Genomic DNA, 110,927 nt, shown 5'->3' on the forward strand with positions numbered 1-110,927 from the left:
AAGCATTAATAAAGACAAGTATTTTAAAGGCCTTCCTTCTTTTCCTTCTTAAACAATTTTTAGCAATGTATTTACACATATTGATATGATCTCAATTAAAAAACAAAATCTTAAAATTCATGTGTCATCAAATTCAACATGAAAAATAGCGCCAACAAATTTTTGCTGATTCTCCCTGGCCCAAATTCTTAAGAACTCCAAATCTGATGATATGAATATAGTTTTGATGAAATAAATCAATTGATAACATAATGCACTGGATTAAGAAAAGAAAGGAATATATTTTTTAAATCCCTCTTTTTTTTTGCTGTTTCTAATAAAGCTCTTTTTTTTTTCATCTGCCTGAGACATCCAGTTCTTCCTAGAAACTTTGCTGTCATTATAGTACCTGCAGAGTGATACCACTAACAGACCTGGCTGTTTGTTTCTGAGTAAGAACAGCTGTGCAACAGACTGTCTGAACAGTCCCCATTTCAGGATGCAGCACAGATCTCTGACACTGAGGCAGCACCACACCAGCTGGCTCTGCGCTCGGTGCATTGCTATTCCTGGATGATTTACCTGTTCTCAGTCCTGTCACCTTACTGTTTCTGCCATCTAATTAAGAACCCATGTTATTGAATTCACTCTGCTGCAAATTAGCAATCCTATCCGTGTTCTTTCTGAGCCTAAACTGACCATTTTTACTTTTATGATACATGATTTATTTTTAAATTCATACAAGATGCTTGATTATTTATTTGTGGTATATTTTAGCTCTCTTGTGAAGTCTCGATCAGAGTAATCCTCTTCTAATGTATTCATATAGCGTGAAGATCTAAATTTCCTAATCAAAATCATGTCAGCAAAAGTAGAGCTGCTCTTATGATAACATTTTAGTCTAGAAAATGATTTTCCTTTAAAAGGGATTCAATGGACATGATGACATAAAAAGAAGTGGCAAAATTACACACAATCAGTTCACATAATCAAAACAGCAATGTTTTGTATTCAGCAAGGATTTCTTTTTACTATAATAAATGGAACAAAATAGTCCTTTTGGAATTCTGCAACCGTGTTACGGCTACAAATGAAATACTACTAGCTTCCTATAGGATTAAGAACAAGCATTTAAAAAACTTTAGCGGAAAGGATCCCATTGAGATATAGTACCTAAATATATGTTTGGATAACATTTAATCACTAACGCTGGTGCTCTACCTTCACTTCAACTTCATTAGGAACTCACTATTAAACCAAGATTAGCTTATTTTTAAAACAGTGCAATTCATGCAAATAGTTCAAATGGTTGCATTTTAATCCTAGTTTTCTGGAAAAGAACTATTATGTTATTCTAACATGTGCTGTGGAAGTGTACACAATCTATGGAGCACTTCTGGATTCATCAGGGAAAGCTGGTCCTGTCTTGAGGAATGCTTTAATAGCCTTTGTGCATATTCTATCAGTATAGTATTCTGAAATTGTATATTATAAGATGCATTTAATTTCTCGGAAAGATTGAGATTCTGTGAAAACAAGTATCATGTATTGCACATCTTTATAATCCTTGAATCTAGAGTTTGGAAGCCTGACATATGGTAGATGTTCCAAAAATGATTGTTGACTAACTTCATGGAAACTGAAGGGACATTAACTAGAGTTTATATGGACTAAGATACTAAGTTAATTGGCTTCATATAATGTAAAATTATAGTAACATCTAAATCCCCCAAAAAGTAGTCAAGTCATTTACATGAATAGATGTCCATATTTATAATAAAGTTCTGCTTTTTAAAATTCAAGGATCTTTGAAAATTGATCATATGAGTTGGAGACTCAAGTCTAGTCATACTCAAATAAAAAAGAGTTGAGAAGCCAGGGGGGAAAGCATTCATGGCACTTAACATTGCTCCAAGAGTGTAATTTTCTTCAAGCCTGGCTGCTAAAACTGCATGCTGTAACCTGAAACAATTTTACCTAATGACTTCTGAAACAACCTACTACAACTTTAAGAGTGGTTTTACCCAACATTGTCACTCACCAATCAGAGCTCTCCTTTTTATAAAACTTCCAACTTCCTCTTTGTTCTTTGGACATACCAAAGACCACCTGGTCTGTGTGTATGCCCTGAATTATGATTCGTATATCCCAAGTAAGATGTTAAATTTAGAGATTTTTCTCTACATATTTTATTTGACATTGATAGATCTCCTGATTTATAATCACCAATTTATATATGAATTTGATTTGGTCAGACAACCACTTCCTACTCAATGATCAAATTATCCTTTGGTCTTTTAACAGTTTTGACTTTAAAGACTTTATTTACACAGTTCATTTCTTCATTTTTTTACCGTGAGCTACAACAAACTGTGTGTGAATTCTGGAACCATTACTTTGCATACTGCAGTAGCTATATTTGAGAAGTAGAGATGGAATGACAGAGAAGCCGGAGAATTGAAACAGTATTGAAGGTATTTCAATACTTTTTCAATACTATTTCAATACTCAGTGGTTAGGCTGCCTTTATTGTGCGAGGAGTTACTTCAATCCAGGATAGATATGTACTGCCACAGCTGGCTACAAAAGCTTTTTTTTTTTTTTTTTTAAATGAGCCTGGAAATCATCAAAAAATTTTAAAATAGATAGAAGAAAACACCATTGGAAAAGGACTTTTTTCTCCAGAGGACAGGCGGCCTCACTTTCCTTCTCTCATAAATGATTTCTTTCTTTCTCAAACCACAAGGGTGTCGAGAAAAGAAGACTCTGCTTCGTGAAGTCGAACTATATAGGTTCATAAAGATTCATAGGTTAGAACAGAGTAGCCTGCTAATGGGAAGTTTTCAGAGACTACTTTGTGAGTTGATTACAACTAGCATCATAACTGGCTGAAGTTAAACCAGTAAGTTTATAGCATCTAGGGATCTAGCCAACGTAGTCAATGAGACAAAAACATAAGTGAACAATAAAGTTATTGATGACCAGGAAGATCATTGGTTTTGTAGTCATTTGGAGACCTCAGTGGAGAGCCTAAAATGCTAAGGAAACAGCTTAAAATGTGGCCGAAGAGAGAAGAAACATTAAGAACATTGAGAATCTATGTTGACAACAGCAGGAGATGGATATAAAAGAGAAAGCAGAATGTCAGGACGTGCACAAGGTGAAGAGGATAAAGAACAACACACTAGTAAGAAAGTGCTCATATTGTAATGAAAGATCTCTGTGAGTACATAGAGGGAATCTGAGGTCCTTTATTACTGACAGGTAATGTCAGCATAGGGCCCAAGAACTGGACAATATGATTTGGGAATAAAAAGAAAGAAGATGGGACGGGCGCGGTGGCTCATGCCTGTAATCTCAACACTTTGGGAGGCCGAGGTGGGTGGATCACCTGAGGTCAGGAGTTTGAGACCAGCCTGGCCAACATGGTAAAACCCCCATCTCTACTAAAAATACAAATATTAGCTGGGTGTGGTGGTGCATACAAGCTACTCCGGAGGCTGATGCAAGAGAATTGCTTGAACCCGGGAGGTGGAGGTTGCAGTGAGCTAAGACTGTGCCACTGTACTCTATCCTGGGCAACATAGTGAGACTCTGAATAAAAAAAGAAAGGAAGGGAAGGGAAGGGAAGGGAAGGGAGGGGAGAGGAGGGGAGGGAGTGCCAGCTCATTGGTCTAGGGGTATGATTCTCGCCTTGGGTGTAAAAAGAAAGGGAGGCCAAAAATGAGGACAAAGACTATGATCTTGCATACAATTTTCTTACAAAGTTGTGTAATTCTCTGGAGGGACAACACATGTTTTTTTCTTTTTTTTTCTTTTTTGCTTGTTATAGTAGAAACCTGTGGCTTGTCTTTATGCTTTTTCTTAATATTTTTGAGCTCAAAAGAGCTTCCGATTCATATTTTTCTGACCCTCATTTAATGTAAAAATTATATTTAATAATATTATGTATCTCTGCTTAAATATTCTTAATTATTATAGATTAAGGTAGACAATTTGAAAATAAAAATAAAAACATGTGTCTAAGTTAATTATATACATATAACAATTTCTTTAAGCACAAACATAATTAATTATACATTTATATTTTATATATGTATATATTTATACCTATATATTTTATATAAAATTTATACTTAGATATGAAGTTGCCCACATTAATATGTACATATATTTACTTAACTGTTAATTTAGACATTTTATAACTAATTATAAAAAGTTATAAAATATATTTATGCACTAAAAGTTTTATTTAGTTTCTGAAATGATTAGAATTTTTTCTCCTCTAAATCCTAAAGAACCCCTTCAAATGTTATAAACCATGCACAGCTGAAATTATGAGGGACCCAACCAACATTAGGCATCATGGAATTTATCCAAAATAAAGGACAAATTATTACACCTTACATCATCTATCAGGTAAAAGGAGGCACAATGCTAGGTGAGCCTCACTGGAATTAGAAGTGTCATAGTCTGCACATTTGAATGTTATTCTGATTTACATATTGATGTCATAAAATGCTGCTATTTGGGGCTCAGTAATAGGCTCTGCATCAGGTCTAAATTTTGGAGGCTTGCCACTTTGTCTGTATGTTCTGGTAAACCCCATGGTATTAGATGTATCAGTGGTGGAAGCATGGCATATAGGTTTTATATGTCCCAAAGGACAAATCACAACACAGATGGCAAAGGTTTTAAAGCAAGGGCATCCCTTTTGCAGTGAACAATTATACACCTTGTGAAAAACAGCCACTTGTTTGCTTCTGGCCCTTAGTAGAGAAGATGCCCTGCCTGGTTGGTGGACTGAACAGGACAGAACTGGCCATCTAAGAAGGCCTGACCTGTCAGCGTTGTCTATTCCAGAGAACATTGCCTTGCACTTGACTCTTTCACCACTAGTCTGATAACAAAGACAAATCTTGAAAAAATAATTTTGAATATGCTAAGTTGAACCATACGAAAATTGTGGGGATTTTTGCAGATAAAAATAATATCCCTAATTTCATATATTTCAAACTAGCAGAGAAAGATTAACTGACATTTATTCAGTGCCTAGCATATGCCTAAGATATGACGCCTTCCTCTTTCCCTCCTTCCTTCCCTTTACCCCCTTCCTCCCTCCCTCCATGTCTCCCTCTTTCCCTTTCTTTCTTCCTTCCTTCTTTACAATGTATTTTTCATCTGTTGTATGGTTTGAAACTTTTATTCCTTTTGAGCTACTAAATGCATTTGTATTTTTGCAGCATATACTGTCCTGTATTTTGCAATTATGGTTCATAGTTATGATTTTAAAATTGCATGAATATCATAACCGTCTCAGTTTTAAATGGCCAGCTTACACATTGATACAAAAACTTCTTTTAAGAAGTCCCCCAAATATATGAGGCACACATCAATAAATATATTATTAGAAACATGAAGGCAATAAAAGCAAATGCTAAGGAATTAGTAAATAAAGTTTCCCCGGGTTGAGTACAATTCTAGCCAACAGCACACATTAATTGTTTAGTTGAAAGCATGCCTGACTTTTGGTTCATTCTTTCTTTTTATTGTTAAGGTGTCCTAAAGACAAAATAACACCTCTCATACCTAGAATTGCCACCAACTAAAATTTTGCACTGCTAAAAATGCACAGAATTGCGGGGGAACTGCCCTTGTCATCTGTTAAGTTATACAAGCAAGTATGCTGCTGAGAGTTGAGAAACATCTCTCTTCAAAAGAGAAGGACAAGCTCCAGTACAGGGAAAACCAAACTGTACTATTTTTTTCCCCTCACAAATGGTACAATAAGATTAGCCCAGTGATTTTTTATTTAACATAGTTGGACACATTATTAATATTAAGAGGTTTCTTATTCTACTTTATTTGCTATAATAATTGCAGAAATAACTGCAACTAATAAAAAATTCCAAAATTTCCATTAAGGAATTTATCATAGATGTAGGCTTTTCATTTCTTGTTTTTAAAATAAGACCTTAACAGGAAGAATTATATAAGTATGAAGAAAAGGACATTAAAAAGCAGGTAGTCCAAGTTCTTTTATTTTGCAGATGAGAAAACTGGTCCAGAGAAGGGGACTTGATGATGCCAGTGACGGAACCAGGATGAGAACTCGCATCTCCTGATTCTCTTGCGCTTTATTTCATCACACATATGAAAGAAGATGAGAAACGTTCAGCATTCAGTAGTGGGGACCACTTTGAGATTAGTTTGTCAATTGCCATATAAGTATGCTTTTGCTTGGTATATCTGTGTAAAGCAATATGTACTCTATGTACTAAAGGTGCATGATAATTATGACTTGAGGACAATACAAAGACTGACTGGTTTGTGATTAAACATTTCACATAGTAGGAGGTGCTTGGATATTATTATCTTTAAAACAAATGTAAAACTGATTTCAAACTAAAGCATAAGTATTTTAACAAATATATCAAATATCAGAGAGGAAGGAGGAAGGATTTTAGAACAATGAACCTGGAAAATGTGATTATTTTTGACATGTTTTCACATTCCTACAATACAAGTCACTTGATAAAAATGACCTAAAAAGTTTTTCTTTTTTTTTCTGTGCCATCTTCTCAGCTCCCAACCATGTCATTTTAACTAACAGAATTGCAGCCTATTTGTACTTTTTTCCTTCTGCATCAGTTTCGATTCCTTTTTATATACTTGCTTTTATCTAGGTGTCACATTCTCTCTAAATGATAGATTGTAATCTTAGCCATAGGAAAAAAAAGGAAACTTAGAAAATGGATGGATTTGATTTTAAGAGATGTAGGCTAGGCACGTGGCAGCTACAGAGAAATGAGCCTCTAGTGAATGCTAGCATTATATGTGTTTTATATTAACCCTTGGTTCCAAGCATATAAAAATATTTTGTAAGAAATTTCTTCATGTATTTTGTAAAATTATTGTAAAAGTCCTTCCTCCTCAAGTCTCTGAGGATAATCCAAAACCTTTGGCAGTTTTAAGAATCAGGAATATGAATTTTATTCTCAAATACATTTCATCTCTCACTTTAATTATGTATAAAGTGGTCATGTATTCATTTATATATATATTTATATATATAGAAAATTTACTAATGTCATATAAAGGAAATATTTAGCAATGTGAATGAGAAATGAATAAAACTTTCATAGAACCTATAGTCTAATAGAGGAGGCACAGAAGTAAAGAGACAATTATAACATAACGTGACAGACCTTAACCATAGGGGTGTAGAAATAGTGCTGGAAGGAATAAAGTTGTGGCTTCTGTAAAGCAGGGACTGCGCTGAAAACATGTTTTGGTTTTGTTAAAAAGAGCATATCTGCTCACTGAGTTGAAGTTCTGTGCATAGACAGATGATTCAAGGATCCTCATTCAATAAATCAGGAAGGCATCATGCTTTCCAGTTCTTATTGACAGTGTGTAAAATAGATTTTAAAAACAGCTGAATCTAGAGGGGGAATGCAGGGCAAATCAAATTATTTAAATGATTTCTCCACCCCAGTGAAGTTTAAAGAACCATATTTAGAAGAAGAATCTAATTTCACATGCAACTGATTAAGTTTTACATGAGTTTGAAAGGGAAATGGTTTGGGGCATGAGAGAAGTCGGGGAAAATGTCAAATTCTGCTGAACCAGATTTCCCAGTGTGGTTTTATTTTCAGTTTTGTAATGGAGTTTCAGAGTCTCACACTCACGTTTTAGGTATAACTGTTAACACAGAAACCTATTTAATAGTTATAGAAAATATTCTTAATAGTATTAACAATGCAGTTTCTTCATTATTTGAGCAGATGATTGAGAGGTGATTGTTTTGCAATGAGAATCTTCCATAGAATACAATCAGTACCAGTTATTGAGACCTGTGTCAGGCACTGTTCTACCTGCCTTATATGTGTTCATTCATTTAGATTTATAACATCCGTAGTAAGTACAGGAAAATATTATCTCTATTTTATGGATACAAAAAGTGAGGTCAGAGAAAGTGCTTTCCCAATGTCACACACCTATTAAGTGGTGAAAATGTGACGATCTCTTTAAGGAGTCACTTTTCAATCTCAAATTCAGGAATTTAAGTTTTGTATGCAAGCTTCCACAGATCTATTTTTAACAATAGGCCTAGATGTTCAGAGAATATTTTAAAATTTTTATGTTTTCTGGATACACTTTATATTAGGAAACTTTGGATTTAATTATCTGAGCTGATGTAACCCCACTTTAAAATTTGATTTTATTCAACAAACAGGAATAGCAAGGAGACATGTACTATCAGATGTATAATGAAAATAATCATTAGAAGGAAAATTGACATATACTATTTTTAAATAACTCACATTTATTTAGTGTATTACAGTTTACAAAGCACAAATATCTGTCTGTGTTAATCTTACACTTCTTCCTGCTACCATATTTTAATTTGTACCAACATCTTGCTTTATGTATTCTTTTACTTTCTCTCCATGTATTTCCACCAGTTACTCTTTTCTCTATTTTTATTTCTTAGAATATTTTGGTGAAAATTTAGCTCAAAAGTTCTAAATGAGTAAGGTCTTTTTTTCCCATATGCTAATCTTGGGGTCTAGTCTTCATTCTGAATCACCATTATTGATCCACACAGTGGTTTAAGTTTCTTTCTGAGTCTGGGATGGAGACAGGTAGGAAGGCAGAATGAAGTTCTATACACACAGAAGCTTACTGCCTTGGTTGCTACAGATTAACACTCTGCCTATGTTCTTTGTCCCATGTCCCTAGCTTCTAGGGATAGTGCTCTGAAGTGCCCTCAAAGTAATTTTGTTTTAAATCCTATCCTTTCTCAACGTGCCACACAACATTCTGATGTCACTTCTGTTTCCTCACAACAGCAGAGTTGTGACAAGTGTGTATTTGACAATCAAGTGAGACAAGCCCATAAGAGAACTCATTAAGATTTTATCCTGATAATCAGACCTAGAATCTTATTTAAGGGGAAATCAAAAACAATAACAACACACCTATCACATAAGAATCTTAGATCAAAATCATCCAAAATGTCTTCAAACGAGCCACTTATATCCCCAACTTTTTGTTTCGTCGTGTAGATCTTGATAGGGTATACATATGCACTATGATAGAAAAAATAAGACCTAGTGTTTGATAAGTTCGTAGGGTATTATGATTTACAATAATCCATTGTATAGCTCAAAATAACTAGAAGAGAATAATTTGAATGTTTCTAGTGTAAAGACAAATATTTAACGTGACAGATATCCCAATTATACAAATTTGATCTTTACAAATTTTATGCATATATTGTTATCACATATATCCTGAAATTATGTACATCTATTATGTATCAGTAAAAAAGAATCAGTTGTGATTTGATCAAGAGGACTAATCTCTTGGGGACTGGAGCATGGGAGGAGGGAGAAGATGGAGTATTTCTATCCCTCCTCTGAAACAGGTTTGCTGCAGTTCCCACAATAATTGTGTTCCTCCATAGCTTTCACTTTCTCTGCCCTATGGTAACACTGTTCCTTCCCTTCAGCCCTGCAGCCCAAGGAGGCTAATGGTTTCCCATTCTTGTCAACACCTATGTGTCTCAGACCCCCAGTTGGTTCCATTAATCCTGTCCATACTTATGTAAAATATCTCTTCATTAAATTCTCAGAATTTCAGCTGAGTGTGTCATCTGTTTCCTTCTGGCATCCTCACTGATGTACACCTATTTTAAAACCCTGAGTTTCCCTAGTAAGTATCCTAGAGCTAAAGCCTCAGTGAGAACCTGGCTGAGCAGGCAGGTTGCTCATCCAGGTTCTCTGAGCACCTGGCTGGAGCCAGGCAACATTTGAAGCAAGTATTGCCTAAGCACATTACAATGATGGACAACCTCACAGCCTGGGATGTAGGACATGTCTTCACTGTATTCAGTTCATTCTATATTATTGTTATTTATATGATGCCCCTCTTAGGACCAGATCCTGTATCAATTTATTTTTTTGTTTTTATTTTGTAAGTGGCAGAAAATACTAACTTAAAAAGGCCTAAATCTTAAAGAAGATGCATTATCTTCTGTAATATAAATCCAAAAGCAGGAAAGACTTTAGTCAAAATTTTATTAGGGCAAAAATTCTGTTATTTTTGTATCTTCCCTCTTCAGTTGTCATGCTTACTTCATTCTCAGGGTGGCTTCCCTCAGGGTTCCAACATGGTTGCCAAGAGCAAACAGGACTACAAGCTTCTTGATTTACACTGGGCAATAGCCCTTGGCCCCTCACAACGATCATACTCATATCCTTGGCTTTATGGTGTATGACTAACAGCAACGATAATTATTTTTAAAAATTAGGTAGGAGACAAAGATCTCATGTGACTTGGTATAAAAATATATAAATTCTGGATATTTGAATATAAGAGGGATGTTTTTATTTTTCCTTAAATATTAGATTATATGAAAATACATTCAGAAACTTAACTATATTTTTTGTGACAAAATGACTTTTAATATTGTTTCATAACAACTCTTCCAACTTGTGCCAGCCTACACTTAGCCTTTTTACTTACATTAGCATTGAGAGAAAAGCCATCTTGCTCACAGCATCATTGTTAAATGTATATATATAATATAAAACATAAATAAAATATGCTTTCATGAGAATAGCAGTGTGCCAAGCTTTTAATTATTTAAAAAAAGCTATGAAATTAACGCTGCAGGTCGAGTTCTTCTAGAGAGTATAGGAAGATGACAATAGACTGATGATATGTCCTGTGAGAAAATGCCTCCACATCTTTAGCTGGGCAGCTTCCCATCCACCACCCACTTCTGCAGAAGATAAGTGTTAGATTCTGTTCCAAAGGGCCATTTCAATTTGTTTCCCAAAGTAAGATTCAAATAACGGTAGTTTTAAGATATGATGGTAAGGTTTCATGGTTCAATACATTTAGGAAATGATGAGTTAAAAGCTGGGTTTAAAATGTGTTCATACTTGGATTTCTGAGGACTTTTAATATGAAAATGTGCATTGCAAATGGTTAGATGGTATAGTACACTGTATTTCTCAAATATATATTTACAATGAAAACGTTTTTGAGACTGCTGTTTGAAGGAGTGCACTTAGATAAATGATAGGTTAGGTTACTGACATCTGAGTCTGGTTATCTTGTATTTATATTTAGAATTCACAAATGTCTATATGGTTTGAAAAATTATTTATTCATTCGCAGAAATTTAAGACTGCCTACTGTCTCCCCCTGTTTGATACAGTGAAAGGGGATAAGCAGGAGTTCCATAGAGTTAGGTATAATCATCTGTATTAAAACCACTAACATCACTGACAGCCTTTCTTCCAGTTGATCGAATCAGCTACTGAAGCTTGTGCATTCATCACGTGGTTCTCATGCCATGGTTTTCAGCTCCATCAGGTCATTTAAGGACTTCTCTACACTGGTTATTCTAGTTAGCCATTTGTCTAATCTTTTTTCAAGGTTTTTAGCTTCTTTGCAATGGGTTTGAACTTCCTCCTTTAGCTCGGAGAAGTTTGACTGTCTGAAGCCTTCTTCTCTCAACTCGTCAAAGTCATTCTCCATCCAGCTTTGTTCCATTGCTGGCAAGGAGCTGCATTCCTTTGGAGGGGGAGAGGTGCTCTGATTTTTAGAATTTTCAGCTTTTCTGCTCTGTTTTTTCCCCATCTTTGTGGTTTTATCTACCTTTGGTCTTTGATGATGGTGATGTACAGATGGGGTTTTGGTGTGGATGCCCTTTCTGTTTGTTAGCTTTCCTTCTGATAGTCAGGACCCTCAGCTGCAAGTCTGTTGGAGTTTGCTGGAGGTCCACTCCAGACCCTGTTTGCCTGGGTATCAGCAGTGGAGGCTGCAGAACAGCAAATACTGCTGAACAGCAAATGTTGCTGCCTGATCGTTCCTCTGGAAGCTTCATCTTGGAGGGGTACCCGGCCCTGTGAGGTGTCAGTCTACCCCTACTGGGGGGGTGCCTCCCAGTTAGGCTACTCGGGGGTCAGGGACCCACTTGAGGAGGTAGTTTGTCCGTTCTCAGATCTCAAACTCCATGCTGGGAGAACCACTACTCTCTTCAAAGCTGTCAGACAGGGACATTTAAGTCTGCAGAGGTTTCTGCTGTCTTTTGTTCGGCTATGCCCTGCCCCCAGAGGTGGAGTCTACAGAGGCAGGCAGGCCTCCTTGAGCTGCGGTGGGCTCCACCCAGTTTGAGCTTTGCAGCTGCTTTGTTTACTTACTCAAGCCTCAGCAATGGCGGGCGCCCCTCCCCCAGTCTTGCTGCCACCTTGCAGTTCGATCTCAGACTGCTGTGCTAGCAATGAGCGAGGCTCCCTGAGCGTGGGACTCTCCCAGCCATGCGCGGGATATAATCACCTGGTGTGCCGTTTGCTAAAAACATTGGAAAAGTGCAGTATTAGGGTGGGAGTGACCCTATTTTCCAGGTGCTGTTGTCTGTCACCCCTTCCCTTAGCTAGGAAAGGGAATTCCCTGATCCCTTGCGCTTCCTGGGTGAGGTGATGCCTCACCCTGCTTTGGCTCATGCTCAGTGGGCTGCACCCACTGTCCTGCCCCCACCGTCTGACGAGTCCCAGTGAGATGAATCCAATACCTCAGTTGGAAATGCAGAAATCACCCGTCTTCTGCATTGCTCACGCTGGGAGCTGTAGACTGGAGCTGTTCCTATTTGGCCATCATATGCAAAGTCTCAGGATACAAAATCAGTGTGCAAAAATCACAAGCATTCTTATACACCAATAACAGACAGAGAGCCAAATCATGAGTGAACTCCCATTCACAATTACTTCAAAGAGAATAAAATACCTAGGAATCCAACTTACAAGGGATGTGAAGGACCTCTTCAAGGAGAACTACAAACCACTGCTGGATGAAATAAAAGAGGACACAAACAAATAGAAGAACATTCCATTCTCATGGATAGGAAGAATCAATATCATGAAAATGGCTGTACTGCCCAAGGTGATTTATAGATTCAATGCCATCCCCATCAAGCTACCAATGACTTTCTTCACAGAATTGGAAAAAACTACTTTAAAGTTCATATGGAACCAAAAAAGAGCCCACATTGCCAAGACAATCCTAAGCCAAAAGAACAAAGCTGGAAGCATCATGCTACCTGACTTCAAACTATACTACAAGGCTACAGTAACGAAAACAGCATGGTACTGGTACCAAAACAGAGACATAGACCAATGGAACAGAACAGAGCCCTCAGAAATAATACCACACATATACAATCATCTGATCTTTGACAAACCTGACAAAAACAAGACATGTGGAAAGGATTCCCTATTTAATAAATGGTGCTAGGAAAACTGTCTAGCCATATGTAGAAAGCTGAAACTGGATCCCTTCCTTACACCTTATACAAAAATTAATTCAAGAAGGATTAAAGACTTAAATGTTAGACCTAAAGCCGCAAAAACCCTAGAAGAAAACCTAGGCAATACCATTCAGGACATAGGCATGGGCAAGGACTTCATGTCTAAAACACCAAAAGCAACGGCAACAAAAGCCAAAATTGACAAATGGGATCTAATTAAACTAAAGAGCTTCTGCACAGCAAAAGAAACTACCATCAGAGTGAACAGGCAACCTACAGAATGGGAGAAAATTTTTGCAATCTACTCATCTGACAAAGTGCTAATATCCAGAATCTACAAAGAACTCAAACAAATTTACAGGAAAAAAACAAGCAACCCCATCAACAAGTGGGCAAAGGATATGAACAGACACTTCTCAGAAGAAGACATTTATGCAGCCAACAGACACATGAAAAAGTGCTCATCATCACTGGCCATCAGAGAAATGCAAATCAAAACCACAATCAGATACCATCTCATACCAGTTAGAATGGTGATCATTAAAAAGTCAGGAAACAATAGGTGCTGGAGAGAATGTGGTGAAATAGGAACACTTTTACACTGTTGGTGGGACTGTAAACTAGTTCATCCATTGTGGAAGACAGTGTGGCGATTCCTCAGGGATCTAGAACTAGAAATACCATTTGACCCAGCCATCGCATTACTGGGCATATACCCAAAGGACTATAAATCATGCTGCTATAAAGACACATGCACACGTGTGTTTATTGTGGCACTATTCACAATAGCAAAGACTTGGAACCAACCCAAATGTCCACCAATGATAGACTAGATTAAGAAAATGTGACACATATACACCATGGAATACTATGCAGCCATAAAAAATGATGAGTTCATGTCCTCTGTAGGGACATGGATGAAGCTGGAAACCATCATTCTCAGCATACTATTGCAAGGACAAAAAACCAAACACCGCATGTTCTCACTCATAGGTGGGAATTGAACAATGAGAACACATGGACACAGGAAGGGGAACATCACATATCGGGGCCTGTTGTGGGGTGGGGGGAGGGGGGAGGGAAAGCATTAGGAGATATACCCAATGTTAAATGACAAGTTAATGGGTGCAACACACCAACATGGCGCATGTATACCTATGTAACAAACCTGCACTTTGTGCACATGTACCCCGGAACTTAAAGTATAATAAAAAATAAATAAATAAATAAAACCACTAACATCTATTGATGTATTGACAGTGTCCCATTATGCTTGGAGCACTATGCTAAAAGTCCCTGACTATAAGGACCTTATTTATGGTTAGAAAGACCAGACCACCAGAAAAAGTAATAAAATCTACCAGGTCATGTTAAGTGACAAATATCATATAGCAGGTGTTCAAGTTAGGGGGTCATCATCAAGGAGTGTAAAGGTGAGAAATGCCTTTTTGAAGAGTATGGGAGTTAAACTGGACTTTGAAGGAAGGATCGGGCTTTTAAGATGTCCAGGTGAGAGTGGCATTTTGAGATTCTATGAGAATAGTTTCTCGGATAAACAGGATGATTCTTCTGAATTAGATTGTCTTTTACTATCAAACTAATATTCAACCTTATTCTTCATCAATGCAGATAAAGGGGTAAAGATATGTAAAAAGATATAATGACAGGGTCTATTGGAGGAGACACAGATATCACCTACTATTTAAAAAGTTCATTATATCAGGAATGGTTTTAAAACATTTATATGACTTTGGAAATAACAGAAGGTATAGCGTTTTGAGTCATTTTGGGGCCATGCCAAATCTAAATGACTATTGGAAATCTAATAAGAACTGAAGTACTTGTCACAGAAAGCACCTCTTATTGTCATCTAATATTAGGGTTATTGAATTGGGGTAGTGGAAAATAATGAACACCCAAAATTGTAGATTCTGTAATTTCCCTGCCTTTTGCAATTTTTCTTGTTTTCTTCTACAGCTAAGTTTTCATTTTAAAGAAATACATTTCCTTCCTTTCTAGTAGCAAAGATAAAAACCTTTTAAATCTCTCAAATTGAGACTTTATTTCTCAGCTATCCTGGTTTCCACTAAACCACAAAAAAAATCTATAAAGTGATCTATAATTATTTCTTTTCTACTTTCAAAAGTTATACAGAATGTTGAGTCCTTTAAATCCTACTTTCTGATTCTGAGAAGTTTATTATTTCATAAGCATTCAGCTGGAGTTGAGGCACCTAAAATTACAAAACCACTTCTAGTCTCTTTTATTCTAATTGGTCATTTTGATTATTCATTAATACAAGCTGTTGACTCAAATCACTGAAGTCATGTTTCAGTGGTTCACTTACTTCATTTTGGCAAGTGACAAGCCTGACAACATATGAATGTGAAAGTAAATTATCACCCAAAATGTAAGTCATTAATCAGAAACCATAAAATTCTGGGATTTCACTAATATGATTAAACAAATATTTATGGAACCATTAGATTCCAAGGTACTATCGAAGTCACACTGAGGGTCCTGAAGATGGATGAGCAAATCATAGCCCACTTCTATCAAAGGTTTTAATGCTATGCTGGGGAGGCCAAATAACCAAGCAGGGATGAATCAGTGCAAATACACTAAACAATCTTAAGGAATAAAGTGAGAAATAAAGTAGGGAAAGAAAACAACTGGGGTTATTGATCAGGAAATAATCCATGTGATTAAAAAGAAATTCAATTTATGCCATAAAATTAAAGTAAAATTTATATAAGAAAAAGTATCTGGGGAGAAAGGTCCAAGTGATGAGGCTGTCAAGAACAACAATAGAGGGATAGGAAAGTAAAGGGCTTCAGAAGATTGTGAGTAATTTCAACTGGATTGCTTCATGGGTTACAAGTGGGGAAGTGGCTGGAACTAAGGCTCCAGGGTAGGTTGGTATACTGTGAAGTGTCCTAGGAAAGACAGGGTTGGGATTTGGTCTTGATTTGATCGATAGTGGGAAGAGGTTTACTTAAGGAAAATTTATCACTTTAGACAAGTGTAGATAAAACTGCACTTAGCTAAGTTAGGTTACCAGGGTGCAGGATACTACTTTAATCTATGGATAACCTGGGCCATGTGGTAGCAGGAGATTCTTTATGCAAAATAAAATAACTCAGGTCAAATGTAAGAAGGCATTCGAATCTAACAAAATTTTAACTGACCCCGGATTCATTTTTTCTTATTTCATATATAAAATATTGAAAGTTTCCCTTAATGTGCAGGTTAATGCATATATACGTATATATGTAAATTACAAAGATAGTTATTAAAGACAACAGTAATTTTTTATTGGTTAAAATAATGTGTAAAAGTGTTTCTGTATTAGTGGCTTAAAGGAAAACAAGTATTTGGCCACTAAACTGTAATTGGCTCTCTACCTCATGCATTGCCTGGAATTCAGCATTGCTCCTCATTTATTCTTCCTTTTCCTCCAGCATTGCTATGTGTGGGGATTCAAAGGCATTTTTTCCCTTATTAAGTGCTTGACCACAGTTTGTTTTCCCATATGAAACCAGATTTTACAAAATCTTCCCTGTATTCCCCCATACCTTCCATCAATTCAACCTCTCTCTCTCCCTCCCTCTTTCCTACTTATTCTTTCTCATACACAGAAAGAAAAGATAAAATATAAAATATATTCATTGATTTTACTTCCTAACCAATTAATTACTTTCATTCTGCTTTACTATTTTTGGAGCATAAGTCATTGTTTTTGTGTTAAATTTCATGATTAACTAAAGAGCAATTTCTTTAAGTGACATATTTTATTTGATCCCTTAAAAATATTTCTAATAATGTGTATATAAATCTAATAGTTATGTAGTGGGCTATATTTTTCTTTTAACATTTTAAAAACATAGGACTTTATAGGAATAGCATTGGATCTGTAAATTACTTTGGGTGGTATGACTGTTTTTACAATATTGATTCTTTCAATTCATGAGCATGGAATGTTTTTTCATTTATTTGTGTCATCTCTGATTTCTTTCATTAGTGCTTTGTAGTTCTTCTTGCAGAGATTTTTCACATATGTATTAGTTTGTTCTCACACTGCTATAAAGAATACTACCTGAGACTAGGTAATTATAAAGGAAAGAGGTTTAATTGACTCACAGTTCCACAGGCTTAACAGGAAGCATGGCTCGGAGGCCTCAGGATCCTTACAATCATGGCAGAAGACAAAAGGGGAGCAGGCGCCTTCTTCAACAAGGTCGCAGAAGGGAGTGTGAGCCTGTGAAGGAGGAACTGTCAAACACCTATAAAACCATCAGATCTCGTGAAAACTCACTATCATGAGAACAGCATGGGGAAACCACTCCCATGATCCAATCACCTCCCTCCCGCCCTATATAGGGATTACAATTTGAGATGAGATTTGGGTGGGGACACAGAGCCAACCTCCTTGGTTAGCTGTATTCTTAGGTATTTCATTTTCTTTGTTGCTGTTTTAAGTGGGATTGTGTTCCTGATTTTACTCTCAGCTGGGATTTTGTTGTTGTAGAGGAATGCTACAAATTTTTTTTTCTTTTTTTTGAGATGGACTCTCACTCTGTTGCCAGGCTGGAGTGCAATGGTGCAATCTTTGCTCACTGCAAACTCTGCCTCCCGGGTTCAAGCAATTCTCCTGCCTCAGCCTCCTGAGTAGCTGGAAGTACAGACACGTGCCACCTTGCCCAGCTAATTTGTGTATTTTTAGTAGAAATGGGGTTTCACCATGTTGGCCAGGGTGGCCTCCATCTCTTGACTTCATGATCCACCCTCCTCGGCCTCCCAAAGTGCTAGGACTATAGGTATGAGCCACTGCAGAATGCTACTAAGTTTTGTACATTGATTCTGTATCCTGAAACTTTACTAAAATTATCCGTTCTAGGGGCATTTTGGTGGAGTCTTTAGGATTTTCTAGGTATAGAAACACATTCTCAGTGAAGAGAGATAGTTTGACTTATTTTTTTCTTACCTGAATGACCTTTCTTTTTTTCTCTTGCCTGATTGCCCTGGCTAGGACTTCCAGTATCATATTGAATAGGAGTGGCGAGGATGGGCATCCTTGTCTTGTTTCAGTTCTCAAGAAAGATGTAAAGAAGCCTCCTCCTCTAGTTTCTGTGGGATTGGTATCAGTTCTTCTCGTATGTCTGTTAAAATTCAGCTGTGACTCTATCTGGTCTAGGATTTTTTGTTTGTTTTTGATTGAGAGCTTTCTTATTACTGATCCAGTTTCAGAAATTGACATTTGGTTATTCAGGGTTTCAAACTCTTTCTGACTTAATCTTGGAAGATTGTGTGCTTCCATATCATGCTTCACAGAATTAGGAAAAACTATTCTAAAAATCATATGGAACTGAAAAAAGCCCAAATATCCAAAAAAAAAAAAAAAAATCCTAAACAAAAAGAACAAAGTTGGAGACATCACACTATTCTATTTCAAACTATGCTATAAAGCTACAGTAATCAAAGCAGCATGGTACTGGTGGAAAAAAAAAGACACATATACAAATGGAACAGAATAGAAAACTCAGAAATAAAGCTACACACCTACAACCATCTGATTTTTGACAAGGCTGATGAAAACCAACAATGGTGAAAGGACTCCCTATTCAATAAATATAGTGCTGGGATAACTGGGTAGCTATATGTAGGAGATTGAAACTGGACCCCTACATTTCACCGTATATAAAAAGTATCTAAAAATGGATCAAATTTTTAAATGTAAGACCTCAAACTGAAAATCCTAAAAGACAACCTAGGAAATCCTCTTCTTGACATTGGCCTTGGCAAATAATTTTTGGTTAAGTCCCCAGAAGCAACTGTAACAAAAGCAGAAATGGACAAGTGGGACCTAAGTAAACTAAAGAGCTTCTGCACAGCAAAAGAAACTATTAACAGAGTAAACAGACAATCTACAGAATGGAAGAATATATTAACAAACTATGTAATTGATAAAGGTCTAATATTCAGAATCTACTGGTAACTTAAACAAATCAACAAGCAAAAACCAAATAACCCAATTAAAAAATGGGAAAAGGACATTAACATATATTTCTTAAAAGAAGACATAGAAGTGGCTAACAAACAGGTGAAAAAAATGCTCAACTTCACTAATCATCAGAGAAATGCAAGTCAAAATCACAATGAGATACCATCTCACACCTGTCAGAATGTCTAATACTAAAAAAATCAAAAAGCTGGCAAGGTTGTGGCAAGAGGGGAACACTTATACACTGTTGGAAGGAATTTAAATTAGTTCAGCCACTCTGGAAAACAGCCTAGAGATTTCTGAAAGTACTTGTAACAGAGCTACCATTAGACTCAGCAATCCCATTACTGGGTATATACCCAAAGGAAAATAAATCATTCTACTAAAAAGACACATGCACTCATATGTTCATCCCTGTGCTATTTGCAATAGCAAAGACATGGAATCAACCGAGGTGCCCATCAATAGTAGACTGGATAAAGAAAATGCGGTACATATATACCATGGAATACTATAGAGCCATAAAAAAGAATGAACCATGTCATTTGCAGCAACATGGATGCAGTTGCAGGCTATAATCCAAGTGAATTAATGCAGGAACAGAAAAATAAATACCACATCTTCTCACTTATAAGTGGGAACTAAACATTGAGCACACATGGACATAAATATGGGAACAATAGCCACTGTGGACTACTAGAGGGGTTGGGAGGGAGGGAGAAGGGCATGTGTTGAAAACTGTAGGGTAGACTGGGCGTGGTGGCTCGTGCCTGTAATCCCAGTACTTTGGGAGGCTGAGGCGGGCAGATCACGAGGTCAGGAGTTCGAGACCAGCCTGCCTAACAGAGTGAAACCCTGTCTCTACTAGAAACACAAAAAATTAGCCAGGTGTGGTGACGTGTGCCTGTAATCCCAGCTACTCAGGAGGCTGAGGCAGGAGAATCGCTTGAACCTGGGAGACAGAGGTTTCAGTGAGCTGAGATTGCGCCACTGCACTCCAGCCTGGGCAACGGTGTGAGACTCCATCTCAAAGAAAAAGAAAAAGAAAAAGAAAACTGTAGAGTACTATGCTTATGACCTAGGTGATGGGATCTGCACATCATGCAACATTCCTATGTAACAAACCTGTACATGTACCCCCTGTTTCTAAAATAAAAGCTGAAATTAAATAAACAAATAAGTAAATACAAAAATAAAAGTGATGTTTATACTATAGGAAGGTTAGATGACATACAGGACATCCAGTTAAATTTGATTCTCAGATAAACAGCCAATAATTTTTAGTATAAGTATGTCCCTGCAACATTTGGGGCCTTCTTATAGGAAATTATTTGGCATTTATCTGAAATTTAAATTTAATTGGTATGTTGTATTTTTTTTCTTTATTTGTTTGTTTGCTAAATCTGACAACCATCTATATCATTTAAATGTAAAATAGGGCCAGGCGCTGTGGCTCACACCTGTAATCTCAGCACGCTGGGAGGCAGAGGCAGGCGAATCACATGAGCTCAGGGGTTTTGAGACCAGCCTTTGAGACCAGCCTGGCCAACATGGTGAAATCCAGTCTCTAATAAATATAGAAAAAATAGCTGGACGTGGTGGCAGGCACCTGTAATCCCAGCTACTCAGGAGGCTGAGGCAGGAGAACCCCACTGCGCTCCAGCCTGGGTGACAGAACAAGGCTTTGTCTAAAAATATAATTAAATAAATGAATAAATAAATAAATAAATGTAAAACAATTATTCTCCCTTCATTGAGAGATTTTTTTAGGTCTAAGCTGCTGAGTTCATTAAGACATTACTACAGGTATTTAGCAGAACTCCACCAATTGGAAAGAATGCATAGAAATGCTTTTCCCACACCTCAGCCAATGTAAACAATTTTTTGTTTGTTTGTTTGTTTGTTTGTTTGTTTTTTAGATAGAGTCTTGGTCTGTTGCCCAGGCTCGGCTCCCTGCAACCTCCACCTCCTGGGTTCAAGCAATTCTTCTGCTTCAGCCTCCCGAATAGCTGGGACTACAGGCACGCACCACCACACCTGGCTAATTTTTGTATTTTTAGTAGGAATGGGGTTTCACCATGTTGGCCAGGCTGGTCTTGAACTCCTGACTTCAGGTGATCCACTGGCCTTGGCCTCCCAAAGTATTGGGATTACAGGTGTGAACCACCAGCCTGGCCCCAGTTTTTGATATCAATTAACAATAAAGGAATTGTAGTCTTCTTAATAAAATAAACCAAATCTCACTAAATAATGGAGGACATGGTGGCTCACGCTTGCAATCCCAGCACTTTAGGAGGCTGAGGCAGGCAGATCACCTGAGGTCAGGAGTTTGCAGCCAGCCCGGCCAACATGGTGAAACCCCCTATCTACTAAAAATACAAAAATTAGCCAGGCGTGGTGGCAGGTGCCTGTAATTCCAGCTATTCCGGAGGCGGAGGCAGGAGAATCGCTTGAATCTGGGAAGCAGAGGTTTCAGTGAGCTGAGATCACACCACTGCACTCCAGCCTGGGTGACAAGAGCAGAACTCTGTCTCAATAATAATAATAATAATAATAATAATAATAATAATAATAATGGTTAATATTTCTTGAGGTAAAATACAAAAAATGCTGACAACTCTACTTCCTAAAATCCTTTAGAAAATTTTACTACTCTTCTGAAACTCTATGAGCCCTCAACTCAAGATATTTCATTGCTTTTAGGTAGTTCAGAACTGGAACTGTGTATTGGCACATTTTCTAGCTTTCAGAAGGACAAAAGATAATGTTAAGGTCAGTTTATCAACATGGGTTTATCTTTGCTTATCCAATTACTCCCAAACTAAGTTGATCTTAATTTTCTTTATTCTTTTTTTCATTATTCTTTTTTTTTTTTTTGACATTGACAGAGTCTCACTCTTTTCCCCAACGCTGGAGTGCAGTGGTGCAATCTTGGCTCACTGCAGCCTCCTCCTCCTGGGTTCAAGCAATTCTCATGCCTCAGCCTCCTAAGTAGCTGGGACTATAGACACACACCACCACACCCAGCTACTTTTGTATTTTTAGTAGAGATGGGGTTTCACCATGTTGGCCAGGTTAGTCTTCAACTCCTGACCTCAGGTAATCCACCCATTTCAGCCTCTGAAAGTGCTGGGATTACAGGCATGAGCCACTGCGCCCGGCTGACATACATTTTCTGTTGAGGAACAATTTCTATTATACACTGAGTGGAACTTTCATTAATACAATATATAACCAACATTTATAAATTATAAAAATAATGTTGATTGATTTCCACTTTTAGGAAGATAGACTTTTCCCTGACTAAGACTGAAAACCTTGGACATTATATATAAAATAAACATAAGATGACTCTGAAAACTGAATTGAAAAAGGCATGCTGCCTAGAGGCTTTGGGACTAAGGGCCTATTCTCTATTTTTCCTTTTTGTTTCACGTATCTCAGATTTGGAACTGAAGAAGTTGGTAAACTGGAAATACCAATGGGTGCAGACACAAAAAGCTCCAATAAAAGTCTGTTCTTGCTCGGGAAGGGGCAGTCTAGCAAGACTGGAAACTATAGACAATAACTGCTTTACATCAGCCAAAACATAGCAGAAAAAACTGTGGCCCCACCCTACTCATACAAGCAAAGGCTGAGCCAGGACCCTAGACTGCCACCCACTCTGGGCTGCAATGATATACCTCAAATGCCTTCAAAATGGTATCAGAAAAGGCTGATACCTCCTTTTCCCTCCCCTCAAGCAGTAATGAACCCTCTCCCACAACCTGCTCTGTACTCCTGCCCTATGATGTCAGTAGAGATCACTTGGAAAGCCTACCTTGCCTTAATGAGGTACGAGGGCAGTCTCCCTGATATGGTTTGGGTGTGTCCCCACACAACTCTTACCTTGAATTGTAGCTTCCATAAATCCCATGGCTTGTGGGAGGGACCCAGTGGGAGGTAACTGAATTATGTGGTGGGGTCCTTCTTGTGATGTTCTCATGATAGTGAATAAGTCTCATGAGATCTAATGATCTTATAAAGCGAAACCCCTTTCACTTGGTTCTCATTCTCTCTGACTTCCCACCATGTAAGTCATGCCTTTCACCTTCTGCTATGATTGTGAGGCCTCCCCAGCCACGTGGAACTGAGTCCATTACACTTCTTTTTCTTTATAAATTACCCAGTCTCAGGTATGTCTTTATTAGCAGCATGAAAATGGACTAATACACTGGCTCCTAGCCAGATCTTTCCATCCTTTTCTTTCCATCCCTGTGGTGTTAGTAATGAAGCACTCCAACCTTTCAGCCAGCAATATAACAGTAGAAATAAAAAGGAACCCAAAGCAAGTGGAAGAAAAGAAGGAAGAAAGGAAATTAATAAAGAGTAGAAATCAATGAAATTGAAGGAAAAACAGTAGAGAACTATTCATGAAATAAAGAACCAGTTGTTTGCAAAGGTCAACAAAGTTGAAACCTCTAGTAAGTCAAAGAAAAAAAGAGAGACAATACAAACTACCAATATCAGGAATGAGACAAGAACATCACTACAGATTCTGTGGACGTCAAATGAATAATCAGGGAATGCTACAAAAATTCTATACATATAGGCTTGACAATTTAGATGAAATGGGCTAATTCCTCAAAAAATGCAAACTACCATAACTTATCAAACATGAAATTGAAAATGAAAATAACCCTATAACTAACAAGGAAATCAGATTTGTAATTGATAAAGCAATTTTCAAGCCCAGATGGTTTCACAGGAGAATTCTACCAAATGTTTAAAGAATTGTTAACACCACTACTACACAATTTCTTCCAGAAAATAAAAGAGAAGAGAATACTTGTCAATTCATTTTTGAAGCTAGTATCCCCAGTACAAAAGTAGAAAACTAGACACCAATATCCCGCATGGGTATAAATGCAAAACTCCTTAATAAAATACTGTTATGTGATGCACAGCAATGTTCCAGTCAACAACAGACTGCATATACGACAGTAATCCCATAAGATTATAATATCAGATTTTTATTTTACCTTTTCTATGTTTCAATACACCAATACTTAGCAATGTGCTATAACTGCCTACAGTATTCAGTACAGTAACATGCTGTACAGGTTTGTGACCTAGGAGCAATGGGCTATACTATATAGCCTAGATGTGTAGTAGACTTCATTATCTAGTTGTGTAAATATGCTCTATGGTGTTTGCACAACAAAATCGCCTAATGACACATTTTTCAGAATATATGTCTGTCACTAAGTGACACATGACTATATCAGCAAGTGTAATTCACCATCGTATAGAAGAAGTTATACACTATGACTAAGTGGGGTTTATCCCAGTGATGCAAAGCTAGTTCAATATCCAAAAGTCAATCAATATAATCTTTACCATATTAAGAGGTAAAGAGGAAAAATCACATGACCATGGCAATTGATTCTTAAGAAGGATTTGACAGAATTTAATACCCATTTGTGATGAAAACTCTGAGAATTCTGGAAATGAGGCTAAACTTCCCAGACTCGATAAATGGCATCTACAAAATGCCTTCAGCTAACCTTATACTTAATGGTTAAACACTGAATTCTTTCTCCCAAAGTTTGGGAAACAAGGATGTCTGCTCTCACCACTCTTATTTCACAAAGTGCTAGAAGTTTTAGACGTATAATTTAAAAAAATTAAAACACAGATCAGAAATAAAGAAATAAGACTGTCCCATTTGCCAGTGCCATGATTGTCTACCTATAAAATTCCAAAGAAGCTACCAAAAAACCATTCTATAAACCTGATAATAAAGTTCAGCATGTTAAGTATAAGTTAAATATACAACAAACAATTGTATTTCTAAATGCTACTAATGAATTTGTGGACATCAAAATTAAAAATACAATACCATTTAAATTCACTTCAAATAAAATGATTAAGTGTAAATCTAATAAAACACAAAACTTGTATGAGGAAGACTGTAAAACATTGGCAGCAGAAATCAAGAAAATCTCAACAAATGGAGGTACTGTGTTTGTGCATTGGGAAAATCAAAGCAGTATAGATGTCAATTCTCCTCAAACTAATATGCAGATTTAATCCAATTCCTATCAATATTCCAGCAATCCTTTTTGTAGATATAAATAATACTATTATAAGTCCATACAAAATGTAAAAAAAAAAAACTAGACTAGGTAAAGCAATTTTGAAAATAAGAATAAAAATATAATTCTTATTCTTATATTCTTTTTATAATGCCACAATAGTCCAAGCCTGTGTGGTATTGGTGGAGGGACAGTTACATAGATCAATGGACCAGAATAGGGAACCCAGAAATAGACCCATACAAATATACCCAAGCAATTTTTGAAAAGGGTGCAAGAGCAATTCAATGGAGGAAAGATAGCCTTTTCAATAAATGATGCTAGGGCAATTGAACATCCATAGGTCAAAAAAATAAACCTTGAGCTGAGTCTCGTGCCTTATATAAAAATTAGCTCAAAATAGATCATGGACTTTAATGTAGCATGTAAAACTATACAATGTTTAAAATAAAACATAGGAGAAAGTATTCAGGATGTAGGCTTAAGGCAAAGAGTTGTTGGCTTGACACATGAAGCAAAATCTATAAAGCTAAAAATGAATAAATTTTACTTCTTCAAAATTGTAATTTTACCTATGAAAGTCTCTTTAAGCAGATGAAAAGACAAGGTACAGATTGTAAGAAAATATTTGCAAACCAGATATTCATTAACTATCTAGAAAATGTAAAGAACTCTTAAAAGTCAACAATAAACTAAACAAAATACAACAAAAAATCCATTGGAAAAATGGTCAAAAGATACGGAAAGACATTTCATTGAAAAGGACACACATATGACAAATACAGATAGGCAGAGATGTTCAACGTCATTAATCATTAGGGAATTGCAAAGTAAACCCACAGTGACAAAATAGTAAGAAGCCAAGCCCCGTACTGGGAAAAAATATTTGCAAAATATATATTTGATAAAGGACTGTTATTCAGAATATATAAAAGAGGCCGAGCACGGTGGCTCATGCCTATAATCCCAGCACTTTGGGAGGCTAAGGTGGGTGGAATACTTGAGGTCAGGGGTTCTAGACCAATCTGGCCAAAATGGTGAAACCTCGTCTCTACTAAAAATACAAAAAATTAGCCCAGCGTGGTGGCACCTGCCTGTCGCCCCATCTACTCGGAAGGCTGAGGCAGGAGAATCACTTGAACCTGGAAGGCAGAGGTTGCAGTGAGCTGAGATCGCACCACTGCATTCCAGCCTAGTCAACAGAATGAGACTACATATCAAAACAAAGAAACAAATAAAAACAAAGAAAAAAAAAGCCCACAAAATATACAAGGGAATCTTAAAACTTAACAACAAGAAAATGAACAATCTGATTTAAAAATGGGCAAAACAAGCCCGGTGGCTCATGCCTGTAATCCCAGCATTTTGGGAGGCCGAGGTGGGTGGCTCACCTGAGGTCAGGAGTTCAAGACCAGCCTGGCCAACATGGTGAAACCCCGTCTCTACTAAAATACAAAAATAGCTGGGTGTGGTGGTGTGCGTCTGTACTCCCAGCTACTAAGGAGGCTGAGGCAGGAGAATTGCTTGAACCCAGAGGTGGAGGTGTGCAGTGAGCTGAGATCATGCCGCTGCACTCCAGCTTGGGCAACAAGAGTGAAACTAGAAAAAAAAAAAAAAGAAAGAAAGAAAAAAAAGAAAAGGGCAAAAGACTGCAGCCTAAACAAGCTCTTAACAAATAAGATATACAGATAGCATATGACAAGATGTTCCATATATGTCATAGAAAATTACAAATTAAAATAATGAGATACCACTATACACATATTGAAATGGCCAAAATTCAAATCAGTGACAACACCAAATGCTGGTGAGGATGTAGAGCAACAAGAATTCTAATTCATTGCTGATAGGAGTGCAAAATAATTTAGTCACTTTGGAAGACTGACAGTTTCTTAGGAAACTAAACATACTCTTAACATATGATCCAGAAATTGCTTTCCTTGGTATTTACCCAAATGAATAAAAAAACTTACGTCCACACAAAAATCTGTACTTGCATTTTTATAGCAGCTTTATCAATAATTGTCAGAACTTGGAAGCAACCACGTCTCTCAGTAGGTGAATGAATAAATAAATCGTGGTACATCCAGAGAGTGGAATATTACTCAGCACTAAAAAGAAATGGGCTGTCAAGGCCAGACGAGACATACAGGAAACCTAAATCATATTAGTAAGCAAAGAAGCCAACCTGAAAGAATTATATACTGTGTGATTCCAATTATAAGACATTCTGGAGAAATCATAACTATGGAGACAGTAAAAAGATCGGTGGCTGCCAAGGGTTAGGAGGTAGGGACAAGGAATAAATAGAGCACAGAGGATTTTTAGGGCAGTGAAATTATAAAGTATGATAATGCATGTCATTATATTTGTGTTACTATACCTTTGTACAACACCAGTGGTGAATGCATGTTATTATACTTTTGTTACTATACCTTTTCCCAACACCAAGAGTAAGCCCTAATGTAAACTATGGACTCTGGGTGATAATAATGTGTCAATGTAGGTTCATTGACTGTAACAAATATATCACTGTGATGTAGAATGTGAGTAGTGGTGGAGGTTGTACATGTGTGGGGACGGGGACATTTGGAAATTCTCTGTACTTTCTTCTCATTTTCTCCGTGAACCTAAAACTTCTCTAAGAAATAAAGTTTATTAATGTAAAAAAACCCAAGATATCATATAAGCCTCTCAGAATGACTAAAATATAAAAGAGTGACAAGACCAAATGTTAACAAGGCTTCAGACAAACTGGATAATTCATATATTGCTGGTGGGAATATAAAATGGTACAGACACTCTGGAAAACAGTTTGGCAGTTAAAGAACTAAACATGCAACTACCATATTAATTGTCGATTACACTCCTGGGCATTTATCTCAGAGAAATGAAGACTTATGTTCTCACAAAAACCTGTGCATAAATGTTGACAGCAGTTGTATTTGTAATCTCCCTACACTGGAAATTACCCAGACATCCTTTAACAGGTGATTGATTAAACGAACAGTGGAACATCCATACCATGGGATATTACTCATCAATAAAAAGGAAGGAAATATTAATACATGCCACAACCTGGATGACTCTCCACATAATTTTGCTGGATGAAAACATCTTAAAAAGTAACGTACTCTATGATTCTGTTTATATAACATTATTGAAATGGAAAAATTACAAAATAGATAATACATTAATGGTTGACAATATAGGAAGAGGGTAGAGGTGGGAGGAAGTGGATGTGGTTATATTTGGCAGCATGAGGGATCCTTGTGGTGATATAAATATTCTCTATCTTAACACTGTCAATGTCAACATCTTGGTTGTGATATTGTACTGTAGTTTTGCAAAATGTTATCATTGGAGAAAACTGGGGATAGACTCTTTCTGTATTATTTCTTACCATTGCATATGACTATACAATTATCTCAAAATAAATAATTTCACTAAAAAGCAACCTGGATTCTGAAGACAGATAAAGCAAAAAGTGTTTCACAACTAAGAATCTTAATAGGAAAAGACATCAGAGCATCTGCATCAACAAATTTAGAGGAATCAAAGTTGGTGAGAGATTACAACAGACTCCATTTCAGACATTTTCCCCTCTACTAGAGTACTTCTCAATTAATTCTTTAAGAATATTTAAGTTAAAGTCATCAAGTTTCTACTTTTGTGACTTTGATGCTCAGCTGAATTGATTTTGAGGCTTATATCCATGTATTTAATTAAGGCTATTTTGGGTGGATTTCTGTCATTCTTCACATTGAGGAAAGAGGGTTTACTAAATATTTAATGTGGAGTGGGAGAGCATTCTTTATAGGTCATTTCAAGGAATATATTTGCTTTTCACAGAAATTACTCAGGTGCTTGTATTGAAAAGATTCTAATTTTTTTCTTAAATGTACATAACTCAGGCATAGAAACAGGCACAATTTTTCATTTTTATTATTTTTTTTTGGTATTAGCTTTCCTAACTTTTTGGAAACAGCTGAATTCAGGTTTGATTACAACTGATGGCAGAAAGATGCTAAAGGAACTCATGACATCTTGAGAAATCTAGGAAGTGTCATCAATACTGTTTTTACTTGTCTATCTTTGCTCATCTCAACCAGTATTATTTTTGAGCTAAACCAAGGTTAAAAATGTAATTATGTTAAAGATTTGGAAATTATTGAACATTTGTATGGTCTGCTCTCATTTTCCCCTTTCCATTTTGCCGGTGATATGCTTATTCAGAACAATTACTGCAGTTTGGTGATTCAGCTGGTGGCCGGTCAGAGGTGATTGCCAAGACTCACCTGTAAGCTTCTTCTGACATTTTCCTCCAATTTTACTTGGATACGATATGACGAAGATGAAACAACAAAGCTAAAATAAAACAGAAGGTAGCTGGCTCTTCTAGTGTCCGAATCAGCTCAATTTCTCTGTTGGTTTCTGAGAATATTTGCTTCCATGTTACCTCAAAAGCCAAAAATCGAGTTATGCACATTGACTACATGGAACCAGTAGCAATATTATAGGTTCTTAAAGAGCCTACAATAAATGTCTGTATTTCAACTGGAAATATAAAATGTTGAAAATGTTATTTTCTTCGTAAGCTAAGAGTTCTATTTTGCAAAACCATGTATTTTTCCCCTCTGTTTTGGTTTGTTTTTACCTCAAGGCTTTTATCAGAGCTTTTGATGTATCAGCATATAGAATGTTTAAATAAGTGAATGGATTGTTTGGAAAACATGCCAAGACTGGACAAAAAGGTGGTTGAATTTGGAAATGTCTTCTTAAGAAAATCGTTGTTCATGCTGGCATCACAAATTGTCATGTTCCTGACATATAGCTATATACAGACACAGGACCCAAACTTAACAATTTTTGAACTATATGCTTTATATTTTAAGGTGTCATTTATTATAACAGTTAATATCATAAAGACAAAACATATTATTCCATCCTTGCCCTTGCAAGTGTGTCCTCCTGTTTACGGAATTAATATTTTCTAAGACAAGATCTATTGAAACATATTGTTTATTTCTGCTTGCTTGTAGAAGGTTATTTTTTTCAGGAGACACATTAATAGATAGTTTTATGTATAACTATGACAAATAACATGGATGGTTGATTACCTAAGATAATACTTATTAAAATGTGAGATCTTTAGATGCAGTCTGGGGGATCCATTTAAAAATAGGACTGTTTATTAGAACTCTATAACCTTAAATTTGTAAGGAACTCGAAATTGTCTTGAAGCATAGTGATTTAAATATTGGATAGCAATAAGTGTAGAAGCCCAAATATATGCTTCAGTTGTTCACTAAATTAATCTCTAAACTTTAAAACAAACAGGTGATAAAGAAAGGTAGACAAATTAGAGTTATTTTGTAAAGAAAAGAGAAATCCGAGGGACATTAAGTGATCTCAAATAAATTGGTGATATAAGTAGTTTCTTCTTCCAGTAAGGAAATGATGAATACCATATAATTTGGCATCCAAACTGGGATATGTTTGAAAGTGAATGAAGCCTATTAATAATTAAACAGGCATAAAGGCATAAAGTCAAAATAGGCATAAAGCAGGATATATAGTTGCCATAAGAATTATTTCTCCATTTATTAATTCAACAGACACTTTGCTAAGTAATTAGGTAAAAAAATGAAGAAGATAAATTCCTGTCCCCAAGATTAAGACCATGTAGGTGAAACATATATGCTTTTATTAGGAACTAAGATAAAACTCTTTGTAAGGAGCATAAAAGAAAGGTTTCTATCTCTTAAACATGATGGACAAAGATACTGTTAAGTCTTTAAAAATCCATAGAGTTGAGAATAACACTCTCACTTCCATTTGACAGCTGGGGAAACTGAGGCTCATGCTACTCAGTAGGCTAATAGCAGATTTGAGGCTAAAGCATATGGCTCCTTGAGTTCCCGTCTATAACTGTTCATTCCACTATGTTATCCTTACGGGAATTGCCAGAAGGAAAAGATATGAAATGCTAGAGATTTGGTTTACATTTCTGTGGATACAAAGGATAGCGTGAAACTTATTTGTGATTTATTTTCCTCCCAATGAGAGAGAAGATCTAAATGGCCCAACTTAGCCACTTGTAACCTGCTTTTTAAAGCTTTGAGATATCGTTTTTGTTTGTTGTTTTTTTTTTTTTTTTTTGGAAGACGCTAACACAAATTTTTCTTGTGAGTCAAATCTCATGACAAGGGGAATTGCAATTTGCATACTGCATTACACTGAGGTAACCGAGTCTTTCACTATACTGCATTAGAATTCGAATTTTATTATATACAAGTATAGCAAAAGCAGGCTCAACTGTGTATACTTAACTGAAGTCCATTATGAAAATATTTTTCAGAACATGTTTTATTATATCTTAGTAACCTACTTGCTAGCAGGATGTGCTAGCCCATAATATCTAGGGTGAGCGTGCCATCATGTAGGAATAAACTCACTTAGGCACACATAAAGTTGTCAAGCTATTCTGCCATTCATTATTTATCCACTGCTACTCATTTCATTATTTGTTTAGTTAACTCTTTTTTTAACTCAATTCGTAATATAACCATTAAATCAATCAAACTAATCTATCAATCAAATCAATCAAACAACACTAATACCTGAACCCTGTTTTTAGTATCACTTCTTGTTGTGATTTTAGTATAAAAATATTAAGTCTTGGAGATGGCTTATCAGTTCAGTGTGTTTATTTGGAAGATAAAATTTTGAAGATAAAAAATGGTAATTATAAAAAAGTAATAAAATGTACTGTCTTTGAGGAGGAAAGTGCAGCACTTAGACAAGACAATAGCCTACGTTCTCTGACTGATAGGAGGATATCACATTAGATGAAAATGACAAGATTTAGTAGACTGAAGAATAACTTCCCCTTGACAGTGCCCTGACCCTTGACCTGTGTCCTGACTCTTGTTGGCTTCACTAACATAGGGCAATTGTCACAGGTGTAGGATAAAAGACATTTCTGTAGAAGCTACCAACAGTTAGAGATTTATTTCTTTTGATGATCACTAATGTGCTGTTGGGATAAAACCGTAAGTTCTGACCTTCTCTGAGCTATAAGGACATAAAAATTTACTCACAAGAAAGAAAAATTCTAAATGCAAAGAGCTTTCTTTATCGTTTGCCTGGAAGAGCACTATGTAACAGAGAAGGTACATGCATCGAGGCAAAATGATGGCAAATGTGTTATTGTCATTACCCTGAAAACGTGTTTCAAACATAATTGTGATACAGATCTAATAAAGAATATTCCATTTATCCCTGCATTTTTATAATTCTTAGTAAACTCTTACCATGTTATACCCTGGAAGTTTGTCCTATTCTGAAATTATTCTTTTGATTTATATGCTAATCATCATTAAAAAAATCAGTTCTTTGACTTTTATTTAAATTTTCTGAAAGTGGTAGCTTTGTGAGTACTTACGGATGATGTGGTAACAATTGTGATTTCTCATGAAAGTTAATGCCTCCTGCTGTAAGAAAATATATTGTATACTCCTTTTTAAGTAACACAAGCAAGAAATTCAGAAAATACAGTGAAGCACAATGAGTTATGTGAATGCATGTTATAAGAGAAGAATATTGCAAGGGAAAAACAAATAACTGTGACATCCATTAAAGCAAGTAAATCCATGATTGAAAAGGAAAAAATACCTGCAGAAGAATGAATTTTACAGGTAAAATGAAAATGACTTCACAATTCGTTAACATAAAGTCAAAGCAGCAACCTGATAGTGTTTCCCAATGTTTTATCGTTAAGGAAATGGAGTCAAGTTTTTGAACACTTGACACGATAAAGTGATGTATTTCATTATTCTGTTTAGGGGGCGAGGGGGATGTAACACAAGAATCATCCAAATGTTTGACACTTAATGTGAAAAAAACCATAACAATTTCCTTGCCATAATAGATTTCCAGGACCCAATTTCTATTCAAAACTGTGTGAAAGGCATAAATTACTTTTAAATTCATTGAGGGTTCTTATTCAGGTCATAGGTCTTGCCCTTCAACATTTTTTATCCACAGCATGTTTTGATGACACAAAATTGGTATATCTAAGCTTTAGGACACTCAGTCAAGGAAAATACAAAGATTACGTTTATCATAAAGTGATTCTATAGGTAAACTACTTCAACTGATTTAGTAAAGGTGTAGCTAAACCCATTTGTTTCCAAAATATCACACTTTCTTTTTATTAAATCATGAAAATAAGGGATTATAATCATGTAACTTATTGTCATTCATACTTGCTAAAATAATGCCTTCTTCCCAGACTACCATTGTTGCAAATGTGATGAGATCATCAGGTAACAGTGTAGGATATGAAGGCTTAGCATGCTGTGTTGTTAGCACATTAAAAAAAGAAATTGCTGGGATAATTAACAACTACCTATTTGTCTGTGGGATGCATTCATTATGGCTCTACAAATTGGAGGTCTCCAAAATCTGTGCAATAAAATTTACTCTTTGTTCGGGAAGTTCCCCTTGGATTTGGGGAAAATTCTGGTTTGCTGTGTCTATTGTAATTGTGACAGGCAGTTGACATGTCTCATAGTCTAAATGTAGTGGCAAGCAGGGGGTGGTACAATGATGAAAAAACTGCCATTCATTCTTGTGCAAAGGAAAGGTGTTTCTTAGCATATTCCAACCTATGTTCAGACTAGAGTTGGGTCTTTGGGGTTGAAGGTCAAATCTGTGAGGTCAAAGCTATTTCTTGTCAATCTTCGTTCACTAATGACACATGAATTGGAAATTAGAACAAAGTAAGTAAAACGAATAGCCAGAAGGTGAGTGTCTGTTTTATTACTCAGAAGAGCTGGGAAATCTGGCCAATTGTTGCCCTATGTGGCTTGAATGACAGTTGTTAAGTTGAAAAAGGGACAGTGTGATGGGAATGCCACTTTAAATCTCAATTACCTCCTCCACTCCAATCAGCTTGGTAGAGCTTTAATGAAGTGCAATTCTCTGTCCTTTTCCTCATACTTCTATCTCTAGAATAAGCCTCACATTCAAGTTTGACAGCAGTACAATCAGTTTTCCATTCATCACTGGCCCTGTTTTAACCCTGCTGAAAAAGGGCCTAATGTACGTGGCAGTGATGGCAATTAGGCAGAAAAGTAATATTAGAAACAGACAAAAGCCTGAGTCTTTTAGCATTACAGGTGTTTTTTTTTTTTTTAGCCCGTTCTAGACATAAAGGAATAGGCAGTGTTGTTAAGTTCCCTTCTTCAGTCTTCTCTTAAGCTGAAAGTCCAACGATTTCAAGATTCAATTAATTAGAGACATGGAGAGCCAAAGTACAAGGTAAAAGCTAAGTTCTTTCTAACTGAAGACACACTTAGTAATTGGCCCCTTATTCAAATGGATATCTTCTGGGTGTATGTTTAATAAGGTTGATAAAAACTCGTCATTTCCTCATTAGGATAGCACATGAATACACTCTGTATGTAGAAAAGAAATCTTAAAGAGAACAAACAGGAAAATATCAATCTGTTAAATATAGGAATGTAAAACATAAAAATTGAAAAGCCTGAGAACTATAACTTTGCAGGATGGTGGGGGGGTGGGTATGTTAAATGCATTGTGTGTGTGTGTCTGCACGCGCGAATGAATGAGTGTGTAAGCTGAGAATTTTTTTTTAAGACAAGTCTTGGCTCTTCAGTCAGTTTATCTAGGAATGTAAAATATTTAAGCATTTGAGTTTTATAACCTGGATCAACGGTGTTTACTATGACTTAAAAAAAAAAACACCAAGATTGATGACACATTTAAATGGCTTTCTCATATGGAAACAAAAGCAAGGTTTCCAAATCTATACATTTGTGTCTGCGTATGTAAGTATCCATGTAATAATCATGCATGTATCTTTACACAGAAAAGTCACATATATGTGTTAAGGTACCCACAGTGTATTCTTTCATCTAATTCTATTTGTAAATGTGTCCATACAATGTGTGAAATCTTAGGAAAAAGAAAAGTTCATATATTTTTGTGTATGCATTTAATTGTTATATATGTTTTCCTAACGGTTCTTTTTATGCCAATTTAAAAAATGTCAGCCAGGTTGGGGTGTTTTTTTGTTTTGTTTTGTTTGATAGATTCCACAGGAACATGTGGCATCGGTGTAAGGATCTTGTTTAAGAGAATGGAGGCTTGGAGGAAAAGAAAAAAAAAAACAGATGCAGCAATTAGGCGGCTCTTGCTGCTCATTGGGGAGGTGACACAAGTGGGTGATAGTGGCTTTCACCTCTCACACTCCCTTCTCTCCTGCCTGATTCCTAGAACAATCCCTGTCAGAAACACTCTTTGAAAAAGGCTGCATTAGACAATGGCTCTTCACCCTTATTTTACGCTTTAAGTAGTGGAGCAGAATGCTGTAAGGGGCTGAAAACAAGGCGTAATCTGAGAAAGACGCGCAGGCATTGTTATAACTGTGAAAACCAGAAGAGCCCCTTTCAGAGCCGTGACTGAAAGTGCTCGGAAGACCTTTAGTCCTTTGCACTCTCCCAATCACCAATTAGACAAACATTAACATCAATTAAGCTGTTATACGGCACAGGTTCCATATAATTACCTTAATGGGTTGACGCTTTCTTTAGCAGCAATTTCTTAAACAAACTTCATCTTTTGTGCAACAGGCTAAGAAAATTTTCAGCAGGGAGCATTTCCTTTTGTCAAGTTTTCTAAAGAGACAGCTGAATTGTTCTATTTAACAACAAACACCTTCACTAAGGACCCTCGTCTTGTCCCCGTTCCCACCACATTTGACTACTAGGCTCAAAGCTTATTAACCATCAGAGACAAAAAAACGGACTGGCCAGGGGAGCCCAGACACATGCAGGGCGGGCAGTACACAAAGGACCAGTGAGTCTGGCACCGGTTTGCAAGCAGACCCTCGGAGAAAGCACCAATTGAATTAGTTGCCTATTTAGTATCCAAAGCGCCAGATCCGTCCTTACCAAAAGCACAAAGAAAATGAAATAGAAAAACAGGATCTTGCTCATAAAACAAGACAAATCTGTCTAATTTATTTTGTACCAGTAAGTGCTAATTAAATGCAAGCTACTCAGATTCTTCCTGTTCCTGCCTCACCTAATTCGCTTAGAATCACGACAATGCCAGTCTGATTTTTCCCCCTGTTTAACAAACATTCATTTGAAATGTACTCAAATACAGCTATAAAAATACAACCCTTATATCACTTCTATTTTTACTTTATATAAAGTCCATGTGTTTTTACTCTGTTGTGAAATTATTTGGTGGGGGGAGCTCTTGGCAGAAACAAGTCCTTAAACTATCCTTGTGCATCATAATGAATAAACAACTTGAGATGCATATAATGAACTATAATTGTCCCCCCCTCACAGGGTTGGAGTAATGTATGTAACCAAATTTCACAGCAATTCATTAAAAGTCAGAAGCCTGACTCTTCTATGTACAGTTTTTAAAGCAGAACGTGGTTAAAAATTAAAATTAAAAAGTATAAAATATGCACTAAATACTTCTAGCAAACCAAGGAATGTTTTCTCTCTTTCTCTCTCTCTCTCTTCCGCTCTCTCCTTCACATTCTTACTGCTCATTTTCACATACCTGATTATAACAATAACCTTGGGAGCAGGCAATTCATTTTACATCTTTAAGGTCAGCGCTTGGGCTCCAAAGACAAGTGTTTGCTCCATTTAGTCCTGCCCTAGTGAATCCCCAACTCCTCTTTGGGTCAAAAGCTCAAGACCACGAAATTAAAAGATGATGATGAACTCATGTTTAGATTTTGACCGCAGGCCACTGCCACCCATGGCCAGAGGACTTTACAGGGGATGAATTCCAGACACAGAAAGATATGCAATTACAAAATAATTCTTCTCAACTGTATTGCCAAAAATTAGCATTTAAAAAATATGTATATAACTGAGGTTAATTTACCTACAATATCAAATTGGTAACCTATTTCCTGAAAAGTTTTATGGCTGTAAAATGAAATTATGGTAACCTTACCGAAAGTTCTCCCTTAGTAAAATATAGAAAGTGATGTTTTTCATTCCAATATTTGTCTATTATTTATTAGATATTAGTCTTTTTTACTAAATGTATACTTTATAGTTAAAAAACATAATTTGAGCCTTCCTGGATTACTAACTGCCTTGATGCCTCATGACACTACTTTAAATATAAAACTGTATTGCTCCTACTTTTTTTCATTGGTTATTTCTGTCTGCTCCAGCACAAATACAGCTACAAATTGGGAATACCACACATAAATAGTGGGAAGCCCAAGTAAAGAGTTTCCATCGCTGAATTTTCTCTGATTGGAGCTCAGCCACTCATGATATAGCAAGAACATCTAAGATTAAATCAGGAAAGGCCTGAAGAAGAAGAGATTGTGGGGGATATCCTTTTTTAACATTTACTTTATTATTGAGGGATAATTAATCTTTCCAAAATAGATAACAAATTAGAGTCACAAAAATGATTTCTTTGTAAGCATCATGTGAGAATTATACAAATTTATATCCTTCTTAAAATTTTACTTATGGCAGATATAATCGGGTATAATGAGGACAAACTCATCCCAGGTGGCAAAGTCACCTCTGTAACCACAAAGAAAATGTGCATGGAATCTGAGGTTCCTTTCTCTAATTTCCAGCATTATGGATGAATCTGTGATGTATGAATGGATTTTTCCCCCATTCAACACATCAGGCAAAGATCTGAATAAAGTTAATGTTCACATTTTGACACCCATATCAAACTGAAAACACCTCAATCAACTGTTGGATGGATTTGGCATAATTATTGATACACTTTGCAGGATTTAAAGAGTAAGGATTCAGTGCTCACATACCACATTTGAAATGAACACAACTTATCAAGTAGAGTTCTGACATGTGTGACTCTTACTATCATTTTGGAAGTGAAATAACCTGTCAAATTTTAAAATGTGTTAACAACTGGATGGTTAAATGGCAGGGACATAAAGAAAGGACATGAGCTTGGTTTGAGATCTTGTTCTGGAGTAGAGTCACTGACTGCCAGCCTAGAAGTAATCACAACAAAAGTTTCCCCCCAGGGGTTCTGAACAAAAATTCTATAGTAGAATAAATAAACTACTACACAGTTAGATTATCTTAACTAGCATCTGCAATCTTCCTTACAATAGCTATTTATTGATGTCTTTCCAAATGCATTAGAAGTGGCAGATGATTTATTTTGTCTTTGAAAAGTACTTATTACCATTCACTCATTCAACAAATATTTAAGTTTCCACTATGTGCCAGGCATTCTTTTCTAAGTACATTATCAAAGTCAAACAGTACAAACTGCCTAATGTTCTTATATTGGAGATATCTTCACTTGAAATGGGTTAAGGCAATTTATAGAGAAAGCACTTACCAAAAAAATTTACTTTTCTCAGACTGTAAAATTCTTCACCATATTTAATTTATGTCTGGCACCTGACACATAGTAGGTGCTTCAAATAGGATGCTCTGTTAGTTTCTCTATATTCCAACCGTAACTGATTTTCTGTGAGTGCAAAGTGATCAAACAAAAAGGAATCCACTGACCACTGCTACTGTTCAGCTTCACTCGTCGCATTGCTATCTATGGCAGTGACTCTTTTTGTTTTATTTCAAAACATCTTTTCCTTATTCTTTCTGTAATGTTCATTCTGAAAAGAAGTGGGGGAGACAGTGCATGTAAGGTAGGGTGGATGAGTGGTGTTGGGAGATGCTTAGTATTTATGTATTTTTGAAGTTTTTAAAATGAGTTTATGTCTGTGCTTGTGTTACACATCTGAATAAACTGGAGTCTCCCAAAAGTAGAGTTAGAAATTTTGACTCTTCAAGGAAAAAATAACAGAATTGGTAGCGGTGAAACCTAGGCTGGATACAGTTTCTCTTTTGAGAACAGTCAGTCAACACCCATGCTGCTGAGCATCCATGGGACCGAACAAAGACTCTTGGTACCATTGGAAGAGATGCGGATGTTTAAGATACAAGAATGATTGAAATTTTCTTCTGAAGGAATTCAGAACCTGGGGTCTGAAATATTAATACCATAAGACATTTGTATCATATTCCTTGACATTTTTTCTGCTTATTAGGATGTTTTGAGGACATTTTGACCATCAGTATATGCTGCAAGTTGGTGTTTGAATCCACCACGAAAAACTGATTTCTTTGATTTGTAATTCCTTAAAAATAGATGACAATCATTATATGCCATTTATCTAGAGGAAAATAAGGCCTGAGATAGTTATCTAAGGACCGAAAATAATTCCATGCTAAAGCTCATTCTACCAAAGCTCTATCTATCATCTGTCTGTCTATCTATCTATCTATCTATCTATCTATCTATCTATCTATCTATCTATCTATCTTATATATCTGCCTGTCTACCTACCTATCCATGTATCTACTTATAATAAAAATATACCCCCATGAACATTAATACAATAAAATGCATTCTTCATCAAACATAATTATAGATTGCAATCATTCAATATGTGGTATATATACATCCATACACTGACAAATGCAAAGCGGCAATATTACTAATGACATTTGGAAATGCTAATATATTTCTAGCACTTCGAATATTCTGCATACATAGATATAAAGGGGCAAGTCCTTACAACCTCTTCGAGGAAAGTTAGCATTTTTATTCAAAACATTGAGAGTTAAATGAAAAGGCAAAGCCTTCTGGCAATAGGCATACAAATGAATATCTCCTCTGAAATTCCTTTCTCTGTATTTCACCATCCAAAAAAGAGAAGGGTCTTATTGCAAATGTTACTTTTTCAAGCTACTTGAGCCTATCTATAGGTGTAAATCATTTCTATGATCCCCAAACCAAATACATTTTATAACCCATTTCATCTTTACCCAATGTCTTCTACAGGAGATAAACTATGTAAAGAGGGACCAGTCAGTGTGTTAGCTTTGGACTACCCTCCCGGTTTTTAACCTATAATAGAATTATTTTATGTTTTATTTCCAAACATGTATGTCTTTCTACTCTGAGTAAAAATTTAATGAAAACTTGGGGAGACATATTTTAAGGAAATACTTTAAAATTATGCTTCATGTTGCTACTGTGGTATCTAAAGCCCAAGCACTATTGAAATCAATTCTTTGATGATCAGTTCTGGGAAGTTTTGAACTTTTCTCCAAAGTGCAAACGTGTTTCTGTTCTTAAATGGAGTACTGTCAGTGTGCTAAGTACTCTTTCATACTCATAATTTTTCTCAAGTCTTTATTCAGTTATTTAAACTTGAGCCTTTGGATGTCTGGGGGTCAATACATTTCACCTGATTTAGTGAGTTCCCATTTAGTTAACCTGGTATGGCCTACATTCCTGAGAGTTTCTAGAGCTACTATGTTGTGTATAATCTTCATAATAGTTCAGCCTGGTTAACAAACACTACTTCTGCCTTATTTATCCTAGTGTATAGGAGAGGCCAAAGCTTTTCACTCTAACTGTGGTAAGTTTGCTCCTCTTTTGCAGGTGGTGGTGTAAACAGAAAAGATCAGGGTGTGTCCTGGGCCATGTCCTTCCTTAGTGCCTCTCCTCCTTTCTTTTTGACAAAGGAGTGACAAGAGCAGAGGAGACTTGAGGCATGTTAGTGCAAGAGAATATGAACCAGGATGGGGATGATGTGAGCAGGGACGATAAAACAATAATAGGAAAGTGAAATGAGGGAATACTGGAATATACAATTAAAAAAATGGCACAACCAAAAAGAGGGCCTAAGCGTTTGTACATACAGCTTGTTTGTTTTGCTTTTCAAAAGGTGTTAGGAACAAAGTACAGTGGGTCAATTAGAGGTATCCCAGATCTTACAAAGGAAAAAAAAAAAGAGGTAGGGGGAAAGAACTCTCCTTAGTATCCAGCCCCTGCCCTCTTTATTTTGGTACAATGCCTCAGGAAAGGACTATGACACAGAGACCTTGCTTTTTATAAATGCATCATCTTTTTAATATAAATATTAACTACATTTGGCGTTTTGGGAGTCACACAATTAGCAAATTAGTCATTGACTAAAGCTATTAATCTAGGTTTTATAACACTTTCCCCCACCTTAATTTTAGAATATTACATGCAAGGGGAAAAATCGCCTTCTTTTTTATCGCATCCATTGAAATCCCTTCTCTTAATGGTAGGCTCTAAAGTTATAGTGGCAGTTAGTTCTGTTATCAGAATATCAGCACATTGAATGAAATTTTGAAAATTACAAAGACTGCACAGGCATATAGTGGAATCGATCATTCCCTCTACATGCTAAAGGCACCCTCATTTGAATCTTATGCATTCCCTTTAATATACCCTCCCTTTCAATTCAATTCATTGCATTTTTTACAAGTATGAGATGGAAATTAGAAAGTTCCTCCAAGGCTTCATATCTTTTGTGTGCAAGATTTATGAGGAAGAGAAATTTTTGCTATTCTTTTATTTATAAAATTTAGTGAATTGAGATAATACCCTAAGACATAAAACAAGCTGTTCATTTGTACTTACATGTGCAAGTATGAAAGACAATATCCATGTCATTAATCTTCTACTTAATATCACCTTAAGTGAAAACCTAATTGTATGAGTCCAGAACAGCAACATAATATTATGAAGACAAGTGCATATATATTCCTTAATGTTCTAGTGAGAGCTTTAAAGGTTTATATAATTTGGAATCACCATTTTGAATATTACTGGTAAAATTATGAAAAGTAGTTTTAGGATCAAAACACAATATTCATTTTAATTCCCATGTTCAAAGTAACTGAATTATAACAAGATGTACAATTTGCTGTCTGTATCCATGGATTCAGCATCCGAGGATTCAACCAACCTCAGAAGGAAAATATTCCGGGAAAAACTCAATAAGAAATAACAACACAACTATAATAATACAAAGAATACAGTGTAACAATGATTTCTATAGCATTTGCATTGCATTAGGTATTATAAATAATCTAGACATGATTTAAAGTGTACAGGCAGCTATCCATAGGTTATATGCAAACACCGCGCGATTCTATATAAGAAACTTGAGCATCCACAGATTTTGATAAAGGCAGGGGTTCTGGAACCAATCCCTGTTGGATACTGAGGGACAACTGTACTCCCTAAATACAACATTTCAAACATGGCATTCAGAGGGGCCTAAATGCTGTGCTGCATCTTTTTGGATCATCCATGTTGAAAATTTACCAAGGGACTATCACCTTGTGGTTTTTGGCTAAGAAATCAGGTTATATAAAGCTGAAACAGTGGCCATTTTTATTTTAATCCATTTCTTCTTGACTTTCGTAACTTTCCCATTGGAATAAAAGAAATGCAACTGTTCTCCAGCAAACCCAAGAGCAGTTAGCCATTCTCTGCCAGAGGTAGTCGCCATCCATTACCAGTGCCTAGGGATACTCAAGAATGGCAGTGTATGCCATTCCTGGACAACAGGAGGGGTGATTGAAAACTGTCTAGTGTTTTGTCCATCATACCCATTAAGAGAGTTGTGTAATGGAATAACATTTTTTTAAATTTGAGTATTTAGCTCTTGGAGTCACCATGGATTGGTACTGAGACCTTGAATAAAGTCCTCCTCTTATAGAGGAGCTGGCACTGTGTTAAATAGTCATATAAATTCATGCATTTCCATCTGTTTCTGCAGATAAGGGTGTTTCTTTACTCGTCAAGTCATTAATCTTCTACTTAATATCACACTTAAGCCAAAACCTAATTATATGAGTCCAGAACCACAGCATAATATTGCAAAGACAAGTGCATATATATTCCTTAATGTTGTAGTGAGAGCTTTAAAGGTTTATATAACTTGAAATCACCATTTTGATTATTGGTAAAATTATGAAAAACAGTTTTAGTATGAAAACACAATGGCATGTTAATTTCATAGGTAAATCTTGCAACTAAATTTAATGTTATCCATTTCAATAGCTGTGGGTTATTATACAGTTTAATTCAATTATTCTTGATTAAATAGAGTTAATCCATTGTCAGGGTTGATTAACATAATTCTGGCAATTTGCAGAGGATAGATATGTTAAAGATATATAGTAAGAAATATTTTATTTAACATATGTTTATACTAGCTGAGTTTCAGAACTTAAAGATTATAATTTACTTTGCTCTGCCAGTGCACGCACACACACACACACACACGCATGCACACATACACAAACACTCATGTGCACACCCACACACACACACACACCCTGTGGTTAGTTTATTCCTTGCTACTTTTAACAATCAGTTACTGCTTTGGTGAAAGCCTAAAGCTTAATCCATTAAGAGCCATTCAGAACAAAACAAACAAACAAAGCTTTAACCACTTCAGTGACAACAGTGCAGCACCAACAAGGAGACTTCTTAGAAAACCCTAGCAATTTTAGGATCAATAGCCTCACATTAGATGCTCTTAAGTGATGAAAGCTAGAAAATTTGTGCTGCCAGGTTTTAGAGAAAACACAAAACACAAAAAAAAAAGGTTGGGAAAAGAGAATTTAATAAGTTTAGTTTGGAAATACCCATGCAGTTTAGAGGGCTAACTTAAGTCCCGTCAGTAGTTACGATGAAAACAAACTAATTTAAACATCATGTTGGGCTGAAAACTTTACCTATGCATCCTGCAAATGGAACTGTTAAAATATCTTTTAGACTCTCTCCAAGTTCCACTACTTAGGGCTTTCTTATTATTTCTTCTAATTAGTGTAACTGAAATCTTTGGGGTGTATATATACATATATGTATGTATATATGTATAAAAATTACAAATATTTCTTTGAAAACAAGTCTAAAGTATTTAGGAGAACTTTACAATCCACTTAATTCAGGGCTACAGTTTGAACAATAAAACCAACAAATACATTTATATATGAGAGGAGCAAAAACAAACATTTTTTTCCACAAGATTAAAAGTCTGTTCATTTCCTTTAAGAATTATTCCATTGTATATTATCTTTTGTGAAAAAATCCATTAGATTCTTTTATACATCCTCGAATCTTAAATAACACACCACTGCTGCAGGATGTATTTTATGGAGAAAATCTACTGTCACTCCATAGAATTAAAAAAGGCCTCCTACATCTTTTGTGTTCATTACAATTATCCTTTTCAGTTTCACAAAACAATTTTAAAATACTGTATCTCCTGTAGTTATGTTTTAAAAATGCCTTTACATTAATACTTAATTATAAACTCAGTAATGAAATAGGAGTGTTATTTATTATTTATCTCAAAATGTCAGCTGGTTAGATTTTACCCACAAATTATCTGAAGGCATTAAATTATATACCTTCATGGGTAGTCAACAGACACTGTTGGGATTGTCTACAGTATGTTTACAAGCTAATTTGTTTACAGAATATTGACTACTCGTTTACATTTCTGCTTTTTTTTATTCTAGCAGATCCTCTCTGGACAAACATACTTAATATAAGGAACTTGTAAAGGAAATCTTTTCAGCTTAAAAAATAAGTGTCAGATCAAAAGCAGAATAATCTCTTTGCTGAAATGTTATCAAATAATATTGACCATCAATATTTTACACACTAAAGAATTAAATTACCCTGAAATATCATGAAAATGCATGATTTTCCTGTGTGTCAGGAATGCTGTGCGGTTTTGTCTGGATTCATTAAGGCGCTCACTGCATAAGTGCGTTGCCAACCGGAATGTGGGTGGCTATAATGGCAGCCTGTAGGTTTGTATGGAAAACAAGTATGGCACTGTGAAAAAATCCTTCTCTCACCCTACAGATACCTGTACGGAGAACTTGGGAGGCATTTTTATAAGCTCATTGTCAAGTGAATGTTAAAGTCCCCATTCACTGAGAAGCAAAGGTAAGTCTGAAAAATGCGTTGAAAAAAGAAAAGGGGGTGGGGAGTGGGGTGGAATCACCTAGCATTGAAGCAGCCTAACCAAGTGACAGACACGTAGACAACTCCGATGCTGCCAGAATAACACTCTGCACAGCCCACCAGCAAGCAATTTGTCACTGCGACAAGAATATCCTCCGCAATTTGGCATCAGGGTCCTTGGACAGCCAACTGCGCCTGTACAGCACGAGACGTGCTATTCGGCAACGGGAAGATGGGAACCAAGGTTCTCGTTATTATGTCCAAATGTATTATTTTATGAAAAACATATCTTTTGTCATGATCAACATAGAGATAGAATAGAGGTAATTGATAATAACTGGGGAAAATGAGATGAAAAATTGAGAAAAATATGTCCTTGTATTTTTTTAGGTACCCTGACTGTTGAGAGAATTTCAGGATGTTTGCTTGATGTGTCTGGTATTTTATGGCACACTTCCACAGTGTTTCATAGGAATAATAAATCCATAGGTGCAGAATGAACTGGGAAGATTTTTGGTGGTATTAAACCATTTGCTTTAGGCAGACCGTGCTCTTTGCTTTGTTTTAGACTTTATGTGATTGTATATGGTGTTTGACTAATAGTATGTTGCTGGGTGCAAATCCTTTCTTATTGGTCTGATTTGAAGTAAGACAAAGAGTACAAGGTAAGTTGAGTTAAAAATTTGCAAAGGAAAGACCTTTTACTCTTTACATTGCTATCCTGGTAATCTATTATAAAAGTGCAGTAAAGGAAAGAAGCCAGGAGCATAGGATAAAGGTATCTGATAAATAAGCAAGTAGTGTTCCCCTTGCCAATTACTTGGCATCTTACTTTGTAATTAATGCCACAGTAATGAAAAAAGTGGTAGGCACGAAGATTGGGCCTTTTGTGCATTCTATACAGAAGCAAACACTCATAAAAATCTAGCTCAAAGCTACCCTAGTTTGGCTTTCTCCACAATCAAAACTTGCTGGAGAATTAGAACAATCCCATAGGGGTGTGTGTGTGTGTGTGTGTGTGTGTGTGTGTGTGTGTGTGTTACAATGTACTATATAAGAGTGACATCAGCCAATTGTGTTATTGCTCTCTCCATTACACAGACAAGGGTATCCTTCATTCCCCAGACATGATGGAATCTTGTACCCATTCTGCCAGGAGCTAACATCATGGTATCTATTATGTTGTTCACTAGTTGTCCTATGAAGCACTTTAGCTAACTGCTGCTTAAGTCGCTATATTAACTGCCTGGCCATGCCTGATGTATTTCCAAGAAGCTTATTTAGTTGTGCTCTATGCAAACCTTCAGGAAATCCTAAAAGTACTTAAAAGTTAAACAATAATGAGAGTAGTAATATTAATAGGCATTTTTAAGAAGAAAGAAAGAATATAATTTAGGTAATTTTGATATTATTTGAAATCCAGTACATGTTTCAAAAATTATCGAGCTAGTATTGTAACAATATTCCACAAAAATGTTTTCCCCACATAAACTGGACAATGGTGAATGGCTGAGGGTCAGCAGGTTGGATAATGAGGTGTTTAATTGTGACACCGTGGAAGTGGTGCTGGGATAGAGTGTGTTGACTACCTATGCACATGGATGGTTAAGTGAAAAGGCCTAAGATTTATATTATTTGAGGGATAAGCTACAAAGAAAGGGGAGAACAGAAGGTGAGTGAAGAGAGAGTGTTCAAGGCTAGAGAGTACAAAATACAGTGGAGACCATAAAGAAAACTAACCCCTACTTTTCTAAGATTCGCATGGGGTGTTTTCCTTGCAACTCCCATTAAAGTCAATGGGAATCATGCAGCTAAAACCCTGTGTAACTCTTTGACAATTTACTTCCTAGTGTCAGGAAAAGAGTACTACCTACTAAAGGCAATTTACTCATTTTAGTTTGTGCCTCCCATACAAAGATGAATTTGATAGCACATAGCAGGAGGAAAATGGAGACTACATTTAAGAATTTTGTTATTGCAAAAGAAGTCATCATTGAAAAATGTCGCCTAAACTCTCACCTTGTTTAGCAACAACAATAAACAGAGAAAAGCAATCCAGTGAAAGAATATGAAAAGAAGTATGGACTTGATTACAGGAAATATGGTGATTGCTAGTATTAGGTGTTTTTTTTTTTTCATTTTAAATTCTCTAGCTCTGAGCACAATCGCAGGATAATAAGAATACAGGACGATTCTTAAGACAGCAAATTGAAGTTCCTGATTACTTGCTTTTTCCTTGCACCTCAAGTTGTATATATGTAAATACAGCAATAGTATCCTTACAAAATTAATAATACACATACAGTGGGGGTGGGGCTACCATAGGCTCCTAGTTATAGGTAGCAAAATAAGTAAATGGCAGATGTCTATTCTGCTGTAAGCAATAACTAAATAAATGCAACATACCCTCTATATAGCAGTATTTTTGAAAGCTATAGAATGTGCCTGTTAAAAAGTGCATGCTATTTACAGACTACTTCATGAACTTTGAAGTCGGAATACTAACACTGGCTTTCAGCCTTTATTTTCATTATGTCTCTATATTTCTTTACTCTCACATGAGAAGTCTTTATTTCAGTGCTCTTCCATTTTACTGATATAATTCTAATTTCACTGTTATAAATGGTATGTGGGCTGAAGATAGGGCTTCTGTATTTTCTGACTCCCTTCTCTGTGATTTGTTTTGTGACTTGTCCTTTGGAGGGTGAAGAAGTGAGACCCTACATGGCTTTTTAGTGCATTGATGGAGCAGAGACACGTCTATGAACAACTGCCTATGCAAACTGATTACTCGGCAGTATAATTTATCAGTTTGTATGAGTAAGTGAGTGCTTCTCACTATGGATTTAGCTTGCACTTCAATTTAGGTAAGTATACTGCTGCAGCAGCCTTGAAACCAGTGCTCTCTGATTGTACCAATTAGTAAATCCTGAACTTTACCACCAGAAAAAGACATAGCTCCACATTTATGAATGCCTGGCTTTTGAGAATGAGAGTAATTATGTCACCAAAACTGCCATTGATTTTTCAGATAGACATCTCAATAATTTTGCAAGAGTAAAAGCCTTTTTCTAAAGCACATGGGTGTTTTTTTATGGTACGAATAATACATAGGGATGAATACAGTGATTTGATATGTGAGAACATTTAAGGGAGGAGGTATTTTATTTGAACAGAATTTAGATGTGCTTCCGGGCTGAGTCCTTGATTATAAATTTCATGTTGGAGGGTTTTGACTGTGTGAGAACTTCTGACATCTAATTTTTTTGGAGGAGGGGATTGAGAATTTACAAAATAATAAAATAGCATATGCTGTTGTTAAAACAGATTGTAATATTATCATAAAATAATAGATGAAAATACATTTAATTTTCTATGTTTAGTTTAAAAATTCACAGCTGGTTTACGCTCCTCCTTATATCCCAAGCCATTCACCATTGGTGACTAGATCATATATCCTTAACCAAATATACATTAAAAGATTTCTGTTCACAAATTAAGCCTGAACTGAATTTAGCACATAGAGTTTTTAGCCAACTATTAAACTTCTTCATTTTTTCCCTTCTAATTGAACATAGGTATGGCTAATAGTATTTCTGTATCAGCAAAAATAAATGAGGTACAAGTATTTAAATCCCCAGCCCCCTAAAAAATCCTGATATTGCAGGAAAAATGTCATTCACAATATTACAGATATTTGTTTTCTTCTCATATTCGAGTGTCATTGTTTCATTTTAGGTAAGAACCTGAATAATCATTAACACATTTTATGGAGTTAAAGACTTATAAGGTCATATACTCTAGATCTCTTATTTTAGAAATTATATTTTCCATGATCTGAAAGAATTAGATATTTGAACCAATTAAGTTCTAAAATTAATCTGTTTGTTTCAGACTTGTTTTGCTGGGGAATTTGCTATAAATCAATGTTTGCTGTCACTGAAGTTTAGGGCATCTTTCAATATTCATTTTAAAAATATCTCCTTCCACATGGTTAAGAAATTATTATGACTTTGATATTACATCTATGCAATCATTTTGCAGTATGTGTAGCTGGAGAAAGGCTTACAGAAATAATATAGTTTGCCTTTCAATATCTCAAAATCATGTTTTTAGTTTCTAGCACAGGTTTTTAGGCACACACACACACACACACACACACTGCATTGCCTTTAGCTCAATGAGAAACACTTTGAATATATTTAACCTGAAATATTTTTTTCAGTCCCGGGGATACTGTTTTTTGAACTAATTTTATCACCTGTACAAAAGATTTATGTAAATATTATCACTAAGAAAGTCTAAGAAGCAAAAAGAATAAATGTATAATTAAATTAATGACTGATTGTATGCATAAGGACGAGTTTATATTCATTATTTTCTTCACCGTGACCACATTTCTCTTTTTCCTGTTCTCCTATTTATCTGCGTTTCTTCAGACATGACACTTGACTAGCCTTCTGCAACTAAAATAAGCTAAAATGTGGAAGGAGGTAATTGTTGGGTAAAACATGGCACTGTTAACGATGTTGATTCTCTGGCTTCAGAGATCTTCGGGATTTTTCATATGGTAAATTTCTGATGCTCCACCTCAAAGATTTGAAGCCTGATCTCTTCGTTCTATACCCAAGAAAAGGAAGCCACTGTACAATAGACTGAGTATTCTGGAGCAAAAGGTCATCCAACGTTATAAAAGCTTGCCTGGGACCAAAGCATGGAAAGGAAATCCTCCTCCCAGGCAGTGTTAAGTTGTCTGTTCCCTTCTTGGCATGTATGCACAACTTCTTTAACACTAAGGAGATTTATTCATGGGTACTGAGGGAGGAAGGGGCTTTATAAAGTGAAATGGGGCCTTGAAATTTCTCAAGGATGCCCTAAAACAGACAAGGAACAAGTCTGTTCCAAATGGTAAGATGGAGCAGGATAGTAATGATGTAACAGTGTAATTTTTTATTTACAGATATAAAACATCAGATGAAATACATCATAATTTTCATAGTTATTTAAGTGTGAAAGGCACATAATTGGTAAGTTAAGTTATTTCACGATCTTTTAAGTGGCAGTGTTGGGCAATGGGAAAACAAATAGGTTATTTCTGTTTTTTTCAATAACATGCAATACAAATTTGAGCAAGTCATTTAATTAGGGCTTTGTATTGCCTCTTTAGCAGAAATTCATAGCATCCATTTGATTATATTTCAGGTCTTTTGGGATACTAGTATTGGATGTTTCTGTGTCACAGCTATAGTTGTCAAAAGTGCCTACATGGGTACAAGACAAACGATATTCCAACACTGTTGACATAACAAGTGATGCAAGATTATTGCTGATACCTGATTTTTTTCATTGTTATTTGAGCTCTTATTCCCCAAGAGGATATATTATATTTACTATGATGGTTTCATTCATTTGCTCATTTGTTCACTCAAAAATAATACTGAGTATTGACTAAAGGGCATGTCTATCTTGTCTGTCAGTAATTCAGAAACCACTAAGATATAGTTTCAAAACTTCAAAATACTGATCATCTGGTGAATGAGGATGTAAAACAAAGGCAACAACACAACCCAGCCAGTGCTATGATAAAAATGTGCCAAAATTTTTATGGGAAGTTGGAGGAGTTTCTCCTAACTTGCCTCAGAGAGGCTAGAAGATTCATACAGGAGGTGATTGCTGAACTAGATTGACGATAAAGATGGGACCACTTCCAACTCTTGTCAGTAGACTGAAGATTGCCACAGGAAGGCTCAAAGTTAATGTTTTTTAGAAGGTCTTTGGCTTTAACACTTTCCATGGCTTCAAAAATATACATTATCGTAAAGCTCTGCTTCTATCATTTTGTTTTGGTATTGGCTTGCTTTCTTGTCTCTTTTACATTACATAGAAAGGGAGGGGAAAAACAATAAGTACTAAATGTAGGTGTATGGTTAATATCATGACTACTTTCCACTCATTCAATACCTCCATTTAAAAAATAATATATCTCCATGTGTATGTGTATGAAAAGTAAATATATGTAAATTATTATGATATTTTTCTGAGATAACAGGAAAAATAATGGAATATTAATAAGCCCAAGCAGAGAAATCTATACTCAAATTATTTTAAATAGTTGAGTAATTCTAGGGCTATCCAAGAACAGTTAAATACTCAAATTTTTTTTTCCCATTATACAATGTATTAGAAGGATTCTTTTTCTAGTAGGTGTGAAAAAGAAGCAGGTAGCAGGAGAGCTTGGTACACAGAACATATTTGAAACAAAATCAGAATTTAATGATCTAAGTCAGTGATTATCAAACTATAATGTGTTTAAGAACTACCTGAAGAACTTGTTAAAGCAGTAGGCCTGGGGTAGGACCGATTAGTTTTCATTTTTTACAGACCCATAGATGATGCTGATGCTGTTGGTTTAGAATCACACTTGGGGAATCACTTATCTAGACAAGTGCTTCTGATATTTAATCTGTACAAATCCCCCCAATCTTGTTATATTGAAGATACTGATTCCATAGGCCTCAGGTGGGTGGGAGTATTTGCATTTCAAACAAGCTCAAAGGTGATGCTTATGCTACTCTCCGCAGACCCATTGCGGGAAGCAAGGATTTAGATGATCCCCTATTATAAGCCCAAGTCATATTGCATGGTTTGGTGATTTCAGAAAATAATAGGTTCAAATAAGCCTTCGAGTTTATTTCCTGGCCAAATAAGACTGTATCCTTACCAACAAGATCGCTGTTTCTTGTATACAGTATGAATATATATTATCACCCCCTTGAGAGAAGCATTTACTGAGCTCCTGTTTCCTGTATGAAATGACTGCCCTAGTTACTAATTAAGTAAAAAGTGGATTTCTTCTTTTACTTAGCTTCCATAACTATTCTGAAGCTTTAGAAATGAAACACTACCCAGACTGGTCATTTATTAAGTTTATTATGTTTTCTTGATTCTAATAAATTGTATATAAGTACAGATGGCAAAAAAGGACTGTTCTAATATCTCAACTCAAACAAAGAAGCATTTTCAAAATACCATATTAGGCAAGGATCATTATCTAACCCCCTTATTTAAAATTTTTATTTAGACAAAGTCTATTCATATAAAGCAAAAAGTTGAACTAAATCTCGTCAAATGAGCTGGAAAATATACTTAATTTTGATGAGATAACAGTACCTGGTGGATTATATGGGTGTGGGTGTGAAGGAGCCTTACTAATAAGTGTTGGCTGTCTTCAACCCACATTTTCTCAGTAATTGATAATTCTCCATTTCTTCTCTGCTATGTAAACCTTTTAAAAAATAGAACAGTGAAATAATGATAATGATAATACATTAAGAAATTTGAAGTAGAACTTTCTAACAGAGCATTCAAATAAAAAATTACAAGTAATAGAATCTGTAGTATACATTTTGGCCAACTTTGAATTGTTTGAAGAACCGTGGGGATGCATACTTTCTTTTTTCTCTTATGATGCTCCCATTCACAAATTTTCAAGTCATATGATACTGTTAAATTCTGTAATTCAGTTACTTGAAATGATGTTTGCATAGTTAGCAGTAAATATTTCTATTCTGCTTATTTATGTATTTATTTATTTGGCTGGACTGGAACAAATGATATGAGTTAACTGATATGAGTATTTGTTAATGCAAATACCAAAGCCCTTAGCCATATTATTGTAAAACTATTTTAAAGTATCATAATGATTTTAAGATTTATTTTTGCCTGGGGTATGTGGCTTTTTATATGATCATTTATGAGGATAAATGATTATAATAATAATTTGTAATTAAGTACTTTGTCATTTCTACTCCTTTTCCCATTTCCAAAGGGTATTGATTGAACTCATCAAATTGAACTATTACAAAAAAAAAAAAAAGTTTTACTTGCAGGATGTTTGACTTCTTAAAAACCACCATACTTGTGTCTTTTGGTAGTATCTATCTTAAAAAAGGTGCAAACAATGCGATCTCATAATGTAGATATTTGGGCTAGAGAAGCAGAGGTTCTTAAACCTTTTTGGAAATACAATTCTTTATAAACGCTGTGGTCCTTCTTTACAGAAAATGTTTATGAAGTACACACAAAGAAATTTTGCAAAAAAAGTAATGTCTATTCACGATCTTCTTGAAGGAAGATTCAGTAACTCTAGTCTTGATAATTGAGGTAACGTTAACCAAAATGCCATCTTTTTCCTTCTTTCTTATATAGACGTTGAAACCAGATGGATCAATAGACTGTTTTTCTAAATACATCATTTTGTTTTTATTGTGTAAACCTTTCCTTACAAATAAGCCTTTAGACTGATTTGTAACATGGAAGTAAGTGGACATCTGGCTTCTCTGAAAAATATGATTCACTCATTTGCATTTTTAAATTCCATTCATTCCATTTTTAAATTTTTCACTTGTCCTCTTTGCTCTTTCTAAAAGCAACTCTTCTCAACTCTTTTCAATTTCAAATACCTAAAGAGTTTACATTTCTTATAATTCAGAACATCACTTTTTAAAAATTTTTATATGAAAATCAATATTCAAGATCCACAGCATGAGGAAAACCCTGATATGTAGGTGAGTGAGAAGCTATTTTAACTGCAAAAAGAATTTGGGTGACAAAAATCAATTTACCCCTAGTTATTTCTCATATGTTGGTCTTGGTTGACTTGGAAATATCTTTCAAAGGTCATTTTTAAAATTTCAGGGGCAAGATACTAATAAGTAATTCATTCCTTCTTCAGGTTGGTTATGAGATTCCTTCAAAAAGTATTTTGAGTATATAAAGGTATTTCTATGATCAATGATATGCTTGAAATAAATTCTGGGATGAAAGACTATAGTGCTGTTTGATTGTTCATGTTTATTATTTACAGTAATAGATTTTGTGAGTAAAAGTTGAAGATCTAAGAACTTAAAATCTGGAAGATTTATTCATTCATTTCAAGGTCTCATCCTTCTTTATAGTAGCAAAACAGAATTTGTGATGATTTCCACAACATTGAACTATCATAATAACCAAGAACAGAATGACTTGGAAATTCCATTCAAATTTTAGATAAGGCTTCTCAGAGAGTATTTTATTTCTCATCTTAAAATAATAGGCGCATGTGGAATCCTAATTAAACACATCTAATATCTTTGAATATTTTCCTCTAATCAACCACCAGTCATATCCCAGAAAGGTGCAAGCATGTGTATGTGTGTGTATGTGTGTGTGTGTATGTGTATGTGTAAATATATCCTCCAGTTGAGTGAAATAGTTGGTAGAGCCAAAACTAGATGGACCACCATGATAGGCAAAGATGAGAGAATGAGAGAAGTTAGTTCACCATGGTCTTCAGATGTGAAATTTGGACTGAATTCTGAAAGTATAGCAGAAGATTATGCTTTTCTTAGAATATCAGTAACATTAGTCTTAAGATTTTCTTAGGGGATGTGCAGCATGGATGGTAGGGATGTATAGAAGTAAAACAAACCAAGAAGACCGAGTGGTCAAAGTTCTCAAGCTCTGAGCTTGCATGATCTCATTTGTAATTCCTGTCTCACAACTGATATTCTTGTTAATATCATACAATTTAGAAAATACTAGGATGAACACATTGGACTTAAAATTAGGAAAAGTAAGTTCGATTCCACTTCCCAGCCTAGATTTCATGACAGCCATTACATTGAACTGAATCTCATTTCGTTAATGGAAATGTGATTTAATTTAGATTTAGATTTAATAGAGCCCCATGTTGCTCTATTCCCTCCCCAATTTTGGTGCCTAAAATTGGGGAGAAATAGATGATTGTATTAATGATGTGGTTCATAGATATGTTAGAAAATGAGAATTCCCCTTATTGAAGTCAAGGAATTATAAGCCTTTTAAAGAAAGCCTGTAGAATTTCATAAGATAGAATTATAGATTTGGATCACTCCTAGAACCAACTACCCTTTAGAGAAGTCAATTCTTAGTCTACTGTAGCATAATCAGAGAGAATACATCAGTCTCTTGAGATAAGGCAAATTGGTGCCATTAATCCTTTCAGAAATGCCCCAGCTCTTCTGTTCTGGGGAGGATGAGGTTACCATCATCAGAACACCCCTATATTTTTGAAAAATTGTTACCAGTTTTGCACACATTGCATGGCAGTCCAGTATGAATGTAACAATCTTCAGTTCCTTAAGAACAAGTAGTTCACTTCTCTTTCTCGCTGATGTAGCTATAAGAATTCTGCATCAGGAGGCAGGTCATATCCTCTCTCTTTAGAAAAAAAAATTAGTTACTCTCCTAGTAAAGCTATGGATGTAAGTATGTAAGGTGTTGAATGCTGATTAGCACGTCATTCGGGCTTTCCACTTGATGTAATTAGGAGAAATGAAGGAGCCCTGAAAAACAGCTCTGGAGAGAAATGTGAACAGCTGTCCAAAGCATTTTGTGTTTCAAACAAATATTCATAGAATTCTTCACTGAAGGAGATGCTAGAAACTAGTCTCTGGGCAAGACTAGATGAGTCTGTGTTTAGCAGATTAGGTCAAAGCAGAAATTATGTGTATGAGTTGGTAAGGCCATAAAAACAAGTGCAGAATCAATCAATCACCCTCTTTTTAGTAAAAATCCAAATGGGTTTTGGTGGTGGTTTTGGTTCATTCTGTCTTGCCTTGTGAGACGGATAATATCTTTCTCTATTCATTTCATAAGCATGTGGCAAGGACACAGTAAAAGACAATTACAGTTATGCATCACATAAAGACATTTCAGCCAATGATGGACCACATATATAACAGTGGTCCCAAAAGATTATAATATCAAATGTTTACTGTACCAAAATGTTTAGATACACACATACTTACTACTGTGTTACAGTTGCCTATGGTATTCAGTACAGTAACATGCTGTACAGGCTTGTAGTTTAGGAGCAACACTCTATGGCATATAGTCCAGGTGAGTCGTAGGCTATACCATCCAGGTTTCTGTGAGTACACACTATGATGTTCCTGTAACAATGAAATTGCCTAATGATGCAGTTCTCCGACCGTATGTCTGTCACTAGATGACACATGACTGTTCTCAATAAAACAACTTAGAGATTTAAGGGGAAAAAAGTACAACCATATAAAAATTAAGACATGTAAGCGTTCTATTGTGGTTTATAGTGGCTTTCACTTGAAGTTATTATTGTGGTGGTATATATGAACTGATGTCCTTAACCTCTCTTTACCATAAGTAAAATTGAAGACTAAAGTCTCCATGAAGCCAATATAGAACTTAAAATTATGGGACAATATCTTTACTGGTATAGCAGGTCAGTGAAAAGAGGAAAAGATGAAGCTAAAACTTTTCTTCTGAACTATATTTTCATCAGCCCTGCAGTTTGTGTTAAGTAAATTTTTTGTTGAAATAAAACATTAAAGCCTGGGCGCAGTAGCTTACACCTGTAATCCCAACACTTTGGGAAGCTGAGGCAGGTGAATCACGAGGTCAAGAGATCAAGACCATCCTGGCCAACATAGTGAAATCCCGTCTCTACTGAAAAACAAAAATTAGTCGGGCACGGTGGTGCATGCCTGTAGTCCTAGCTACTTGGGAGGCTGAGGCAGGAATCACTGGAACCCAGGAGGTGGAGGTTGCAGTGAGCCGAGATCATGCCATTGCACTCCAGCCTGGGCGATAAGTGTGACTCTGTCTCAAAAAAAAAAAAAAGAAAAGAAAAGAAAAAGAAAGAAATAAGACATTAAAAATGCACAAATGAAAGTGTACGTATTATTAAATACTTTTAAAAAGGGAACATATCTGTGTAATACTCAGTAAGTTCAAGAAATAGAACATTATTAGCATATAAGAACCTCCCCTTTCTCACATTTTGTCATTACCCCCTCCAAAAGAAATTGTTGTCTTGATTCTTTTATCTTTCAATTAGTTTTATGTTGCTGACCTTTATATAAGTAGTAACGTATCATATGCGCTTTGTTGTACCTATATTGTGTTGTGTAATTGCAGTTCATTCCTTTTCATTGCAGTAGAATATTTCATCACATAAATATACTAAAATTCATTAATCCCGACTTTTGATAGACATGGGTTGTCTTTAATTGTTGGCTGCTGTTAATCTTCTTCATGTGATTTGGGCACACAAGTACACATTTTTGTTGAACATACCTAGGAGTGGAAATGCTGTGTAATAAGGTGTATGTTTGTTCAACTGTGGTAGATTAGATCAAATAATTTTCTGAAGCAGTTGTACTTTTTAATGCTTGTACCAGCAACGTCTGATGTTGCTCTATATCCTCATCAGGGTTTGGTGTTATCATTCTCTTCAATTTTATCCATTTTGGTGGATATATAGTGATATTTCACTGTAATTTTAATTTGCACCCCTTTGGCAACTAATAAAGTTTGACCACTTTACCTACACTTACTGGCCATGGATATTACCTTTTGTGAAATATCTGATCAACTCCGTTGCTCGTTTCTTTTTTGAGTTGTCTTTTTTCTTCTGGTGGTGTAGTAGTTGGTATATTCTGGATATGTGTTCTTTTGAAACATGTGCCTTGCAAACATCTCTTTCCAGTCTATGGTTTGCTTTTTTTTTTGACTTTCTTAATGATGTCTTTGGATGAATATAATCTCCTAATTTTAATGTGGTCTTCCTTAATGGTTAGTGCATTTTGTGTACTGTTAAAAATAGCTTTACTTATCCAAGAGCATAACAATATATTCTTATTTTTTGGAAATGTATTTTTACCATTCATTTTTATGTCTACAAAGCACCTGAATTGATTTCTGTGTATGCTGAAAGGTAAGGTCCTTTATATATTTTTTCTTTTTGTATAACCAATTTGCTCAGAAGTATTTATAGAGAAGAAAATTCTTTCAATATTCTAGTGCAGTTTCACTTTTGTCATAAAGCAAGAGACTACATATTTGTGCAGATTTGTCTTTAGGTTCTCCTTGTGTACACTGTCTCCTTTCTCTGTGTATACACTGTCTTAATTACTATATATTTTATTAAGTCTTGATTTCCAGGGTTATATCTCTGTTGAATTTGTTCTTCTTCAAGATGATCTTGGTTATTCTTATCCCTTTACATTTCCATATGGATTTTAAAATTATCTTGTGGATTTCCATATTTAAAAATATCTGCTAGAATTTTGATTGAATCTATATATCATTTTTGAAAGAAATGCTATCTTTTCAGCATTGTATTCTGTTCAGAAACATGGTAAATCCTTTCATTTGTAGTTTTTATAGTCTTTAATTTCTCTCAGTAATTTTTTTTGATTTTACCTGTGCAGATCTTATGCATATTTTATTAGATTTTTTTCTTTTGGTATTTGCTTTCTTTGGATGCTGTTGCAAATTGTATGTATATTTTTATAATTTCATTTTCTAATTGTCTGTTAGTGGTATTTAAAAGTACAATTGATTTTTAAATATTGACTATTCCTTCAGTTCTCTTGCTAAATTTATTTATAAATATTAATTGGTTTACTGTAGAAGCCTTTGAGTTTTATACATATAGAGTTACATCATCTGCCAATAATGTCGTTTTTTCTTTTGTTTTCTAATCCTTATATCTTCCAGTTATTTTTCTTGCTTAACTCTCGCTAGATATTGAACTGAAGAGGCATTAATGGACATCTTTGTCTTGTTCCAACCTCATGGAGAAAAGTTTCTGTGTTTATGTATGATACTAATTATGAGTTTTATGTAGATACCTGTTAATATCTGTATATATTATTAGGAAATTTTATTCTATTTCTAGAAGTGCATTGATTAATTTTCGAACATCTGTGGATTTTCTACTTAAAAAATTGAGTTTCTAATCAACAGCAGTAAGATCAGAGAATGCACTATGATTTTAATTCTCAGAAATGTGTTGAACCTATAACAACATTGAATAAAACATGATCTGTTTTAGCATACATTCCACATGCACTTGAAAGAATACCTATCACCTTTGAACACAATGTTTTAAATAAGTCAGTTACATCGTGAGTGTTTATTTTCTTGCTAAAATCATCTGTACCCTTACTGATATTTTGTCCATTTATCATTTCTTAGAGAGATATGTAAAAATTTTCCACTGTGATTGTTGATTTTTTCATTTTCTTTCTATTTCTGTCAATTTCTTTTGTTTCATATGCTTGAAGCAATGTCATTAGATAGGTAGATGTATAAATTTTAAACTACTGTATTTTTCTCAGGTACTAACCCTTTTATCATTAAAATATGCTCTTTGTCTTTAATAAAATTAGGTTGCCTGAATGTTTACCTTGTTTGGTATCATTGTAGCAACATCAGTTTTATTTTGATTCATATTTTTGAGTTGTTTTTCCATCCTTTACTTTCATCCGCTCTGTGGTATTTAAGGGCATATGTGTTTGTGTGTGTGTGTTTTAATAGCATAAAGTAGAGCTTTTAAAAATAATCTCACATCTTTGTTTTTACAATGTTGTATTTAGTCCATTTATATTTAATGTAACTGCTGATACATTTGAATTTATATTTACCATACTACAATTAATTTTCTATTGCATTAACTTACTTTGTTTCTGTTGTTTCCTTGTTTCACACTAATTAAATTTTTCACGAATCCACTCTCATATTTGGCTAGTTTAGTAATTATACTTCACATATTTTTATTGATTTCCCAAGAGATTGCAACTCATACTCTTATTTAAGATAATCTATTTTATTTTTGTGTGTATGTTTTTGTTTTTGTTTGTTTGTTTGTTTTTCCTGAGACAGGGTCTCTGTCAGCCAGGCTGAAGTGCAGTGGCATGATCATACTCTTGGGCTCAGACTCTTGGGCTCAAGTGATCCTCCCACCTTAACCTCCCGAGTAGCTGGCATTACAGTTTCGAGCCACCATGCCCAGCTAATTTTTTTTTTGGAAATGGGGTCTTGCTATGTTGCCCAGGCTGGTATCAAATTTTGGTCTCAAGTGATCCTCCAACTTCAGTCTCCCAAGTAGCTGGAGCTACAGGTACATGCTGCTGGGCCAAGCCCAGAGCATCTATCTTAAATTTGCACTCTTAATAATTTCCAGAAAATACAAAACCCATAAAACACTTTATCTTATTTACCCATTTCTTGATTTTTGTATTCATATTGTCATGCATTTTAATTCTAGCTGTATTTGTTTATTTTTATTTATTTATTTTTTTGAGACGGAGTCTTGCTCTGTCACCCAGGCTGGAGTGCAGCGGCGCGATCTCAGCTCCCTGCAACCTCCGCCTCCTGGGTTCAAGCAGTTCTTTTGCCTCAGCCTCCCAAGTCATTGGGACTACAGGCGCAAGCCACCACGCCCTGCTAATTTTTGTATTTTTAGTAGAGATGGGGTTTCACCATGTTGGGCAGGCTGGTCTCGAACTCCTGACCTCAGGTGATCCACCCGCCTCGGCCTCCCAAAGTGCTGGGATTACAGGCATGAGCTACTGTGCCCGACCAATTCTAGCTGTATTTTAAACCACAAAGTACTTTATTTCTTTTTGTAGGTATTATGTATTTTCAGATATACATGCATATTTACCATTTCCATTGATCTTCACTTCTCTCTGCATTTTTCTATTTGCTTCTGGGTTCTTTTTCATTTTGCTCAAAGAAATACTTTACTATTTTCTTTATTTTGTGTCTACTGCTAATAATTAATCTTAGTTTTTATATTCTTTCATTTTTGGAGGACATATTATCTGAGTCTAAAATTCTACTTTAGTAGGGATTTTTTTCCCCTTTAAGCACTTTAAAGATATGGCCTTACCTCCTGGTTTCTATTGTCCCTTCCACTTCTTTGAAAGAAATGGTATTTTCACCCTCTGGACACTCTTAAGGTTTTTCTCCTTGTCCATACATTTTGCTAGTTTTATGCAGAAGTATCTCATTGTGATTTTCTTTGTATAGTTTTCTTTATATTTATTCTACTTCAGGTACACAGGATGTTCTGAATTTGTGCTTGCAGTTTTTCTTCAGCATTGAGAAATTCTTGGTAAAAGTCTCTGCGATATTGCATTTGCCACATTCTCCCTCTGCTCTCTTTCCAGCACTCAAGTTAACATACATGATAGACCTTTCTATCATGACCCACATATGTCTTATGCTCTTTTCTGTACTTTTCCATTCATTTCCATTCTGTACATTTCCATCCATTCACATCAGTCTCAATATTTTCTACTGAGCTACCTTCCAGTGTTGTAATCCCTATTTTAGCTCTTTCCAAACTACTGTTAAGCTTATCTTTTAACATATGAGTTTAAGTGACTATATTTTTATATTTATATTTTTTATCTGATTTTGTTTAGGTTTCATTTGTGGGGCAAATTTCTCTGTCATCTTTCATTTCTTGAAGCTATTGATTAATTTATCTTAAATTATGTGTCTGTTATCTCTAATATTTGTGTCACCTGTGGGTTTGTTTCTATTGTCTGCTTGTTCTTTCGAGACTCCTTCTTCAACAAGACTCTACTGTCCTTTTTTTTTTCATTGAATCATAGACATTTTGTTTGATTGTAAGAACCAATCTGTTATCTCATTCCAGAGAAGATTCATTTCCTTCTCTGACAGGGAGCAAAAGAATGGGACATATCAATCTAATGATGAATTGAGCTGACTGTAGATGGTTTTCTGCCTTCGTAAGTCTTAGTATTCCTCTTTCCAAGGGTATAGCTTTCTAGATATCCTAGTTGAGAGTTCTCACAGGATCATGAGAATGCCAAGTATTCAGTCCTGATATATATGTAATTTTTTTTTCCTGAATGCCTCTTAGACTATTGTTCAATGCAGCTTAATTAGTTAGTATCTTCCTTGAAGAGTGGAGTGGTACAAATCCTGATTCTTTTTCTTTGGATTCTAGGTCTTTCAAATTCCTATCTTTTTTGTTACCACAAAACTACAATTTTTTACTTGTTAGTCTCTTGAGATTGCCTAAAACTTCTCTGCCTATTAGCAGCTGGCCTTCATCTGCCCTTCCGTCTTCTTGCTCTATGGCAGATGCCACAAAGAGAAAATAGATATTAAAATAATTGGGATTGCCATGGTAAGCTCCCTTTTCTCCACAAGTTTGTTCCTAAGTTTTGACTGTTTCAGAAGCTCTCCTATGCCTTCATCTTGTGTCTTTGCATACTGTCCAGCTTCTCCTAATTGCTTTTAGCTACAGCTTATTATTATTATTTTGTTGATGAAGCAAGGGTCAACATCCAGTTTGAAATCTATTAACTCTGGAAAAATAATTATCTACTACATATATATTATAAAATAAATAAACTTATTTCAGGTTTTTAAAAAAGTCTATTTTATTATTTTTGATCTACTATAAGCCGCTCCATGATATTTGGAAGTGGAAATCACTTCCTATGAATATTTTCTTTGGAAAATGATATTAGATAATGTTCAGTGATTTTTACATGTTAACAAATTGTTTGAAAATAAATCACCTAAAACTCTATATCCTCTGGTATTACAAGGAATTCCAATGTATAACCTTCTGAGTATCCTTTCTTTCTCTCTCTCTTTCTTTCTTTCTTTCTTTCTTTCTTTCTTCTTTCTTTTTTCTCTCTCTTTCTTTCTTTCTCTCCCTCTCTTTCTTTCCTCTTCCCTTCCCTTCCCTTCCCTTCCCTTCCCTTCCCTTCCCTTCCCTTCCCTTCCCTTCCCCTCCCCTCCCCTCCCCTCTCCTCCCTTCCCCTCCCCTCCCCTCCCCTCCCCTCCCCTCCCCTCCCCTTCCCTCCCCTCCCCTTCCCTTTGTTTTTCAGAGTTTCGCTCTTTTTGCCCAGGCTGGAGTGCAACGGTGCGTGATCTTGGCTCACTGCAACCTCTGCCTCCCAGGTTCAAATGAGTCTCCTGCCTCAGTCTCCCGAGTAGCTGGGATTGCAGGCACATGCCACCACACCCAGCTAATTTTTTATATTTTTAGTAGAGACAGGGTTTCACCATGTTGGCCAGGCTGGTCTCGAACTCCTGACCTCAGGTGATCCGCCTGCCTTGGCCTTCCAAAGTGCTGGGATTACAGGTGTGAGCCACCACGCCCGGCCATATCCTGTCTAGAGTATGCAAATTGTGTGTCTGAATTCAAACAATCTGCCAATACCTCTTAAAATATATGTATTATATGCTTTAAGCTTGGCTATGTTTTGAGATATTGTTAGAACTTTAGTACATAATATTTTAATTATAAAGTGATGTATTAGTCCATTCTTGCCTTACTATAAATAAATACCCAAGACTGGGTAATTTATAAAAAAGAGGTTTAATTGGCTCACAGTTCTACAGCCTGTATAGGAGGCATGGCACCAGCATCTGCTTCTGGGGAGGCCTCAGGAAGCTTTCACTCATGGCAGAAGGTGAAGCAGGAGCAAACATTTCACATGAGAGAAGGAGGTGCCACACAATTTTAAACAACCAGAACTTATGAGAACTTACTCACTTTTGTGAGGACAGCACCAAGAGGATGGTGCTAAACCATTCATGAAAAATCCACCCCCATGATCTGATCACCTCCCACCAGGCTGCACCTCCAATATTAGGAATTACAATTCAACATGAGATTTGGGCGGGAAAAATAAATATGTAAAGTATATCAAATGATAATAACAGGAGAAAAAAAAACCTTGGAACTTCATAATAATATATTTGGCTATTGGGGTACAAGCTCATATGGATGCCTTTAAAAAGAGTCTCAATAGTTAGATTATCTTGGTAATATAATGAACAATGAATGTTGTTGGAATGAGTTCTTAGAATCGTAGCTTTCAATTATGTGTTAAGAATTGATATAAAATTAAAATAATTAGTATACATACTGAATCAAAAATATTTTGCAAGTGAGGTGTGTCCTGGAATTTCTCACTCAAGAAGCTGAAATTGAGTAAACTCTGTGTTAAATGAAATAGTTTTGGAACTGCCATGTTTAGCACCTATTTCTTTTTGACATTACACTGTCACTGTTTGCACCAAAGACCTATTTTGGATACTTGATTACAAATCATGATTGGCTTTTCCTCTATATTTTAGTACCTTGATTCTCAGGAAGGCTTAATTCCATGTTTCCTGCTCCTTCCCATCCTCCCATTCTCTCATGTAATCTTACCTCAGGTATGTCTCATTTTTTTTTTTTCACCAAAGGCAGGTATATTCCTGAACTCATCTTCCTGCATGATGAATTCAGGGGCACATTATCAAATAGCTGATCTGATAAACTGATATTTAATAAGATCCATGTTTCAAGTGGAAAGCTTTAAACATATTTCAATCAAATATTTCATCATGATAGGTCTTGAGTAAAATAGTCTTCATGTTATGTTAAAGACATTTTCAAAGGAAAAACATTTTTTTTTACGTTAAGCATTTAAGTGAGTCTTCATATTACACTTTTCTGGTTATAAATATATAGATTTAGTAGATTCTAAAGATTTTCCCCCCTCAACCAATTCCAACCTGAGGGATATGGTAGAACAACTGTCATAGTAATTAATCTATTCCTGTACTTTGAAACTTTTCTTCCAACCAAGGTAGCATCTGGTTTTCTTTATTTTGACAATTGCAATTTCCCAGTTTCAGGAAATTTTACATTTTCCTTCAAATTAGCATTGTATGTATGAGTGTCTGCCAGTTTCACAGTTTGCAAGTGTAATATCCACTGGATATTTTTATTGGAAATTACGGGTTTTTTTATTTACTAGTATGCTTTTAAAAGGGATGTTATCTGTAAGTCCATGAAAAAATAAGACATTTGCATTAAAATCTCTAAATTATTTTAACACCTCCATTCTATAAAGATATTTGTCTCAATGATGTTCAAGGATGCATTAGAAAACAAAATATACATATGTTGCTACTTGTATATAAAAACAATTTTGAAGATGTTTCACATAATACAGAAAGCAAACCATAAAAAGAAAAATGAAAATATTATTATATTATTGGTGGCCTTTATCCACAAATTTACTATCCTATCATAAGCCTTATATTCAGATTATTACTTTTATATAAATTATCAGCAACAGCCTGATATCACTCTGGTTATATTATTATTCTCTTATCTATGTCATTAAACACCTTACTACTTAATTATAATCTCTAAGTGGTGTTAATATAAAACAGTTGTAACTTCAACACATTGAAAATCCCTGGTCTAGCTGTTACAACACCATGTCCATAAGATATAGTATATGCCTCTTTTCTACTGCACTTATGTTTAAATGGAATGCCAACATGTTATTGCTAAGAAACATGTGAAGCGAGGATGGAGACACCATATTTATCGAAGGGCACATCTACATTGGCAGGTGTTTTCTGACTTAAACATTTGTTTCAGATAATATTTTATTCAGGAGCATCTTATCAGCCAAAATGTTTTCTCTTTTTTTTTTTCCAGTTTTGAAAATTCCAGTTTCCTCACCACATATTTTAAGCTGGAAATGTTTGGGAGGAAATATTCTTTTCCTTGGTCCCAAATGCTTCAAAACTCTCATTTCCTCAGTGAAAATCTTCTGTCCAGGCTGGTATTCACACGGAATATTTCAGCTCTTCAGGCATTGAACTTTATTTTCCAAATGTTTTCTCTGTAAAAATAGGCTTTTAGATTGTAGCTTCTCATTTGGAAACAGTTGAAAGGGTATGTAAGTACACAGGTCAAGGGGGAGGGACTTGAAAAGTGCCAATTAGTGTATGGCATTTGTCTAAGACAATTTTAATATTAATCTCGGAAAGATGAATGACTAAGGTTCTTAAAGAAACTGCTGACAATGTCTGGAATTAGCACGCTTAATTCTAAATCTGTGCAATTTGACCTTAATTTTTTTGTGAACAAAAGTTCCACTTTGCACTAATTTGCATTGCTGCTACTTTCATTTTAAATTGGAATTTTTTATCACCATCCATCTGTAAGATACCTCCTGTTACTAATTTCTGATGTGGATCCTCTCATTAATATGAGATTCACAATTGCATAGATTAAAAGTTATCTGATCATATCTGGCTCATCCCATGTTGTATCATTCTGTTCCTATATTTGATAGAGAGTGAGTTAACTGCGACAATGTTAGTATATAAAGATAATGAGTCAGATAGTAACTATTAGAAGAGTAGAATTTTAATATAAATGTTGACAGTTTTATTTTACAGGGTTTAGCACTATTAGGTGGGTTTCTTTTTCTTTTTTAGACACTTTAATAGAGTAGAAAACATGAACTTTGCATTTTGTGGTCTCATAAATCATAAAGATTTAGACATAAATGATGTGATAATGATACTTTAAATGGTTTTCTAAAGCAATATGCATATGACAGTAAATTTTTTTTCTTTTTAATGATGAATCACTTGGAAAGGTCTTTAAGCAAAACAAATTTCTGTTTCTGATAAAAACTTTCATAAGCATATATAACAATATAGAAAACATTGTTTTTAAGGATATCTGAAGACCAATAGGTTGGGTTACTTGGGTTACTGAGAGAGAAAAGAAGCCTCTGGAATCCATTTCCCACAGAAACTCTTCATGCTCTTAATTGGTGGCTTAGATCAGCAACAAAGAAACAAACCTTCCCAGCAAAAGACAGGAGTGCAGTGAACTGAGGATCCCTGTAAGAGCTGGATTTGAGGATGGAGTTAAAGTATCTATAGAGACATCAAGAATTATCTTTATGATCTCGGACACATCAGTTCCTGAGTAGGCCAATGCAAAGACTTCAGGATACTTGGAAACTCTCAGCATCTGTTCTTTTATTTGCTTAAAAATTGAGCATCTCTAAATGTTAAAATACCATCTTTAATATCAGTGATAATTCACTGAAGGATTAAAGGACTCTTGCTGCTATCTGGTTTCAGTAATTATAATAAGCTTTATATAAGGCTGTGCATTTTTTAGCCTCTATCGTTCAACTTCCCCAGTTCTTTGATACCTATTATCTCAGCTTTTTTTCCCCAATCTTCCCAGCGTATTAACTCTGAGAAGAAACGTGTACTTTGACTAGTGCTTCCTAGAAATGGTGCCTCTATTTTCTTTCCTGGAAAATAAGGATGACACTACCTACCTTCCAAAGTGGTTGGGGTGATAAATGAAATAACATTTGTGAAAGTTCTCAGCTCAGTGTCTTGTACATAGAAGGTGCTAATAAATTAAGGCTCTTTTCCCAGCTATTCTCTGCCCCTACCTGCTGGTATGATGAGAATTGCTGTATGATGAGATTTGCTGGTACCCAGGGTAATGAGAGCTTTTGGAGCCAGTGGTGTTTCATGCTACCTAACCATGCCATGTAGAAGACTGCCTACCCTTGGTAGACTTCCCTGTTGGTCACCTTAAACTCCTTTCCTCTCAAGCTTCTCCTATATATTTACTGCTATTTGACTTAACAAATCTGAAGACCTGAAGCCTAAATGATTAGAAAGTGTAACCCATTTCTAACAGCATCCCAAGTGAAGAAAAGAATTGAAAAACCAAATAAATAATGTTAGTGTGAGAACCATAAGGACCACAGAAATTGCCATGGAAGAGTGAAAAGAGCTCTTGCCTAAGTGGTCAGAGCACCTTTCCCTTTCCTAGTTTTAAGTAGCACATGCTAGTAGGGTACTCTAACATTTCGTAATCAATTACAGTATTAGAGTATTAAGTTAAATCAGGTGCAAATTTCTTCCTAGAACAATAGCACTTAGATACTCTAAGAAAATATAGTCAAATATATTTGAAAACTGCTGCATGCTATACCCTCCTCCCGTACCCCCAATCGTGTAGAGTCACAAAGTGACATTACAAAGTCTGTGAGTTCCTGGAAGGTGAAATTTGCTTAAGATGATCTATTTCAGTGCCCCCCCCCCCAATTATTATTTCCTAAAAATCATTCTGGACAACATGCTAGACACTTCCATCTTCAGTGAGAAACCTAATTTTGAGAATATGGCAATCCTTACGTCTTAACTGGCCATTCTTCTTAGTGTAAGAGGAATATACATCATCATATCCTCAAATTTGCTACTGAATCTGTTTCCCTAAAGAAGGTACCATTTTTCTGGCCTTTTTGGCTTATTTAAAGTCCTAACGTGTCATTAGTTATTGTTGGCAGTTAAAAACAGCTCAAGGAGTTGATGGCAGCCTGCCATCATAGAGCACCTATTTTTTTGAGCTTATCCTGAAATATGAGATGTATGATTACAAAAAGATAATTGCTATTAACAATGATTTTTTTTCTTTTTGTGGATTAAATGTGGTTTTTACCAACCAATATTAATTCAGTTCAACTCTAGTAAACTCCTATTTCATGTCTTCCATTATAACGCATGGTGCTGGAATGCCTGCTGTGCCTCTCCCACTTTTGTGGCCGAGTGCGATACACATGGGACAGCAAACAGAGGTTTAGAAAGGTTAAGTGATGTTCTCTTTGGCCTAGAATGTGTTGAAGAGTCTGGGAGGTAAAGTCATGGTCTGGCACACTGGTAGAGGAAGAGTGACTGAAGGGATTCTTGACCTTTCTCTGCAGAACATGGCACAGGCCCTTTGCCTGCTTAGTGTCCCATTCCCTATTGTGACAAACGAGGTATAAGTAAATTCCAGCATTTCTCAGGTCCTTTCATGTTCTAATCATCCGAAGAACCCTTTAGCTAGTTAATAATTCCTTTTCATCCTAATAGAGCCTTAGAGAATAATTTCGATCATAGTTAAGCACAGTTAAGTCAAGCAGAGTTAATTAATAGGCATTTCATGTTTCGTATGCCAAGTATTTTTGTAGATGGGGATGAGCCCTGGAACAGGTGTCATAGACATGTTATTGTGGAGGTATGTGTGTGTGTGCCCAGATCAGGAAGGAACAAACGAGGACTGGGTAAAAAGGGAGAGAAAAAAGGAGAAGAATGTGAAGGAAGGTGACTCTAACCTGACTGAGAGTAGTGTTTCTTTAGAGTGGGGACTACAATTTGTATTTGTGATTGGAAGAGATTATGTAAAGTGCTGAACTGAAGGAATGTGTAAAATGTACATAGTGATGAAAGATGGGAGTTTGGTATTGAAAGTATCTGGTGGAAATGGAGCAATGGCTGGGGCATGTTTTCAGTCTAAGTGACAGAAAGGCAGGTAAGTATATTTTTTGCTGCTCTGACTTGCAAAGATTAATAGTGTATACGTGCCAACTAAAGGGTCAATACTAAATTTCAGAGGGGTTATCAAAATAACTACCGCATTATTCCACTAGAAACGCTCAGTAAACAGAGTACTTTATTTCTTTTTAAAAATTAAAGGCTTGATTGTTAAACGTTACACTTGACATTTGATTAGCATGACTGTCAAAATGTTCTCTGTCTTAGGGGTAATTAAACATTATGGGAAAGCATATCCCATTTTCAAGAGTAGCTTTTTGATCAATACTACAGAAATATCACATATCGGAAAAACATATATGATTTGTTCATATACAAGTCAGAAAATTACACTAATGATTTAATTTACATTCAACCCCAGCCGTCTATTTTACAGGCAGAAAATTTGTGCTTCCTGTAATTGCACAAGCAATTAGGCATTTACACTCTAAAAATTAAGAGAAAATGTCTGATTGTGTATGCAATATCTGTGCCCACAACTAACAGTGGCTACAAACAATCCTGCTACCAAAATGAAAGCCAGGGATAAAAAGCCGGCCCCAAGTCATTGCCCTTTTCGAAGCCTGGAACATGCTTTGCTCATAACTTCAGTGGCTTTGAAAGTTCTGTTTTTGACAGACATAAGCATTAGCCTGTAGTGCTCCTTACAATGTGAAGTACAAATTATTATCATTTAAATAAAGTGGAAATGGTGACAAATTCTGAACAATTTATTATAAAGATATATTATATTTGAACATTTTCTCTGGAGTATTTTACACCAATCATGTTGGAAATTTATGTTAATATGACTGCCTGATTTTTAAAGTTACATTTCCTGCTCTTAAAGCCCACCCAGAATTTGTCTCTAGTCACTTTACACCTCTTCAAATGACACCCAAATATTTACAGCCCCAAAAGCACCACAGGAATTACATGAAATGCATTACATTCACAAAAAGCTGTCGTAGAAATGAACAAAGGATGATTCTGTGTCTTTCCATCTAAAATGTCTATTTTGTTAGTATACCACTGAATTTAAGTTGTGTTTTTCTCACTGTAATATGGAAAATATGCTTTCTGTGTTCAATGCCTATCTTTCAAAGTAAGAGTTAGGAAGAAAACAGTGTCCATTTGCTACTGAGTGTCTTCACTCAATGTCTCTAAATAAAAGCTAAAGACTTTTAAGACCCTGATCCAAGTTAAATGCCCTCCATGCAGTAATCAAATTCAGTGATTAAAAAAAAAACAGCTGTTAAACACAAAAATCTATGAGATTAAATTTTGCTATAACCAAATACTGAAAAATCTCTCCTTTTGCTAGACCTATTTAGAAGCTCATAAGAGTAGCCAAGCACAACCAACTCTTAATCCTACTTTACTCTCTCAGTCTGATATTCCAGCCATTATTTTTGTTGTTTTTCAAAAAATCTAACTACCCTTGCACTTATGTCATAAAAAATTCTGCCTTTTTTCCCTTTTTTAATATTTGTATTCAAGACAAACAACAGGAGGTTGAAATCAGGCCATTTAAAAGAAACATCTGCTGACATTTATTCATATGCTACATGTTCCACTTTCATCATTGAATGTAATGATAAACACACATTCCAGTCAATAATGGCAATTCCCAGCCAAGCTTTACAAATGGTCTCTTTAACACCTAAATTGACAGCTCTGGAGATTTTGAGATAGAAGCTAAATATGGTACATTTGGACACTGTTTGTCTAAGTCTAGGATATCTTGAAGACTTTAATAAGCAGGCATACATTATAAAATAGTAGAAAGTCTTGACTGTGCAGGTATTGGAGCAGTTAAGTTTGACATTTTTTTGAGCAGATTAAATGCAGAAAAAAAGAGAATCTCTCAAAAACAAATGGGCCCTTTGAAGAATAAAGTAAAATAAAGCTTTGACCCACACTATGTGGAGAATAGCTTTAAGAAAAAAAACTAATTGCATATCACTAAAATTATAGATCTTAATTGCAGAATGCTAAATACATTAAATATTTATTTTGAGTCACAAGTTAATTGAAATAAACTCTGCTTTGGGTTTCAATTATTTTAAGAACATTTTAATAAAATATGAAATGTGTTTCATTTATTGCTTGCAATGAGTAATTATGTCGGCTTTTAATTTGCTAAGGATATCTTTCAAAACTATGCCATAGTTTTTGGTGCCTATTCCTCATTTTTCCTCAAAGGGAATCTTTCACAGCAAAGTGAATTAACACTTAAGGTAGCCATTAGAGATCCCAATGTAGGTTTGAAATTGGCTTGAGTCTCCACTGTGAGGACACATAAATACATGTTCCTCTGAGACATTAAGGATTCCATTTTATGTGTATCTTTTATCCGTATCCCTTTACATTTTAGTTCAGATTGATTAACCTTATAACTGAATCATAGACTGTGTTCCAGCCAAGCAGAAAATCACAGCTTTGCCCAGCTCCGTCATGTGTGAAGAGTTTTTCTTTTCAAAACTCTGCTGTTACTGTGGTTTAAAACAGGTCACTTGCTCCTTGACTGAAAAGAATCTAGACATTTAACAAACTATCTCTGAAACATAATGAGAGTTTTGTAAAGTTATCTCATACAGTGTCATCCAAAGAACGAGTCACACCAATCTGCAGTACTCCGATTAATGGTATTTTTCTCTGAAATCAGCTCAATTCAGGAGACAGCTTGAAATTGTTTTTTGTTTTTTGAGTTTATTTCTCTATGCAGGACAAATGGGGCTAAATTTGGAATGCCATATTACAATGCTCTCATCTGCTCCCAAGGCTTGTTAAGCAAAGTAACCAGACAAATTCTAACACCTTATTATTGTTATACGTGGAAAAATAAAAAAACCCACAGTATAAACTTACAGTCCTGTATGGCATGTGCCACAGCAATATAAAGCCTTTCTTGATCATGGTAGGTGGAGGACAGGTCACAAGGACTTCTCAGGCAGTAAGATAGAGGTCTGGGTTGAAATCAGGGTTTTTATCATCAACATTTAAATTAACAGTAAGTGCATCAGAGAAAAACCTTAATATCATAATGTTCTTTTTCATAATGTCACCTCTTCTATGAATCCACTGAAATTAGTTTAATGAAATTTTCCTCCAAACACCCACTTTCACATATTCACATCTCTACTGTGCAGTAACATTATGTGGGTAAAGCAATTTGTGAAAGCTTCTGGGCAAGATTTAAAGAAACCGTTTAATTTCTACTGATACTGTATCCTAAAAGCTTTTAAACATGGATGTTTGGTGGGAGTATAACTCAGACCTGCAGCAACTGCACTTGAGCAGACTGTACTTAAGGGTAAAAGGGAGAGAAAGTAGTATGCGCTCTCTCCCAGGCCCCCAAAGCCAGAGCGGAGCGAAGATGGGACGCCAAATAAATCTGCCAGTGATTACGCTAAAGGAAATTATGATCTTGTTATAGAAACCATTAAAGGAAAACCAGAGTTGGTATGTAAATATTGTTGCATCATTATACCACTGAAAAAAACAACCTAGTGCAACATTAGTATGTTATGCAATTAACAAAATGAAAAATGAGCTGCTTGAATTTAAAGCTTTTAATGTTTTTCAAACAGATAATAAGCATTTTCAATACCAATGTAAAACATAATAGAAAAGGTCTCCCTCAAAGAGTGACATATTTCGTCAATACTTGCTAAGCCTTAAAGAGCTGATATGCATTCGCCTATGTCTGTTATTTGTTATTTTCTAACTCGTCAAACATCAATCACCTATAAACTAAAGGAGGATGAAGATAAAGACTTGCTAGAAAATCAGAAAATGTGATATTTGTGATGCTTTCAGAGATGTGTTTTTCTGATTTTGAGAAAAACGGCTTGGATAGCCAACTTGGTTTAGGCAAAAGCCTATTATTAAATATTGTAGGAAACATTTTAAATCTAAAAGTATTTTAAAATGTTAATTTAATTATTCAGAATGGAAGAATTATAAATTACAATTAATATTTCATCTATCATTCAACATTCTTATTGACTTCTGAAGAACCAGCAATTAATTTATATTATCAATTACTCTGGTAGAATCTAAAAAATAGTTTCACAGAGTTACTTACTTCATTGGAAAATGGGAAAACAAAAATTTCTTCAAAATACGTCACAAAACATTCTCATGCACTACAGTCTGCCAATATTGTGCAACGATTTTAATATATATTAATGATAACAATATTGTTCATCTTACTGTGCTACTAGCTATAGCTGAATTTTAAAAACCACAACTATTTGCTATTTGAAAGCCAATGTATTGCCCAATCAAAAACAACTTCATAAAAATGAACTTACATTACCAACAATGAAGCTATTTACTTTGTAGATGATGGTGAATTTTCAGTATCAAATTCAGAACAGTAAGGAAAAATTCATATGGGCACAATGAAACTTTAATAATTTCTAAATGAATATAATTTACTGTAGGCACTAGAAAGTTAATATGTTCTCTAAAGATTTCTTTAATTTAGTTGTTGCTAATTTATTCACACTAATACAGAAAAAAATACTGCAAAATTTTTCATAACAAAAAAACTGTGCATATCTCTGTGTTTTAGCTGGCATGTGGTTCTACACAGATGGTTTGGGGCTTTCTTTGCTGCAAAACAGATGGGCCTGCACTGTCCCTTACCAATCAAAAGAGAACTTGAAAATATAGGAATATCTTTACCTACATTGCGTCCTTTAATTCAAGAAATTAAAATGCCTAAAAGTATAAATAACTGCCTATGGAAAATAATTTTCGAAATGGGATGTCATATGTTGAAATTATACAGTAACCCAGTTCATGTTTAATGCAAAAAATATAAAAAGTTTGGCTTGTACTTGATACTGTTTGTAACATGCAACTATTAACTTAAGAAATTTACAACTATGCAATGACTGTTATCATGTGTTCACCTTGCCCAAAAAACACTGCTGTTTTAAAACTTCAAGTGTGGTTAAGCATATTTCAATTCAAAGTGATCATTCTAGGCAGCATCATCCATTGAACCAAGTTAGCAAACACATATGAGTTTGGTACACTTAGAACTGACATACTTTTGCAACCAAAATAGAAGCTGAAACAAAACTCCGAGTTAATCTGAATGCTTTAAGTATTACTTTAATTATTCGCAACAGAAATTTAAAAAGTCTTTTGTACATTGAATCAGAATTGAGGCCTACCTTCATCTTTAAGGTCTCTGTTGAAATGTGGAAGCATGACATTCAGGATTATTAAAAGCATTTTCTTTGTTTTGTATATATCAGTAAATTTTACAAAGTAATGTGACAGCACCCTCTTATAGATAGCATCACTATGTGAGAGACAGACATCGTGGGCTCAATGAGCTTAGAATATAGTGTTGCTTATAGGAAGAACTCCCACTGCTTTTATCTCCAATATACAAATAAAGTTGTCAACATGTAATACTGCAACCAGTTTTTGATATTTTGTAAATTTTGCATTCTAACAGTGAGTAACTTTTCTGACCCTAGTCAAGGCTTTTAGAGGCTGATATTCCTCTGTGGCATTGTCCGCAAATGCCAGTAGAGCTATTTGGTCTACCTGTATTTTTACCCAGGATAAGTGGTCTTCAGAGCACTATGCAACGTGTATTTTACTCTTCTCTAAAGTAATGTCTCTAATGCTTAACCATAAGGAAAAAAAAACTATATATATATTTACATGAATGCTTATACATGTTTATATATATTTACAACTATACATCTATAACTGTATATAACTATACTTATAAAATCCTATATCGATATATCTATAGGATATATCTCTATCCTTCCATCTCTATATCAAGATACATATATATCTTCATTCCTTGCAACTGTTTTACCAAGGAATACAGAAAGACTTGTTCTCTACATATAAGCAGCATATCTTAAATTGGTTTTTGTTTATAATGTTTAGATTCTAAAAAGCAACTGAGTATTTTTCCTTTTGTCTGTGTGATGCAAAATAACAGCTTTGCTTATATTTTTTCAATTACATGAAAACCAGTGTCTCTCATAGATCTATGATGAAAGGTTTTGCCAGGCTAGTAAATGTAAATAAAACTATAAAATAAATATTTTTAAGACAAGTAACTGTTCCCAAGCACTCCTAAATACTTTGGCAGCATCTACATAAACAAACAGTGATATGGTAATTACAAATAATTTTTATCCATTCTTTAAAAATAGTTTCTAAAGATGTCTTCTAGCCTAAACCTAGATCAAATTACTGCAGTTAAATAAAGTAAGACCACAATCTTAAAAAGGTCCCACACTTTAGTTTTCTAGTAAGTTAGCCTTTTAAAATATATACATTATTAAAGTTTTCTAGAATAGTTTTCCAGCAATGTACGAGTTATGAAGTTCTCTGAGAGGAATCAATGTAACCCAAGATAAGAAAAAACCTAAGGATATCATTTCAGTTTTTATTACATGAAAGAAACTCTGCTTGTAATGTGGAGAACAGGTGGGTGTGGAGAAGCCCATAGTTAGAAATATTAGCTGTAGGACACCAAGTTTCAGATAATTTAGTGGGAGAGAGAAATGAATAGTTTCCAACCTAATGTGGAACTCTGAGTGGTGAGAGTCAGAGGCTCAAGCAAGGCTTTGTGCAGAAGATGAGTCTAAAGAGGAAATAAAATGCGAATCTAATTTTGACTGGGAAATGTTCAAGAAAAGATCATTATTATTTTGTGACTGATCTGACAAATGACCAAGAATTATCTGAATTTAGTTCTCTGTTTTCTTTATTATTTAAAAATAGAGTTATTTTAAAGTTTCGTGGGCTTTACACATTATTCCTCATGTCCTTTAGTTTATTATTTAATTAATATTTATTTATTTATTTTAAAATGTATTAACTATTCATTGTAGAAGATTTGGAAACTCTTGACTAGGTCCCTTTTCTCCCAAATTCTTACACAAAATAAAATAAAATAAAACAAAGCAAAACTCCACAAATTATCATAGGGATAACGTTTAATATTTTAGTGATTTTTCTAATATATGCCTTTTATATAAAAAATATATTCATATTATGAGCTGGGGCAGTGGCTCACGCCCGTAATCCCAGCATCTTGGGAGGCTGAAGCGGGTGGATCACAAGGTCAAGAGATCGAGACCATCCTGGCCAACCAACATGGTGAAACCCCGTCTCTAGTAAAAATACAAAAATTAGCTGGGCATAGTGGCACACGCCTGTAGTCCCAGCTGCTTGGGAGGCTGAGGCAGGAGAATCGCTTGAACCCGGGAGGTGGAGGTTGCAGTGAGCTGAGATTGTGCCACTGCACTCCAGCCTGGGTGACAGAGCGAGACTCCATCTCAATATATAAAATATATGAATATATATATTCATATATGATATATAATATATATAATATACATAAATATATTAAAATAAAATAAATAAAATAAAATAAAAATATATTATATATAATATATGAATATATATTCATATTATATAAAATTATAAAATAATATTGTTTTATAAACAGATTTTTCTACCATATAATGAACAGTTTCCATATCATTAAATATTATTTTCATTGCAATATAGAATTCCATTAATGGACATGTAATTCATTTAACCCATATTCTACCACTGGGTATGTAGATTATTTTCATTCCTTTTTCCTATTCTAAGAAACGCCAGTAGGGACGTATTCTCATAGGTATGTTTTTGAAAGCACTTAAGGTATTTTGAATACACTGCTTAGCAGGATACAATAATATCTATTCTCCTCAATCAATAAATTCCTATAAATAAGTCTCCTTAAGCAGATGAAAGTATTAAACTACAAGCTGTGCACTTTATATACTAGTAGAGAATATTATACTAGCCCATCGGATTTATTTGTTTATTTTAATTCTTCCAACCTGCACTACTGCCTTGTGCATCTTACCCTAGTAATCAAAGAGCTGAGTTTTTCTGAAGAGGCACAAACTCAAAAAATCCCAGTTGTATCCTGTCACCTTATGCATGGATATTCACATCCTGGCAGCACTGTGCCAGACACCAGCACACCCATTTCCCAAATAGTCTGATTTATGTCACTGTGGAGCCAACCACCAGCCAATCCACACAGCTGGATTCAGGAATGGCCATGAAACCTCCAGGCAGAAGTTTGAAAGTCAGTATATGAGTGACTGTGTCTTTTTTACCCCCTTTGCTATGAGACCGTGTCTAGGTAGAGGCTGCCCTATTAGTCTCCTCCTGTAATGCACATTTGGAATATAGCCACAGCTACAATGGACAAAGGATGAGTGAAAAATTACACTCTGCTGTTGTAAGGTACTGAAATTCTGGATTCATTTGTTATGACACATTGATGATCTTCTCCTGACTAATACACTTAGAGAACAGCAATGTATTCGTAGAAATAAGGAAATCTTGAGAGGCAACATCGAGAAGTGGATGAAGCCAGTCTCTTTAGGCTAAAACCTTCTTCTTGCCTCTTTCTAACCAAGTAAACTCGAAGACATTGCATAACTTTTATAGGTTCTTAACCTCCATGGAAAATGGAGATAATAGTACCTAGCCTCAAATAGTTATTATGAAGATTTCATGATATATTACATGTAGTATTTAATGTCTGATAATACATAGAAAATCTTCAATATATATCAGCTCTTATTTTTAAAACTAGCATTAGTAGTTTTAAGCAGAGATTACAGCAGTAAAGAATTTGGGTTTTAACTCAGAAACACCTGGCTTCAACTCTCAATTCTGACACTCTCAGTGTAAATTTGTATTCATAACTTGAGTTTTCTGAGCCTTTGTTTATTGACTTACAAAGTGAGGATAAGAATGCCTACCTATTGTATCACTGAGGCGATGAAATAAGTTTGTATGTATAGGGAGCACAATGCAGGGCACATTGGAAACACCCAATAAATGATGATGTTGTTATGATTAAAAATCAATAGTGATCATTTTAAAAAGACTCTGAATGATGGAAAGGTACTTTGGTGGCCATATTTGGCCATCTTCTCTGGATATTAGAATCTCAATTCGTTGCTTTAAAATCTGCTGCTGTAATCCCAGCACTTTGGGAGGTTGAGGTGGGCAGATCATGAGGTCAGGAGATCGAGACCATCCTGGCTAATATGGTGAAACCCCGTCTCTACTAAAAATACAAAAAATTAGCCGGGTGTGGTGGCAGGCACCTGTAGTCCCAGCTACTCAGGAGACTTAGGCAGGAGAATGGCGTGAACCTGGGAGGCAGAGCTTGCAGTGAGCCGAGATCGTGCCACTGCACTCCAGCCTGGGTGACAGAGTGACAGTCCATCTAAAAAAATAATAATAATAAAAAATCTGTTGCTAAACTTCTAAATCAACTTGACGGGTCAGCTCTGATTTTATGCACAAATTTCATGTAGCATGACTGCGAGAATCATCTTTGATCTGACCAAGAATCTCTTTAAATAATTAAACCATGTTGAACTACATAAAATATGTGTTATACAAAATGTAATCATCCATTAGTCAAATCTATCTAGTGAAAGAGGATTTCAAGTGTTTGCTGAGAGACAAAGAACAGACAAAGAAGTGAACCTACCTGGTTTATAGTCTTGATTCACAAAAACAGGCCCTATGAACTTGGAGAAAACTTATGGGTACAAGTTTTCTCATCGTTAAGCTTACTTTGTCATGGTTCATTGGGCAATGACTGAAGTAGGAGAAACTGTATATTTGATTTCCAACACCCTGAGGTGGTAAAAAAGATAGTTTTTGTCACATAATTTCAGCATAGTTTTCTCTTCAAGTGTAGAACTGCGTTGAAGCTATCAAATATAAGTGACTTTTGAAAGTGCCAATAAGCTAGGACCTTACTTTGCATGGCTTCTATGGTTTTTGAAGTTCTTAAGTAAATTCAAAGTAAGCGACACCAGCATCACCATAAGTAATGATGAGTAAACAATCCCACTTGCCAGCTCTGTGCCTAGGTTTTCCTCATTATAGTGAATGCTGTGATGTGAGCATGAAAGTAGGAAAAAACTATCACTTTTCAACAATGTTATTAATTTGTTCAAATCTTTCATTTCTCATTTTAATACCATCCAATATTTCTCCATTTTCCCCCATTATTTGTGTTGTTTTTTCCCAAAACTTCTCAAATTATTTGCAAAGAGCCCCTTTCACAGAAATAAAATCCAACTTAAATAGAGAATATTCAAAATGGGACATAAGGAGAAAATGTAATTTAAATTAGATGCATGGATATGCTTCAGACATCCATAAAAATGTAAGATATGGATAGAATTTGTTTTAGTTTTAGTTTTATAATACCATCAGAACTCAGGTATCTATTTTTATGACCTTGAACATCAGGAAGAAAATAGTAAAAAACATTTAGTTCAAGATCTGAGTGTTTGCAAACATCCAGATGTTTGTTTTTGTATAACTAATGCACACTTAAAACTTTTTTATGTCAGTTATATTTGTAAAACATTGGCACTTTTATTTTTATTTAGAACTAGAAGCAATAAGTGGAAATCAGGAGAAACATTAAAGACATTCCAGTGTCACTGAGCATGCCGAAACCTGAAAACATGGTAAGTTTATTGCTTTGCCAAATAACAAAGCCTTCTAAAAATGACTTAAAACTTTCCATGCAGGCAAGGGGCATTACATCAGGATGTCTTTGTATTGTGGACCAACGCAGGGGTATCTATCAGAAACAGACCAACAAATATTTACTCTCCTAAGGTAACAGCAGGTGAAAGGCAAAATAGACAAAGCAAAAACTGAAAGGATAGACAGGGAGCTAGAACAGTATGAGTGATGCTATGAAAGCCCCAAGCCATAGTGATACTTAAAAGACTGGCTAAGAATACAATTTAGAGGGAATCTAGGTTGGGTGTGTTAATAAGCCTGGTATATAATTAACTCAGAAAAGTGATGGTGGGAGGCTTAGAGAAGGACTTTGGAGGGCTTTGAATATCAAGTCAGAGTCTGGAGTTTCTTCTGGAGACAGTGGGAAACCAAGATAGTTTGTGAGCAGGGGTTGATATAAGCAGAGTGATGCCATGAGAAGATTGATAACCTAGCAGCAATGTGAAAAAGAAAAGTGTATGCAGAAGGTTCCCTGGTTTTCATATAACAAGGTGCCATCAAGACACAAAGGGACTTTTTTTTAAAGCTTTATTGGCAGAAATCTTATATACCTAATTCTGTTTTCTTTTAGGCTTTAAAATCTTCACACATGGCAAAACATTATGTTCAATCTTAAATTAATATATATTTTTCACATTGAGTTCACGAAAAAAATTGGGGGGGGGTCTCATTGCAAATCTTTCTCTTTTGACAAAAAAATCTTCCCTGTGGTTAATAACATTCAGCAAAAGCACTAATGTAGAATAATGTGAACATCTAAAGAGAAGTAACTACTGCAGTCTAGAAAGCCTTACTCAGTCTCTACCCTTTCATGTAAAATTTAAAAAAAGACCAACACAAATACTTAATCATGAAATCTCATAGTAGCTTTGCTAGTAATTAGAAAGGGCCTAAAACATTACGATTATATAACTAGAGAAGCAGTATATTATCACAAGTTATTTTTCTTCTTTCTGAAGAAAACAAATATTGCCATTTCACTTGAAAACTTGGTGATATTCATTCATTTCTTCCTGTGATGAACAACATTATTAACTATAAACAGGTAAGTGGAACACAAATGAACCACTGATGTGTTTTCCAGAACGGCCCTTGACATAATTTTGACACTTTTAAACTTACAAATGTTGGCTCTGTTCAGTACATATACAATACAATTTTCATCCTTTCTAAATAGCATCAAGAGAGGCAGAAACATTCTGAATCTTTAAGCAGATAACTATAATTACTATAAAGTTTTTAATATCATCTCTTAAAACATATTTAAATTATAAATGCCATAGAGGGATTTCAAATATAAGAAATTTCAAATACAGTTAAGGCAAGTGTCATTTCCTTTTCTATTTGTAACTTGTCTACCTTTCACAAAACCCCACAAAGAAACATTTTGTCAACTAATGATATAATAAATTTGACTTGTGATTTGAGGTGTTAAAACAAAGGATTTTTTTCAATACAGGTAATACAAGAGGGTTTTCTGCTGTACTGTTTCAGAACTCTTTCTCAGTAAAGAAACCTTATCTAATCCTGTTTCATCCTTTAAAACTGCCTACACACTAATCTCAAGGGACAAATTTAATACTTTGCAACAAAGAGAATATATCCCTTTTCAGTTTGAATAGAGGAATTGTTAGGACACCAGTGAGGTATGAATAACATTATAATGCTGCCATTTACTTGGCAAAAGAAAAAGAAAGTCTCTTGTTGCAACCAGAAAAGAAGGCTTCCTTCTTTGGGTTAAATTTTTTGACCCCTGGTATATCCCCAGACACCTATGTTACTGTGCTATTTGGGTCTTCTACCTCTTGCGAAGTAAACACTGAGCAAATCTAAGTAAACAGTTTGTTTTAGTTGAAGATAGAAAGACTCCATTTAATTGAGTTTTGATGATAGATGTGCTCCAAATGGTGCAAACAACTTTGACATGGTAAAATAATATTGTCTTACGGCATGTGTAACACTACATAAAGAATCTTAGCTTAGCACTTTCTGAGTTTACAACATTTAAGTGAGAAAATGACAAAAGAAAGCCAAACTGTCAGAAACAGAAAAACCTTTAACAATCCTAAAATACAGACTATAATTCTCTTCTTTATTCATTTGATTTTGGGAATAATCTTTGCAACAGAAGGAGGGAATGAGAAAGCAGCTGAACTTTGTACTTAAGAAACTTTACTTTTCTGTGGTCCACTGCATAGAGTTGAAAATGACACCACAACTAACACTTGAGCATTGATTCTATGATGTGGTTGTGGGCAAGTGGTTGAGGCAAATCAACATGTCAAAGAAGGTAAACTCTAAACGAAAAAAATCCTTCTCTACTGTTTTACCTACTACCACTTATGGATGATTTTATGTAAAAAGTATATTGTTATTAAAACCCCATCCATCCATAGAAATTAAAAATTCAAAGTCTTATTTGATAAGTCTCTACATAAAGAAGATGCCTCACTTTAAACATTTATTATAAACCAGCTAATTTTGAAATGGCAAAATGCGGGTGTTAGATTATTGTTAAACTCAACGATCAACATTTTTATTCTCTTATCTTCACAGTATAGCTAATTCTTTTGCCAGCTTTTGATAAATGTCTTCTTAAACATAGTCTTACTAAACATCAAGTATATATATATATTTTAAACTTTCTACATATATCCATCTTAAACTTTTTAAAAACAAACTTCCTTGAAGAGTTACTTTATTTGATTTTATTTACATAATATGGCTAATCTCATTTGTACTGTTTTCCCATACGTATTACTCAGAATTCATGTCATCACAATGGCTCCTGCTAAATACAGAACAGTATCTTTTGGGATCAGATACAAGATCTCATGCAATTTCAAAATCAGAAGAGGTCAATCTGTAGCTGAACAAGTGATTTTGGTTAATTATAAGTTATCATCCAAGATTTCCTTGACATTCTCAAATCAATTCTATCAGTAGTAAAGTCAGAATGTTTCTAAGTCCCATTCAACAAGACTGGAAAAGTAAATATATCAGTGATCCAATATTTGTAAGAGAAGTTGTAAACTTTGAATACACTATCTGCTTCTCAACAGGAACTTGTTTTCTTAATTTTATTTTTCTTTTGTATTTTCAACTTCTCCCTCCCACCTGATTCTTGGCTTTGTGCATCAGAATATTCTCTCCTTGGCTATGCATGGCGGTCCACGCCTGTAATTCCAGCTACTCAGGAGTAGGAGGTGGGAGGATCACTTGAGCCCAAAAGCTCGAGACCAGCCTCGGCAACAAAGCAAAACTCTGTCTCTGAAAATTAAATAAATAAATAAATATTATCACCCTCTCTCTTTTAAAACTCAAAAACTCTTAATAAACACTTCACAATCAACTAACAAGTCTATGAAATAATGCGTAATTTTATTAGTCATCAGGAAATTGCAAACTGAAAACTCAAATTAAAACTCACTCTAGAATTACTAAAGTTAAAAAAGGTGGAAAATATCAACTGCTAGAAAGGATGTGGAGCAACTGGAACTCATGTGAACTGCTGGTGGAAAAGATAAATGATACAGTCACATTGAGAAACCGTGACATTTCCTTTCCTTTTTTTTTAAACTTTTGGGTTCATGGGTACATGTGAAGTTTTGTTATATAAGTAAATTCATGAAGGTTTGTTATATAAGTAAATTCATGTCACAGGAATTTGTTATATGGATTATTTCTCAAATATATACTTAGGCTATAATCCATTAGTCAGTCATAGAAAAATAAAAAGATAGGGTCAAACAAAGACTTGTTTACAAATGATAGACCAATAGTCACCAGCGGATGACTAACAATATATGGCATATTCATACAGTGGAACCCTACTCAACAATACGAAGCAGCAGACTACCGCTACACACCACCAAGAATATTATATTAAATGAAAGAAGCCAGACAGAAAAGAAAGTGTGCCGTACGCTTCCGTTCATATAAAATTCTAGAGCTAGCAAGCCGAAGTTATAATGATGGAAATTAGGGGATCAATTTCCTTCGGGGACTGACCTGAAAGAAGCATAAGGGAGCTTTTTAGGATCATGAAAATGTTTTATACCTTGGATGAGCTGGCGGTTACTTGATTGTCTTGTTTTAAAAACTATTTGAACTGTACACTTAATACCTATGTATTTTCTTGTATGTAAATTGTAACACAATTTAAAAAGTGGGAATTACAATCCTGTTTTTATTTCATATAAAATCCATCTCTTTCAACAGCCAGACTTCTTGAATGGGTTGCTTTTATTTGCATTCTCCATTTTCTTACCTTTGCGCAGCCTTAAACTCAGTCATTCACTACAATAATCCCCCACCCATATGCTGTTCCTCTTTTCCAAAATTACCTTCCCCTGGATGATTTGGCTTGGCTAATCCTACTCATTCTTTCGATTTCTACCTAAACATCATCATCTCCTAGCCCTCTAGACCACACTGAGTGCTATGGATATATATTTCCATAGAACCCTTTACTTTCATAATACAGCATTCAGCATCTCTTCTTATAATTACTTGCTTAAATTATCTCTCTTTACACTAAGCCATATGCTCTGGGCAGTGATGTTTATTTTGTTCACCCCTGAATTCTCAGTACCAAGCAATTTGCTTGGTACATGATACTTGAAAAGCTATCTGTCGAATGAATAAATAAGTAAATGAATGAGCTATCTCTCATACTTTTCATGTACTTTTTATCTCTCGTACTTTTCATATATCAGCTCTGTCACTCTTCCTTTGATTTATTTCTATTTTCTCTTCCACAATTCTAGTGAGTCCTTAACATCTCTTCCCTAGGCTTTTGTAATACGTTTCTAACAGATCCCTAGGCCTCTGGTCTCTTGTGTTTCTAATCTAGTATTTGCATTGCCACAAGAAACATCTACCTGAAATGTCTGTTAACTTGTCATTTTTTTCCTCTTTTCAGTATCTTTGATTACTTACTATATAAATAAAAAACTTTCAACATTATTTTTCTGGATCAATCCTTTATTTGTCAGGTCATATCTCAGGATATGTTTCTTGTATCTATTTCTACTTTCTCTTTACCATCTGAACTGTTGCAAACCTCAACTTGTTTCTACCTCCAGTACCTTTCCATTCTAGTGCATTTTCCACAGAATCGCCTGTGTTATCTCCCCATAATAAAATTTGATTATATTGATTGTAAGTTTAAAACATTTTATTGGCCTGCTATTGTCTACACAATAACATTTACACTTCTTAATTCTGAAAAAAATGACCTCTATAATGTGATTCTTTAAAAAAATTGTTCCAAAGTAAGGAACTACAAATGTTATTTTCTAAACAATAGCAGGCCAATAAAAGCCTTTAAACTAACAAGGGATACAATCAAATTTTATTTTATGGGGAGATAACACTGGCAGTTCTGTGGGAAATGCACTAGAATGAAAAGGCACCAGAGGTATTCCAAATACTGTGATTTGATCAGCACACATTGTATTCTTGTGTCAAATATCACATGGACCCCATAATGTGTATTTGTAATACCTATAAATAAAATATTATAAAAAATTTGCACATACTATTCGTTTATTTTGTTTTGTTTTGTTTTTTGAGACGGAGTCTCGCTCTGTCGCCCAGGCTGGAGTGCAGTGGCGCCATCTCCGCTCACTGCAAGCTCCGCCTCCCAGGTTCACGCCATTCTCCTGCCTCAGCCTCCCGAGTAGATGGGACTACAGGCACCCGCCACCACGCCCGGATAATGTTTTGTGTTTTTAGTAGAGACGGTGTTTCACCGTGTTAGCCAGGATGATCTCAATTTCCTGACTTCATGATCCACCTGCCTCGGCCTCCCAAAGTGCTGGGATTACAGGCGTGAGCCACAGCGCCTGTCCCTGTTCTTTATTTATTTATTTATTTATTAATTAATTAATTTATTTATTTTATTATACTTTAAGTTTTAGGGTACATGTGCACATTGTGCAGGTTACTTACATATGTATACATGTGCCATGCTGGTGCGCTGCACCCACTAACTCATCATCTAGCATTAGGTATATCTCCTAATGCTATCCCTCCCCCCTCCCCCCATCCCACAACAGTCCCCAGAGTGTGATATTCCCCTTCCTGGGTCCATGTGATCTCATTGTTCAATTCCCACCTATGAGTGAGAATATGTGGTGTTTGGTTTTTTGTTCTTGCGATAGTTTACTGAGAATGATGATTTCCAATTTCATCCATGTCCCTACAAAGGACATGAACTCATCATTTTTTATGGCTGCATAGTATTCCATGGTGTATATGTGCCACATTTTCTTAATCCAGTCTATCATTGTTGGACATTTGGGTTGGTTCCAAGTCTTTGCTATTGTGAATAATGCCGCAATAAACATACGTGTGCATGTGTCTTTATAGCAGCATGATTTATAGTCCTTTGGGTATATACCCAGTTCTTTATTTTTTAAGGTCTATTTCTCCTTTCCTCACTTTTAAATACTCAATGAAATGTCATATTTTTAGTGACCTCATACAAGTCCACAAGCTTGGCTAATTTTCCTGCTTGTTCTTTGTGCTACCCCATTACTTAATTCATGTTTCCACAACACTTCCATGCTGTATCATAATTTTTTCTCTTTTCATATTTGTTTTCCCTTGTTAAGACTATGTTTTCTTGAGGGCAACAATAATGTATTATGATTTTATTTTTATTCTCTTTACTTAGTACAATGCTTGGGATAGAGCGATAATCAACGAATATCTGTCGACTGAATGCACTAATAAATGATGAATTCATACCAGTTTTGAATGTATTTGACCTTTTCGCAAGTCTTGATTTTACTTCTGTGGTTTGCTCAGCTTGGATTGCCTTTCTAACTCTGTGATTAGTGAAAATCTATATCTTTTAAAGGTCTGGTTTGACTGATTCTTTTTATGTGGCACTCTCCCAACCCTCTTACATGAGAATTAATTGTGCCTGCGTGTATGTTCCCTTGGTGGCTGTTATGTATGTATCCATTATTTAACTCAACAAACATAATATAGTGAACTGGCTATATGGCAGGCACTATGGATGCTATGAAGGTGATAGCAGAGAATGTGACCTGCTGGCTACCATTGAGAAGTTCACAGTGTAATGGAGAAATGCATTTGTAAAAATATAGATACAACTTAATCTGTTAAATGCTATAACCAAGGTGAGAACAAAATGCTATAAGATCAGAGAGCTTGGAAGAATTAATGTGACATGATTCATAGGCAATGATTCATAGACTGGTTGAGATCTGAGCTGGTGCTTGAAAAAGGCATAGGAGTGTGACAGGAAAATAGGTGGTTGTAAAGATATTCTAGGCAGAAGAAACAGCCTTTGTAAATGCACAGGTTCATGAGAAAGGATTCTGGCAACTGATTCACCCTTTTTATCCTCCACAATGATCTGAACTTCTTGTCCATGCATATAACACTTTTGAACTCTAGCGAACAACTTACTAACTCTCAGCACTATAGACTCCAGTCAGCGTCTTCAATACATCGGATTTGGTGTCACCTGGAATAGTAAAAGCCTTAAAATTCTTAATTCCGATATTTCCCTCTCATACTTCCAATTCATCCACTTCCTTAACCACATTTATTTTCTGTACTTGTCATGATCTTATGACCCTCCAATTCACATTACCTCTCTTTTATGTGTCCCCCTTCTTTGTTTTACATAAGAATGTCTTGTTAAAAGAGTAACTTAATAATTTCAGAAAAATAATAACCAGAATTTCATGTAGAACAATTTCCTTTTTTTTTCACAGTATCATTAATTTATCACATAAATTGCCTAGTACTCTTTATCTGGAAATTTGCAGACATCATTCCTAAATTGGTCTCGATGTGGTGATTGGTGCATTACAAGTGAATAACAACAGTAAATAATTCATAATCAAATCTCCCTTGAAGACATAAGTAAACATATAAATAACTGTAATAAATTAGAAGGGAACATGATGACTTTGATTTGATTGACAAAACTACCTGATGCTTTGTCTCCAGGGAGATATCATCAGGCATGATGCAGATTCTCCACTGCAAATTAGAATTCTATGCACGACTTTGTTCTGAAGCTCAATTAACTTTGAAATTTAAAAATGTTTTACAGAACCAGGCTTGGGTTGATGAAAAGTAGAGTTATTAGTTTTAACCACAAAATAGGATATATTTCCAAACTATATTGAAGGACCAAGATAAACTAACATGAAACCAAGCTTTCAGGAAGTAACTAATGTATAAGAGAAAATAACAAAAGTCTCAAATGTTCTGGTAACAGTTTTATTTTGTTTTTGTTTTTAAGTTATTGTTATTTTGCATCTGGCTTTCTGCTACATTTCTGTAACATTTCTGTAGCTATGTGGCTTTTAGTACTTTTGGTAACATAAAAATTTCAGTCCCGCATAGACATACTTTTGTAAACATAGGCGTATTTATTTCTGCCAAATAGAGATAAAGGGAAATAAGTTTCATACCAAGCTATCTTTATATTTTGCAAAAGAAGCCACATTGAGCCATTTAAAACCGAGCACTTAATTTCCATCTCCCCACTCCACCATCCCCATCAAATGTTGTGTCTTACCCTAGTCTCCTTTTCCTTTCTTCTCCCCTAGGACATGAGCCTTTTTGAGACTGTGGATGAAATCACATAGAATCCAAGGTTTAACTTGGCACTAGAAGATGGTGCCAAAATTGCTACATTAATTTAAATAGCACACTCCTTTTAGAAATAATAACTTTATTTATTTATTCAGATAAATTATTAACCAAACAACACTGAAGTTCATTTATTTTTTGGCAAGTGTTTTGCTTGTGGGGAGTGTGATGATAAAAGAAAACACCTCAAGAGGCGGGCTCATTTTTAGAACTTGTTTACAAGGTTATGACACATTCCCATTTATACGTCTAAGAATGCATTGCATTTTGTGAGTGCTTATCTCATTTATAAATAATGATGATGTGGAACTTCACCTAGCAGCAACATAAAATTCTATGGATTCAGAGGTAGTAGACAGATATTGGATAAAATCTGTAGCCTCTGAATTGTGATCCCAACTCTGCCTTAGTTTAAATCCGACTTATGAGTCTCTTAGATTCTATAGGTTCTTCTTGTGGAAACAAACAAACAAACAGAGAGTAAACAGCACTCTGCTTTCTTCAATGTTATTATGAGAAACGAGTGGGATAGATAGTATACACGCAAATATATATTTTACTTTTCATTTTAGCATGTTACGATGAAAAATTTCAACATATCCACATGTTGAGAGAACAGTATAAAGAATCTCCATGCACTCACCCCCAACTTCCATGAATATAAATTCAGGGCCAATTTGTGGCATTTATGTTCCTATCTACTTCTCAATTTTTTATGTTTATTTTTAATTTTTGAGACGGAGTCTAGCTTTGTCACCCAGGCGCCCAGGCTGGAGTGCATTGATTTCAGCTCGCTGGAAACTCCACCTTCCGGATTCAAGCGATTCTCCTGCCTCAGCCTCCTGAGTAGCTGGGATTACAGGCATGCACCACCACGCCCAGCTAATTAATGTATTTTTAGTAGAGACGGGGTTTCACTGTGTTAGTCAGGCTGGTCTCGAACTCCTGACCTGGTGATCCGCCTGCCACAGCTTCCAAAAGTGCTGGGATTACAAGCGTGAGCCACCGCGCCCGGCCTCAAAATTGTTTTTAAGCAAATACTCAACATTTTATAATTTCATCCATAAATATATTAGCATTTATGTCCAAAAACTATGGTCTCATAAAAATCGCAGAACCGGCTGGGCACGGTGGCTCACACCTGTAATCCCAACACTTGGAAGGCCGAGGCGAGCAGATCACTTGAGGTCATGAGTTCACGACCAGCCTGGCCAACACAGTGAAACCCTGTCTCTACTAAAAATACAAAAATTAGCCGAGCGTTGTGGTGTGTGCCCATAATCCCAGCTACTTGGGAGGCTGAGACAGGAGAATTGCTTGAACCCAGGAGGTGGAGTTTGCAGTGAGCCAGAGATCACGCCACTGCACTCCAGCCTGGGAGACAGAACGAGACTCCGTCTCAAAAAAGAAAAAAAAAATCACAGTACCATTATCACAGGTTAAATAATTAAATAGTAATGATATAATACATCAAAAATAACAATCTAATATATCAAACAATACATCAAATAATCATTGATAAAATCCAGCATTCAAATTCCTCCTCTTTTCTGATAAGTTTTTGCAACACTTTGAATGAAGATCCAAATAAGGTCCACATATTAGCGTTTGTCCATAAATTGTGATTCAATGTTGTTTTAAACTATGAGTTACTCCGCTCCTTTTTTCACAATGCATTTTATTTGTTGGAGAGCCTCATGTATTTTCCTCATTGTGTCAACAAGTGCTGTCTTCTGTATTTCTTGTAAATTATAGCTATATCTAGAGCCTTAGTAAAATTTATATTTTACTTTTCTCGTATTCCAAAATTGTATTCCTAATATTATTTTTTTAAACAACATTATTTTCCCTACAAACAACTTTCCCCTACTATTTCTATTAAAATTTTTCAATCAGGACAAACCCATGTGATATATTAAACAAGAATAGACATCATAATGCTCCGAAACCTACCTTCCCATATGTTTAAGACCAAGAAGGAATTACTGAGTTGTACTCATTACCTGTCCTCCTTCCCAATGAAACAATAAGTGTTCAGAGTTATGATGAGTATTTATGTTATTATCCCTCAATCCTCGTTTCTTTCTTCTTCGTATTATATATATATATTACAATCTTAATTGTATTTCACCATTTGAACAATGTAATACTGAATTACATACACGAAGATTATAAAGCATGATGATAACATGAAGATGATAAAACAAAGATAAAACAAGATGATCTTCTAGATGTTACATTGAGTGTTACACTAGAACATCAATGTAACATCTAGAACATCGTGAATATGGCCTCACTCCCAGTCCATCCTATCTCACTGCCTACTTTCTCATACGCAAGCACTGTTCCCTTGCTTTATAAAAATCAGTTTTATTATATGTATAATGTCCAAAAACGTTATTAGAGTTTACTTTTTAAAGCTTTATCAAAATGATACAATATATAATAGTTACCTGGAATTGAATGTGTTTATTCAAATTGTTTTAAAGTTTCATCCATGTGGTTGTTCAATTTATTTTCCCTGCCATAAACAATTTAATTTAGCCATTTATTAACTCTCCTGTCATTAAACATTTGGGTAGTTTCCAGTGTTTTACTGTTTCCCAAGTGAGACTGTAGATATTCTTATGGTTGTTTCTTGGTATACGTGTCCCAAACTGTTTCTAGAGATTCTCTTCAGCAGTAGAATTGCTGTGCAATATCGTGTGCACATGTTCAATTTTACAAAATAATACAAAATTGTATCCAAAGTAGTTAGCCATCCTAACAGCATGTAAGCATCACCACTTATTAACAACATCTTCAATTTTTGGGACTACCAGAATTGCTCTTTTTTTTTTAGGAAAGTAGGTATGAAGAGTATCTCATTTTTGACTTAATTGACATGGCACTAATTAACAATGACATTGCATTTCATTTTCCATGGGTTATTGCCATGCATATTTCAAAACCTCTGAAATTCCTGTTCATATATCTTTCCTACTTTTGTTTTTGTTTTAGAGGAATCGAAAATCTGGTATGTATTTTAGATACTACTTTTTGTCAATTACATGTGTTGAAATTATTGTCTCTCATTTTGTGGCTAATCTTACAACTCCTTTAGGAATGGCTTTTAATGAACATAAGTTTAAACTTTCTTTTTTTTATTATACTTTAAGTTTTAGGGTACATGTGCACAACGTGCAGTTTTGTTACATATGTATACATGTGCCATGTTGGCGTGCTGCACCCATTAACTCATCATTTAGCATTAGGTATATCTCCTAATGTGATCACTCCCCCCTCCCCCCACAACTGTCCCTGGTGTGTGATGTTCCCCTTCCTGTGTCCATGTGTTCTCCTTGTTCAATTCCCACCTATGAGTGAGAATATGTGATGTTTGGTTTTTTGTCCTTGCGATAGTTTGCTGAGAATGATGGTTTCCAGCTTCATCCATGTCCCTACAAAGGACATGAACTCATCATTTTTTATGGCTGCATAGTATTCCATGGTGTATATGTGCCACATTTTCTTAATCCAGTCTATCATTGTTGGACATTTTGGTTGGTTCCAAGTCTTTGCTATTGTGAATAGTGCTGCTATAAACATATGTGTGCATGTGTCTTTATAGCAGCATGATTTATAATCCTTTGGGTATATATCCAGTAAAGGGATGACTGGGCCAAATGGTATTTCTAGTTCTAGATCCCTGAGGAATTGCCACACTGATTCCACAATGGTTGAACTAGTTTCCAGTCCCACCAACAGTGTAAAAGTGTTCCTATTTCTCCACATCCTCTCCAGCACCTGTTGTTTCCTGACTTTTTAATGATTGTCATTCTAACTGGTGTGAGATGGTATGTCATTGTGGTTTTGATTTGCATTTCTCTGATGGCCAGTGATGACCAGCATTTTTTCATGTGCTTTTTGGCTGCATAAGTGTCTTCTTTTGAGAAGTGTCTGTTAATATCCTTTGCCCACTTTTTGATGGGGTTGTTTGTTTTTTTCTTGTTAATTTGTTTGAGTTCATCGTAGATTCTGGATATTAGCCCTTTGTCAGATGAGTAGATTGCAAAAATTTTCTCCCATTTTGTAGGTTGCCTGTTCACTCTGATAGTAGTCTCTTTTGCTGTGCAGAAGCTCTTTAGTTTAATTAGATCCCATTTGTCAATTTTGGCTTTTGTTGCCATTGCTTTTGGTGTTTTAGACATGAAGTCCTTGCCCATGCCTATGTCCTCAATGGTATTGCCTAGGTTTTCTTCTAGGGTTTTTATGGTTTTAGGTCTAAGATTTAAGTCTTTAATCCATCTTGAATTAATTTTTGTATAAGGTGTAAGGAAGGGATCCAGTTTCAGCTTTCTACATATGGCTAGCCAGTTTTCCCAGCAACATTTATTACATAGGGAATCCTTTCCGCATTTCTTGTTTTTGTCAGGTTTGTCAAAGATCAGATAGTTGTAGATATGTGGCATTATTTCTGAGGCCTCTGTTCTGTTCCATTGGTCTATATCTCTGTTTTGGTACCAGTACCATGCTGTTTTCGTTACTGTAGCCTTGCAGTATAGTTTGAAGTCAGGTAGCATGATGCCTCCAGCTTTGTTCTTTTGACTTAGGATTGACTTGGCTATGCGGGCTCTTTTTTGGTTCCATATGAACTTTTAAGTAGTTTTTTTCCAGTTCTGTGACGAAAATCATTGGTAGCTTGATGGGGATGGCATTGAATCTGTAAATTACCTTGGGCAGTATGGCCATATTCACGATATTGATTCTTCCTACCCATGAGCATGGAATGTTCTTCCATTTGTTTGTATCCTCTTTTACTTGAGCAGTGGTTTGTAGTTCTCCTTGAACTCTCATTCACAATTGCTTCAAAGAGTATAAAATACCTACGAATCCAACTTACGAGGGATGTGAAGTTGAAACTTTCAATGTAGTCGTAAATATCAGTATTATTCTTCATGGTTAGGGATTTTCTAGTTTTCATTTTTATCCCTATTCTGAAGTTATAAAGCTGTTTCCATATATTTTAAATCTAAAAATGTTAAAGTTACACTTTTCATATTGAAATTCTTGTTCCACTTGGAATTATTTTTGTGTGTGTGTAGTGTGAGGTTGGATTCAATTTTTTTCTCCCACATAAATAACTAATTGAGCACCTTTTAGGGCATTATCCTGTATTCACAATGGTCTGTAATAACACGTTTATCATCTATTAAAGCTCCATGTGTAAGCATGTATCTATACATTGGCTATTTAGCCCCATTGATCTCTTTTTTTTTTATCATTATTTAAACATCAAACTATCCTAAATGCTTGAAATTTATGATAATTCTTGAAATCTTGGTGGGTTAATTTTCCACATTAATCCTGTTTAGGAATATTTTGGCTATACTTGATGCTTTGCTCTTCCAACAAATTTTAAATCATCTTGTGAAGCTTCTTTAAATAATATTGTTGGGATTTTTATATGAATCACATTGAATATATATATATATGGAAAATCTGTATCTTTATGATATTGTTTTTCTATCCATAAACATAGTATATCTCTCCATTTATTAGGTCTTCATTAAGATCTTTCAATAAATTTTATAATTTTCTCCACAAAGGATTTAAATATGTTTTGTCATTTTGTCCTCATTAATATATAATTTTTGTTATTGTAAATAATAGCTAATTATCATTATTTTGTTACTGATGCAAAACATTTGAATTGATTTTGGAATATTTACCTTGTGTCTTTTCACTTTGCTAAATTTATTTTTTAATAATCTGTTCATAGTTATTTTTTAGGGGGTTTCAATGTAGACAATCATACCATCTGCCAATAATGACAGTTTTGTTTCTACCTCCCCCATTCTCAGGTACTTAGCTTCATTTCTTATCTGATTACTTTACTATTAAGATCTATTAGTGTGCTTATAGCACGCACTTTTGACTTGTATCTAATTTTTAAAGGTATGTTTTCAAAGTTTCCGTACTAAAAAATGACATTTTCTGTAGGCTTTTTATAGGGAGCTGTTTTATTCTGTTCTCTCTTGCTTACAACAGAATACCAGAAACTGGGTAATTTATTTTATAAAGTAATGTATGTTTTACAGTTACAGGGACTGAGAAGTCCAACATCAAGGGTCCACCTCTGGTGAAGGCCTTCTTGCTGATGGGACTCTGTAAAGTCCTGAGGTAGTGCAGGGCATCACATGGTGAAGGGGCTGTGTGTGCTAGCTCAGGTATCTCCTCTTCTTATAAAGTCACCACTGCCACTCCCATGATAACCTATTAATTGATTAACCCATTAATAATCAATAAATGGATTAATCCATTCGTGAGGGCTTTGCCCTCATGATCTAATATGTACACTGGCTATGTACCCACAAAAATTAAGAATTAAAAAGAAGAACCAGTCATCTGTTAAAGGCCCCACCTCTCAATACTGTCACATTGGGGATTACATTTCAACATGAGTTTTGGAGGGGATAAATATTCAAACCATAGTAGTACCTTTTAAGGAAGTTATCTCTTATTTTTAGTTTGCTAAGCATATTTTTAAAAATCATAAATGCATGTTGAATTTTATTAAAACATTTTTGCATATGATAGTAGGGATATTTTCCTTATGGCCAAATAATTCTTATATTGGGATAAATTCTACTTGTTCATGATACATTTTCTTATACACCTCTATATTCAGTTTGTTAGTATTTTGCATTTATATTCACAAATAATACAATCCTTTTCTTTTTCTTGTACTGATGATTTTGGTTTCATAGTTATACCGATCCCAGGGAATCACCTGGGAGATTTCTCCTCCTTTTGAGTCTTCTGAAAAAGTTAGCTGAAGACTGGAGTGACTAGTACTTTGAAGATTTGGCATAAATTGTCATTAACCCTGAATGATTAGTGTGAAAAAAATTAGCATTTAATTTAACTTCCTATTAAAGCATTCTTTTTCTTTCTTAGTTTTCAGAAGCTGTATTTTACTGGGATATTTTTCATTTCATTTAAATTTTCAAATTTGTTGTCATGCAGTTCAGAGTACTGCTATCTTTTTAACTGCTATGAGATATATATAGTTGTATCTATCTTTTTTATTCCCAATATTGTTTATTTGTGCCTTCACTTTGTGAAATTTATTTTTCCATTTTACTAGTTTGTAAAGTACTATTATTTACGGCAGCAGCATACAGTAAATGGGGTGGTGGGAGTGGTCTCGCCTGGATACAAGAAAAAGCATGGTGTGTAGAGGATAAAACTCTATGATAAAACTGACTAAAAGTTGGTGTGCTTTTTATTATCATCATGGACTGGCAATCCTAAACAAAATCAGTGATAAAATACTCCTCTATTAAAAATTGCCTTGTTGTCCTACCATGTAAATGATTGCTGTGGTTACTGTTGAATTTCAAAAACACAGAAAATTTCAAATTACTATGTGCTTACTATTTGCATTATTCAACATTGTATTTGGCCTGGAAGGTAATGGAGTAACTCTGTACAGTCTACCTGTAACACATGTAGATTTAGTTAAATGACTCCATTTGGAGAGTAGATTCATAAGAGTTTAGAATTATTACATCTTATTTCAGACAGTTTGCGCTCCCAATTGCAATGGTTTACATATTCCTGTTATACAGCAGGTTCAAGATAAATAATGATAAGACATGGAGCTCAAGTTATTTCATTTCTGTCATTCTAGGTTACACTTGGAGTTCTTATTTTGTTTAAAGTTTTAAACAGTGAAATAAAGTGTGAAGTGCTAGGTGTAAGATTACTTTTGTGAAGTGAAAAATTTTCATTTAAACCTGAAATGTTACATGGAATTTGATAATACCTCTAAAGTAAAAATTTATTCTCCTTTTTAAATGTCATCTTTTAAATTTTAATTGCCCCTTGTTATTAACTGTAATGTTTTTCATTACTGCAGCAAAATCCATAAGTACAAGTTTTTCTCTTTTTTCAATAAAATATATCAATGTAATTCAAAAGCATTACTTCACTACTTTTTTCCTTTTTTATGCCATAATATTTATTTTCACTATTTTTCTACTGCCCTGATTTTATATATATGTATAACATCATCGAAATAAAATATTTACTGCCTGTGTATCTTTTCTGGCCATTATTATTAGTCCTTTCATTTATTTTTATTACTGAAAAGTTTTGTCCCTGCAGTGTAGATCATCTCTAACGTGTCTTGTTTTTTTTATTTTTTTTTAATTTTTTGGAGGTTTTGGGTTTTAGATTTATTATCTCCTTCAACTCTCCATGCATTTAATTTTTCTTTTTCTTTTTCTTTTTTTTTTTTTTGTATATTATACTTTAAGTTCTGGGATACATGTGCAGAACGTGCAGGCTTGTTACATAGGTATACATGCGCCATGGTGGTTTGTTGCACCCATCAATCTGTCATCTGTATTTCTCCTAATGCTACCCCTCCCCTAGCCCCCACCCCCTGACAGGCCCCGGTGTGTGATGTTTCCCTCCCTGTGTCCATGTGTTCTCATTGTTCAACTCCCACTTAGGAGTGAGAACGTGTGGTGTTTGGTTTTCTGTTCCTGTATCAGCTTGCTGAGAATGATGGTTTCCAGCTTCATCCATGTCCCCGCAAAGGATCTAAACTCATTCTTTTTTATGGCTGCATAGTATTCCATGGTGTATGTGTACCACATTTTCTTTATCCAGTCTATCATTGATGGGCATTTGGGTTGGTTCCAAATGCCCTTGCTATTGTGAACAGTGCTGCAATAAACCTACATGTGCATGTGTACTTATAGTAGAATGATTTATAATCCCTTGGGTATATAGCCAGTAATGGACTAAAACACAAAAAGCAATGGCAACAAAAGCCAAACTTGACAAATGGGATCTAATTAAACTAAAGGGCTTCTGCACAGCATAAGAAACTATCATCAGAGTGAACAGGCAACCTACAGAATGGGAGAAAATTTTGCAATATATCTATCTGACAAAGGGCTAATATCCAGAATCTACAAAGAACTTAAAAAAAATAAAGAAAAAAACAAACACCCTATCAAAAAGTAGGCGAAGGATATGAACAAACACTTCGCAAAAGAAGACATTCATGAAGCCAACAAACATATGAAAAAAAGCTCATCAGCACTGGTCATTAGAGAAATGCAAATCAAAACCACAATGAGATGCCACCTCATGCCAGTTAGAATGGCAATCATTAAAAAGGCAGGAAACAACAGATGCAGGAGAGGATGTGGAGAAATAGGAACACTTTTACACTATTGGTGGGAGTGTAAATTAGTTCAACCATTGTGGAAGACAGTGTGGTGATTCCGCAAGGATTTAGAACCAGTAATTTTTGTTTTTCTAACTTTAGTGGCATGCTTAAGTCATTAATTCTCAACTTTTTTTTTTTTTTTTAGAGCTATAGAGTTTTAACCAAAATTTCAAGGGTGCAATTTAACAAATATATCTTTCTTAGGTGAACATAAAGAAGGATAATTCCTTCATCCCTTCCCTTATTTATTAGCTTTAAAAAAGGAATTGAGGCTGGGCACAGTGGCTCACGCCTATAATCCCAGCACTTTGGGAGGCTGAGTTGGGTTTATCATCTGAGGTCAGGAGTTTGAGACCAGCCTGGCCAACATCGTGAAACTCCATTTCTACCAAAAATACCAAAATTAGCTGGGTGTGGTGGCAGGCGCCTGTCATCTCAGCTACTCGGGAGGCTGAGGCAGGAGAATAGCTTGAACCTGGGAGGCAGAGGTTACAGTGAGCCGAGATCGCGCCACTGCACTCCAGCCTGGGTAACAGAGGGAGAAAGAAAGAAAGAAAGAAAGAAAGAAAGAAAGAAAGAAAGAAAGAAAGAAAGAAAGAAAGAAAGAAAGAAAGAAAGAAAGAAAGAAAGAAAGAAAGAAAGAAAGAAAGAAAGAAAGAAAGAAAGAAAGAAGAAAGAAAGAGAGAGAAAGAAAGAAGAAAGAAAGAAAGAAAGAAAGAAAGAAAGAAAGAAAGAAAGAAAGAAAGAAAGAAAGAAGGAAAGAAAGGAAGGAAGGAAGGAAGGAAGGAAAGAAAGAGAGAGAGGAAGAAATAAAGAAAGAAAGGAAAGAGAAGTGAATTAGTGAATTGGTTCATTAGTGTCTTCCAAAGTACAGTAAGAGTTTTTTCCCCCATTTCCCTCCCTTCCTTCCTTCCTTCCTTCTTTAAATCAACACAAAGTGGTGGATGTAAACATATTTCATGTGTTTCAATTAATGGCAGACATTATATTTATGAATATGAATATATTATGAATAATGATATCCATTGAATATCATTTGGCCAGTAATAGCCATTTAATATTTTTCCTGAGTCCATTGGAGATAATCTGAATAGGCTTTGACAGTAAATTGCTTTTTGGTATTTAGTCAGAAATTGCAGTTAAGGACAAGGGTCTAAGAGCATACATTGATACTATATTGTTCACTGTTTCGGAACCTGCCCTCTCTATCTATCCCTTCCTCTTCTAGAGAAATTTTATATATTTAGTTTGATGCTTATTTTTATAGTATATATATTTTATTGTTATATAATGTAAATGTTATATTTCCATGATATTGTAATGTAAATATTATGATAGAATTTAAATATGTACATATTCATATATTCCCTTTCTTAGATAAACAGTGGCACACCATACACATTGTTTACCCCCTTGATATTTTTTCACCTGACATTTCTTCATAATAGTATATGGAGAATAGTCCTCATTAGTTTTCACTGTTTTTAATTCCTCCGTTGTGTTGATATACATGGTTTATTCAAGCAGTTCCCCATGTGACGGATATTTTTTTAAATTTTTTGCTATTGCAAAAAGTGTTTTAATAAATCACCATTTGCATATTTACCAGCATATTTTGGGATAGTTTCCTAGAAATGAAATTGCTAGGTCAAAAGGTAAATATATACGAAATTCAATTAAATATTACTGGTTTCTATCCATAGAAGTTATTATAGTTTGCATTCTTACCTGCAATATATTAGAGTATCTGTTTCCCAACAGGCTCACTTACAGGTAATATCATCAAACTTTTGTATTATGTCCATTCTGATAGGTGAGAAATGGTCTTACACTATATTCTCTTACTATGAGAAAATTTGAACATTTTTCATAACCACAGAATATTTAGGATTGATTGTTGGTGTGTTTCTTCTCTGTTATTATAAGTTCATTATATATTAAAGATATTAGCCCTTTGCCTGTAATATAATTGCAAACAATTTCCCCAGTTGTTCTTTTTTGCTTATGATATTTTTTCCTTGTAAAACATTCTTAAAAATTTAATAAGATCTGTCATTTTTCCTCTGTATTTAAAATCACAGTTAGGAAAGTTTTCCCCAGACACAAATTATAGGGCAATCAATCCATGTTTTCTTTTAGCACTTGTTTTATTTTATTTTATTTTTTAACACTCAACTCCCAGATCCTTTTGGAATGTATCCTGATATATGATGTAAAGAGTCAATTCACCTTTATTGTTTTCCAAGCGGCTACTCTTGTCTAGCCATCTTGTTAATTAAGCAGTCCACTTTCTCACTACTTATAGGAGATACTGATTTCTTAAATATGGCATTTTCATAAGCAATTAAGCCCATTTCCTCTTTTGCCCTCTCCTCACTGTTTCTACTCTCTTCTTCTTAGTATTAAAATAAACCGGTCCTTCTCATTAACGATGAAGTGCACCTGCTGAAGAGTCTCAGAACTATCAGGAACACAAACAGGTGTGCACAAAATGTATGGCCTTTAAAAGATACATTTTATGTAAATGTGCATCTCTTGCTCCATGTGTCTTTAACACAGATAAAACCCACAGGTCCTATATTTAACTCAGCTACAGAGTTGTTGGGTGTTCTCACATATATCAGCTCCTCAAAGCTGAGGATTATTATGCAATCATTAAAAATATAGTATATAAAACGAGGTGGAATTGCTTCTTTTGGCAAGCAGAATCATTGGTATACATTTAATAATGCACCTATTTTGACAATCTGTTATTAAAACTTTGATACTAGTCCTTTAACTAATTTTGTCTTGCATCAAATTTACCATACAAGATAAACTATACCTGTAATATGTTTTTCAAAATCACATTTAATTGTAAGATCCCAATCAACAAGTTGTTTATCATTACTATGGACATACGCACATTCAGGTTTTTTCTGTGCTCTTGTTCTGCTTGTCTATGAATTACTGGAAAGTAACTATTTTTAAAAATGACAGAAGGAAGGAAAGAAAGAGAAAAGAAATCTCACAATTTTCCAAAAAATGAAGTTGAAAGAACTCTCTGGAGACTTCATTATAAATGGTTTTAGCACAATTATGCTAAATGGAATCGATATGTTTACATTGTTTTATTCAAGGTTTATCACGTTCTATTATGAAAAAATGAAATGCAATTAATAAATCATCAGTTCATTTTTCTTGTTTTATTTGAAAATGCTTTGGCATATTTTAGCATATCATTTTTAGAATAGCAAATAACTCTAATGTATAACATTAATAAACGGTGATAGACTTTACTATAAATACTGCATCTGTTGCCAAGAAAAGTTACATACAAAAACAGAGCATTGCAAACAGCAGTTCAGTAATTTTTCTTTTGGTAGTAGAGACATGGGCCTTCTGTATCATTTTAAGTATCTTTGCACTACTTGACCCTCTGCACTTGGAGAATATTGTTTTTTATGCATCAACAGTTTGCTGGGTTTAAAGGACTAACACCATATACGTGGTGTTGTGAGAGCCCAGATCACCAAATTGAGCAGTTTTTTCTCTCCTTGTGTTTTATTTGAGGGAGAAGAGTTGAGGATTGAGGAAAAGCTGTGACAAACTTTTCGTGTGTGCAGTCATAGCCAGATATTTTCACAAACAACAACTTCAAAAAATCAAAGCGATAGAATAAAATATTAAGATAGAACGTGAAATATAAACCACCAGTCCAATGGTTTCCATGGACTAAGTTATTTTGGATTAAAAATGCTCATTGTTCTTTGTTTGAAAATAAATATTTAAGTAATAAAATATGTAAGAATTCAAAATATATTGTTTTCTGGTATTGCTTGATGTACCAAAGCAGATACTAATTATATTTAATTGGAATTTTTATGCAACTGTGTGACTGTACTCTGAATTTCACATAGGTTTAAATTCTCATTTGCATATTCTATATTAATTCAAAGGAAGCTTGAGACATTGTAAAGCACACAAAATGCCGTAAAATCAGAAAACAGATCAACTATCATTATTTTTAATCTTCTTCCTTCTTTTACATCAAGCTTCGTGAGAAATGTAGCAAAAGATTGGAATTTCTTTTTCTACGTAAGAGGGGATAAAATATTTTATACATAGTTTAACTTAAATACAAAAACAGGACTTTTATCTCTAAATGCTATTTCTATTGACTTGAGATATTTAGGTTGACTTCTAATACTACATATTCTTTCATTTGTGCCTACCCAATTCCTGATACAAGCAGAAAATAGGACACAGAAAATAGATGACATGGAATTGGTAACTGTAAAGGGGTGAAATAGATGAGGTCTCTGAACCTTGTAGAATAAGAAGTTGCCCATCTCATATGTTATGAAATTTTTGGAAGTCCTCCTTCACTCTCTGCCTTCTAATAAAACATGTTCCCTTCATACTGGCCTGCTTTCCCGAAGGCCTTAAATTCCCATTAGAGAATCATTTTTTTCAGAGAAGGACTTTTCTACCTCTCTTCAAAATACAAATACTATTTTTTAAAAGAACATATTAGCTGAATAGTAATTAAAACTCAATTTATATCTTCAAATATGAACAAGTCAGTAAGCTTCAGCTCAGCCATAGATTTGACTGGTAAGTCAACGGGAGGGGAATTCTGTGCAAGGGTTCCTGCCCAAAGAGGAGTAGCCTCAGTGGAGTGCTGGGGCAGAGACATCTTAATATGGAAGATGGACAAAGTAAGAATAAGTTCCAAGAAATTTTCATTCACACTTACCAATTCCAACCACATTCAGTTTTTTATTCTCCTTTGGTTGTATGTTTTCTGCCCTCCAATCTACTTCAAAAAAAAGCAGAAAATACGATTTAAAGCAAATATTTTCCTTTGAAATATTTTCTTTGATCAACCATCTTAAAATTGTTCCATCTTTTCACTGGCAAACTTTGATACTGAATGATCAGTGTTCATTATCTCCATTTTACTGATGTTCATTATCTTTTAACACTTTTGATCATTTTTCAGACTCCATCACATTTACTGAAACTTCTATGTTGAAGAGTTTTTGTCACAAAAAATGTTCTTTTTCTGACTTTACTTATTCATTTCTGTTTATAATTTAAAACTTTAAAATTTATTCTTGGGGCTCATTTTCAGTAGGTTGAGTAAGTAATACCCCTTAACTCGTGGCATATTGTCATCATTACCGATACATGCAATGCACTTCTATTATTTAATTACTTGTTCTGTTGTTCCTATACTCAATTTCCATTCTCTTACTCAGCAGTCATTCTTATATATTTTATATGTATCTATTTTTTGTTCTTCCAAAAATGTATATTGTTTGTGTACATGTACATTAATGTATCTAAATGGGATTGTGCTCATTTTCTATATTTTGTGACCAAGTACTCTGTTTTTATACTCTATGTCACTTTATGTACACCTCATCTGTTGCTTCCTACTGCTACATAATACTGCATAGGGTGTTAATCACACTTTACCTGTTTGTTTTCCCACTGCTGGAAATAACAAATAAACTGCAGAGAACCTTGCTGGCATTTTCTCTTTGATTTAGTCTGAAAATTCCTTGGAATATAAATTCAGGAGTGCACTTGCCAGTTCCCGGGTATGCAGACACTCATCTCAGTAGTGTCAGCTACTCTTCACAGGGACCGCAACAGGCTACATGCTCACCAGTGGAGCATGGTGTTTACTCTGTTTTCACTTCACCAACATCCCTCATCAAATTCAGCATTTTCGTTTTTACCAGTCCTAGGTATTAAGTGATACTTTATTGTGTCTTAGTGTTTATCATTTCTCTGTAATGCTTTGAATCATTCCTCAAATGCTTTTTATCTTTCTGCAAATGAATTTTTCATAACTTTTGTCCAATATTCCATGGGAGTTCTTTCTTTGTTGTTGTTGCTGTTGAGTTACAGGAGTTCCTTAATTGTTCTGATATCAATCATTTGCAAGATATTAATTCTTCTCCCATCTGGTTATCACTATAGTGATAGCAGTAGTAGTAGTAGTAGTAGTAGCAGTAGAGGTGCCGTGCAGAGACGTAACAGGTTTTCTGGGTTAAAGTCAGGGCCCTAATAGAAACTGAGTGAGACCATCTAACCCAAAATGGGAACATTGGGGAACATTTGGGTGGACAAGTCAGAGAATTATCAGTTCCCTGATGCTCCTGAACCATTGAGGATGGCAGAAGCAGCTTCTTCTCTATAGCCTCCCATCACTTGGAGGTCTGTTAGAGACCTTACCTGGGGGAAATTTCTTGCAAAGTAATGCTTCTTCTTTTCAAGATTTCGTTTTGTTTCATCGCCTCCAGACCACTGACAAGGATCAAATTGTAGCATAGCCTGAGGGGAAAAGTACAATACATTCTCCATGAGGAAATGACATACATTTGCAAATAATAGCTAGATCCAAGTAACATATGCTGTCAGCACCAGTGGACAAATGTAAAAGCGGAGGAAGTGGAAGATTATGTTACATAGAGGAATATCTGTTGACCCCAGGCAAAGAAAGCAGTTATGGTATTGTTGGAGTAATTTATGCTCAACACTATGAAGAACCAAAGAACACTTTGGTTGCAGACAGGGAGAAGTATGTGTGGAACCCAGAAGATTCACTTATACTTATCTTGGTACTTCCACACTCAGTGAGAACTGTAAATGGTCAGTTGCAGCAGCCTTAGCCTCTACTACATTTAGCATGGGTGGTGGGCAGGAAGATGACTGATAATTATGGTGTAATGACCAGAATCCATAGCAGGAATGGTAGCTTTCTTCTTCTATGTTAAGTCTTTTGTAGAAAATTTGGCAGGGACCTGCTTGAAGGATTCTGTAATGCATTGGACTTAATGGAGCACATGAGTTTATCTGAGTAGCACATGAAGTGCATGGGCCCTGCCTCACACCTGCTCAGCCTAACTTTTATACATGCCATGTTTGTATATGCAGCCTTCCTTTTATACCAGCCATGCAATTTTATTCAATTCTGTCTCAAATAATCTTACCTCAACTTCACTCTATAATTTTCACTTTCTGTTTTGAGGATTTTTCAATTCCTTGTGTGGCGTGGTTGTGGGCATCCACTGGGCACATGCATGTGTAAACTTGAATGTGTGAGTGAGTTAACATTTCGTGGACAAATCTTGACCAATGGGGAACCAGAGATGGAGGGTAAAGGCATCTTTTTCCTTTGCTGTACTAGTCTGTGTTCTCCAGAGAATTAGCTCTTGAAATTATGTAGGCTGGTAAGTCCCAAGATCCATGGGGTGAGTCATCAAGCTGGAGACCTAGGAGAGCTGATAGTGTAGGTCCAGTCCCAAGGCAGAAAAAAGCCAATGTCTCAGCTCAAAGGCTGTCATGCGGGAAGAATTCTCTCAACTCAGAGGTGAATCAGCGTTTTTGTTGTATTCAGGCCTTCAAATAATTGGATGAGGTGTCCTCAAATTATGAAGGGCAATCTGCTTTACTCAGTTTGTCAATTTAAATGTTAATCTTATCCAAAAACACCTTCACAGAAACACCCAGAATAATGTTTGACCAAATATCTGAACACCCCACTGCTCTGTCAAATTGACACGTAAAATTAACTCGCACAAGGCCACCCCTTGTCAACTTGGCTGGCCGTCTTCTTCCATGACCTATTCTCTATTCCCTTTACCTCAGAGAGCATTTCAGCCAAGTGTGGTCTTTTGCCTTGTAAAGTGGCCCAAACTTTTATTCCTAAAGAGTCTGGGCCATTAGGCCAGGCGCAGTGGCTCATGCCCGTAATCCCGGCACTTTGAGAGGCTGAGGCGGGTGGATCACGAGGTCAGGAGATTGAGACCATCCTGGCTAACACGGTGAAACCCCATTTCTACTAAAAATACAAAAAATTAGCTGGGCGTGGTGGTGGGTGACTGTAGTCCCAGCTACTCAGGAGGCTGAGGCAGGAGAATGGGTGAACCCGGGAGGCGGAGTTTGCAGTGAGCCGAGATCACGCCACTGCACTCCAGCCTGAGCGACAGAGCGAGACTCCGTCTCAAAAAAAAAAAAGAGTCTAGAATCTGGGCCATTAGTAGTCCTACCTGCATTGGGTTATTGCAGATTTCCATTGAGCTTAATCACAGGGCATGATAATTCAAAGAGATACCGTAAGAGATCTCCTGTATTCCTGACATACTTGTTCTTATCTCTATTGCGAAGCAGTAGTCCAATTTCCTCTTGGTAGTCAAGATCAATCTCTCCAGCCAGTACAGTAATTTTCTGCTTTGCCTCTTGTTTCAGAGGCCTGAGAAGCCCCAAGTGGCCAGTTGGCAATTTTAACTTCCAGTTTAATGGAAATATTGCTTTTTCTAGTAGAAGCATTCCTCCATTTGGAACTAAGGTCTCTAGGTCAGCACAATATACAGTTAAAGGGATAGAACAAAGGTTTGCTATTGCATCAATAAGGATAATACTGAGGTGTGCCACTCCCATTTCCACCCCTTGATTCCTGGACTCCAAGAATCCTGGCTATGGGATAAACAACACCATATGTTGGATGCTGATTCTGAGCATATATAGTCTCCTGGAGAACCTTGTCCCAGGCCTGCAATATATTGCCACCTAACTGGAGCTGTTAATTAGTCATCGAAAGACCATTCCACTTTTCTATCAATTCAGCTGCTTTATGATGGTGGGAGACATGGTAAGACCAGTGAATTCCATGAGCATGAGCTCATTGCCGAACTGCTTTTGCTATGAAGTGGGTTTCTTGACCAGAAGCAATGCTACATGGAATACCATGATAGTAGATAAGAAGGCTTCACAGCTACATGATCACCCTGGGGAATGGTATTATACTGTGTACTCATTGTCTCAGCTGCTGGTAATTTAAGTATTTAGCAGTGACCATAAGCCAGGTAAGCCTTGGTAAGTGAAAGTCCATGTTGCTGGGCCCATATATGATCTTTCTCCCTGCCATCATGTGTACTTTGTTCATGAACCCACTGGGAAATGATAGGGATTGTTGGGGAAGAGGCTGACTGGTATCTAAAGAACAGGTTAACTTATACTGTTGATTATTAAAATCTCCTTCTACTGAGTTCATGTTTTGGTGAGCATTCACTTAAGACACAAATATCTTCACATTTCTTTTGCCCATTCAGAAAGGTCTATCCATATATCTTGCCCCAGATTTTCTTGGCACCAATTTTCCAATTATGTTTCTTCCAAGTTTCAATGTTCCAATCAGAACACTGGCCACAGCCCATAAGTCTATATATAATTGCCTGTCTGGCTATTTCTCCTTTCAAGCAAAGTGAACAACCAGGTGCAATGATCAGCATTCTGTTCACTGGGAAGATTTCCATTCACTACTCAGCTTTATGGATGTCCCAGATTTCCCTTCACCAGTAACCTTTAGGGATGTGCAGCTGTCCACTTTTTGGTGGTGGTCATAACGGACAGCTCAGGTTATATGTTAATTCATGGCCCATAGTTAAGCATTTGGTCTGTACCAAGGCCCAGTAGCAGGCTAAGAGCTGTTTTTCAAAGACAGAGTAGTTATCCACAAAGGATGCCAGGACTCTGCTCCAAAAATTCCATGAGCCTGAGCTGTGATTTACCTGCAGGGACCCACCAAAGACTCCAAATAGCATTTCTATCTCCCACTAATAATTCAAATACCATTGTATCTTCTAGATATTATGGCTCAAGTGGCAAAGCAGTTTGCACAGCAGCCTGGACATATTAAAGAGCCTTCACTTTGTTTTGGGCCTCAAACGCTAGCACTTTTGAGTCACTTGGCAAATAGGCAGGAGTAACACACCCATATTAATAATATATCTTCTCCAAAATCCAAAGAAGGGCATTATGTATTTTGATTATTTTGGTTGTAGGAAGGACCAGATGCAATAGTTTATCCCTCACCTTAAAAGGTATGTCTCAACATGCCTTGTATCACTGGACCTCTAGAAATTTCACTGAGGTAGAAGGCCTCTGAATTTTTGTTGGATTTATTTCCCACCTTCCGACACACACAAGTGTCTTGCCGATAAGTCCAGAGCATTTGCTGCTTCTTACTCACTAGGTCAAATCAGCATAATGTCATAAATATAATGGACAAGTGTAATATCTTATGGAAGGAGAGATTATTAAGATCTCTGTAACCTAAATTTCGACATAAGGCTGGATAGTTGATATATCACTAAGTTTGGAGAGTGAACGTGTATTTCTGGCCTTGCCAGCTGAAAGCAAACTGCTTTTGGTGATCTTTCTTAACAGATATGAAGAAAAATGCACTTGCCTGATCAATAGCTGCCTACCAGGTAACGGGTTGTGTTAATTTGTTCAAGCAGTGAAATCACATCTGGTACAGCAGCTACAATTAGAGTCGCCACCTGGTTAAGCTTATGAAAATCCACTGTCATTCTCCAAGATCAATCTGTCTTCTGCACAGACCAAATTGATGAGTTAAATGGGAATGTGGTGGGAATTATCAGCTCTGCACCTTTCAAGTGCTGGATGATGGCATTAATCTCTACAATCCCTCCAGGAATGCACTATTTTTTTTATTCCTATTTGCCAAGGTAGACACAGTTCTAGCAGCCTCCATTTGATCTTTCCCACCAGAATGCCCTTACTCAACAGGTTAGGGAACCAATGTGGGAGTCCTGCCAACTGTTGTGTATATATATTCCAATTACGCAGTCCAGACTAAGTAAATAACCACAGGATGCATTCGAGAAGCCCACTGGGCCCACTGAGCTAAAACTCCATTGACTCTGTCCTCTATAAGCTGCTACTCTGACTTATGGACCACAGTGATGTTTAGGTTTCCTGAAATAAGTGTCAATTCAGAATCAATGAAAAGTCTGATTATTTTCTTTTCCCTAGTGCACAGTGACCTTGATAAAAGGCCATAGATACCTTTGAGGATGGCCAAGGGAAAGATTAACAGTATAATTTTTTGGCGGTGTCCAGGGTCTTTCCTCAAAAGACCTGACCACCCCTTCATTCAGAGTTCTGGGTCTACAAACTGGCTCAAGTCTGGGAATTAATTGAGAGGCCATGACTGTTTTTATGATTCAGATTAGACTTTTGTTCACTTGACCTAGAACTTTTCCACTTTTACAGATCAAATGAAGAGTTTAGCAGGATTCTTATCTATTTCAGGTCGAGGAACACCATGAGCAACTAGCCAATGCCATAGGTCTGCATGAGTAAGTATTCTGATTGATACTTTGGCTCCACTGACCTCTAATATAGTAACCACACCCACCTTGTCTGTCTTGATCAGCTGGGGCTGCTATAACAAAATACTGTAGACTAGATGGCTTAAACATCAGACATTTATTTACCATAGTTGTGGAGGCTGGGAAGTCCAAGATCAGGTGCTGGCATATTTGGCTCTCAGTGATGGTCATTTTCCTTGCTTTTAGGTGGTCATTTTCTTATTGGATGCTCACATGGCCTTTCCTCTGTGCATGTACCTGAGAGAGAGCGCTGTTAAGTCTCTTTCTCTTCTTATGAGAACACTGATGTAATCATAGGGACTTTATCCTTCTGATGTCATCAAAACCTAATTATTTCCCAAAGAGTCCACCTCCGAATACCCTCAAATTGTGGGATAGGGGATCAATATATGAATGTCTGGGGGGGACAAAAACATTCAGTCCATAGCTTCACTTTTGGAAACTGAGTACTGCTACTTGACCTAAGGATCAAGTTACTCCCATTGACCCACCCCAGGATCTAATTATATCCATAGCATTTAGTTTCCCAATTCATTACAAACTACAGTTCCCATTGGAAGATCTGGCCTACAAAAAAGAGTAATCACAAAGCCCTTCAAGGTTGCTGGGGCTCCCCTCACAAATTTATTTCTTACTGATGTGGTGAAAGATGTGGATTTGTCTGGCACTTCTTACTCTAGCCAAGAGTGGATTTGTCTGGCACTTCTGACTCTCTCACTGGTGGCCACCTTGTGCTTCCTGTATTAGCCAACCAATGAAATAAAATGTTAGAGCCCTTTCTAACTCCTTGAGCTGTAACATTAAATGCAAAATCTTTGCTTGGTCAGCGTATGTAAATAAATTTGGCTTGATTCAACTTTACATTCTTTCCACCATTATTCCACACCCTCAGTATTCATTTCCACTAATATTCCCTAGATTCTTCTTTGTTTAAATTACAAAACTCTGTTCTTTTGGAGCATAGTGTACTTCCTTATAAGTCATACTTTGCATCTCACCTTTAGGGGCCTGTGGGACTTGAGTCTAGTTAAATGTCTAAGTGTTAGATGTATAGCAGCTAGAAGGGTGATGGCGGTGGGTCCTGAGGAGATTCAGCATTGTCTTTCGTGGCAACTGCATCAGGAGAAGTCACAGTTTTCCCAGGCAATGCAGGGTTAATCTCCTCAGATAGGGGTGAAAGGGCTGCTTCTACTGGAGGTAGAGAGGCTGCTTCCACTGGGGTGAAGAGGCCTCTTCCATGCAAGGTAGGAGACTGCCTCCATTGAAAAAGAAGACTCCTCAATTTAGGGGCTCAATGCCTTCAGCTTCATCAGAGTCTTCCCACAGAACCTCATCCAACTTTCAGGATCCCATTCTTTGCCAATCACTGCCCTCAATTTAACAGCAGACACCTTGTGAGTCTGGGAGATTACTTGTGTGGTACATCAGCCAGTTGCAGGCTGAGATTCTGAGTTTGGTTTTAACTAAACTCAGCTCTGTTGCTACAGGAGAAATTCAAATCTCTGAGCTCATCTTTTTATTTTACCGCATTATCCAGTGAGCTTAGTAGCTAACAGCTGATCTTATTATACTAGTTAGTTTGAGAAAAATGTTTGAAAGTATCATATACACAGTGGCTCAGACACTTGCTTATACTAGTTGATTAGGAGTGTCTAATGGTAATATTTTATGTGTCTCTTTTGCCAAATCACATATCATGTGATGGAAATAATATGTAAATCTAATCAGATTAAAAAGCCAATTCCAGAAATTCCAGAACCAATTCAGTAGACTCATTCCTAAAATCCTGTTCCTATAGAATAATTCTTGGCATAAAAATCTGTACTAGCCGGTGTTCACCAGATAATCAGAACCAATAGGATGCAGAATGTGTATAGGATGCATATATCTATAAATATATATCATTATATATTTTATTAAGTAT

At 35.5% G+C, this 110,927-nt stretch overlaps 2 long non-coding RNA genes across 2 annotated transcripts; both read left to right on the plus strand.

Moving 5' to 3' along the window:
- The first annotated feature begins 34,613 nt into the window (after nucleotides 1-34,613).
- Nucleotides 34,614-48,692, plus strand: LOC129526634 (uncharacterized). The gene is made up of 3 exons (XR_008671325.1): nucleotides 34,614-34,708; nucleotides 45,173-45,256; nucleotides 47,978-48,692. It is a non-coding gene; the product is annotated as an uncharacterized lncRNA (long non-coding RNA).
- A 1,418-nt stretch (nucleotides 48,693-50,110) lies between these two features.
- Nucleotides 50,111-85,066, plus strand: LOC129526635 (uncharacterized). The gene is made up of 3 exons (XR_008671326.1): nucleotides 50,111-50,301; nucleotides 79,792-79,872; nucleotides 83,757-85,066. It is a non-coding gene; the product is annotated as an uncharacterized lncRNA (long non-coding RNA).
- The last annotated feature ends 25,861 nt before the right edge of the window (nucleotides 85,067-110,927 follow it).

The sequence above is a fragment of the Gorilla gorilla genome, chromosome 15, assembly GCF_029281585.2.
Source record: "Gorilla gorilla gorilla isolate KB3781 chromosome 15, NHGRI_mGorGor1-v2.1_pri, whole genome shotgun sequence".
Classification (NCBI taxonomy): Eukaryota; Metazoa; Chordata; class Mammalia; order Primates; family Hominidae; genus Gorilla; species Gorilla gorilla.